This window comes from Vipera ursinii, assembly GCF_947247035.1.
Source record: "Vipera ursinii genome assembly, chromosome: 8".
In the NCBI taxonomy this organism is placed as follows: domain Eukaryota; kingdom Metazoa; phylum Chordata; class Lepidosauria; order Squamata; family Viperidae; genus Vipera; species Vipera ursinii.
Genome location: NC_139519.1, coordinates 17,693,802 through 17,837,980, shown reverse-complemented (window position 1 = coordinate 17,837,980; position 144,179 = coordinate 17,693,802). Strand labels below are relative to the sequence as shown.

General features: G+C 41.3%; 2 protein-coding genes and 1 long non-coding RNA gene across 19 annotated transcripts in view; 2 read left to right on the top strand and 1 right to left on the bottom strand.

Moving 5' to 3' along the window:
* Positions 1-17,737, top strand: part of KIRREL3 (kirre like nephrin family adhesion molecule 3) — a gene marked incomplete at its 3' end in the record, with an annotated part of 588,432 nt that extends 570,695 nt beyond the window's left edge. Inside the window, exons 16-17 of the mRNA XM_083368619.1 lie at positions 11,246-11,332; positions 17,294-17,737. Of these exons, the coding sequence (XP_083224745.1) occupies positions 11,246-11,332; positions 17,294-17,737 (531 nt within the window). The remainder of the gene's footprint in view (positions 1-11,245; positions 11,333-17,293) is intronic.
* Positions 17,738-23,765: 6,028 nt separating this feature from the next.
* ST3GAL4 (ST3 beta-galactoside alpha-2,3-sialyltransferase 4) lies at positions 23,766-141,872 on the bottom strand. Of its 17 annotated transcripts, none has more exons than XM_083368500.1 (12): positions 141,491-141,872; positions 83,443-83,559; positions 72,651-72,746; positions 48,580-48,658; positions 41,419-41,488; positions 39,298-39,378; positions 38,439-38,536; positions 34,394-34,454; positions 31,534-31,629; positions 30,220-30,409; positions 28,495-28,638; positions 23,766-26,209 (listed from the first exon to the last, which is right to left on the bottom strand). In XM_083368500.1, the coding sequence occupies exons 3-12, from the start codon at positions 72,684-72,686 to the stop codon at positions 25,961-25,963; spliced, it is 1,104 nt and encodes a 367-aa protein (XP_083224626.1). In that variant the 5' UTR covers positions 72,687-72,746; positions 83,443-83,559; positions 141,491-141,872; the 3' UTR covers positions 23,766-25,960. The 17 variants fall into 17 exon arrangements, with proteins under 17 accessions (XP_083224626.1, XP_083224616.1, XP_083224629.1 ...); XM_083368490.1 differs by lacking the exon at positions 141,491-141,872 and adding an exon at positions 98,979-98,994; XM_083368503.1 differs by lacking the exon at positions 141,491-141,872 and adding an exon at positions 98,513-98,619.
* Positions 71,274-81,237, top strand: LOC310643867. The gene is made up of 3 exons (XR_014493179.1): positions 71,274-72,634; positions 75,171-75,334; positions 81,100-81,237. It is a non-coding gene; the product is annotated as an uncharacterized lncRNA (long non-coding RNA).
* Positions 141,873-144,179: the final 2,307 nt, after the last annotated feature.

The following is a 144,179-nucleotide window of genomic DNA, read 5'->3' as shown; positions in this document are numbered from 1 at the left end:
AAAAAAACCCTCATTCATTTTGACAGGTAGTGTGGCTCTTTCTTCCTGAACTTCAAATACAAAATATGGTCAAAAAAGTCTCCCCATAAGAAGTATTACCTTCTTTATGCTATGATAGGATGTTTCTCAAACATACAATTCCCATGTACCAGTTTTGTAATGCTAACAGACATAGAGAGTAACAGAACACAGACAGACAGAGACAGACAGACAGACAAACAAACAAACAGGTGAGAGGTAGAAATAGAGACAGAGACAGAGATATAAATAAATAGACCCAACTCTGGTGGGTCTTGGTGGAGCAGTGGGCTAATGCCTCCTTAAGTAACACCAGCTGCCTGCAATTAGTGCAGGTTCACATCCCACCAGGCTCAAGGTTGACTCATCCTTCCATCCTTCCCAGGTAGGTAAAATGAGGACCCAGATTGTTGGGGGCAATTAAGCTGACTTTGTAATAATGCCGCTTGGGGTGTGTGTGAAAGCCCTAATAAGCAGGCATATACATAGAATGAAGGCTACTGCTAAGCTTGTAAGCCGCCCTGAGTCTTCGGAGAAGGGCGGGATATAAATGGAATTAAAATTTAAAAAAAAAACTCTTGACATTCCCATATGAAATCTTGTTGTTTTCTAAACGTCCCATGCATTCAGTTTTTAAGGACCTTATATAACTTTTGCCATCAATGCTTAGAATCCTTTCGCAAGTTGAAAAATGCCGCTGCATCATTTAATATTTGCGTGTTCAGCGGAACATGTCTAGAACGGCGCAACTAAATTTGGGCTTTGTATAATGAGCTTCTGCTTTCCTGGCCTTTTAGAATTCACCTACCGGTGTTCAGAGGAACAGGACCAGAGTTTCCATACTTGAGGGAATCAGAAAGTGCAGACTGCAGCGCAACTCTCGCCCAATTCCCTGCTCAGGAAAGAAATTTCCTGGGAAGACTTAGGGACCGCTTGGTGCTTCTCAGTCTAGTGCACGCTGCAGAGAGGATGTGAGAATTAAATTGGGACGGTGCATCAGCCATTCTGAGCCTTTGGAAGGAGAATACTAATGAAACAGAAAACATGGTAGCAATTGTTCTACCAGGAGATTGCTCCATTTAGGGCTCTGTGGAGATATAGCAAGAATAGAAGAATTGGGATACAAGCCCATATTCTTTTGGGAATTATCTCTTGTAGGTTGAAGAGGATGTTGCTGAAGCCATCAAGTTCCTTCTTTCTTTCTTTCTTTCTTTCTTTCTTTCTTTCTTTCTTTCTTTCTTTCTTTTTCTTTCTTTCTTTCTCTTTCTTTCTTTCTTTCTTTCTTTCTCTTTCTTTCTTTCTTTCTTTCTTTCTCTCTCTCTCTCCCTCCCTCCCTCTCTATTTCTTTCTTTCTTTCTTTCTTTCTTTCTTTCTTTCTTTCTTTCTTTCTTTCTCTCTTCTTTCTTTCTTTCTTTCTTTCTTTCTTTCTCTCTCTCTCTCCCTCCCTCCCTCTCTATTTCTTTCTTTCTTTCTTTCTTTCTTTCTTTCTTTCTTTCTTTCTTTCTTTCTTTCTTTCTTTCTTTCTTTCTTTCTCTCTCTCTCTCCCTCCCTCCCTCTCTATTTCTTTCTTTCTTTCTTTCTTTCTTTCTTTCTCTTTCTTTCTTTCTTTCTTTCTTTCTTTCTCTCTCTCTCTCCCTCCCTCCCTCTCTATTTCTTTCTTTCTTTCTTTCTTTCTTTCTTTCTTTCTTTCTCTTTCTTTCTTTCTTTCTTTCTTTCTTTCTTTCTTTCTTTCTCTTTCTTTCTTTTTCTTTCTTTCTTTCTTTCTTTCTTTCTTTCTTTCTTTCTTTCTCTCTCTCCCTCCCTCCCTCCCTCTCTATTTCTTTCTTTCTTTCTTTCTTTCTTTCTTTCTTTCTTTCTTTCTTTCTTTCTTTCTTCCTTCCTTCCTTCTTTCCTCCCTCTTTTTTGTTTGTTTGTTTGTTTCTCACCTTCTCTTTCTTGTCTTACCCATACAAAAGATTGAAACAGAGTAACAAGCTGCTCTTGCCAGGAAGCTGAACTGATTGCCTGCAGAAGGTCTTAAATCTAAACCAAGCATTGAATGCCAGGCTAAGATTACAGAATGTCCCTTCTCTTCTTAATATATAGCATTTGCTCAGCAAATTTCACTATGTTCCAAGAAGAACAACGGTGCAGTTGTCCAATGAAATAAAAAAAGTAACACAAACAAAGCACTGCTGAGATCAGTCAATGTACCCATTTCTGCCAACATCACTTTTCTTCACATTCTTTGTTTTCTGTCTTGGAAAGGATGAATCTCAAAATACTTCCCCTTGATTCTTCCCGACTATTTTCCATCAAGTCTTGTGATATGGCAGACTTTCTGATCCAATTTCTAACATCTTCCTGTCCCTTTGAATTACCACTCTATCCTCTCTGGTGTTTATACCATTTTGGTGTTTAATATCAGTTGAGAATATGATTAACGTGCAAAGGTCTCCTACATTGCAATCATCTATGCAGATGTTAAATAGAAGGAGACAAAATATAAGCGGTCATAGCATCCACTAGATATCATTTTCCAACATCACTGCTCTTTCCTCTCATCTGTCAAATGCTACTCAGGCCATGCACCTGGGCACACTTCCAAGCCAGTCCAAATTATACCTACCCAGATTTTGCAGGGTGCCATCAAACCTGAAATCTAAAGGCATTAAAACAACTCCACCTCCTCGAGCCACTAATTTTGCAATTCCATCAGAAGAGCAATTAGGTTTGTGCCATGCAATTTTCTGCTTCCCAACATGGTGGGCTACCCATTGCGAATGTTTTGTTTCTCCCTTAGAAAACTTCACTAACTGTTTTCCACTTCTGAGGTCCTATTGGATAAACACCACCAGGATTTCTCTTTCTCTTTGGAGGGGAAAAAATACATGCTTGTTCCTCTTCACAGTTTTGCAACCGGCATAATTCTCTGTGGCTCTACTTAATTAATAGTTCAATAGTTCACCTAGAGGTTCGCTTTTGCTCTATAGGTTGCCCAGTTCTGACATAGGTCATATTTCCTCTGTCTTCCTCATCCTTATTTTATTGATATATTTTTTTTTATTTACAAGGCATTAAACTTCCTTATCATTGCACAGAAAGGTACTTAGAGAAGATTTTGGAAGAGCAGACCATGCAAAAGAAGCGTTCATAACAGAATGACAAAATAATAGCATAGCAGAGTTGGAAGGGACCTTGGAGGTCTTCCAGTCCTTTCACACAATCTTGTTTGTTTGTTTTTGTTTTCTATACCACCCATCTCACTAACACAGTAACTCTGGACGGCTTGAACCCTTGTCACCTGTTTTCTGGGTTCACAAAATACACTGAACAGTAAACGAACTAGGTGGGGTGAGTTGTACAACACACCAAGTAACTTCAAAACTCCTCAAAAACAAACTCCAAGGACATGCTAATCAAACATAGCCTGCTTAGGGAAACACAGTGGCTGACTCTTGCGACTTGACCTGGTTGTGTGAACTCAGCCAAGTCTGTCTTTAGCGAGTCTCCTGAAACGGAAATGACAGGAACAAACTCAGCTTGAGAAAGGGGTAATCTCCTTCCAGTCAGGTGAAAACTGTACATCTTATTTTCTACGTTTGAAAGCCCTGGGATAGAGATTTGGCTTCTCGGAATGTGTAAAGCCATATTTACTTGGAAGGCAACATGTGGGCGTGCAATTATCTTTCTCGAGCATTCAAGAAGTATGCCTTGGTGGAGCAGTGGGCTAATGCCTCCTTAAGTAACACCAGCTGCCTGCAATTAGTGCAGGTTCGAGTCCCACCAGGCTCAAGGTTGACTCAGCCTTCCATCCTTCCGAGGTAGGTAAAATGAGGACCCAGATTGTTGGGGGCAATTAAGCTGACTTTGTAATAATGCCGCTTGGGGTGTGTGTGAAAGCCCTAATAAGCAGGCATATACATAGAATGAAGGCTACTGCTAAGCTTGTAAGCCGCCCTGAGTCTTCGGAGAAGGGCGGGATATAAATGGAATTAAAATAAAATAAAATAAATAAAGAAGATGATTCCAAGTGACCTGGTCTTTTGAGCGGTGGCCATTTTTACTGTTCTCCCAGCCTTTGCAAAGAATCATGGGAGCTGTTGCAGACTGGCTGTTTTGAGGAGGGAGGAGAGGTGAATCAAAACTAAGTGAAAATAAACTTCTATGGCCCCTTTTGAAATCAGCAACACTGGAGAAATTTGAATCCACCCCTACCTCTTCTTCAATTTTTCCTTCCCTCTCACCCACCCAGAACTCCATTTTCAGAGCACTATTCCAAAATTCGCTTTCAGTTCTGGAAACAAAGAGCTAGCATGCTGAACGTGGTGAACTGGTGGAAGCTGAAATGGTTGAGGTTGCCTCAGATTCAAACTATTCCCAGTTGATATCTAGATTATTCTACAGTATTTACATGACATACTAAGTTTCCCCCTATTGACCCAGTTGAGTATATGAGGAGGAACAGGACTATGGGGTGATATGATAGCAGCATTCCAAAATCTAAGGGGCTGCCACAAAGAAGGGTGTGTGTGTGTCAACCTATCTGAAGCAACGGATGGCATCTAATCAAGGAGAGACCCAACCTAGAAGTAAGGGGAAATTTCCTGACAGTTAGAACAATTATCAGTGTAATGGTTTGCCTTCAGTGTGCTCCAACACTGGAGGTTTTTAAGAAGAGATTGGACAACCATTTGTCTGAAATGGTACGGTATGAAATGAGCAGGGGGTTGGACTAGAAGACCTCCAAGGTCCCTTCAAACTCTAGTATTATGTTATTGTTTAATGCCTGATGTATATTTTACAATTCTGCACAGACATTCAGGCACAAATTCCAGCTTCTAAAAAACCTTGATTGTCTTATTTTAACTTCTATGCACATTTTCAACTCTTGTTGCTGTGAAGCTATACTTGATAACCCAAAGTGAAGCATGCTTGTATATGTGTATTCATTCACGCAACACATCACAAACACCAAATATGTGTTTTGCCCCTTTTAAGCTCTTGTTTGTCTTTCTTTTATTCTGTCAATGATTTTTAAATAAATCCACCATTCAAGACCACATTGATTTTAGAGCTGTAATTAATTTCATCCTTTGCTGCTTTTGTCAATGACCTTACAAACACTCTCTCTAATATTCTTGTATAGTTAAAGTAAATTGACTCTGGGTTTTTTTCTCTGCTTTTGGCATTACTGGCCTCCCATTATTTATGAATCTTACATGCCAGTTCTTGAAATCACCTTGGAACAATTTTTGTCATACTGGAGTCCACATTTTGGAGAAGGCTGGTCTGCCCAGGAAATGCTACTGAACACATTCATAGACTTAAACCTTCTGGAAATGGATATAAACAAGCATCTCTATTGGAAATACAATGGGATATCTGTGATTATTTTGCAGCAATGCATGTACAGAATAATTCACGGTTAGTCCAATGAGGTGCGTGTTATACGCCGGTGCGTGTTATACGCCGATAAATACAGTAATTTTTTTTCTTCAAAATTTTTTAAAGTTCACATATGGATTCTGGTATTTGAATGCAATCTGCGATTTTGCTCCAAGGTGCTTAGAGATTCAGGCAGCAGATCAGCATTTGGAATAAATAAATCCCCGCATTTCGTGTTCTGCTCCTGTTCTTCTTCAGAACTGAATCAGCATCTTCTTGTCTCTTTGCTGCCTCAGAAACTTCATGTCTTGGCCCCCTTTTCCAGTTGAAAAACCCGTGTTGTATGACCAAAGCTCGGAATCGCTCAAAGGTTTTTCCCTGTGATGATTCTTCTGTTTTATGTAAGGATGTAGTTGATCAAACTCTCCGTTTTATGTAGTTCATTAAATTTCTGCAAGGCCTAAAGAGAAAAATCAATGCTTTCCTCAGCAACGAATTGTGGAAAACAGTATTTGTCTTTGGGCCCTGTTTCCATTCCCTTCTTCTTGCTAAACAGAAAACAGTTGAGGGGGCGGAAAACCCCTACAAGATCCATCAAACATTCAACGTTTGGAAGTAGCTCTTGATTATATGTCATCTCTGGGATCAGAGGGAGCATCTGTCTAGCAACTGCTGATAAACAATAGCAGGAGAAGTCAACGGCGCTCTTCTCTTAGCCAGGAAAATCAGGAGGGCCAGGGAGAAATGTTTAGAAAGGATAAATCAATATACGAGTGTATGCTCTGATGTTGCACATGTCCATTTTCATGGGCAAACCTGGAAACAAAGTCTGGGTGAAAACATCCTACTTGCATCTAATTTTGGAGAACTGGTTTGTTCTAGTGGGTGAGGCACCAGGCTAGAAACTGGGAGACTGAGAGAATAATAATAATAATAATAATAATAATAATAATAATAATAATAATAATAATAATAATAATAATAATAATAATAATAGCAGCAGCAGCAACAACAGCAAACAAACAATAATAATAATAAAAATAACAATAACAACAATAAAGTTGGAAGGGAGCTTGGAGGTCATCTAGTCCAGCCCCCTGCTCAGGCAGGAAACCTATACCATTTCAGACAGAATAGCTGTCCAGTCTCTTCTTAAAAACTTCCAGTGTTGGAGCATTCACAGCTTCTGGAGGCAGGTTGTTCCACCAATTAATTGTTCTAACTGTCAGGAAGTTTCTCCTTAGTTCTAGGTTGCTTCTCTCCTTGGTTAGTTTCCATCCATTGCTTCTTCTCCTGCCTTCAGGTGCTTTGGAGAATAGCTTGACTCCCTCTTCTTTGGGGCAGCCCCTGAGATATTGGGAGACTTCTATCATGTCATCCCTCATCCTTTTCTTCATTAGACACTAGACATACCCAATTCCAGCAACCGTTCCTTATATGTTTTAGCCTCCAGTCCCCTGATCATCTTTGTTGCTCTTCTCTGTACTCTCTCTAGAGTCTCAACATCTTTTTTACACTATGGTGACCAAAACTGGGTGCAGTATTCCAAGTATGGCCTTACCAAAGCATTACAAAGTAGTATTAATACTTCACATGATTTTGATTCTATCCCTCTGTTAATACCCTGTGTTGGCTTTTTTGGCAGCTGCAGCACACAGCTGCAATCCCCAGTATGTGGACCGGTACAAGGCCACGGCATGCCAGCAATTGGCCTTCACAAACAAGCAAAGCCCCATCCATGGGATGCAGGCAGTATATGAAACCACGGCCCCTCCAGTCCACGGAATAACTTCTCTCCACGGAACCGGTCCCTGGTGCCAAAAAGGTTGGGAACCTCTGCTCTAGACCCTCCTTGGGCATGAAAGTCAGCTGGCTGACTTTGGGCCAATCACCAGAAGATTGTGAGTTCTAGTCCTGCCTCACGCATAAAAGCCAGCTGGGTCACTTTGAGTCAATCACCAGCAGATTTCTCCCTTCCCCTCCCCCCTCAGTCAAAACACTGCTCTGTAGAAATTGTATGATCCTACATTTTTCCCCTTTCAACTGCAATGCAATGCAGAGCTTCCCAGGATCATCAGGAACTTCAGGCAGCTGAAGCCTGTACACCCTGCAGACTTTCTAAAAACAAGCAAACACAGAAGGAAATCAACCTTCCCACACTGCCTATTTACAGCAGGAATTCAAGGGGCAAAACCGGGCCGTCGATGAAGACAGAAGATGTTATACGGAGAGAGGGGGGGGGAAATAAATGAATTTCCCACTGTTCGTTGATGAAGTGAGATGGTATTGAGCTAAGCCTCAGTGTAAACCTTATTAAAGGTCACACTAATGAATGGCTTAATTCTAGAATTATAAATTAACTCATGGGGTTTCTGCTTTGTGAACAACTGTGCTTTTCTGGATCTAACTCTGCTCTAAGGGACAGAGGCTCAAGAGAGAGAAAGCAAATTAAGAGGGCAACAGTGCCATCTGCTGATTGCAGCTGAGAACTGCATCAATGTACATCTTCTGTAAAGCAGAAAGTACCGTGAAAACATGGTCATGGATGAAAACCGTTTGTTTATTTAACTGTGGTTCTGTGTGTTTAGATGCTCTAGTCATTCCAAATGTTTTTTTTAGCAAGTTTCAGGGGTGTAAGTGATTTGGGGCCTATCTCAACCTACCCATTCATTTTGTTATCTATCTATCTATCTATCTATCTATCTATCTATCTATCTATCTATCTATCATCTATCTATCTATCTATCTATCTATCTATCTATCATCTAGTCTGTCAGTCTGTCTCTCTATCTATCTATCTAATCTGTCGGTCGGTCTCTCTCTCTCTCTCTCTCTCTCTCTCTCTCTCCCATGTCTGTCTGTCTCTGCCTCTATATCTATCTATCTATCTATCTATCTATCTATCTATCTATCTATCTATCTATCTATCTATCTATCTATCTATCATGTCTGTCTGTCTGCCTCTGTCTATCTGTCTGTCTCTCCCTCTATCATGTTTGTCTCTGTCTCTATCATCTATCTATCATGTCTCAGTCTGTCTCTGTCTGTCTGTCTGTCTGCCTGTCTATCTATATTATCTGTCTGTCTGTCTGTCTGTCTGTCTGTCTGTCTGTCTGTCTGTCTGTCTGTCTATCTATCTATCTATCTATCTATCTATCTATCTATCATCTATCTATCTATCCTGTCTCATTTTTCAGCAGTGGGTTACCATTGCTTTCTTCCTATGGCTGAGAGAGAGATTGGCTTTGTGCCCAAGGTTGAACTAGAACTCCCAAATTCCTGGTTTCTAGCCTGGTGCCCCAACCATTTCACCAAACTATTTTCTTCTTTTTAGGACTAAGAAAAGTAATGCAGCCAAGCCCAGTCCTTGAGATACAGAATCCCACTATTTTTGCCAACATCATCTCCCTATCAGTAAACCTACAGAAATAATAGGTCTTGCAAATTCTTCAAAAGAGGTGTTTCAAAACACCCACAAGTATATAAAACTTTTTTTTAATTGTTAAAAACAGTCCTGCTTGGCCCAGACTTGTGTGGTTGCTTGAAAAGTTCCTCCTGGTTGATTAAACACATTTATGGACACAAGTATTTTGCTTGGAGTGTACATCACAGCTTTCAGAGCTGGTGTGAAAAAAATTGAAAAAGAAGCAGCTGCTTTAATGGGGCAAAAGGGTATTATGTACCCTTGTGTGTCCCAAAGCAGTTCTAAAATTATTTTGATTTTTTTTTAAAAAAATTGATTATTTTGAAGAATTTGTCAAAATTCTAAAATTAATATTAATAAAATATTTTAAAATATTTTTTAAAAAATAGAACTATTGAGGATTGGCACAAGCTGACACCCCTGAAAAAACAATGTGGTGTAGATTTTTTTCCATCTCTACCCAGCCTGGATTTAACACTTTATGATACCCATATTTAGTCTGCTCCATCAACAGATATTACCACTGGCTGCTGTTTCTTTCTCAGCCAGATAAACCTGAGACACCTTAATTTATGGCATCAAATAGCTGCACCAAAAGCTTTCTAGCACATCTACAGAAACTGCTTTAGGGAAGCATTTCCACCTTCTTTTGCCAAGGCTTTAAAAGAAAGACACGTTAGAAGCCAGGCAACAATCAGTGCTGTATTATAGATTTAGATTTTCGATTAGCCGGGGCATTCCGAAACAGTAATTCCATTAGAAGCTTCAGTCTTGCAATGGCAAAAGAGGAAACGTGAAGGCTACAGCGATCGATATCTAGGGAAGATAAAAGGCAACAGAGAAATTGCCCAATAAGTATTCAAGTCTCATCCAGGCCCACCTTCCTGAAAGAAGGGTAATTAAAGCCATATTCTAATTAACATAGACTTTGCCCCCAATCAGAAGCATCCTTTGCAGAAAAACTAATGAGGCTGGGAGAATAGGCTGCTGTTTACAGATCCATCTATTGAATTAAAGTGAAAGCAGCCTTTAAAACATGATAATGGGAAAAACAAACAAGCCAAGAGAAGGACAGATTCTCCTAATAGTTGAATGCAAAACATTTCAGATGCCTCTTCTTCTTCTTCTTCTTCCAGTGAACACTAAGGCCATGTGGAATAGCATAGCCCTGGAGATTCATTTGCTCTTTTTTTTCTCCCCGCTTTTTTTTTAAAAAAACAACACTTTAAAACTAGGGTTTTCCCACAGGCGTTGGTCTACACAAGATGTAAACCTCTTGTGGGGTGGGGTATTAGAATTTGTGTGTTTTCCCCTGCCTAGATATTTGCTTTTTTGCACTGTTATTTGTATTCATTCTTTGACTTGTTTCATGTAGTATACCACCTAGAGTTGTGATGGAAACAGATGGCCAATACATTTAATAGCTTCTTACCCCCACCCCCAACCCCCACCCCAGAGCCACTCCACCCTTCCTAGGCAAGTTTAAGTTTTTAAACTTGCCTAGGAAGAGCCTTGGTGGAGCAGTGGGCTAATGTAACACCGGCTGCCTGCAATTAGTGCAGGTTCGCATCCCACCAGGTAGGTAAAATGAGGACCCAGATTGTTGGGGGCAATTAAGCTGACTTTGTAATAATGCCGCTTGGGGGAGGGGGGTGAAAGCCCTAATAAGCAGGCATATACATAGAATGAAGGCTATTGCTAAGCACATTGGTTTGTGCTTAGATTGTAAGCCGCCCTGAGTCTTCGGAGAAGGGCGGGATATAAATGGGATTTAAAAATAAATAAAAATCCTGACAGCAGGTCTATCTCAGGACACTCAGCACCAAAAGAGATAAATGTGCATTAGAGAAGCAACATGCCAGTTTTCCGTGTGTTGAGACATATTCAGTAGACTTCAATGGCCAGTAGGAGGACTGCAAAAAGCTCTTGGTGATGTCATTGCCTCAGTATCCCTTGTGCATAAATCATTAAACGGAGGACCCAAAAGTGCCTTTTCAAAAGGCAACTGGACTTTTGAGAGACATTTCACTTCTCATCCAAGAAGCTGACTGAATGGTGGAGAATGGAAGGATTGGTCAGAACTGAAGAAGCTTCTTGGATGAGAAATGAAATGTCTTCAAGGGGAAACAAAGAGAAGTCCAGCAGCCTTTTGAAAAAGCACCTTTGGGGCAACCAGGACCTGGATGTCTGAGAATCTTCATAGACATTTAAATGGAGATGCTAGAAGAAGGTCTACAGGTGGAACTCGCATGGTGAGATCAGACTTTGATAATAGTGATAGTACACAATGTATACTATAACTATTGATAATAGGCTGAAAGGGAACACGGGGATTTTGGTTCGTTCCGGTGCTCGAATCCAATTTGCTAAGTTTGGGGTTGAGATTTGTTAGCGCTTGGTTCCTTTGACTCAGCATCTGCTTCCCTTTAACCATAGATGGACAGAAGTGAGTTCCAGCAAGATTCAGTCCTTAAACAACTGGAGGTGCTGAAGGAGGAAGAAAAAGAATTCCAGAATTTGAAGGTAATTTCAAGATGACAGCATTCAGCTTTAGCTATGCAGATGACCAAAGTGGGGATTGATTTTTCCCAGGGATTATCTGAATCTGCCAGGGAATAAGGAGGGGATTTTATTGCTGTGTAAAACAAGCTAAGCCAGAGAAATTAGATTTAAGCAACACAGCATCATTGTAATCAATTCCACTGCCTGAAAAATTAAAAAAGAAAGAAAGAAATGATTTACACAGGTGTAACCTTTAGTCATGAAATTCAGCAAAGTCAACAAAATCAAGAGAGATTGATGTAAACCAAAGTCAAGGACTTTCAGAATTATGGATGGGAACAATTTCACCTTCTCTGAACTTCTTGCAGATCAGCTTAAGCAGTATCCTCAATAGCATTCTCATTTGGTTTTGTAACAAGATACTAAATTGGTCCTAAAGCTCAGCGACACAGGTTGAATAGGTTGCTGTTTTGTTCAATGAGAGCATAAGCAATTAACCTAGTCAGGAATACAACCAGGGAAACTTAAAACAGAGGAAAATCAAGAGGGGTACTCTGGATCCAGTTTAGGGGTCATAAATAACAAAGGCAGCATTGACCCATTTGAACAGCAGATATAGAGCGTAATTGGCTAGGTTTCAGGGACAAGGTGGCTCAGTGGGTTAGGACGCTGAGCTTGTCGATCAGAAGGTCAGCAGTTTGGCGTGTCAAATCCTGAGTGCCGTGTAACAGAGTGAGCGCCTGTTACTCGTCCCAGCTTCTGCCAACCTAGCAGTTCAAAAGCACGTAAAAATGCAAGTAGAAAAATAGGGACCACTATGGTGGGAAGGTAACAGCGTTCCATGCGCCTTTGGCATCTAGTCATGCCAGCCACATGACCACAGAGACATCCTCGGACAAGCGCTGGCTCTTCGGCTTTGAAACGGAGATGAGCACCGGCCCCTAGAGTCGGAAACGACTAGCACGCATGTGCGGGGGAACCTTTACCTTTACTTTACAGATGTGCAAGTCCAGCATTTCTTACACTCAAGATTTTCACAGAGGAAGACTCCACCCAAACTAATCTTTACATTTGTTACCTCTTTTGGAGTAAGGTCAACCAAGGAGAAATTTCTGACACATGAGAAGGTTTTCATTCCCAAGAACCCTGCCTGTGTTGCTAAAATCATGGGTTTGGAAGCTGAGCGATACCTGTAGGATGGGTACAAGGAGTGCAAGTTCCAAGAAAGTTGAAGCAGTCAGTCCTGCCCATAACCATTTAGCTGGATCTGAGACCTCAGGAGAGTCTACTTCAACTCTTCTTCACAGGAAGAGAGAAGAAACAGCTCTCCCTATGAAACAACATTTCATAGTCATAATACTTGCAAGGCTGCAACTATTTCCTTCTTTGAAAAAAGTTGCCATTTCTGCATCTCTGCAATGTATTGTTTTAAAGGGAGATGCATGAATATGCATACAAGTGGCACAATTTAGTAGAGCCATCCATTTGTACTGTAAGTAACAGTATTGTTGAGCACCAGAGCTTTGATGTATTTATTTAGCAGCACAATGTATGCTATTATTATTATTATTCCAGTATCTAAGGGGCTGCCCCAAGACAGAGGGGACCAGGTTGTTCACCAGAGCACCAGAGGGAAGGATGAAAAACAATGGTTGGAAACTGCTCAAAGACAGAAGCAACTTGGAATTAAGGAGAAACTTCCTGATAGTGAGGACAATCAAGCAGTAGAACAGCTTGCCTCCAGAAATCATGGGCGCTCCATCACTGGAGATTTTTAAGAAGAGACTAGACAATCATCTGTCTGAGATGGTATAGGTTCTCTTGCTTGAGCAGGGGGCTGGAATAGAAGACCTCCAAAGCCCTTCCAGCTCCTATTCTATTCTATTCTATTCTATTCTATTCTATTCTATTCTATTCTATTCTATTCTATTCTAGTCTATTCTAGTCTAGTCTAGTCTAGTCTAGTCTTTCCTCCAGAATCAAAAACAACTTAAGTCTCCCTTGCTTTCTATACTCCTTTGTTATTGTAGGGTCCTTGGTGTTCTCTGAGCTGGCCATTTCCTTGCAGATGTTTCATTACCCATCTAGGTAACATTGAGAGTGGTAAGCAGTGCACCAAGCTCAGAGAGCATCAAGGAACCACACAGTTAAATCCTGAGCTACAAATATTCTGTCAGTTGTTACTCCTTACTCACTCTCACTTTGGCACTTCAGCATCATTATACTATAGCAGAGGTCTCTAAACCTGGCCACTTTAAGACTTGTGGACTTCAATTCCCAGCATAGCTGGCTGAGGAATTCTGGGAGTTGAAGTCCACAAGCCTTAAGATTGCCAAGTTTGGAGACCCTTGCTGTATAGGTTAAGAACTTAAAGATGCTGCACCAGTCCTGGGCGATGCTCCCATTTGGATTCCATGCCATCTCCTGTTCAAAGAGTGGGGAGAAAAGCAACAGCCTTGAATTGATTCATTGTCTTGGTCTACCCACTTCAATATTGTTTACTGAAGTTTTCTTCTTTCTGCTGTAATATCCAGCAAGCAATTCCCATGATTCCCATTCAATAGGATAATTATCCATGAGAAGTGACAATTATTAGAGTGATCATCCACCTCTGGAGGCAGAACATTAGAAAAGGACACAGTGGAAAAGCAGTAGATTCCCCGGATTTCAGATCTAAATCAGTTCAATTTTGGGATGCTGGAAATGTAATTTGGGAAGTGTAATTCTGGATAGAAAGCCTGCATTTTACTACAATGCAACAGTATATCTCCATAACTTTGCAAAGCTGGATGTTCTAGTGATTAAAAATGCCAGGGAATATATTTTATCTCAAGTAAACCAGCCCTGTCTTTCTGTTAAAAATCTGCTTTCCCTTTTGGCCAGCTTCCTTTATGCGATCACAAAATCCCAAATCTCTTTGGATGGTAACGTCTTCAAGTTCCTCCCCGCCCCACTTCTTAAATGAAGCTTTCTACACAGTTTTTTCCAGGCATGCACAGGAAGAAGTGGAGCTTCGAAAAGCTGGCTCTCTCTCCTTTGAAACCTGAAGGCCTTTATCTTCAAGCAAACTCTTTGCCATCTTACGTTCTTCTGCCTTGAAACAAATCCCAAGTCAATCCCTGCAGCTTTATATTTTTTTCCCCCACCCACAAAGGAGCAACATTTGCCTCCCGTTCCTTTCTAGAGAAAGATGGAAGGAAAAGAGAGATGGTGGGATTAATTGATCAATTAATAGGATGTGCCAACATTTTTATCTGAATAGTTTCCATGGTAATAGGAGCATTGACTTCATCGTTGTGGGGGAAACTGCAGTTTTCTTTGCCAGATTTCCAACTGGGCTAAAGCTCTGTCCAATGAAAGGGAAGAATATTTGAGAGAGAATATTAGAATGGCAGGCTTGGGAGAATTATGGGGCAGACAATTTTGTTATCTATTTGCAGGTGGTTGTCAACTTACAACCACAAACCCCCTGGGTGGCCCCCAGGGGGAGGGCATTCTCTGTGGGCGTGCCGGATTTATGGAACCATCTTCCGGTCGAGCTCTGGATGGCACCTGATCTCCGCTCCTTCCGGCGCGATCTCAAAACCCACCTTTTTGAACAAGCCGGCCTGGCCTGATGGGATGGAGTTGGGTTTTATAAATTGGTCTTAACTTTTAATCTGTACTAATTTATTATGGGCATTGCTGTTTAATTACCTTTTAATAATTTTTAATTTTTGTATCTTGTTTTTATTATGTATTGCCCTGTTCACTGCCCTGAGTCCTTCGGGAGAAGGGCGGTGTACAAATTAAATTAATAATAATAATAATAATAATAATAATAATAATAATAATAATAATAATAATAATAATAATAATAATAATAACAATAATAATAATAATAATAACTGAGCCCAAAATTTACATCGCTAAGCAAGGCAGCTGTTAAATGAGTTTTGCCCCATTTTACAACCCTTTTGCCACAGTTGCTAAGTGAATCACTACAGTTTTTAAGTGCATCTGGAGGTCACTAAGCTTCCACATTAAGCGTTCACCAATCTCTCTTAAAAGTGTCTCCGTCAATTATGTTTATTTGCATTTAGAGATGATTCTTTTTTTAAAAAAAAATTGGCAAAAGTAGATTTAAAAACCTGAGAATCTCCATTTAATACGTGTAGACATTTCAAGTATTCACAAAATAGAAATTCAATTATTTGCAATTACAAAGGAAGAAATGAAAAAGGCCCCATTGCAATTTACCTCTATGACCCCATTGCTTCCCATGTATCTTTCAGGGGGATCCGTAACTTCTATTCAGCATAGATAAGCACACATTAAGAGGCGTGTTTGATGTGTTTCTAAATGTTTGATGTGCATGTTTCATACTTACATTGTTTCTCAAATATAGAGGTATGAAAGCATAAGTATAACTGTGTATTAACGTGGGATTATATTGCTAAATGCAAAACCGCATAGGTGAATTTCACACAGTGATTCAAAACAAAAATTGGAGTGTTTTACCATGAAAAAAGCAAGCTCTCCAAGACCTGTGCATTTATTTATTCTCATGAAAGGCATCCCAGACCCCATAATACACAGGGAGAATTGAACATATAATCACAGAGAAGCAGAATTTCTACTATATGAAAATAGCTATAAATTATACCAATACGTAGGCTAGAAATGTTGAACCAATAACGATCCATTTCCACTGAAAATCAATTATGCTATCATATATTTTTGGCCTGATCCATTTATCACAACTTCTCATTTCAAATTACTGATAATAAATATCTTTGCAGATTCTTATTTCACTTACCGGGCGCCCTGTGGAACGGCTGCCCACAGGCACAGGTGAAATGTTGCAGGAATGCACAGTGTTCCTTTCTGTCAGTGAGAATAAAACCGTAGTGGCATTTCTAAGATTGATCAGAAGTGACTAGGCCAGAGAATGGCATCTCTTAGGGAGGGAAGTCTATCTTCCATTTCAAAACTTAAATTCTGTATCTATAAAATTCCTAATTTCAGTCCACACAAGATGGAATACAGTTGCCTTCTCTACAGAACATACACTGCTCATTCTTAATGGAAAAATAATCATAGATGAGAGATGACAGAAGATAGAGGTGGATATAGATGATATTAGATGATAGGAGAGAGATGAGATAGACAGTAGACAGAGATAGATAAAGGTAAAGGTAAAGGTTCCCCCGCACATGCGTGCTAGTCGTTTCTGACTCTAGGGGCCGATGCTTATCTCTGTTTCAAAGCCGAAGAGCCAGCGCTTGTCCGAGGACGTCTCCATGGTCATGTGGCCGGCATGACTAGACGCCAAAGGCTCACGGAACGCTGTTACCTTCCCACCGTAGTGGTCCCTATTTTTCTACTTGCATTTTTTACGTGTTTTCGAACTGCTAGGTTGGCAGAAGCTGGGACGCGTAACAGGCACTCACTCTGTTACGCGGCAGTCGGGATTCGACCTGCCAAACTGCCAACCTTCTGATCGACAAGCTCAGCGTCCTAACCCACTGAGCCAGATGATAGATAGATAGATAGATAGATAGATAGATAGATAGATAGATAGATAGATAGATAGATAGATAGGTAGGTAGATAGATAGATAGATAGACAGACAGATAGGAGATAGATAATAGAAAGATGATAGAAAGATGAAAAAGGAGATGATAGTTAGAAAGATGATAGACAGATGAAAGGGAGATGATAGACAGCAAGATGATAGATGACAAACAGAAAGATGAAAGAAATGATAGAAATATGATAGATGATAGACAGATGATACATAGATAGATGATAGCTGAATCTGTGCAAGGAACAGCTAATTAAAATTTACAACATTTCCCCCCTCTTTCTCTGTAGGAGAAAATTTTGCCAAAAAATTTTGTCTGAACAATGAACAATTAAGCCTTCCTCTTGCACAACCTGGCATCTATTGCAATGCCAGAATCCAAGAAATAAAACTTTTTTTTCCCTTCTTCTTTCCAGGATCCCACGAATGGCTATTACAGCGTGAACACCTTCAAGGACCACCATTCCACGCCCACCATCTCTCTCTCAGGTTGCCAGCCAGAGATGAGGCCAGCCAACAAGCAGCGTGTGCCAACTGGCATGTCCTTCACCAACATCTACACCACCCTGAGTGGGCAGAACCGTCTCTACGACTACAGCCAGCGCTTCATCTTGGGCATGGGGAGCAGCTCCATCGAGCTGTGTGAAAGGGAATTCCAACGAGGTTCCATGAGTGACAGCAGCTCCTTCCTGGACACACAGTGCGACAGCAGCGTCAGCAGCAGCGGCAAGCAGGACGGCTACGTACAGTTTGACAAGGCCAGCAAAGCTTCAGCCTCATCTTCTCATCATTCACAGTCCTCTTCTCAGAACTCAGACCCTAGTCGGCCTCTGCAAAGGAGGATGCAGACCCATGTGTGAAAGGACAGGACAACAGTGGCGATGGACACGATGGGGAGGGGGGGAAGGAGGATAGGATAGACTGCCGAGCGACCGGGACAAGAGACCCCCCTGAGCTGAATCCTGGCCCTGCTGAAGTCAGCCAATCCTGGGGGGATGGAGGCTGTTTGACCAGTTTATGTGTGTTCTAGTGACCTTTAGCTCCACAAAGCACCTCTCCCCTTCTCTAGAGTAAAGGCTAATAAGGCAAGGTGGGGGGAGCTAGACCAAGCCTTGTGTTGCAGACAGAACTCTTCAAAGAGACCTATGCCTTCTTTCCTAGACTCCCTTCCACAAGGGGGAAGGACTCACCACAGCTGAACCCAAACTTAACCTTAAGCACAATGCCCATTTCCTTCCTGTAAGCAAACCCAGGCTTGGAAGCAGGATGGGAACAAAGAAAAGGGAAGGACAGATTAACTTATTTGGGATAACTTGTAGGGTGAAAACAAATCCCTCGGCCCCTCCTTTTAGGGAGGACAGGCTTCTAAACCCACCTGTGCAAGAGTAACAGCAATCCATGGCTGAAAAAAGGGGAGGCTAAGCATCCTTGCTTTCCCCACCAAACAAGATGCTCTCCTTGGAGATCTGTAGGTAGTTATGACCATCGATCACCTACCAACAATTTGTATTTCCCAGTTCATCCAACTGCCTCCTTGGTTGGCCCAGGAGAGACATCTAAGCTATCTTTCTCTGGCAGGTCATCTGCCTTTGGTCAGTTCCTGAAGATATATTGAATCTTCTATGCTTAGTGACATCGATTCCTGTCTGTGGACATTTTGGAGGAGGTGCATCTTTAACCCCGCCCGCTGTAACTTGCACCAGCAAAGACACCCTCCCTGCTGCTTAGCCTCATTTGCAAATTATAAGGGGGGGGGAGTGGGGAGCCGTGTCCTTCAAAGCAACCTCAAACAACGTGGCTTAACTTAAGGAAGTTTCAGCGTGAGGGGGAGGGGGACAGCCATTGGTGTAATAATGTGCACTGACTGCTAATCCTGGTCTTTTATTATTTTTAATGACTTTTGTTTTGTTTGGTGTTTGGTGTTTATCATATTACAATGTGTCTTTGGACTAAAAACAAACAAACAAACAGGAGTTGAGAACTTTTAAGAGTGGCTTCTCAGCAAAACACCCAGATATGCCTACAGCCCGTCCATCATACTCTGATTTTGATTAAGAGGAGCTGTCTTTGGTGGAGGGAAGGCTGATGTCCTCTTCTGAGTGACGTGTGACAATCACTGCAGACACCCTTCCAGACCAGGCCGCTGCTGTGAGTGAACTTAAAACATTTCTTACTGCTGCTTCTGTATTCCGTGCCCTCCCTTGCCCCACAACAGCACAACTGGAAGATTAATACAACAATTGTTCCAAGCACCATGGTGGTGGGTCCTTTGGAAACCAGCCTGATTTCAACAACTCTGTTCCAAAAGAGAAAACCACACACAGCATTTAGCACAAGCAACGTATGCATTGTTGTGATTTCTTACTTTCAGAATTCAGGGCTTAATCTGTGAGAAAGGCGCAAAGATTTTCAAAGAAAAAGTCAGGAGCTCCTGCCCATTTCTTCAAACATATTCTTCCACTAGTTACATCACCATAGTTTCAACTGCCCAGATGTAGAGAGCAAATACATTGTCAGTCTTAGCTTCACAAAATAACAGAGTTGGAAGGGACCTTGGAGGTCTTCTAGTCCAACCCCCTGCTCAGGCAGGAAACCCTATACTATTTCAGACAAAATGGTTGTCCAATCTCTTCTTAAAAATCTCCAGTGATGGAGCATTCACAACTTATGGAGGCAAGTCATTCTACTGATTAATTGTGCTCACTGGCAGGAAATTTCTCCTTAGTTCTAATTGGTTCTCTCCTTGATTAGTTTCCATCAATTGCTTCTTGGTTCTATCAAAGCACTCTACGACTTCCATCATAGAGTGGAGGACAAAACAAGGCTGAACTTGCCAAATGAGATCAGTTGTACACGTAACTGACGTTTCCCTAAGCACCATTCACTGGTGGTTCGAGTCACTGATTTCATTTGATCTTAGCAGCTTATAAGCACCCATTCACACCAACTAATAAAATGCCCTCTGTACAAGGAATAAACTCGATAGTATGAATAGTTGAAACCTAGCAGGCACAATGATACAATCAACAAATCCAATTCTTATCCGTGTGTGTGTGTGTGTGTGTGTGTGTGTGTGTGTGTTTTTCTCATACAATGTACCCCAGAGAAGAAAGTTTGTTTAGCCTCACAAGCAATTCAGATCAAAGCTGGTCTGGCAAGGGAAAACAACGAAATCAAAATTTGGATCATGTGAGGACATAGATACACCACTCCTAGAGGGGGGGAAAACCCCAATCTGTTGCTCTAAACAGTAAACCTAATTTCTCTGGAGAACGTGCAGGAAAGAGATGTTGGTATCCTAAACCAGAATCTTTGGGGATGTTAGGACCTACCTTACGGATCAGGAAAAATGGCATCCTGTACCTTCATGACCATTGTACATAAGCGTGCATAGCTCTTGGATTTCCCCCTTTCTTTTGAACTTCAGAAGCTGCCCTCGTTGAGAATTACAGCTATCATAGTGTCCAGGTCAGGGGTCTTCAAACCTGGCCCTTTTATGACTCGTGGACTTCAACTCCCAGAATCCCTCAGCCAGGAGTTGAAGTCCACAAGGCATAAAAGGGCCAAGTTTGAAGGCCCTGGTCCAAGTGGTGGTTCTTTTCTAACTTCACCAATAGAAGTTAACAAACAATAATCTTTTCTGATTCAGCCAGCAGAGGATGAGATGTTTTCCACACACATGCTTTTTGTTGCGGAACAATTAACATTCGGACCAGAGGAGGATGGACCGTGGTTCATTTGCATGGTGAATAGAAATGAGCGAAGCTGGCAAAACTAAAAAACACGCAGTGGCACTTTTTTCATACAGGGCGTGCCCTATCATTAAGCTACACTTAAAGCCTATTGCCCACTTCTCAAATATGGCATGACATTGGAACTGCAAATTAGCTACTAAGAATTTCAAGGCACTTAATTTTTAGAAAGGATTACTCAGCCCATAGGGGGTTTCATGGCACAGGGAGGGAGGGATAACCTTCAGTGCTTCCAGTCACCCTGGGGCTTCCTCCCTACAGCCAGTCAACTAGGCTTTAAATGTTTGCTCAGTCAAGACTTCTTCAGACCAGCGAGCCACCATTTTGGTCTCTCCGAAGGTTTGGGATGGATGATTTGGACCCTTGTTGTTTAGGAAATCCTTGGAAACTCTTTTGAGTTTAATTTTTTTGCAACCATCTTTGCAGAGTGAACAAGAAATAAGTTGAATACTCACTCCCCAGTTCAGACAAACAATTAAATTTACTTTTTACTGTTGCTGGAAATTTTTAAAAAATTGGGAAATTCAGGTTACGACTGCCACCTACAGGCCACATCCAAAAACTGCAACCGCTACCTTGCTTTAGGGAAACTCCTAACTCAAGGATGTCCATCCAACCTTTGGAAACTTTTAAGACTTGTGGATTTCAACTCGCAGAATTCCCAGCCATCCATGCAGAATTCTGGGAGTTGAAGTCCACAAGTCTTAAGGTTGCCATGGCCGGAAACCCTGCTGTAGCTGAAAGCCTGCTAAATGACTTTCACCATTGGCTTCAGCGATAATATATAAAGCTCGAGTAATATGAAAATACTTGGCAACTGATCATCCCTCACAAGCAGTTAATGACTTGTTCAGAGACCCAACTGCTTGGAAGCATTTTTTATTTTTGCTTTTTTAAAAAATATATATATCTTGTTGAGTTTACTGTCTGAAGCAAGAATTTCCTCAACCATCTGTTGTTCATTAATAACAAGCCACAGTGATAGGCAGCTACACTGGCTGCAAATTAACACCTTGGTTTCAGGAGCAGCCTTGGGAGGGCCTGTTGGTTTCACTAAACCTGGTATTCATCAGGAAGCCGGTATGCACAAATGCCATGTGCTATGTTCACAACCTGGTTGAAAGGCCTATCTCAGAAGCAGAGAGAGAGAGAGGGCACCCACTGTAACAAGATAATAATTTTAAAAAAACACTATACTGGTTTTGCAAAGGAAGGCATACGCGGAGGAAAATCACGAGCAATAGCTCTGTTGTGCCGCCCACTCTTCCTTCCATAAGTTAACATTTACAAGGCCAAATTGCTTGGGGATGAGAAAGCATCAGACTGTCTGCCCAAACCTATTGACCAAACAAGTAGCTATAAGGTAGCAGCCAAACCCCATGGAACCATCCTTTCAGCGCAGAGACACAGGTGAGTTGCGAAAATCTTCCTTTCCAACAAGTGGACAAAAGTGGCGTTTGTCCTAAAAGTGGGGAAAATGGAAATAATCGCATGTCTCTTTTAGTCAATTTTCCACTGTGGTTCTCTCTCAGCTAGAATCATGCAGTAGCCAGATTTTTCTTAGGCACAGGGGAAAAAAAGACATATTAAGCTGGCATATCTTTAGGAAAACATGTCACAAGAATTCTGCCACAAAATTCAAAGCCGTGAAAGATAATAGGATCAAAATATTCCTTCTCTACCAATGGTCATAATGCTTCCCAAACCCATAAATACAAAAAGGTATATTTTGTGTTCTATCCAGAGAAATGAAAGAGAAATCTCAACATATCTTAGGGCACAAGTGTCCAACCTTGGCAACTTAAAGACCTGTGTTTTAGTATCATCATCATCATCATCATCATCATCATCATCATCATCATAGCTTTGCTCCAATTGCTTTCTTTGCTTCTCTACAACTTTAACATGGGGGGGGGGAGAAACGTTGCTTCTTCCCTGCTGGGAAGAAAGTAAAATATATGAATATATGAATAAAATATATGAAAGGAAAATTCAGAGCTCCTCTAGCTGATGATCCAACTTCTCCATTCCATGGAGTGACACCATCACAACAGAGCTGAGCCACGAGGAAAATTTTCTAGGCACTAAATATCTTATTTTGCAAAGATTTATGTACATATAAATAAATTAGAGAGCTACTGTCAGCCCTTCAAGGTAGACCGAACTGGGAAACCAGTTACACGTGCTAATGCTACTTTTATTATAAGGTTATAGTAACATAATCTTTCATGTCCAAATGTGTTTTCCCCCTCCCTCTTTTTTTTTTAATCCCATTTATATCCCGCCCTTCTCTGAAGACTCAGGGCGGCTTACAATCTAAAGCACAAATCAATGTGCTTAGCAATAGCCTTCATTCTATGTATATGCCTGCTTATTAGGGCTTTCGCGCCCCCCAAGCAGCATTATTACAAAGTCAGCTTAATTGCCCCCAACAATCTGGGTCCTCATTTTACCTACCTGGGAAGGATGGAAGGCTGAGTCAACCTTGAGCCTGGTGGGACTCGAACCTGCACTAATTGCAGGCAGCTGGTGTTACTTAAGGAGGCATTAGCCCACTGCTCCACCAAGGCTCTTTACCTTTGTCAGAACTAGGGAGGGTCTTTCAAGTTATGCTCTGACTCAGATTCAAATTTCTTTTATTTGATTGTTTTCTTCCTCCTGTTCATCCAAGTTATTCCTTCTGTCCATTACAACTGTACGCGTGCTACTTTTATCCCCTGAAGGAAAGGCACAAGAACAGTGTCACAGAGTTGTGATGGGCCTTGAAGGCCTTCTAGTTCAACCCCTGGTCGAGCAGGAGACCTTATAGCATTTCGGAAAAAACGGCTGTCCAATCTCTTCTTTAAAACCTTCAGTGATGGAGCACCCACAACTTCAGGCGGCCAGCCGTTCCAATGATTGATTGTTCTCACTGTCAGGAAATGTCTCCCTACATGTAGAATTTTTAGTTTTTGTAAGTTGTCTCTCTTTGAGAAGCTTCCATTACCCCTTGTCCTGCATTCAGGTGCTTTGGGAAATCAGCCCTCCGCCTCTTGTCTGTGACAGCCCCTCAAATATGGGAAGACTGCAAACGTGTCCTCCCCACCCCACCCCCCGCCTGTATAATATAAATGTTACAAAGGCACTTCACAAAGGACTGTTTTAAATTAAAATTTATTAAATTATTTAACACTGCTGTATCGCTTGGCCAGGAAAGATACATCCAACACTTCCTCATGGGATTCAACCCCCACCCCTTGGAATCGCCATTGAATAAGCAATCCCTTCCTCCTCCCGATTTCCAAGGAGGAATCCGGAACCCTGTCTTAAATGTCAAGTCCACGGGCAGTCCTTCTCAGCAATCCATCTTCTTGGCAATGAATCAGTTGGTCTCAGCCGCTGGAGCTTTGCATTGCCAGCAGGCCACCTCAAATCCGGGCACTTGCGAAGATGGCTAAGGCACGTTGGCTGCACAAGTACATGGAGATGGTGTACAGCGAGGGTGGTCTTGTGGTCTTCTTGTACCTTACGCGGTCGATTCCGTCTCGAGGGAGAAACAGGAGATTGCCAGGTCTCCCATATTTAATCAGAGCTTTTGATTGACAAGTGCACTTAATATATATATATATATATATAAGATATACAGTAAATACACTTTGATGCCACCTTGGAGATTAAAGGGGACGAAGAGAACACATCCAATCCTAATCAGACTGGCACATCTGAAATGCCTGGACCCCCCCCAACCCCCCGCTTGCCCTCCCCTACCTCTAGGAAAAGGCAACTTCCTTCAAAACAACCTTCACTTTCAGGCCCCTGAGATTAGCCTTTGTCCTGAATGACCATTGTTCCCCTTCCTAACCACGGGACAGACCGGCAAAAGTGCTGCGTAGCTTTGGGGTTCTGCCGACTCCTTCTCCGTAGAGAGATTCTTGCTCTTCCTTTTCTTGCTTAACTTTGGCCAGGATAGCTCTTTTGCATTGTCCATCCATTCTGGTTGGGTAGTCATCCCCACTTGATGGGAAGGAAAGAAATCTACTCCTTATATTTAAGATCAGGTATGTGCTACTCGGGCAAAACAACATGTCCTTCACAGAAGGGTTTTGTGGCCGAGTCTGTGCCCGAAAAAAAACAAAAAACCCATAAAACGTCCATTCAACTCTACTGTTTTAAGTATAAAAACTGCCAGCAAATACTGTTGGGTAGTCTCCTTTACAACCTGGTCTCTAAAACCAACCAATCAGACGGGAGAGAAATAAACTTCACTATCTCCTCTACCTGGGCATCCTCGACGGTTGCATTGCCCAGAGCCTTGAACCGGCGTACTTTGTCTCATCTTCATCTAGACAGGGAAGCAAGGTGGCAGACAGCTAATAATCCTTCATTCAGTTGCCTCTTGCCTGTTGGGTAACATCCAACACGATAAATAAAATAACAAACAACCACCCATCTATTTGGCTTACCGAGGAAGGGAAGAATGATTAATGAAACAACCTTATGGGACAATCACTTTATCACCATGGGAAACTGCATCGTATCTTCTTTGAGGCCCATCAACAGCAACTTAGCTCTCATCTTCCAAAGGTGCCTCTGGTGAATGCAGGAACCTCTCAGTTAGATGGCAAAGCAAATTCTGCAACTATCCCAATGAAGAAGATTCTGTGGAGGGCAAGTGCTTAATAAGGAAGAAAGACTCCAGCTTCCGACTGCTGGTATCACCCAGGTTCTGTACAGGACTGTTTCTACCCTTAGCTGTCAACACATTTAGAAGCCGTACACTTCCATCCAGCCTGATCACCGTTTGCAGGGAACTGCAAGGCCTCTGCACCAGTCAGCATTGGAATGGAAGCGACGGTTATAGGTTAGAATGGGCCAGCCACAAAGGGCTTCGTCCTGTTGGCACAAGGCCCAGCTCGACGTGAACATAAAGGCTGTCCATCTTACATCAGAAATAAGTGAGGTTCTTGACGAGTCCCAATTCAAGCATCTGTTTTATTGCTAATGCCTCGTGGGAGACATTATGCCCTGAAGACTGTGGAATAAGATAAGAGAAAACCGATTAGTAGAAGCAGCAGGCCATTTTTTTTCTTTGTTTTTAAAATGCATAAACACATAAACCAGAGCATCTTCCATTAACTCTGGCTTTCCGATTTACCCGCTTTGGAATCCTAACATACTACAGTAGGCTGCTTCCCAAAAAAAGGCAGCCTACTTGCAGTGTATTGTTTTAAAATGGATTTACAATATTACCACATTCTACAGCTGCTACCTAGAGTTTCTCTGTTCGGTGAAACTGGGATTGACGCGATGTGTGTCGTCTCATGCAAAGAAACTATGTATATGGATAAGAAGCTAATATATCCCTCGACCTATTAAAGAGAGATATGAGGCCGGAACTGTTTCGGTACGAATTAGTTCCCTTATCTTCTTTAGAAGAGAAGAAATGAGGTTACTCACAGCCATAGACTTCACTGTAACATGCTCGTAGTAGTGAATACTCTGCTTCTTGTCGTCTGAACTGGGGTATCCAAAGCCAGCAATATCTACCACATCGCAAAAGTGCAAGGCGACGGTGATAGCCACTAATCCCGTTGTTGGTTTCTAGAGTAAGAGACATGTGATAACTGAGACTTCCATACATGGCAGTCTGGCTTCACTTAGACTTCAGAACAAATGATCCACAGGTAATCCTTAACTTACAACAGTTCTTTTGTTGAGCATTCAAAGTTACAACGGCATTGAAAAAAGTGACTTACATCTGTTTTTTCACACTTCCAACCATTGCAGCATCCCCCCAATGGTCCCATGATCAAAATGCAGATGCTTGTCAGCTGACTCATATTTATGACGGTTATGCAGTGTCCCGGGGTCACGTGATCCCCTTTTGCGACCTTCCGAGAAGCAAAGTTAATTGGGAAGCCAGATTCACTTAACATCAATGTTACTAACTTAACTACTGCAGTGATTCATTTAACGACTGTCGCAAAAGGAAGGTTGCAAAATGGGGCAAAGCTCATTTAATAAATGTCTCACTTAGCAACAGAAATTTTGGGCCCAGTTGTGATCGTAAGTCGAGGACTATCTGTAGTAACCCTGGTTAAATTGTCCAGAGAGGATTTGCAAAATTGTTTAGTTTTTTACTAGCAACATACATAGAAACTCCTTCAATTCATTACCTGCCCATTTTTAAAGGGCCATGGTCAATATTTTCAACAATTTGTGGCTTTTAATTTTCAGATCAATCTTAGGAGGTAGCGTGATAGTCCAGTAAAGCTTGTGGCTACGCAGAGACGTTAATCTGCCTCAATCTCTTTGGATAAAGAAAAGTTGATCATAGCAAACCTAACTCAAATTAGTTATTTGCCTATCTTATTATCATTTGGCTTCTATTATTTATAGGGGAAATGCCTAAGCAGAGCATGAAAAGTCTACACTTTTACTTAAGACCTATTTCACAAGGATTTTCTCACTGTTTACCAAGACTTCAGGAAGTAACTTCAATAAAAATATTACAGATGACTCATTTGTTTTAAAAAAAATGAAACAAGTAGATGGATTATCAGGATCTGTTTTCATAGTGCAGATTTTAAAGACAGTGCAGAATGCAATATTTTTATTGTCATTGTGCAGCTGACAACAAAATTAAGTAGTTATGCAGTTACATAACAACTAGCAGAAGACTTCCTCATAAATGTTTAAATTTCCGTCATGGAAATTATCTGATCATGTGGCAGGAGGGCAGGATCCTAAGATTTTCAAGCAAGTAACTTAATGACTGTTCAAAGTTACAACAGCCCACCCCCAGAGCTACTTATGACCTTTTTTAAAAAAAGTTATGTTAGCTGCACATATCCACACTGTGGTAAGGTGATTGTAGGTTGGGTGCTTGGCAACTGGCTCATCTTTACAGCCACTTAAAGCGTGCCACAGTCAGGTAATCACTATTTTTAATTATTTTTTTTACGGTTATGGTACTTACTTCTGGTTTCTGGCAAAAAAAACAACATCAAAAACACCCCCCCCAGGGAAAATGGATTTGCTTAATCATCAGATTTCCTTTAAAGCCACATTTGCTTTAACAACAACAGCAAAAAAAAACACCCTTCACTTTAACAACCATCAAACAAAAAGTAAAAAATAAATAAATCTGGTCCAGTTACAATTGCAATAACTTATGACTGCGAATCAGGGGTCATCAGTCATCAGTGAAGGACTACCTATAAATCCACAAATTAGAAATATTCCCAATTTTAAGTGTCTGTGGCAGGGGTGGCTCAGGAATTCTGGGAGTTGAAGTCCACAAGTCATAAAAGAGCCAAGGTTCCCCACTCCTGGTCTATGGGGGGAGGAAAAGTCCGGGGGGGGGGAAGCACTTTTGGATCCCAATTTTAAGAATATCCCAAAGTGAGAAAAAGAATATGTTGGCTTCAAAGCACGTATTCAAATAATCCAGGGGTGTCAAACTCAATTTCATTGAGGGCTGCATCAGCATTGCGGTTGCCCTCAGGGGGCCAGGTGGGTGTGGCCAGGGTGGGCGTGGCCTACTGGGTGGATGTGGCTAGAGTGCGTATGGCCTACTGGGTGGGCATGGTTGGCATCAAGGGTGCCTATGGGGGCCTGGGCAGGAGTGGGACAGATCTGAGGGTCTCTGGCAGAAGGAGGGTCTCTGGGCCAGGGCCAAGGCAGTGGAGGCCGTTCCCTCACTGTTTCCAGGATGGCTTCGTGGGCCACATGAAACCACTTCGCGGGCCGGATCTGGCCCCCGGGCCTTGTGTTTGACATGTCTGAAATAATCCATCCCTTCATTGCATACTCATACTTCTAATTCTCTCTTCTCTCTTCTCTCTCTCTCATCCACACATGTACATATGGCTATCTCTCCTTACCTCTCTAAGCTTCCACAACTGTTTCATTGGAAGCTTAAGCACTTTAGCAGCTGCGACTTCCATAAAATATGGGTTCAGAATTCGTACTTGCTTAGGATTTGCATTCCAAATTAAGGGTGGCTGTTTCCAGAAACCCTTCCGAATCTGGAAACATAGCAGACACAGGGAAATTAGTCACACATCAAAAGCATAGGTGTCTAACCTGGTGAAATAAGGAGAGAACGAAAAGTAATGCAGGAAAAAAAACCTACTTCTCCAATTTTAGGAGAAGCATGTTGGTGTTCCATTTGCACACTTGATCTCCCGTTTGGTTCCTCACGTTCTCTGCGGCTTCCTACTCTTTGGCGTCAAAAATGCTCAAGAAATACAGAACAAGCATTCTCTTGACTGGGGTTGTGAGGTTGTCAGCCCTCCAAGGTAGACGAAACAGGGAACTAAAAGAAGGCAAGCTCAAATTACTTTTATTCTAAGGTTACAGAAAGAGGATTTGCGAGTTTGGATATGTCTCTCCCTTTCTTCTCTTTACAGGTAGTTCTCGATTTAAGACAGCGATGAAGTCTGTCCCTCACGGTCATAAGTTGCGATGGTTATAAAACAGGTCACCCCCATGACCAACCTGGTTTTACCACCTTTCTTACAGCATCTGTTAAGGAAACGCTACAGTCATTAAGTGAATCGCTGGTTCGCTATGGGATGGTTTTGCTGAAAATTGGAAGTAAATGCTGAGGTTTTTTTGGCAAAAACTTCATAAAATGCAGTTGTGAGACCAGAGGACACTGCGATAACCACGAGGTGGGGGGGGGCAGCTCTTGGAACTTCAGAACCAGGTTGCAAGTAGCTCCAGGAAGGTCTCTTGTAACTTCAAACGGTCACTAAGCAGCCGGTCATAAATTGAGAACTACCTCTATCTTGATGGAAACTAAGGTAGGTCTTATCTGAAAGCATCCTCAAATTCCCTTCCTGTCTTGGGGAGTCAGATTTGTTTGATTCGACAATTATCTTTATTTAGACAGCTCTTCTTCCCGTTCCTTAGAGTTTTTCCTTCTGCCTTCTCCAATCACAGAAGGACTTAGTGAAGCAGTTGTTTCAACCACGGATGAGCAAGGAAATCAGACAAAGAACATAGATCTTGTCCACATCTGGTTAATGAGCATCATTTGCATGAGACCAAAATTGGACATCCCACGTTCAACCCCACAAACAAATCGTTATTTCTAACAGAACGCTCTGCTTTGGAGGGTGGAAGAAAAGAACTTCCAAATCCACAGTGAGTTTGGGTTTTTTGGGGGGCAAGTGGGCTTTGTGTCCTTTTCCATGATTAAGGTAAAGGTAAAGGTTCCCCCGCACATGCGTGCTAGTCGTTTCCGACTCTAGGGGCCGGTGCTCATCTCCATTTCAAAGCCGAAGAGCCAGCGCTTGTCCGAGGACGTCTCCATGGTCATGTGGCTGGCATGACTAGACGCCAAAGGCGCACGGAACGCTGTTACCTTCCCACCGTAGTGGTCCCTATTTTTCTACTTGCATTTTTACGTGCTTTCGAACTGCTAGGTTGGCAGAAGCTGGGACGAGTAACAGGCGCTCACTCTGTTACGTGGCACTCGGGATTTGACCTGCCAAACTGCCGACCTTCTGATAGACAAGCTCAGCGTCCTAACCCACTGAGCCACCGCGTCCCTTTTTTCCATGATTAAACACACACACAAAAAAGATACGCTAACCACTTACTCTTTTCTTGTCGTGGAGAATTGTCTCCATCCACATAAAATCCATGGGTTTGAACGCCACTAACACCAGCAATGTGTTTGGGTTGTTATCAGTCTGAGGATTGAAATGTGCTGACTCGGGATAGAAAAGACGCATGGTGGTTTTGGTGCCCACATCACGTTCGTAACCGTGGACTGGTGCATTGTTCAGCCTGGAGAGAGGAAGAGAAGGTGATACACAAGGGCATAAAGTCATGTGGGCATGGATTCATGTATAAGGAAATATTCCAGCTATAAGAAACTGGTGCCGGAACAGCGGCCACTGGTCGGTTGGGCAGGGCACATGGAACATGAGAACAGAGCATGTTTTTTCTTCAAGAATTGGTTCAGTATTTTTTTTTAAATGTCAAGTTTGAAGCACGTTTTTGCTAGTTTGACAATTATTGCTTCTCAGCTTGCCGACAAACTTGGGGGGAAAGGTATCGGAACGCAGACTTCAAAAGATCAAGAAAGCAGACCATGAGAACCAAGGACAGTTCACCAGGTGTCTGGCCAGACCAAGAGACACTTTCTCATAACAATATTATTCCACCTAATTGGGCAACATGACCTGACCAAGAAGGAGGAGGGGGAATTCTATACTTTTACTATATGGGATTAGGTGAGGTTTTCTTAGAGCTGGTTTTGCTTGCATGCGGGCCAAAATGATGTACTCAATAAAGTTTTACACTGACGGTTCGGAAAGCCTTGAAGGTATTTGCATGGTTGGGTTCGTCAGCTGGAACCTTGACAAAATAAACTTATGATCACAATGAAGCCCAAAATTCTCATGGCTAAGCAAGACAGTTGTTAAAGGAGTTTTGCCACATTTTACGGCCTTTCTTGCCACAGGTGTAAGCGAATCACTGCAGCTGTTAACTGAATCATGCAGTCATTAAAAGAATCTGACTTCCCCATTGGCCTTGCTGGTCAGATGGTCACAAAAGGGGATCACATGACCCTGCCACCTTCATAAATACATGCCAGTTGCCAAGGTCTGAATTTTGATTATGTGACCCTAGGGATGCTGCAATGGTTGTGGGGGGGGAAAACGGTCATACATCACTTTTTTTCAGTGCTGTTGTTAACTTTGAACAGTCCCTAAACAAACAGTTGTAAGTCAAGGACTTCGTGTATATTGACATGTTGGCAGAAACAGCATCCCAGCATCAAGTATTCCGAAACAAAAGATATGCCCTAATACGGCCAGGTCCGGGTTTCCCATTGTGAGTAATTCTCTGGTCCACCGTGACATACATGGAAATGACACAGATCAACATCATCTGCTTCTCGATACCTGATCACAATGTCGTATTTGTTAATGACTTCTCCCATTGAGCTGTTTCTCAGCCGGTAGCCGTTCCCAACGACTGCACATCGGCGGCACTTCAAGCTGCAAAACAGGCAAGGAGGACTTTTAATGCACCACACATCACATTTCACTGTTACAACTCATCGCCTGCATTTACCGAGTGCTCTTCCGTGCAGTGATGAAAGCATCTCTGGTATATGCTTTGCTCAATCTCTAGGTCGATAGTCCTTGGGTTACGGCGGCAACTGGGGGCTGGGATTGCTGTCACTAAGCAGTGCAATAGTTTAAAAAATGATGCCAGAGTTTATTTTAGGCAGCCAAAGCTCCCGAGGGCCAACACATGCCTGCCTGGCTTTTAGGCAACCTAAACACAAGTACACAATGGGTGGTAGCCACAGTTCCTCCACACACACTTCCCAAGGAAGTACTAGACTGCTACAGTGTGTGAGGCTCACTGCTAAAGAACAATATTTCTGACTATTAGCCCTAGGCTGCTTCAAGGGGCTTTATTTTCCACAAAGTAACAGAAACTGCCTCCCTTCTCACTCCTAGAACACCTTCAACACAACCACAACACACAACTGTTTTTCTGCTGGGCTTTTTATCATCCCTGGAAAGCTGGGGCAGCCAGGGAGGGGTCTTAAAGAGACAGGGCACTATCAGCCCAGCTGCTAGCCAACTGCAGGCAGCCTGTCCTCTCCTGCATGACCACATTGCTTTGCAATGATAACCCCAGCAGGCATCGCAATCTGAAGATAGGCAAGCCTTAAGTGGGAAATATTGAGCATGAATGAACGAATAAATAAATAAATGAGTGAATGAATGAATGAATGAATACTTTATTTGGCTAAGGGTGATTAGACACACAAGAAATTTGTCTCCGGTGCAGAAACTCTGAGTGTACATGCAAAGCAACAGAATAATAATAGTAATAATAATAATACCAAGAAAAGGGAGGAGTAAAGAAAGTTATGTTGTGTTATGTTATGTTACGTTACGTTATATTATTAATGTAACATAATATAACCTAGTCCCAAAAGTGCTTTTTCCAGAGGCAACTGGACTTTCTTGTTTTTTCCTTTTGAAGACATTTGGCTTCTCACCCAAGAAGCTTCTTCAGCTCTGACTGGACGGTGGGGAGTGGCTTCAACGATTCTCTAAAAGAATGCAAATGACCAGCTGTCTGCAAGGAATATAAATCCTTCCATTTCCCCACCATCCAGTCAGAGCTGAAGACACCATGACTTGCAGGACTGAGCGTCTCCATAGACATGTAGGTAAGGTAAGGTAACATAATGTAATATAATAAATCAACAAACACAATGTAGATAAGATAACGTAAGGTAAGATAAGATAAGTTGAGATAGGTTGCGAAGGACAAAAAACAGTACTACGGTCATACTAAATGGGAAAATGCACACAGACATTAGACAGCATTGAGAGAGTCCCAATAAGGAGCCTAAAGGTGTCATTGGGGGTGGGGGGGGGTGGAGGAACAGGAGTGGCGCTACAGGCTTCTACAGGCAAGCTGAGAGCCAGCAGAAGCTGTCTGACAAGTGGATGAAGCCTAGCCATGCAAAAAGCAGAAGTGGTTAAAGAAAAAAAGCAGGGAGGGGTAAATGAAGCAAGAAGTAGAAGGGAAGGGATTGAGATAATCCTCGAACATAAAACCATTCATTTAGTGACTGTTTCGATGTTTCCATGGCACCAAAATTATTGACTTAAAACTGGCCATCACACTTATGGGTATGTCTAGTCTACTTAAAAAAAAGGGCGAGGGGGGACATGATAGCAGTCTTCCAATATCTAAGGAGCTGCCACAAAGAAGAGGGAGTCAAGCTATTCTCCAAAGCCCCTGAAGGCAGGACAAGAAGCAACGGATGGAAACTCACCAAGGAGAGAAGCAACCTAGAACTAAGGAGAAACTTCCTGACAGTTAGAACAACTAACCAGTGGAACAACCTGCCTCTAAGAAGTTGTGAATGATCCAACACTGGAGGTTTTCAAAGAAGAGACTGGACAACCATTTGTCGGAAATGGTATAGGGTAGAGGTAGGCAACCTCGGCTCTTTTATGACTCGTGGACTTCAACTCCCAGAATTCCTCAGCCAGCATGGCTCAGCTTGGAAACCTCTCCCTTTCCCCTCAGCATGGCTGGCTCAGGAATTCTGGGAGTTGAAGTCCACGAATCATAAAAGACCCAAGGTTGCCTACCCCTGGTATAGGGTTTCCTGCCTGAGCAGGGGGTTGGACTAGATGACCTCCAAGGTCCCTTCCAACATCATCATCATCATCATCATATTATTAATTATTATTATTATTATTATTATTATTATTATTATTATTATTATTATTATTATTTTATTACCATGCATGTATCTCCATACTCACATGATCAAAAATCAGACACTTGGCAACACTTGTATGCATGTACAACGGTCACAGGATCCCGGGATCAGGTGATTGCCATTTGAAACCTTCCAGGCAGTTTCTGACAAGCAAACTCAATGGGGGGAGGCCAGATTTGCTTAATGACCATGTGATGCACTTAACAACTGCCGGGGTTCACTTAACAACTGTGGCGCAAAAGGTCATAAAATCTGGCATTACGTAACCACCGTTCAGCTTACTAAGAGGATCCCCAGTCCCAATGGCAGTTGTAAGTGGGGGCTGCCTGTCCTAACAAGCTCTAAGCAAGAAACCCTCTCAACGGTCTTCAGTGCAAATCAAAGTTCCTGGTCTTTCAAGGCTATAGAATACTTTGTGTATTTTCAAAAGGGAATTGGAAACTTCCAATGGGCTTAAAAACGTAGGGAAAGGGGGAGACGGATAAAATTGATATTACCTTTCAATGTTTTCGGGGAGAGAGAAGCTTGTGATTGTTAGAAGACGTAGGAGAATGTCCTCTGCAGAGCAAACGACACAGGCAAGATACGTACAGATTAGGAACAATGGAACAGAAGGGGACAATTTGCTCCAGCTAACTTGCCGCTACCAATTCGCCATAGTCAGCTTGTCACAGGACAACTCCCCACGGCCAAATCGCTACCGGGCACCTCGCCGCAGGAAAATTCAACAATTTTATTTATTTAAAACAATTTTAAAAACAATTTTAATTTTTGTCATTCACATTTCATTCCATCCTCCTTTTGTATCCTTTCTTTAAGGATTCCATTTCACCCATTTCTTTCATATTGGTGTAATGCTTCTCTTGCAGCAAACTGTCGCATGGAAAGCTAGCCGTGGCAGAACTGTCCCGTGGCAAGATGGCCGTGGCAAGTTGGCCACGATGAGCTGGCTGTGGCAAGCTGTCCTAGAAACAAAAAAAACTGTGTTCGCAAAGAGACCTCTTAACAAGGCTGACAGTTCACTGACATGAGTTCATTCATCTAATTCCTTACCCCTGTCAGGATCCTGCCATTGGGTCTATTTTCATCTTGAAAGTACTTAAGTTAATTAATCTGATCAGATTTATTGTTCAGAAACCTAATCTGTCTCTTTGTGAAGGCAGTTGCTTCTCCCTCCAAATGTTCACAAACTAACTGCTCGACGATCTGGTCCAGATACATGCAGGTATCAGCATCAAGATGGCTAGTTTCTAAATATTTGGATTTTAGAATTTCTTTTTCTCTTTTTGGAAGATGGAAAACACATGCCTCTTGCGATGATATCTACTTCTTTTGTAGTCAATCTTAATGTAGCTTATGTGAAACATATTTCCTATACGTTTTCCTTCTCAAACTGAATCCGCCAAAAATAGACTTGGTAATAATGAAGCTATATATTTTCTCTAAAGGTAAAGGTAAAGGTAAAGGTTCCCCCGCACATGCGTGCTAGTCGTTTCCGACTCTAGGGGCCGGTGCTCATCTCCGTTTCAAAGCCGAAGAGCCAGCGCTTGTCCGAGGACGTCTCCGTGGTCATGTGGCCGGCATGACTAGATGCCAAAGGCGCACAGAACGCTGTTACCTTCCCACCGCAGTGGTCCCTATTTTTCTACTTGCATTTTTACGTGCTTTCGAACTGCTAGGTTGGCAGAAGCTGGGACGAGTAACAAGCACTCACTCTGCTACGCGGCACTCGGGATTCGACCCGCCAAACTGCTGACCCACTGAGCCATTACTTTTGCTCATTTAATTGTGTATTCATAGCTTCTTCAGTGTAAGTTTAAATAGGGTCTCCAATATAGCATCTCCTGCTTGAACAGGGGGGTTGGACTAGAAGACAACCTCCCCCCGCCGCCGCCAAAAAAAATCCCTTCCAGCTGTGTTATTCTGTTATCCAATGCTATCCTTCAACAAATTTCCCATTAATCTGGAACTTCTTAAATATTTCTACTGAGAAGACTCTATGTCCTTAAATATGCTGCAGTCTACTCAAATCCAGGTTGAATGTCTGAACGTGCTTATTTTCCCCTTTCTCTGAGTGGCATAAATCTCAAGCTAACCTCATCATTTCGGCCAAAGGCTTATATTTTACAATTACAATTTTTCCTGGTAATCAAACAGCTAAGGATAACTGCTTCTATTGTTCCTTTTCTTTACCTTCTGGAAGATGAAAATGTCATCAAGGTAAGAAGAATAAATTACATGTCCTTTCTTAACAGTTTTTTTTCCTCTTTCTTCAAAGGTCTGGTATTTAACACATTTAAAAAGAGATCTGTGCTACTAACTAATTTAATAAAATTAAATTAAAAAAGTTCAGCTTTTTAAAACAGGTTGCGTGCGGTATTCTCGTGAGGAAAATGCTATTCGCCTGTCATTAATGATTGCACTGGAAATTTAAAAGAACCACCCAATCAATACATAAAGGAATAAAACTAAGACACCACCGATTAATAAGCAGAACCCAACACATTTTGTAACACAATAGACTTTTCATTAAGTGACTTTTGTATACAATGGCAGTTTTGTCTTACACAAAGAGAGACAAAGATTAGGAAATATTACTGTTCCTTTTTTGTATCAAAATCCTTGAACTGTGTTTAGTTTTTAGAGTTCATCTCTTTCTGGACAAATACTGTTTAATAGACTATCTGTCATTTTCAAGTACTGTAACCAACTCGGTGATGTTGATGTTACATCTCAGTGTGGGGAAGCTGGAGACAAAATACTTTCCTTTGTGTTGTTATTGTGGTTGAAATACCAGCCAAGAGCAACTTTATAATGGGTCCATTCACAGGCAGCAAAAATTTATCTAATGCATTACTGTCAACGGAACCTTTTGTCTACTGGAGCAAAACCAATGAAGTTAAAAAGGTCATACAGTTGAAATAATTAATATGGAGATGAACGTGATGTCATTGTAGATAAAAATGGAATCAATAACAAAATCATACAATGGCAACCTGAGATGAAAAATTTTCAGCAGACTAGCTTTTAAGCAGAAAGACTCCAGATCATGACCATAGCAATACTGGTGAAAGAACTGCTCCTGAATTGTTTTTTTTTTAAATAATAATCTTTTTTTCTGGCTCAAAGCTATTTTAAACTTGTATCCGAATTTTTCTGGGGGTGGGCGGGTTGAATGGGTGATACCTTTGAGGCAGTTTTGACTACTAGCAACTGTCTGGACAAATCCCTACAGTTTTCTTGGTAAAATGTTGAAAGTGATTTGACATTTCCTTCTTCCTAGGATTCCCTGACCAAGGTCACACAATGAGAAAGAGAGGGGGGGGAAAGAGAGAGAGAGGGAGAGAGAGAGAGAGAGAGAGAGAGAGAGAGAGAGAGAGAGAGAGAGAGAGAGAGAGAGAGAGAGAGAGAGAGAAAGAGAGATTATATTGTCTCCACTCCAAAGGTAAGAGAGAGAGAGAGAGAGAGAGAGAGAGATTATATTTTGTCTCCACTCCAAAGGTGAGAGAGAGAGAGAGAGAGAGAGAGAGAGAGAGAGAGAGAGAGAGAGAGAGAGAGAGAGAGAGAAAGCAATGGACCATAACTATTTTTTTCTTCCTTCACTTCCATCCTTCCTTTTCAACACCTAGCAGGTCTACTCTGATTGGTGTAACGGTTTATACCAAACCAACCTAGGTGGAATAGGCAGAGGAGATCCACTAAACAATGGCATGAATGTCTTGTTCAATAGCTCTTGAGTGTGCAATCTGAAAAGAAAGACATCAAGTGCAACTCCATTGTGGGAAGCTACGTAATTCTGGATCTGCCTGGAGATCATCTGGAGATGATAGAGTGGATCTACTCGACGCTCAAAAATGGAAGGTCTCATTGATCTACAATGTGACTGTGGAACTAGCAGAGATGGCTAAATTGACTGTTTTGGTTAAAGAAAACGAGTAATTTTATTTCTACGTCGGAAACCGCTTCTGGACTTTGTGCTTGAGGTGGAAAAAAAATGAAATTTTGATTTTGGGCTTTTCCGATTAGATAGATTTGTTGTAATCGAAATGGCTAGTTTATATTACTTCGTAAAACGAAAAAGTTGAGGTTTGATGTGAATGTTCTATTTTACTGCACCAAAGGAAGTTGGAAGTCAATGTGTTTTTTCTTCTTTTTTTCTTTTTTCTTTCCCCCACTTTCCTTTCCCCTTTCCCCTTCCTCATCTTTCCTACTATTTACTTTTGTAATTTCTTTATCTTATACTATAAACTAATAAAATTTGATAAAAATAGATGATAGAGTGGATCTTGGAGAAATTTAGAGGAGGACAAAATTACTAAAAAAAATAATAATAATCATATTCTGGATCAGATTCAGGCATGCCTGGCAAATGAAACTTAATACGTTGGACCATAATTCCAACAAAGCCTTTAGCAAAGGAGGGTGAAAACTGTCCAAGAAAATAAAAATCAACTAGAATAAAAAATAAATAAAATAAAATAGAAATAGAACCGTTATGTTAAGAAGGAATGAGAAAGAGAAGGAGACATATCGTTTGCTTACCTGCTCCTTTGGTACCATAAGGCAGTTCATAAAGTGAGGGGGTCTTCTCCCAAAAATAGTCCTTGAGCTGTAAAAACAGCGGAGGTTCCCGTGTGTAACTGAAGTTAAGAAAGAGAAGATGGAGATATGATTCAGAGACCGTTGGCAGCTTTTATCTTTCCTTTCTTGTTTAGCAACACTTCTGGGGCCCACTACATTCCTTCCTCGTTCAAGTTCAGGAAAATTAAATAGAAAAGATCTGTGATCATCTGATTCTTCTCAAAGATGATCTGGGGACTGGAGGCTAAAACGTATAAAGAACGGTTGCTGGAATTGGGTGTGTCTAGTTTAACGAAGAGAAGGGTGAGGGGCGACATGATAGCTGTCTTCCAATATCTCAAGGGCTGCCCCAAAAGAAGAGGGAGTCAAGCTGTTCCCCAAAGCCCCTGAAGGCAGGACAAGAAGCAACGGATGGAAATTAATCAAGGAGAGAAGCAACCTGGAACTAAGGAGAAACTTCCTGACAGTTAGAACAATTAACCAGTGGAACATCCTGCCTCCAGAAGCTGTGAATGCTCCAACACTGGAAGTTTTTAAGAAGAGACTGGACAGCTATTCTGTCTGAAATGGTATAGGTTTCCTGCCTGAGCAGGGGGCTGGACTAGATGACCTCCAAGGTCCCTTCCAACTTTATTGTTGTTATTGTTATTGTTATTTTTATTATTGTTTGTTGTTGTTGCTGCTATTATTATTATTATTATTATTATTATTATTATTATTATTATTATTATTATTATTATTATTAGACTAGATGACCTCCAAGGTCCCTTCCAACTTTATTATTGTTATTGTTCTAGCAAAAACAGACTCTGTTACCCACTTTGATATCAGTTGTGCAGCTTTCTTTTCTATCTCTTTTACAGGACAAGTCATCTTTTCATCTTGAAAGTGGAAATCAAAACTGGAAGACAAATGGCAAGGAGGAAGGAAGTGATATTATTATTGTTGTTGTTATCAATCTGCAGTTGTATTCACAGGTTAAGACTGGTAGAAATTTAATGATTCAAATGTTATTTTTATTAGCAGTACTAATAGTACTATTAATCTACAGCTAGATTCACAATCTAAGATTGATGAAAACCAAATAATTCAAATCCTAACCAAAGACCTAAGAAGCATTTTAAGGCACTGCCTAAGGACACAGGCAATTCCAAGCAACGTTTTAGTAAAATTGTTCTTTAAAAAAAAATAGGGCGTTCACTATGAATATTTTCCTGCTTCAGCTGATAAGAAACGAATTCTTGGCATTAGCCCTGCAAAATAGATCAGACTAGAAAAGCTAAGTCACACAAGCCAGTATAACTTTTATGATAGGGTTATAATAACAAAATCCATAATGGGCTGTGTCCGATAAACAAAATATGATTCTACAGCAGGTATGTGAATAAGGATTTCAGAATTAATTCTTGGTGGTTATCTGGAACAAAGGCAGGGAGGGATAAAGCACATTAAGACTTGCAAGAAATGTAGTGTTCTAGTGTTCTGATCTATTTAGACTACCTCCAAGGCTTGTATTTATTTTGCAAGACTGAACATGCTTCTTCCCTCCCTCCCTTTATTGTCATTAAAACTAAAGAGAGCCTTTTCCGAGAGGCTTATTCGAATTATATATCTGGCCCAGATTCCAATTTCTTTGATTTCGCAGTTGCCTTGGATGTGGATCTTTCTCCTGTGATTCGAGGATATTCCTTCTGCCCATTACACAGTGTACGCAAAATTGTATTGTTTGACTAGCTGGTACACTTTTGTATTATTTTTTTACAATTTTATTGTGACACAAGATGGAGCAAGGCTTCTTAAGGAAAAGTGGAATATACATCTAACATAAAGCCCACTGTGGGAAAAGGCCATTGATGGACTGTATAGATCTCACCTCGAAAACCCATGGAAAACTCAGGGCTGAACAAAAATATATATTTAAAATTATATAATTGAATGATTATATCACTTTTTAAAAACTGTTTGCTTTTTATTTAATTTTTTTTAAAAAAAATGGTCACACAGTCCCAATCGAGAATGTTACCTAACAGGTGTAGCAGCACTGAGATGTCCCAAACGTGCTTTTTTTTTTTTCAAAAAGCAACTGGACTTTGTTTTCAGCTCAGAACTGAAGAAGCTTCTTGGATGAGAAGCAAAACGTCTTCAAGGAAAAACCAAGTCCTGTTGCCTGAGATGGTCTTCAAGGGTTCCGTCTTCATAGTTGTGGTTTAGGAGGCGAGATATAACATCCTGAATAAGATCACTACTTTTGTGTTTCAACAGATTTATTGGGGATCGTGTGTTTCTGGTAGTATACAGGCAAAGATGTTGAACTAGGCCCAGTGAGACCCAGATTCAAGTCCCTCCTCAGGAGCAGAGGTTCACTGGATGACTTTGGGCTAGATCCTCTCTCGGCCCAAGAGTCAATGAAGTAGAGTGGTGAATGTGTTAGATTTCAAATTCAAACCCACCATGGGCCATGGAAGCTTCCTGGGTATGAGCCTCTATGCGGAGGGACCTTAGAACAGCAACTTTCTCTCAGCTTAATCTACCTCATAGTGTAGTTACTGAGGTTGGGGGACAGTAGGATGGAATGCTATATATTCTGCCTTGAGCCAATAAGCACTGTATATACGTATAGTCCTCACTTTCAAGCTGTACTAAAAAGGGACCAATAAACAATAAGGATTCAGAACACAAAATCTTGCTTGTTTATAGCCCAACCTCCAGCACAAATGGGCCAAAATTTCTCTCTCTCTCTCTCTCTCTCTCTCTCTCTCTCTCTCTCTCTCTCTCTCTGTGTGTGTGTGTGTGTGTGTGTGTGTGTGTGTGTCACACAGGCTCAAAATTCTGAAAAGTGACTTCTAGTTAGCGTTATCCATCTAGCTAAGAAGACAAAGTGAGGACTAATGAACTTCCTATATCCTTTTTTTTTAAGAAACACACTCACAGCTGTATATACCTTTCTTCCCGGGATATCGTATACCACACCATCAGCAAAAATACAGCCAATACTCCAAGTATCTTCCATCCTGAGCAAAGAAAAGAGTAGGAGAGGTGTTACGCCCAAGTCCTTCAACAGTGGAATCTTTCAACCATAAAATATGGAAGAGAAGAGGAGAGTTAGTTTAATAAATTTGAAGGAGTGAACAAACGAACAAATGAGAGTGGGCAGGTCTTTTCAATATTCTGAACATGAATGCTTTCCATTAAAACAAAAAACAACCAACCAACAAAAAAAATAGGCATTGGGAAAGAGATGAATCATGGCATTTGTATGCTTCTACTAACTCTAATTTTCTAGCACCTGTACCTACTACTCTCTCTGCACTTTGGAATGAAGTTACGTTTAAAACTGGATAGCTCAAACCAGCAAAACAAACCATACTTCCAACCTGGTTTGTTGTAATCAAGGACAAACCCAATGCAGATAACAGGACAAACCCTACAGCTAAGGAAAACAGCATACAGTAATCCTTAACTAAGAACTGTTTAGTGACCTCTTGAAGTTACAACGGCTCGGGAAAAAATGAGTTTTTCACACTTACAACAGTTTGCAGCAGCCCCTTGGTCACTCACGTGATCAAAATTCAGATGCCTGGCAACGGGATCCTATTTATGATGGTCGCAGTGTCCCAGGATCACGTGACCCCTTTTTGTGACCTTCTGATAAGCAAAATCAATGGGGGAAGCCACTGAACATCCGTGTTCCTAACTTAACAACTGGGTGATTCATTAAACGACTGTGAATCCAGAAGCTGTGAATGCTCCAACATTGGAAGTTTTTAAGAAGAGACCGGTCAGCCGTTTGTCTGAAATGGTATAGGGTTTCCTGCCTGAGCAGAGGGCTGGACTAGATGACCTCCAAGGTCCCTTCCAACTTTATTATTATTATTATTATTAAGAAAGGTCGTAAAATGGGGCAAAGCTCATTTAACGCCAGTCTCTCTTGGCAATAGAAATTTTGGCTCAGTTTGGCTATAAGTTGAAGATTACCTGTATCTCATCCTTTTTTGCTGTGAGCATAAAAGGAGAAAAAAAATACATGAGGGTACCTGAGCTGATGTTATTTCTGCTTCGAGCTATCTTGAAAAAGATGAACAGATGGACGTTCTTTCCTTCGGTAAGAAAGGGAAGCAAAATTTGGGATATCGCTTGGTATTCAGAGGGGGAAAAATTGATCTAATAATCTAAATATAAATCTAATCTATATATAAATCTAAATCTAATCTATATAAAGCTAAATCTAAGTCTAAATATAAATCTAAATCTAATGCCTAGACAAAAACTAATGGAATGGAAACTAACCAAGGAGAGAAGCAACCTAGAACTAAGGAGAAAATTCCTGACAGTGAGAACAATTAACCAGTGGAACAAGCTGCCTCCAGAAGCTGTGAATGCTCCAACACTGGAAGTCTTTAAGAAGAGACTGGACAGCCATTTGTCTGAAATGGTATAGGGTTTCCTGCCTGAGCAGGGTTGGGCTAGATGACCGCTAATATCCCTTCCAACTCTATTACTAAAGCCTTGGTGGAGCAGTGGGCTATTGCCTCCTTAAGTAACACCAGCTGCCTGCAATCAGTGCAGGTTCCCATCCCACCAGGCTCAAGGTTGACTCAGCCTTCCATCCTTCCCAGGTAGGTAAAATGAGGACCCAGATTGTTGGGGGCAATTAAGCTGACTTTGTAATAATGCCGCTTGGGGGTGTGTGTGAAAGCCCTAACAAGCAGGCATATACATAGAATGAAGGCTACTGCTAAGCTTGTAAGCCGCCCTGAGTCTTCGGAGAAGGGCGGGATATAAATGGAATTAAAATTAAAAAATAAATAAAAATACTATTACCATCACCACCACTATCACCACCACTACTACTACTATTATTACTATTGCTATTATTATTATTATTATTATTATTATTATTATTATTATTATTATTATTATTATTATTATTATCTTTTCCACTGATATTTTTGAACCAATAAAAAAGTACGTCTGTAAGCCAAAGAAAAGTCCAGCTTAATTTATAGCCTCTACACTTCTTGCTCTCCCGGTTTTGAGATACACTTTGTTTAAAGATGAAATTTAAAAAAAAATGACTCTACTCTCATTTCTCTACAGTGTAGAGAACCGAGAACCTAATTTTATTGGGATGACACTCAGACTCGCTAACACTATAGCTGTGTATCTACTATTAATTTAATTCTATAAATCACAGGGCAGGAAGAGAAAACTGAACAGATGGTCAGAACTGAAGTTGCTCTGGAGATCCAGAAAGGCCAGTTAAGCAACCTATTGCAAAGAAGATTATGCAGGACCTAGCAAATTAACTCCTTTAAGTACTTCATACTGGCAGAATTTGCAGAACAGACTTAACTGGGTTAATCCATTTTCTGGCTTCGAATAGTGGATTGCACCATCAACTAAACCTCATAGACTGGGTTCACAAAGGCACCACACAGAGAGCAAAAGGAGAAAGAGAAGATGTACAAAGTCAGCTGAATTTGTTGGGCCAAGACTTTAGATCGGGGGTCCTCAACCTTGCCAACTTTAAGACTTGTGGACTTCAACTCCCAGAATTCCTCAGCCAGCTTGGCTGAGGAATTCTGGGAGTTGAAGCCCACAAGTCTTAAAGTCGGCAAGGTTGAGGACCCCTGCTTTAAATGACCTTGGGGAACAAGGCGTTAGTTATCAGCCTCTTTTGCACTGAACTTTAATTCCAACACTTGACCACAACGGAGTGCAAAATTTCTCTGGTTAAGAGAGATGTTTGTGAAGTGAGTGTTGACTCATTTTACGACCTTTCTTGCCACCGTTGTGAAATGGATTGCTGGAGTTGATAAGTTAGTAACCAAAGTTGTTAAGGCAACCTGTTTTTCCCATTGACTTTGATTGTCAGAAGGTTGCAATAGGGGATCCCATGCCCTTGGGACACAGTAACAATCATCCAATAGGAATCTGTTGCCAAAGCATCTGAATTTTAATCACACGATCACGGGAATGCTGCAAAAGTCGTAACTGTGAAAATGGTCATAAGTCACATTTTTCAGCGCCGTTGTAAGCTTGCACGGTTACTCAACAAAAGGTTGTAAGTCGAGGGCTACCTGTATTAAGTACTGCTAGCACATTTGATATTCAACAATTGATTAAGGAGCTGGCTAATCCATTGTTCTTACTTTCTGATGACTTATCAATATAGTACAAAATGTGTTACTTGAAATTTGGCTATTAGTTGTGATGGTTTGTGATCTAGATCTGCTGTGAACACTATTAGAGTGTTCTTCCTCCATTAATAAGTAGGATAGAAACTATTTACCTTTTCATCAATTAAGTACATATTTTTATCCAAGCCTTTTATTTCTAATCCCCAATATCAGCTCTCAAATATTCCAAGTTACCTCCTTTAGCAAACAAAATGTCTTCTGTTGTTTTTAAATGCTTCCCCCCCCCCACACACACACTATTTGTTTCTCTTAGCATTTAGCAAGGAAATAAATATGATTTTTCCACAGATCTTAACAACACAAGCAATAAAAGAACTCCAGCTGTTCAGGAAAGAAAAAAAAATGATATAACACTTGCTGAACTTAATATTATTACAGCAATCAAGGCTGGTGAATTACCCGCAAGAGTCTGCTTTTAAGGAATTTTTGGAAGATCGCATTCAAAAAGGAGATAGTGGAAGAAGAGACGGTTCAGAGAAGGACAACTGAGATGATTAAAGGGCCAGAGAAGTGAGGCGTTTTAGTCTAGAATGAGGACATGATTGAGATGTACTGTAGAAAATTAAGCATAGTATGGATAAAGTGAACAAGCAGATGTTTTTCCCTTACTAAAATACTACAATCCTTCTCGCAAAGGAGCTTTCCAAAAGGCAACTGGATTTTCTTGGTTTTCTTCCTTGAAAACGTTACACTTGTCATCCAACTAAGCAGAACTGAAGAAGCTTCATAGATGAGAAGTGATACGTTTTTAGGGGGAAAAACAAAGAAAGTCCAGTTGTCTTTTGAAAAGCGCCTTCAGGGCAATCATGATCTGACTTGAGAGTCTTCACAGACATTAGAACCACTCATACAATTGAATCTTGGAAGCATCAGAACAATCAAAAGGAGATATCATTTTACGCAATATGTAATTTAACTTGAGAATTTGCTACTGTATGATGTGATGCTAGCTAATACCTAGACTGCTTTCAGAAGAAGAAGAAAAAAGGAACATTGGACCAATGTATAGAACCTGGCTGAGGAATTCTGGGAGTTGAAGTCCACAAGTCATAAAAGTGCCAAATTTGAAAACTCCTGGTATAGAAGATTTGAGGATCAATGGCTATTAGTCCTGATGAATGTGACTTCCTAACAAGGCCATCTGTTGTAAACTGATGGGTTTACTGTGAAACTGATCGCTATGGACTAGATGAGGTCCAGGGATCCAACCCAACACGGCAATGCTTATGAAAAATTTACTGCAAATTCTCCCATGATCTTTGAAAGAATCCAAATTTGGGTACTGCACCTCACATAAGTTTAAGTTCCGTTTGAACTTAAAAAGTCAAGTAGATATTTTTAAGAACAGATTTGTTTTTTACTTCTTTTCAGATTCTCTACAAAGGAACATAAGGTATATTACTTGATCCTATCACAATAACCCAGAAGAAAAGAAAAAAGCTGCCAGAGAGCAAATAAATCTGATAATTTGAGATGCTGAAACAAAGGTCACAAGAGGGTAATTAATCAGCTAAGAAGTAAACTTATCTATCTGAATACATTTTAGTAAACTTAGGTTGATATGATATTTGACACAAATACAACTCCTTGACTGCTATACATAGATATAGTTTCTTGACAACAAATATTAAAAGCTCCTCTCTCAGAGATATGAGCAGCTAAGAAATATGAAAATAAGTGGCTTGTCACGGCTTCTTCTGAGACTTGTGTTTATTTATTTGACTTCCCAGTCTAATCCTGGAACATTCTGATGCTTTCCCATTCAAATATTAACCAGTGTGAAGTCTGCTTAGCTTCTTGACTTATGACCAAAATGGAGCCTTGACTTAGCACCAAAATGGAGCCCGGAATTTAAATTGTACATTGTTGATTTTGTAAGTCGAAGCACGTAACCAGACTCGATTTTGGTCATGTTTACACAGCAGTTGTAAAGTCGCTGTGGTCACATGATTGTGATTTGCAATGCTTGCTGCCATTGTACAGCCGAAAATGGCAAGAAACCCCCCACTAATTTGATATGCTGAATTCATTTAATGGCCATGTGATTCACATGGTCATTAAACGAATCCAGCCAATCCAATTCACTTTTTTCCCCCATTTTCTGCTGGGAAAAGGTAACAAGCATTGCAGATTACACTCGTGTTAACCACAGGATGCTGAAATTAGCCAGAAATATGAGCCAGTCCCCAAAATATAGATAGATAGATAGATAGATAGATAGATAGATAGATAGATAGATAGATAGATAGATAGATAGATACAAAGATAGATAGATAGATAGATAGATAGATAGATAGATAGATAGATAGATAGATAGATAGATAGATAGACAGACAGATAGATCGATCATGTGACTGCAGGGAGGGGGAGACAGAAGTCATAAATACCCTTTTTTTAGTCTGCTGTAATTTTGAGCAGTCATTAGGCTGTCATAAGTTGAGGAGTCCTTGTAACTAAGCATTCCCTTTTCTGTCCCTCCCAAAAAATTAAACTCAAGACAGTCATCAGGACCCAGGGAGGCCATGCCAGACAGAACAGAGCTGAGCCACCTGGAGCTCTGCCTCATTTTGCAATTTCATGTGACACCATTCAAACAATAAATGACCTTGGCATCACCTCCCTGGCTTTCAGAAAACTCTTTTTAGGGAAGGAGAAGAAAAGCTGCTTTTCATTGTGCAATCTTTGGGTGCAACTCAATAATCCAAACTTGCCAAACCACCACCTGGGTTCTTTGGCAAATTTTCCACAAAGGTGGTAAATCTTGAAAACCACTAACCTAATTGGTGAATGGCAGTGCAGTGCGTTCCTCTCCCAGTGCACAGTGTACTTCAAACAATAAAAGAAGCCAAGAAAAACCTTGGTTTAAATCAGTGATTTCAAAAAGAAACAAACAATTACCGTATTTGTTTTAGATGCCTTTTAAAAATGCAACTGTGCAAAGGGTGCTCCACCAATATTATTATTCTACTTTATGTAAAAGTCAAGAGATTTCCTTTGAAAGAACGGATGAAATATTTAGATAAACAGAATTTACTGGAGATCACAAAAAGTCAAGGGCAGATTTGGTAAAGCGATTGAAAAGACTAAAACAGGAAAGACCAGCCTGGTGCCAATAATCTGCCCACCTCTTATTATAAATGTTTAGAGGATAAACCTTTGCAACCTTTACAACAAATGATGAATGGTCATGAAAAACTTCCTGACTGCTATAAAATGGCTAATATACAATTACGGGAAGTCCTTGCTTTATAACCATTTATTTGTTTAGTGGCCATTCAAAGCTACGAAGGTACTGGAAAAAAAAGTGACATGACCATTTTTCACACGTATGACCGTTGCAGCATCCCCATGATTAAGTGATCAGAATTTGGACACTTGTCAAGGGGCATGCATTAATGCAGCGTTTCCCAACCTTAGGAACTTGAAGTCCACGCATCTTCAAGTTCCTAAGGTTGGGAAACGCTGCATTAATGATTCGTTCGCTCAGGATCACATGATCACCAGCAAGCAAATTCAATGTTATTAACTTCACAACTACAGCTATTTCTTTAACAACTTCTTAGGGCAAAACCCACTTAACAACTGCCTTATACGTAATGGGAATATTGAGCACATCTGTTGTCATAAATCAAGGACTTGTTGTTGTATCCAAAGAGACTCCGGACCTGGTTTGAAAACAGAATTACCGACCAACATCTTCATTGAACATTGACTACAAATTGTTTATGGAAAACCAGCCTCTAAAAATTGCTGCACAAATACTGTTTTTGTGGTTTCCTCTTGAAGATTCAAGACTTTCTTTCATTTCCCCTTTTTCCCCTGTAAAATTTGAAATATTTTATTTTCGGATCAGCAGACAGTATGCCACGTACAAAGAAAAAGAGAGGGAAATACGGACTTACGGGACTTGTTGATCATTTTTATCAGCAGATATGGGAAGGTCTTGCAACTGAGGCTCTCATGGCGAACATCAGGGGTTACCTGGAAAAGGCAGATGTTTGTTAAAAATTTCATCGCACACAGGAACAAACGCAAAAAGTTGGGACATATCCTCCCCATGTAAGTCACTGAAAACACAACAGACGGTTTGCAACAGCATGTGATTAAGCTATTACAGATTCTAGTTGGGGTGGGGGGCAATTGAATATATAAAATGAATGTGTTAAAATGGAAATATGACAAAAACTTGTAGCTGTGGGGGAAAAAGTATATTGCTGCAATGACATTTCAGGTATTTTTCCTTCCTTTCCTCTTGATCAGAATTATAGATTTATTTTTATTTTACTTTATTTTATTTTATTTTTTATTTGTATAATAAAAATATAATTTATTATCTATTTATTTATTTACATATATAATAATAAAAAATATAGATTTATTATTTATTTATATTTCATATTTCTAAAGTGTTCATCTCCCTCATGGAGAGACTCCGGGCAGTGTACAATAAATAAAACATCATATGAAAATTAACACTACAAATTAAAAATTAAATTAGGATTAAGAATTTTAGAAAATTGTTAAACATAAAGAGCAATGTGTGGGATTTTTTTAAAATATATAAAAAAGCATTTCAATGTATTCAGAACATGTTCAAGTTTTTATTAAGGATGAAAACAATGGTAAATAGATGCACAAATTGTAAATATTCTTGTAAAACCCAATCAATATTTGCTCAGTTTCATTTAGGTTCAAGACTGAACTCAAAAGGAACATTTCTAAAGATTTATGAACAAATAGTCAGCTAATACATTTAATGGTCTTTTTGTACATTATTTCTCTATACTCCAATATATATTTATTTCTTTCCAGCTTGGGTCACGCAACTACATGAGTTTGCATTTGACAAAGTCTGTCATCTCTATTATACATGGATATGTGTTTGTGTTTGTGTTTGTGTGTGTGTGTGTGTGTGTGTGTGTGTGTGTGTGTGAAGTATTTGTTAAGTATTTTAGAATACCTTGTGTGTGTGTGTGTGTGTGTGTGTGTGTGTGTGTTAAGTATTTGTTAAGTATTTTAGAATACCTTGCTAGGCCCAAATACAGGCCAAACCTTATTGCCTGTATCAGCCTAACCTAAGGCCATCCACAAGCTGTAGTCACAACTGTGACAACTCATTATTTGTGTAATTTTTTTTGTTTTTGTTAGCAATTCAAAAAAAAAAATTACACACACACACACACACACACACACACACACACACATATATATATATATATATATATATATATATATATATATATATATATATATATATATATATATATATATATATATTCACATTCACTCAGCAAAGAAACCAAAAGACATTTCCTATTCTCTCTGCTTTTTCAGAAACAAAATACTATATCTCTACAATTAACCATGGGAAAAGTTTAGCTTCCATCCCTTGCCTCTAACGTCACTGAAAAACATTCTCTTTTTGCAGACAAAAAAAAAATAAGAACCGTACAAAGAAGTGCATTCTAATTTTTCCCAATAAACAAATTTTAAAGGAAGATCTCAACCATAATCCAAAAAAAACCAGAAACATTTGGCCACCACTGAACACGCTCACAAAAATTAAACCACAAAAGGACAGATGTGTACATTGCAGACTGCATACTTGAGGACTTTTTTCCTTTTGTTTCAATCATCGGGGTGAGAAGAAAGAGGTTAAATAAACCTTTTTCTTTGCCGTCTTCTCCAGGAATGAATAAAGTTCCTGCATTCCAACTCTTCTGAGAGAGAGCAGAACTTACCTCTTTCCCGATTCCCTGTGAATTTCAGCATCCTGGTCTTGCACATCTCACAAAACAGAAAACGTAGCTTCCCTGCCCACTTCACAGTGTTTACTCTTGAACGCAGCTATGCTGAACTCACTCACATTCCCAAGCTGTGCATTGAAAGCCGACAAAAATGCATTCCCCAGTTCTGATAAACAGTACAAAACCTCCTGTCCAGTTTAATCACTTTGGCCTTGATTTTATTTATTTATTTCCTGTCCAACTAGATGCCCAAATGCAGAAAATATCAATTTTAATCCCTCTGAAGAACACCAGCTGGAAAGTGTGATTAGGTTAGGGTCTTCCCCATATTCAGCCCCTTCTTGACAAACGCAGTGACCAGTTCTTGCACTTACAACTGTCACAGCATCACATCCCAGGGTCAACTGATCAAAATGTGATTGCTTGGCCACTGGCATGTTATTCACGACGGTTGCAGCTTCCCAGGATCTCGTGATCACCATTTGTGACCTTCCCAATTGGCTTCTGACAAGTCAAGGGGGAGGTCTGATTTCTTTTAATGACCACAGGATTCACTAAACAAGTATAGTTATTCGTTTAACAACTGTATCCAAAAAATGGTTGTAAAATGGGTGTGACTCATTAACAACCGCCTTGCAACAGAAATTCTGGTCCTAATTCTAAGTCAAGGACAATCAGTCATTTTCAGGTGTATGTCATATCCTGCTTATACAACACAACCAACAATAGGCTCATGCTGTCAACATGCTACACAGAAAATTGTCCATTTTAAAGTAACCAAACCTCTTGAGGACACTCAGCCAACAGAGCAATCGGGGTCAAAATGACACACAGTCAAGGAAACAAGTACACAAAAAAAATATGGGCAAATGATAACCATTTCCTGAAGGCTATTCCCGAGAATGGGATGATTGAACTTGAGGCACAAATGTTCAAACTACAAATACCCTGTTTCAGACACATCGTGCAAAGACCTAGCTTTCTGGACAAGGCCTTTATGCTGGGAAAGGTAGAAGGAAAGAGAAGAAGAGGGTGATTCTCATCAGCAAGGTGGCTAGACTGAGTTATGGAGATGATGAAGGGCAGGAAGACCAGGTTTAGGGATAGATGATCGTGTAGAAAATCGATCTATGTGGATGCTAAGAGGTGACACTGATTTGATGGCTCTTAATCACTCCATCAATCCCTGAGAAAGGAGCCTTCTTATAAAAGCTGGTTATTTATCCTTGCAAACTTGACACCACAAAACCAAACCAAACCTTGTAGACATTTTCTGAAGATTCCTCTAACTCCTTAAGTAACACCAGCTGCCTGCAATTAGTGCAGGTTCGCATCCCACCAAGCTCAAGGTTGACTCAGCCTTCCATCCTTCCCAGGTAGGTAAAATGAGGACCCAGATTGTTGGGGGCAATTAAGCTGACTTTGTAATAATGCCGCTTGGGGTGTGTGTGAAAGCCCTAATAAGCAGGCATATACATAGAATGAAGGCTACTGCTAAGCTTGTAAGCCGCCCTGAGTCTTCGGAGAAGGGCGGGATATAAATGCAATTAAAATAAATAAAATAAATAAATAAATAAAATCAGCTGCTTTTATACTTTCGACCTTCAGTGCTAGATATCCTTGGCATGGCATGCCTCCCTATGTTTCCGATCTACAATTCCCAACACTTCATAGTGAGCAGAGAGTTGAATTCAGCCACACCTGAGCACCTCAGGTTTTCCATCCCTGTTTCACACTCCGCTCTGCAAACATGTTCAGCCTAAAATTATTATGCTGCTCTATCACATTTCTCCCATACCATATACCTTCATATATAAACATATATAGTTTAAAATCCCTCTTCAAATATGCATGGCCAACATCAACAGCGTAAGAGGCAGTCAACGCACAGCCGAGCGAAATGTAGCTTGTTTTGCACGTGATGCAAACGTGTTGTAAAAAAAAGGGGGGAGGGGGAAACAACAACTATCAAAATAGTTCCATAGACAGATCAGAAAAAGTTTGAGCGCAAACATAAACAACTTGACGGAGCAGCCTGAAATCTGTGTATCTTTGAAAAGTATACCTAAGAAACTCACTAACTGCTTTGTTTTTCCACAGGAACCCAATTACAGATTGCACTTATTCTTCTTCTCATAAAACACAAAGCAATTTGACTCCATTAGCCAACTTTGGTAGAAATCAGCCTTTTCATTTCTAGACCCACCCATCCTTCCTTCTAAGAATGACTATCAGCCCGGAAAATAAACAATATCAATAAATTCCCAAATAATCATGTCTCTGGGCTTTAGACAAGCCATTCTGTTTATATATCCTCATCATAAATCTACTAAATTGAGATTGTAATAGCTGTTTAAAGTTTCATAATTAATGAAAACAAGGAGGGAGGGAGGAAGGAAAAAAAAAAGAAAGGAAAGATATGATGGCTTATAATTATAACAACATTCTCTTGTTCTAAGCTATGAGCGTGTCTGATAATTTTTTTTGGGGGGGGCACTGCTGGACTTGGGTTCAAATTAAGATGCATAAGTTATTAACTGAAAATACCAGAGCCACCCTCTTTTTAATTACAGAGTCTTCAATGCATTACCTACCTTGCTTCCTGAATTTGAGTAAGAGGCCACCGTACTCATTTCAACTGAACTGTGTTAAGTGATAAGCTAAAACAGATCGGAAAGGAAAGAGCAAAAAAAAAAAAGAGGCACTCAAAGCAAACAGTGAAATAAATGAATAGACAAACTTCTAGGCAACAAAAGAACAAAACATGGACTGGAGTAATGGCATTAAGAGCCAAATGCAAAACTTTAAAAATAACTCCTTCCCCCCCCCCCAGCTTATTTTTTTTAAAAAATGCTGCGGCACGCAAAGCGAGAAGGAAATACAGCTATGAAGGCATTGTTAATCCTTGGTCCCTAGCTGCAGATCAGAGGCCTTGGGATCTTCCAGGGTTAAAATGGCCCTCTTTCCACGGAGGGATGGACTGAAGGATGGTGGGACTTTCCAAATTCTTTCAACTAGTCCTAAGAGAAAGTAGGGCCCCAACTATTCTCTCTTGTGGACCGAAAAGAAAAGAATTGCCGGAACAAAATGGCTTTGCAGCTTATTTTGGAAGACGCCTTTAGATCATGCCTTCTACCTACTGCAAAGGTGAAAAGAGGGAGAACTAAAGCATAGCGCGTAAGTATCTACTGGCAAGGCTTTGAACACAGATTTAAAAAATAAATGCAAAAATCAGAAAACACTTCCGAAACAAGACTTTTAATTGGTTCAGGCCTTGTTAGATTGGCAAAACACTTCCTCTCCTCCTCCTCTCCCCCCACAACTTTCCCATTTGTGCAAAATATGCAGCTACCATGGAATCATTAATGACATATTTCATTTTTTTCAGTCCATCTTTGTTTTTCAATAGTCACTTTCTACTCCAGTTGTCCCATTCCAGTGCATTCTTGTTTGCCTGCTAGATGCTGTTCGGGCCTCCAGGAAGTAGAGAACCGCTTGTCCCAAAAATCCACTGTTACACCGTTTCTCCATTTTCTTTCTTCTATGGCATGCAGCAAAAGGCCAATGCAGGACTCAGGAATCCACACATTTTATTATTATATTACCAGTGTAAAAACATGCTAATAAAATCGCAATTCGGTTATCTTTGCTAGCCAAGGCCAAACCACAAGTTGTACATTCATAAAATAACAATACACTATAAAGGTAGCATGACCACAGTTTACATTATATGGGGAGAAGACAGCTTTTAAGAGTCACAGACAACTAGCGCAAGTAAGAACATTTTCCAAAATGTCTTTCCGATGGGACTAAAGGGCCCAGCTTTCTGTAGCTTAGCCTATTTGAGATCCCCTTGGTTGAAAATGTTTTGCCCCATGTTTTGCCCAGTTAAAGGTTATGGACACATGGGTTTTAGCAGAATATAAGCTTTGGGGACTGTTAAATAGCGGGTTCTTTGACGCAGGAATGAAGACGCGAACAGAGTACTGGTAACTCATAGTTTATTTCATGCTGTGACTGTACTGAGGGAAATGGCTGCAACCAGCTGCAATATATAGTCTAGCCCCTAGGCGGCAGCCAATAGGTTTGAATCAACCATTGCCACCTGGAGATAGCCAATTGCAGCACAGGAGACTTGTAGTCTGGGTTGCTGGAGAGCCGTTAGCTGCTCCAGCAACCCATGTGTTATTCCCTCAAAAAGCCCAGTACATAACAGGGACTGTACATGGTAGAGCATAAAATTGCAATAGCTAATACATAAACTTATTTATATGTTTCTTTTGTCTTGTTGATGCACTTTTTGGAGGGGGAGAATAGTCTTGCGTGGCTATGTTTTGTTTTTGTATTTTTCTCTCTCTTTTTTTTGGAGTCGGTGTGTTAATGTTTTGAATAAAATAAAAAAATTGAACTAAAAAACAGTGCAGTCGCTAAGATGCAAGGCAGCACCTTCTCTTTGAATGCCTTGATTCCTGATCCTTAGCTTACATTCTGGTGAAGTTTTACCCAAATTACAAGCAAGTATTTCTGAAACAGAAAAGAGGTAATAGCACTTAGACTTGTATACCGCTTCACTGCACTTTACAGCCCTCTCTAAGCAGTTTACAGAGTCAGTATGTTGCCCTCAACAATCTGAGTCCTCATTTTAATGACTACGGAAGGATGGAGGGTTGCGTCAACCCTGATCCTGTCAGGATCAAACTCCAGGCTGTGGGCAGAGTTTGTCTGAAACTTTAACCACTGAGCCACAAGGTCAAATTGCTGCCTAAATTGACTCCTAATGGATTAATTGTACTTATTCAACAAGGTAGGATGAATTTGGGAGACTCCCCTAAGGTTTGTTTTAGCCGAAAACAAGATGGCATAGTCTCAGAGGAATCCCCAAGGAGATGCAACTTAATTCTAACTGTATATATTTGACCTTATAAAATCTAATTGCTGCTGGAATACTACTACGAGCATTAGAGCTTGCATACTTAATTAATAGCAATGTCCTGCATGATTTTGTATTAAGCTCACAACCAGCAGGTGGAAGATTGAAAATGGATGGTTTACTGCAGATAAACAGCTGAAGAAGAAAAATGTGGATTAAAAGATTACACAAGGCAAGCTAAAAAAAAAACGCTCATGCAATTTGGCAAGCAAAACACCCTAAAAGTAGTAAAAAAAAGGGGGGGGAGAGAAAGACTATAAAATTGAATTGCCAGAAAACTATTTAGAAAATTGAAGAAGTTAACCATCACACAACCAAGATATTTTTAAAAAATCCTTAAAATGAAGTGGACAAAATGAGGTGGATTGCAGATGTTTTGTTACCAGATCAGCTGTTGCCTAGCCTGGTAATGAAACATCTGCAAGCAAGCAGCCAAGCTCACATATTCTTCTATTGCTACATATCCCTTTCTATCACTGCTTTTCTGCAATTGGTATCTGAAGGCATGCAGCCTCCAAATTGGCCATAACACTGAGTCTTGATGGACCTGTCTTTCGTGAATATAACCAATCTCTTTTTATAGCCAAACATTCATAATTATAATTACAGTTTGGTCTAGTGGTTAAGACATTGGGTTAGAAAGCAGGAGATCATGATCTATCTATCATCTATCTATCTATCTATCTATCTATCTATCTATCTATCTATCTATCTATCTATCTATCTATCTACGGTATCTATCTATCTATCTATCTATCTATCTATCAATCATGTATTTATCTATCTATCATCTATCTATCTATCTATCTATCTATCTATCTATCTATCTATCTATCTATCTATCATCTATTTATCATCTCTTTCTCTCTCTTTCTGTCTCTATTAGGAGTTATCACCATATCTTCTGTTCACAAATTCCACAGATTAAATTACGTGCTGTGTGAAAAATGAGCTTTTAAAAAATCTATTCTAAATCTTCTTTCAATCAGCTTCACTGAATGGTCCTGATGCTACCATTAAAATGAAAAAAAAAAGATTAGTTGCCAAGACTGTAGAAATACTGCAATTTTGAGCACCATGTCAAGGCAACCAGGGGAAAAAAACTGTTATGGTTTTATGAGCCTGTTAGGTATCACAGCAAAATCCTAACAATGATATAATCTCCTTCTAAAAATAATTGAAAATTATTTGTAACTGATAAGCATTCATGCTCCAGCTTACAGGTTTATCAAATTAATATTATCTTCCCCTTTCCCTTCAGATAAAAGTTTAGAGGCAGAGTTGAAGCCCTGGTTTTCTTAGCTAAAATGAACAGCAGCAGAGATTAAGGGAATCTTTATTGTTCATATTCCCAGGAGAGATTCTGAATCCTAGGCTAATTGCAGACAGGATTCCATCAACGGAAAGTGGTAGAAACACCAAATGTTTCTTGGCATAAACACCACAGAGTCATGACGTAACCATGATTGTGTAAATACACCCTTAGATTCCTCAGCCAGCTATGCTGGGAGCTGAAGTCCACACGTCTTAAAAGTTGTCAAGGTTGCAGACCCCTGCCTTAGAGCAATTTAAAGGAAATTAAACATGCTGATAGGGAAACAATTTAAACAAAGAGAAATCACCAACCAGCTGGCTTTCTCTACTGAATGAAGAGATCTCGGGGAGAACAGTATCTTGTATTGCCCAAAATGTTTATAGAAAGTTTTTCTTTCTCTTACATACATAGTCCAGACATAGGAAAGGGGGAGCATGACCCTTTACAAGGAATTTATCCATTGCTCAAGGATGTTAAAAATATGAACTCTTGCTTTCCATCAACCTGCTCAAGAGAGTAGGATCATTATACACCTGGATGCCTAATTTGTTTTGAGTAATAAAAAGATGGTGGCAATCCAAATAAAAAAATGTTCACGTGAACACCAATGCAGTATAACGCAGGGGTCTTCAAACTTGGCCTTTTTATGACTTGTGGACTTCAATTCCCGGAATTCTGGGAGTTGAAGTCCACAAGTTATAAAAGGGCCAAGTTTGAAGACCCCTGGTATAAGGTGTTCCTTCACTCATTCATGCATGCATTCATTCAATACGTATAACCGCCCATCTCAAACAAATGATTCTTATTAAAATGTACAGCAGAAACCCCGACAATAAATAGAGACATCTACCAGAGCCAAGTCAAACTCAAGAGGTTGACTTGGAGCACGTTCAACCAAAGGTATCAGCAAGTTCATGTTACTCATGTTCAGGGCTGGGCTTAGCAAGCATCAGCTTACAGTTGAAATTCATGATCCCAAAAGAATATGACTAAAGCTAAGAGTAAATAGCAACTCAAGAAAAGAGCACACATGCCTATGTGGGTGTGGGTATGTGTTTGTGTATGGCAAACACAAACAGGTGACACAATGGGCAACAGGGAATAAAAGAGAAAGGCATAGATATTATTATTATTATTATTATTATTATTATTATTATTATTATTGATACATCAATAAATTGCAGCTTCCTGCAATAACTCCAGAAAAGCTACAAAAAACTGCGCTACTTGGAACATCTTACATTTTAAGGAGGTACCTGATTGATACCTAGGATGCTGGCAGCAACCCGTGTTAACCATCAGTGCCAGTCAGTTTGAATGTTCAGTTGACTGAGGTTCATGTCATAAAAAGATAAATCTGGATTTTGAACACAGAGGGCAGGTTTCTTCAGGTGTTCAGTATTATCACTCCCAAACCTGCACACATTAATTAGAGCTGCAATTTATGAGGTTGGTATGAAATCTCTAGGATTATGGGCAACACATTGTAAGTCTTATGCAGCTGACATTTTTTTTCAGGTTCTTTTCCAGAGATTTTTTACTGTTACTATTTTATTTATTGCTATTTAAAAACATTTCTATCCCTGTTTTCAATGAAATATCCAATGTCGGGTTCAAAGTCATGGATGACGCACGGTGATTCTTCTAAGCTGAGTTCTTTATTGTTTCACACCTAAAGAAAAAAAAAATCTTGCAGGCTGGGGACTCTATTATCTGCACCTATGATACACTCTGGGAACTATTAGGGAGAGGCTGTCTTCGCCCTCATTCTCACACACACAACTAGGCTGAGTAGCCTTTTGCTCCTCTAGAATGCATTCCCTCCCTCCCGGGGATCCACCTCCTTACTACATTCCATCACAACCCAAGGAGCATGTAGCAACATCTTGGACCTGAGCTTTAATCCTGATAACCACAGAAGAGTAAATTGTTTGGCTACAACTAAGAACTCAAAATACTAATTCACACATGATCCTGGAACTGCCTTCCTTCGGCCTAGGCCTAAGTGGAATTTTCCTCCAATGAGATTTTCCCATGTATTTTACCATGAAACATAGATAGGGCAGCCTAGAAAGGTAAGTGCCCTCCTAACCATACCCAAGCACTCCGAGTTCGTTGGCGAAGTCCATTTTCCTATATGAGTCCATGGTGACCTAACCCTAACCCTAAGTGGAGTTTTCCTCCAATGGGATTTTCCCATGTATTTTACCAGGAAACATAGATAGGGCAGCCTAGAAAAGTCAGTGCCCTCCTAACCATACCCAAGCACTTGTTGGAAATGTCCATTTTCCTGTATGAGTTCATGGTGATGTAACACTAACCCTAATTCCATGGTGGCAAACCTATGGCATGTGTGCCACAGGTGCCATGCAGAGTTCTCTCTGTGGGCATGCATGCCATTGCCCCAGTCCTAGGCCTTCAGTTGGGTTTTGTAAAACCTTTTTGCTTTAGGCCTCTGCCGCCGTGTGGAAAAAAAAAAGGTTCCAACTCACAAAGTTGGAATTGATTGATTGAACTTTTTAGTCCCACCGAGTCTGCTGTTACCACCCAATGGGCCATGCCTACCCAATGGGCCACACCCACCCAGCACCTGACAATACATAAGTGGGTTTTGGGTTGCAGTTTGGGCACTCGCTCTCTAAAAGGTTCGCCATCACTGGCCTAGCTACTGAGATTGGCTTTGGTACATGAAATGTCCCCAAAACAGATCAGAAGGCTGAGTGGGTTCACATGAGGTTTTGCACACCCAACTGACTGCGGAGTCCCTGGTGTTCATTTGAATGACAGAAACATTGATCGAACAGAATGACTGTTCACCGGCTCTGTGGGCCAAGGGCACCCAGCAGAGTCCAAAGGACAACTTCAAGAGGGCAGATACTAGAGATAAGCAAAACAGAGTGTGCTTGATCCAGAGCCATTGGTTTAGTGACGGTTTGAAGTTACAACATCACCAGAAAAAAGTGACTAACCACTTATCACTTATGGCCTTCACAGCATCCTCTCGGCCACATGGTCAAAATTTAATCACTTGGCAACCTGTATGTGTTTATGACGGTTGCAGCATCCCAAGATCCCATGATTGTCATTTGCACACTTTCCAGCCGGCCCACAACAAGCGAAGTCAACGGGGGCAGATGGATTCACTTAATGACTAGGTGAGTCAACAGCGACCATGATTTGCTTACAATCAGATGTCACTCACTTACAAACCACTTTGTTTAGCACAGGAAATTCAAGGCATTTTCATATTTATACTTTTTATTTACTATAGCAAAATCCAAGGCGTGCTTGTGCATTTCTATAGCAATGGCTCATTTCCCCATTGCACTGATATTTGTTCAGAAACTACTTTCTCAGCCTATGGGGTCATATGCCAGATTTACGTTGCATGTTCTGTGTGAACACTGATCTTTCAAGTTGGTGCCACGTCCCGCCTGTTACTATGAAATATAATTCTCCCCAAGCGTCCTTAAGCCCTAACTGATATGTGTTTTACATATCACACTCAATAGTAATGCACTAAAGATGTAAAATAGCATTTTTATGTTACCCACATTCCATTCATCTATGTATAATGGTTTAATCCATCAATAAAATGCTCCTTCAAATAAATGTAAGGTGTAAGTAAACCTTGAAAAAAAAGGCAGCAAATTTGTCTTGAATTTAGATTTCACTTTGATTCTGAAGCTTTATAACATACTTTTACATTACATTCCTATATATTAAAGGTAAAGGTAAAGGTTCCCCCGCACATGCGTGCTAGTCGTTTCCGACTCTAGGGGCCGGTGCTCATCTCCGTTTCAAAGCCGAAGAGCCAGCGCTTGTCCGAGGACGTCTCCGTGGTCATGTGGCCGGTATGACTAGATGCCAAAGGCGCATGGAATGCTGTTACCTTCCCACCGGAGTGGTCCCTATTTTTCTACTTGCATTTTTACGTGCTTTCAAACTGCTAGGTTGGCAGAAGCTGGGACGAGTAACAGGCGCTCACTCTGTTACACGGCACTTGGGATTCGACCCGCCAAACTGCCGACCTTCTGATCGACAAGCTCAGCATCCTTACAAGAATTCAAAGAGAGTGGGGCAAATGGCAGCAGTATCTAAAACTTTTAGGGGAAAAGTATCTTTGTACTTGCTTTAATCCAAGTGAGCTATAAAGACAAAATTAAGTGTTTTGGATCTGACTAACCATAGCAACAGCACATAGACTTATATACTGCTCCACTGTGCTTTACAGTCCTCTCTAATCGGTTTTACAAACTCAGCATATTGCCCCCAACAATCTGGGTTCTCATTTTACTAATCAGAAAGTTGGAAGTTTGAGTCAACCTTGAGCCAGTCAGGATCGAACTGGGCAAAATCAGCCTGCAATATTGCATTTTAACCAGGAAGTAAGTAGTTAAGTAAGTAAGTAAGGAGGGAGGGAGGGAGGAAGGAAAGCAATAGCACTTAGACTTATATATTGCTTCACAGTGCTTTACAGAGTCAGCAAACTGCCCCCAACAATCTGGGTCCTCATTTTACCATCCTCGGGAAGATGGAAGGCTTGAATCAGTGAGAATCGAACTGCCGAACTGTTGGCAGCCAGCAGTCTGCAGACGTAGCCTGCAGAACTGCATTCTAACCACTGCGCCAACATGGCTCAAGCTACTAGCAGTAATTTAAACAGAGAAACTTCTCTGTCATCCTCTTGTAACAGAAGATAGCCTTACGGCCGTGCCATCACAGCCACTATCTAAACGATGATCCACCCTTTGTACCTATATTTAAAGTTGTAGCCCTTCCAGGATCACAGATTCTAAAAGCATAAATCAAGCCTTCTTCTTTAATCTCAAAACTGTAATACTCCGGGGTAGATCTCAAAAAACAAAATGAATAAGCAATGGAGGCAGCGAGTTTTTCTAGAAATGCGGGGGGAAAATGACTGCACCCAACTGCCAGAGGCACTCAATATTGTACTTCCAGCCACTCACAAATTAGCAATAATTAACTAGTGCTTTGCTAAGAGCTGTTCTTTGCCACTGTACATAAAAAGAGGCCTACTGCTTTTACGCAATTCATGTGGCAGCTTCTCAGTATTAATAATGGTAAGAGCATTCAATAGCATCTCCGTTTAAAGTAATTCCTGAACAATGGATTTCATATCAACACTGAATAACTTCTAAATTACCTCAATATTATTGTATGTCTCACACTGAGAACAAAACGCTGAACGGCAATAGTTTGTCCGTTGATTGCTTAATGCCCCACATCAACGGAAATGCAGCCTTCTGACTTTCTTTCAATTATGTAATGTATAATATTAGTCGCGTTCTTGAAAAAAATGGTTGCTTTGATAACAAATAAAACACAGTTGCATGCAGCTTTCATCTATGATCTCTCTGTCATCTCCTTTCCAAAGGAGTTGCTTTTAGATAGAAAGAGAGACTACAGGTAACCCTTGATTTACGGTCACAACTGAGCCCAAAATTTCTGTTGCAAAGTGAGACATTCATTAAGTGGGTGTTTTACGACCTTGCTTGCCACAGTTATTAGCCGAATCACTGTAGTTAAGGTTAGTAACACGGTTCTTAAAGTGAATCTGATTTTCCCCGTTGGCTTTGCTTGTCAGGAGGTCGCGAAAGAGGATCACGTGATCCCCGGGACACTGCAACCATGATAAATATGAGTCAGTGGCCAAGCATCTGAATGTTGATCACGTGACCCTGGGGATGCTGCAACGGTCGTAAGTGTTAAAAACACTCATAAGCCACTTGCATTGGTTCTCCTCCAGAAGAACTTTCCATCGGTATTATAAAATATAAAAAAGATGTTATGCTTTCAGATACCTTGCCACTCTCTTAAGTCTTATAAATCAGGCAAAGCAATAATATTTTGTACAGCAAAGACTCAACACAATTTAGCGTGTACGAAGCACAGCATGTGAAACAAGGATAAGCAATTTGGTGGCCCTTCTAAATGTTTTGGATTACAATTTCCATAATCCCCTGGCAATACCCATTGCTGGCTGGTATTGACTGAAGCTCAAAACATCTGTCAAATGCCAAGCTGCCTTCCTCGCCCCTCCCTGCCACCCCCGGATGCAACAATAAATAAGTAAAACGAAGATTTATTTTTATTTTTATTTTAACTAGGGAAAGAAACAAGTCGCATGAGAGCAAAAGTAAAAATTCCAATATTTCAAAAAGCTCACTTGGCAGGATTGCTGAACGGAAAAATGAAGCTGCCGTCGGGTTTGAATAAAGACAAAACTGATTTTGCACAGGGCAACTTAAGAACAAAATCTCCATTAAATAATAATTATGCTACTGTACAGTATATGATTTTCCTGTGTGAGTCTTTTCTCATGTGGTAGCTTACAAAGTTCAATTTCCCACATGCTGAGAGAGTTTTAGCTTCCAGACTGAAGGAAAAACACCATGGATGCCTCTTTGCCTTTAAGGGGCTACAGCCTTCTCCAATTCTACTCTCACTTAGGAGACATCTGGATATTTCTCTTAAATCAGCGGATGGTGTCTGACAAGAAACCTGTCAAAAAAGAGACCCAGTTTGGTCTACTGATTTAGGTACCAGGCTAGAAACCAAGAGACTGTGAGTTCTAGTCCTGCCTTGGGTATGTAAGCTGGCTAGGTGACTTTGGGCCAATCACCAGGAGATGGTGAATTCTAGTCCTGCCTTGGGCACGAAAACCAGTTGGTTGACTTTGGATCAATCACTTGGAGAGAGTGAATTCTAGTCTCAGTTTAGGCATGAAAGCCAGTTGAGTGATTTGGGGTCAATTGTTAGGAGATTCTAAGTTCTAGGCATAAAAGCTAGCTGGCCCTTTCTCGGCTCAGCCAACCTCCTAAGGTTGTGGAGGAAACAGGAGGAAGACGTACCTCAAGGTGTGCGTACCTTGAGTTATTTATAAAAAATAATAAAGGTGGGATTTTTAAAAAAAACCTAATAAAAAGCTAAATAATTATAACCAGAATCAAACAGGAAGCCTTTGAAAGAGTAGCGAACTGCTGGGTATTTTACTTATGGCTGTTCTTTGTTTACTTCTGATCAATTTTCTTAATTGGATGCCAAAGTTCAGGGCAGCCACGATATCTGATTTGCCTAAAGGTACCACTGATCTCGCAAAGGGCAACTTCAGAACAAAATCCCCACTAAGGAATAATTATGCCACTGTCTATCGGGTGTATCTTGATTCTCAAAGAATCATTTTCTTTCGTAATTCTTTCCTCGTTTGGTATTTTACAAAGCTGAATTTCCTACCCGCTGGGTCAGTCTAGATTCCAGGCTGAAGGGAAAGCACCACTAAGGACGTTTTCCCTTTCAGGGGCTGCAACCTTCCCCAATCCTACACCCACTAGGAGACATCGCTGATACCTTAAAAGGTTTCTCTTAAGCACATGAAAGCTGTCTGATAAGGAAACATCCACACCCACTGCAACCTCTGGGTGAAAAAGTAAGTTGACAAACAGTGAAATGAAGCCGCTCAATGAGAATCAGACAAATACCTGCTTATTGTAGGAATTTGGATTAAAGCTTCCGAGACAGATTAGCCCATCACCATTCTCATTCCACAGTTTAGCTCTTCTTATTGTTAAGGCATTTTTTTTTTACAAACCTTCAATCACCATTTCTCTTCCTAAGTACTGATGGTTACACAACTTCAGAAATCAACTGAGGAGATGGGTTTCTAAAGGTCCCTCAATTCTCCAGCAGCAAAACCTCAGCTGGATCTTTACCCAGGATCACACGATCCTCCTGCACAGCTGCAGCACAATCTCAAACAAAGACACATTTGAACCAAGGAATTTACCAAAGGGCTACCTTTAAAACTTCCCAAAGTTGGATATCAATAATTGCCTCTAAAGTATTGTAGAATTTCAGTGCCCCAATGGAAAAGCATCTGCCAGCGATGGGTATAACATACCTCACTTGTTCTAGTGGAAAGGGTCTACTTCGGATCCTGAATTTCAGCTGGGGTTGTGGAGTGGGGTTGGGTGGTCCAGAAGAATAGCCTTTTCAACTGTGGCCCCCGTCCTCTGGAATATTCTCCCGTCAGAGGTGAGATCTTCCCCCATATTCCCTGGCCTTCCAGAAGAGTCTAAAAACTTGGCTCTGTCCATTGGCCTAAGGCCCCAATAGGAGCCTGGTGCACTGTGAGAGGCTGATGGGATAGAAAAAGATTCTCACACTCAGTCTTGCCCATCCGTTTTTTAAATTTTTCTACTCAATTTTTTCTAATTTTAATTATTATTATTTTTAGCACTTTGTTAGATGGTAAGCTGCCCAGAGCCGTTGTATCAGTGAGAAAGGCAGCGTAGAAATTTCATAAACAAACAGCATACTGGATGCGCTCTGGAGCAAGGGTAGCACCAGGTAAAAAGTTGATTCAAGCAGGATCATACCTGATTTAGTCTTCATGAAAGCTTTTCTATCCTGAAGCAGGAAACTGAAGGATTTATTGAAATGGCTTGCGAGAATAAGCTTAAGAAGGAAATGCTGCATCTTAGATGCAGAGCTGATAATCAAACTCTGAATCCACAGCAGGTATCTAATCTGCGTAAGGCTATCATAGCTGACTCCCCCTATTTATCTGGAACAAAAAAGGCAGGGCAGGGAGTGGTAGATTCAAGGCTGGCCAGATTCTGTTACACGTTTGAAGTTTGCAAAAGAGCACCTAGATGTTCCACAGCACTACTGGCAAAATATACTGTGGACAGATGAAACCAAAATTGAGTTGTTTAGGAAAAACACACAACACTATGTGTGGAGAAAAAAAGGCACAGCACACCAACTTCAAAACCTCATCCCCACTGTAAAACATGGCGGAGGGAGCATCATGGTTTGGGGCTGCTTTGCTGCCTCAGGGCCTGGACGGATTGTTGTCATTGATGGGAAAATGAATTCCAGAGTTTATCAGGACATTTTGCAGGAAAACGTACAACCATCTGTCCGCCAACTGAAGCTCCGCAGAGGATGGGTGATGCAACAGGACAATGACCCAAAGCATACAAGTAATTCAACAAAACGGCTTCAACAGAACAGAATACGCCTTCTGGAGTGGCCCAGTCAGAATCCTGACTGCAACCCGATTGAAATGCTGTGGCATGACCTTAAGAGAGCGATTCACACCAGACATCCCAAGAATATTGCTACACTGAAACAGTTTTGTGCAGAGGAGTGGTCCAAAATTACTCCAGATCGTTGTGCAGGTCTGATCTGCAAGTACAGGAAACGTTTGGTTGAGGTTATTGCTGCCAAAGGAGGGTCAACCAGTTATTAAGTCCAAAGGTTCACATACTTTTTCCACCCTGCACTGTGAATGTTTCCATCTTATCTTCAATTAAAACATGACAACAGCTAATGTTTGTGTAGTATTATTTTAAGCAGCCTGTGTTTTTCTATTGTTGTGACTTACATGACGTTTAGAGCGCATTTTATGGCCAATTCATGCAAAAAAACACATAATCCCAAAGGGTTCACATACTTTTTCTTGCAACTGTATATTAATGTACAATTGGTTCATGATTTCCACTTAAATATTTTTTCCCTATGGAAAATAAAACGGTTAAGATTTATCTCCAAGTTTACAACTTACATTAAACATCAAGTAATGAAAAGTTAAATAATGGGCCATGTGACCCTTTTACTAGTTAGGTAGAATGTCATGAAAGACCAACAAACTGCAATCTGTTTAGGGGTGTGCTCTGTTTACTTCAATGAAAGATCATGCTGGATGATTTCTTAATCGGATGCCAAAGTTCAGGGCAGCTACGATATCTGATTTGGCTAAAGGTACCACTGATCTCGCAAAGGGCAACTTCAGAACAAAATCCACACTAAGGAATAATTATGCCGCTGTACTGTGTATATCTTGATTCACAAACAATCATTTTCTTTCGTGATTCTTTCCTCATTCGGTACTTTACAAAGCTCAATTTCCCACCCGCTGAGGCAGTTTGGATCCCAGGCTGAAGGAAAAGCACCACTAAGGACTTTTTTCCCTTTCAGGGGCTACAGCCTTCCCCAATCCTACACTCACTAGGAGACATCGCTGATACCATAGAGTTCTCTTAAACAAGAGAACGGGGTCTAATAAGGAAACATCTACGCCAGAGGTCCCCAACCTTTTGGGAACCAGGGACCGGTTCTGTGGAGAGAGGTTTTTCCGTGGACCAGAGGGTGCGTGGTTTTGTGTGCTGCCTGCATCCCGCGGATGGGGCTGTGCTTGTTTGTGCGGACCGGTTGCTGGCATGCCACGGACCATTACTGGTCCACGAACCGAGGGTTGGGGACCCTGATCTATACCACTGCAACCTTTTGGTGAAAAGCTAAGTTGAGAACAAGGCAGCTGAATGAGGTAGCAGGGAATTAAACGTGGCAGGGATTATTTTCCTGGTCAGTTTAGGTATCTGGATTAAAGCTTCCCAGACAGGATGGGGGTCTAGCTTCCGCCTCGATGCTTCTACTACAGGCAGTCCTAGATTTACAATAGTTCCTTTAATGACCGTTCAAAGTTACAACAGCAATGGAGAAAGTGACTTACGACCTTTTTTCACACTTCCAACCACTGCTGCGTTTCCCCCATGGTCATGCGATCAAAATTCAGATGCTTGGCAACTGGTTCACACTTATGACCGTCGCTGTGTCCCAAGGTCATGTGATCCCCTTTTGCGACCTTCTGACAAGCAAAGTCAATGGGGAAGACAGATTCACTTAGCAACCAAGTTACTAATTTATCAACTGTAGTGATTTGATTAACCACTGTGGCAAGAAAGGTCGTAAAATGGAGCAAAACTCACTTAACAAAGGTCTCACTTAGCAACAGAAATTTTGGGCTGAGTTGCGGTTGTTAAGTGGAGGACTATCTGTAAAGGGGAGCCACCATCTGGTTCCACAGCTTAGTTCCTCTTATTTTTTAGGACGTTTATGCAATGTTCTATAAGCATATGCTTTCAGAACCACTGTGGACTACGCAACTTTAGAAATCAAGAAAGGAAAACCAGAAATCAAGCTAGGAGATCAGTTTCTCAATCAATCAGAAGGGAAGGGACCTTGGAGATCTTCTAGTCCAACCTCCTGCTCAAGGAGGAGACCCTATACCATTTCAAACAAGTGACTATCCAGTCTCTTCTTAAAGTCCTCCAGTGATGAAGCACCTACAACTTCCGATGGCAAGCCGTTCCACTGGTTAATTATCCTCCCTGTTAGGAAGTTTCTCCTGAGTTCCTGATGGTTCTTCAACTCTCCAGCAGAAGAACATCAGGGGCATTTTTGCCCAGCTTCATACAGCCATCCTTCACAACTGCAAAACAATTCCAGAGGAAAATTGAACCAAAGAATTTGAACCAAAGAATTCCAGACAGGAGCTGGAATTTGAGATGATTGTATAACCGCAATCTGAGAAGGTGAAAATATTTAGCAGAAAATTAAATGATCATGCCTTATTGAACATGTACAGCATTCTTCTTTACTAGAGGATCTTTTATGAGATTGATAATCTGAGGAAATTTCAACATCAGGTGGTTGACCTCTGTGCATCTTGTACATAGATGAACTCTACTGTGATTGTAGTTTTTGTAGGTGATTTCCCTTGCAATGTTATTCAGAGGTTCATAGTATTAGTCTATGAACCTCTGAATATTAGTCTAAAGAGACTGCTCTTTAGAAGGCCAGATCCTGAAGCTAAAACTCAAATACTTTGGCCACCTAATGCTGGGAAAGATTGAGGGCAAGAGAAGAAGGGGACGACAGAGAATGAGGTGGCTGGATGGAGTCACTGAAGCAGTAGGCGGGAGCTTAAATGGACTCCAGAAGATGGTAGAGGACAGGAAGGCCTGGAGGAACGTTGTCCATAGGGTCGCGATGGGTCGGACACGACTTTGCAGCTAACAACAACAACAACAACAGTATTAGTCTTCTGGGTAAGGTTTATTTATATTTGGAGAGAGGTTTTGCAATGTTAGCTCCTCAGAACTTTCAGGAATACACAAATAAGCTAAGTATATAACATGCTTGTATTTACCTCCGTGTTCCAATGATTTAGAAAACTATTTCACATTTGCTGCCTCTAATAAGTGCACCACACTGGAAAAGCAAACTCAGGTGACTGTGCAAGTATAGCTCTGAGAAAATGAAAAGCTATTTAACAGAAAATTAAGTGGTCATGCCTTGCTGAACACATACAACTTTCTTTACTGGAGGAGCAAGTAGCAAGGTCTTTTTCCCCAGAATTTTTCTGAGAAAAATTCAATATCAAGTAGTTAAGTCGGGGAAGAGTTCCACTTTCTGATAATAAACACATTAATGGGAATTATGTCAGACTGATATCAAGATAGCATTCATACTAGCATATCAGAGGGAAGTTAAATGTTTGTAAGTTTTTCTCTTAGTTACAACTAATTGTTCAGTTCTGTTTCTGGTGCAATGCATACAATATATCTCCAAATAATAATCTAAAGCAAGTCTATGTGAGCTAAGAAAAGGGCATCAATAATTTACACTATTATATATTCTTTATATGGCATGAATAAACAATACAGTAATATTTTCTCTCTTTGATTAATAACATATTTTTCTCATCTTTATAATAAACTCTGTATAGAAACTAATTTTTGCAGTTAGATACCAGGACATTCCTATGCTTAAAATGTGCAGGCATCTTACACTTGTTTGTCTGAGATATAATAACTAAGAAACACCCCAGGGTCATATGAAAATAATGTGAAGAATTGAAGACTAATGGTAGACCATATGCTGAACGCAGAAGATCCCAGAATCAACCACTACTATTTTCAATTTTAAAAATAAGCATCAGAAAGTAGACATAGGAAAAGATCTTTCTGGAAAATTCTTGCCGATCAACCCTCAATAGCTCTGACAACCCATCGTTGAGGAGGTATATGACTTTTAAGTCCACAATGTTCCTCAACTATGTATTGTTCAGCCACATTTTCTTAAACAAGTCACAACTGGATGGGTGCACACAAAATACACAGATGTAGCTTATAGCCTCAATGACTGATTCATGTATGCTAAGCAAAGCTTATTAAGACCCAGCATTGCTGAGAAAGAAGACATACAAAAGGTTAAAAATAAATGGAAGTCTTCTAAATAAGCTTTCATTAACATATTAAAGATATCCAAAGGAAGGGAATATTTGTAGCTCAGAGTTGAACTCTGGAGTGCTTGGTACTTTCTGAGTGTGGTTGTTTTTTTGCAGATGTTTCATTACCCAACTAAATAATATCTCCAGCGCTGACACACAATCAAGTTAGGTGATGAAACATCTGCAAGAAAACAACCAAGCTCAGAGAGTACCAAGGACTCCATGGATTAAAGGATTCCTCACCTATCCTTTCCTCTCCTCTCCTCCCTCCACACTCTCTCCTCTCCTCTCTTTTCTTCTCCTCTCCTGATGATGTGTTTGACCCAGTAGTGGGATTCAGCCAGTTTGCACCAGTTCGGCAGAACCGGTAGCTAATTTTTTGTTGTCCAGGCCCAGAATGGACTTCCGGAAGCGGCATCCACACAGAGAACTGGTTGTTCACATATTTGAATCCCAACACTGGTTTGACCCCTCCTTTGGGCTCAGTCTGGTCATCTCCTATACTAGGACCTGGCTGACCACAAGGACTTTGAGCCTGACCTTGGTCCTCATCTATGGCTTCACATATTTAATCATTTACAGCAATGCTTTAAAGTTTACATTATTTTTGAAGATGGCAGTGTCCTACTGGTGATATGATTTTTCCACTCAAGATAATCTACCTCACTTCTGCTCTCTCCATGGCTGCCCACAATTCCTAAAAATTGTATTTGTAGAATTATGTTTAATGAATAAAACAAGCAAATATAAATAAATTTGTCCTTACAGACAGGGAAAAAAAGTTTTCTGACAGTGAAGTGAAAGTTAAAACCTTGTGGTCTTCAAAATTCATCATACCAGCACACCCAACCTTAAACTTCCAGAATTGTTAACAGAAGCTGTAACGGCCAAGGAATTCTGGAAATTGAAGTGCATCTGGAGGAAGTCTGTATCACAGAAGGACACACTGTCTAGAATTCAGTTCCGGAATATTGTAATTGTCTAATAATATAGAAACGCCCCTTTAATACTTTAAAATAGAGTGCAAAACTCCTGTTATTTAAATACCATAGATACAGCTAATGGTTAATGGAGATTCCTAGGAGAACATAAAAGTATATTAGTTCTTTTTTCTAAAATAAAAAAAATAAAAAGTACATTAAAAAGCGAGAGCAAAGATCAGCAGAAATAAAATGCCAATCAACCTAAATTCACAGCATGAGAACTAAGTATCATTTCAGCCTGTGGAAAAATAACAAAATACTTTTCATTAGCTCTAAAGGGAAAGCCACAGCTGGCTGCAGATAGTCTCTCTCCAGTTGCCACTTTGGTTCAATTCAATGTATTTATTTTGCTATAAGATCACATTATGTCAAAAACAGAATCCTGTTGTGAAAAGAAGAAAAAAGGACATGGAAACAGACACAACACACAGACAGACAGACAGACAGACAGACAGACAGACAGACAGACAGACAGACAGACAGATAGATAGATAGATAGATAGATAGACGGAGGGATGGGATGGGATGGGATGGGATGGGACAGGTCAGGACAGGACAGGACAGGACAGAACAGAATAGAATATCATCTATCTAGTATAGATAGATGATGGATAGATGATGGATAAATGATGGATGGATGGACAAAGAACAGAAAAAGACAGATAGAACAGACAGACAGACATGGAAGGGCATTGATACTTTAGATGAGTTTATTGCCAACCATCTTTTATTTACTGCAAGGGGAATTTTGGCTTGAAAATGTTGACATATTAAAATAAAACATCACTTGATGTTTGTTTGTTTGTTTGTTTGTTTTTTGTTTTTGTTTTTTTGCATATGGCTCCAAATGTACAGTATCGACTTAATTTACAGTATTAGAGCATAGTTCAGTTGGCTCTAATCTTAGTATTTTTAATAAACAATTAAAAAGGATCACTAAGACAGCTATATGTGCAAGAATTCTAGAATAAAGTGTGGTGATTTTCATAGCTATAAATCGATAGACAATTAATGGTAGGCGTGTTTTTATGACCTTACATGAGATCTGTGGTCAAGGTAAATGCTACATTTTAAACTTGAATAATCTATAATAATAATCTATAAGTCACATAATATATTTTTGTAATCTTTTTCCCCCCTTTCTGCATTTGTCTTTCCGTTGGGTTTTTTTCCCCTCCGTCCCTTTGTTCCCCCCCCCATTGCTCATTTGTGTACGTATACACAAATACACACATATCTAGACAATTCTTTGTGTTTACACCCAAATGTCAGATAACTGGATGGCAACAAAAACTTTCAGTTTTCAGTACCTCTTTTTGCATGTCCTAAGTGCAGCTAATTTTTTTGTTTTTAGGTCTTGTCATCATATTGTGGCAGTCTGATAAAGGTCTTTGTGACGCTGTGACTCCAGAATTGCCAAATGTTTAGAAAAAACGAGGCAGAAAATGAAAGAAATCTAGAATCCTTGAGGAAGGCTACCTCAGCACATCTAAGGAACGAAACACTATTCTGCAATCTTACTTCAAAGCATACGTTGCAAACAAGGATTTTCTGATATCCACTGGTGGGTTGTATTTTGCGTATATATTATTCTTCCTGCCACTCAGTCTAGATTCCCTTGCTGAGGACTAGCCAGCTGTCCAGTTTGAGTTTCATCTATAAATACAAGTTCCTAACGTATCCCTGAGTGACCCCAAGCCACAGAGAGATGCTGGGTTTTCTCAGAAACACTTGCCTAGTTAGAGGAGGAGATGGAACAAGACAGACCCAACAGCAGGAAGCAGATGCAAAATAAAATAGGATTGGTCCTACAGCAGCTTCGTCCATATGTTAAACTGTACTGACCTCCTCTCTCGAGCCCAACGCAACCTCCTGATAAGGTAGGCAACATCTTACCTCCAGAGCACTGTGTTTTTCTTCTGTCTCTTCCATGCTTTCAAATGATCCCCTCTGATTTTAAATTATATCAGCAGAATGTCAAGGTGGCAGCTCCTGTTTGATTAATTAGGCCTTTTTAATTATTATTTTTTAAAAGAAACACACCCCTCAAAGACTTTCCCACCATAAAATTAATGCTGTAGACCTGGAAAACCGGAATGAGATTCACACAGAAAGGAAAGCTAGCATTCCAGAGAATTCTGGTTTACAGGACTTGGAATAAGCCTCTATAAAGAAACACTAGGGCACGCTTACTCCAGCTGGGTTCCCTTCAGCTTTAATAAATTAACGTGAGTTAACTTTTCAACCAAATTAGGTATCTGTCTTGTTGCTCCTAAAAAAAATGTAAACCAAAAAAAATAAAAAATAAACTCTGATTGTTGGCTTATGCTTATAAGGATGCAACATCCTTGATACTTGCATGGGAAAAGCCAAGCGGGAGCCACCACTAAAAGGAACAGCCAAGAACTTCCATTAATGGGAGAGCTCAGAGGGGAACAAGTGAGGGAAATACATTAGCTGCTTCCTGTAAAGTCAGAATTTCTTTTGCCTTACAATTCTTTAGCACCATGACCCACATTAAATCATTACTATGGCATAAAATTCGACGCCATTTTTTCATTTCAAGGGGGGGGGGAAGACGTTCTTGTCTCGGTTTTTAACAACATTTTTTTTTCCCTTAAGAACTGAGACTAGAAGAATCCACGCTAGGGCCTGATTGGGAAGTCCGGTTAGATCAAGGTTACAATTTTCCTACTCTCCAAAATGAAGGTGCCAGTCTGGGCAGAGGTGGGATTCAGCCAGTTCGCACCGGTTCAGCAGAACCGGTAGCTATTTTGTTGTTGTTGTTGTTGCCCAGGCCCAGAATGGACTTCCAGAAGCGGCATCCACACAGAGAACCGGTTGTTCCCATATTTGAATCCCATCACTGAGTCTGGGGCTCCATCTTTCATTAGCTATTTATAGAAATGTAGACCTGGAAAGGACCTTGGAGGTCCTCTCCAGACTGGTGCCCAAGGCAGGAGATCTTATACCATGTGGATCTTATACCATGTGGATCTTATACCATTTACAAATATCTTAGAACTGTCTGTATTAAAACTGGAACTCAGTATTACAACCAACCAGGTTAATAAGTCTTTTTTATTTTATTTTATGGAAAGCATCTAAATTCTGGATCTAATTCTGCAGCAAAGAGAATTAATTTGGCAGCTCCCCATGTAAATTTTGTCATTTTTTTCTGGAGCAATCCCAAAGAGGGATGCAGTTTCAAACTAATAATAATAACAATCATAATAAATGAAACAAGTACGCTGCCCAATTCTCCATAAACTCCTGGAAGCTCACAGCAACCTGCCCCTAAAAAAAACACAAAATCAATAAAAAAAATAAAACAAAACGTATCAGCCAGCAGCAACTTCAAAAAAAAATCTTGTCCTTCAGTTCCATTTTATGGAAACTTCCACCAATCTCAGCGTCTGGACAAACAACCCAGACAGCCACAAGCCAGGAAAAAAAAAGCTGATGGGAATATTTGATTAAGGTTCAAATCAATCATTCCACTGTGAGCAGCTTTAATAACTGCAGTTAAAGCTGCTCTATTTCATATCGGCTCATACTGCAACCATAAGTTCCACCTTTTATACCTGGCTGTCTCCCGTTAGTAACTTACAACATTCAAGTTATGGTTTCTCTCAGCAGATGACTTACCTTTCTGAACTCTCCTGACCGTAGGCCAATATAGCCGTAGCTTCTGTAACAGGGCTCTCCAACCTTGGCAACTTTAGGACTTGTGGACTTCAACTCCAAATAATTCCTCAGCCAGCTTCTGGGAGTTGAAATCCACCAGTCTTAAAGTTGCCAGGGTTGGAGACCCCTGTTCTATAAGGTCATTGAATCATTAGGGCTAGGAGGGACTTTTGAAGGCTTCTAGTCCAACTCACTGCCCAGTGCAGGAGTCCTTACTACAGATTCATGAGCCTTACGAAGCAGCTGTCTACAATGGTGCTATTGATCCCACAGGCAAAACCATGAGTAGTTATTCGCTTACACCTGCACCTTAAACGCCCTTTGAAAAATATACCTTCAAGCTTTTCTTCCTCTCTTGCTCAGAAGGGAAGAATAGCCAAGTAATAAAGCTAGCCACAGATCTTGGGGTTTCTTCTGCTTCTTAAAGTCAAAAGAACAAAAAAAAACTATTAAAAAAAGAGAATCCTTAACCTAAAATCTTTAGCATCAAGGAATGGTTCCAGATGTGCCTGAAGGCCACGCAAAGTCCATTTCCCACAGAAAACACGACCGTGTTGTTTTTTTAAAAAAAATTGTTTTAGACACGATTAAAAAGCAACGGGGTGGGATGGGGTGTAATCTTTTCAAGCTCCTAGGAACCAAATGAATCTCCACATCTCCTCGCCTGTTACTTTTTGTACAAGTCTGTATAAATCCAGGTGATTTGCTTTTGTTGCTGTTGTTTTGCAGAGACTACGCTTTGGCTTATCTGCCCCTCAAAACATTTATAAAAAGTGACGAGCAGGAAGACTCCCAAAAACCTTCCAGGTCATGATCTGAAGAAAAGATGGATCACCTTTTTCTACAGAGTTGTTTCCCAGGACGGTAAACCCGATCCCTGCTTTCTGCAACAGGTACAAACACCTTGTCTTCATCACTTTATTCATGCTTACTAAAATAGCCTACAGGAAGCCTTGCACACAATCACCATCAGCGCTTTCATGCGCTCTCGCTCTCTCTCTCTCCCAAACATCTCTATGGGCTACCTGCACGCTTTTTTTTTTAAAGGGTGGGGGGAGAAAGAGGGAAACACCCTTACCTGAATTTTCTTTAGTTGCATGAATCTACATGTCAATTATTTTCCATGCCTGCCCAGATACTCGCAACCTCACTGTGTTGTTTTTTTCCTTATGTTTATCAGAGTCGCCTTGTTTACAGCAGCAGGTTTTGCACAGGGAATTATCAGTTGGGGAGAAAGTCACAGCTGAGGGATTCGTACACAACACCACAGCAATCCAAAGACTCTATCCAGTTCCGGTCATAAGCAACCCAGTTTGCCACAGCAATAGATAGGCTCATACCAGCAGCATCTGGTCATCCGTGGGAAAGCCAAGGTGGAAAACTTTTCAGAAATTAGCTGGTAGCGATGAAGCAGCAACGGATCAAATAGGTACGCTGAGATTAACATCTGCCATAAGCAAAAGGAAAGAGCAAGCAGCTTTCTCTCTGTCTCCAGGAAGCAAGTTTCTGCCAAACTGAATGAAGCTAAATCAGCTTTCTAGCTACGCAAGGTGGCTCCACTCTGAATTAGAGCAAAATCCAGAGTTTCCCCACCCCTAAATGGGATTTATGGCTTATGCAACCTTTGGTAATACAATTCTCCTTCCTTTCTAGTCCATGATTGCTGAAAATACTATGGTTATTATTAAGGGCTGCCCTCTACCAGACAAGGAAGTTTACTCAAACTGATGCACAAATACGGTGTATTGTTTGGCCTGTTAAAGGTTTATATGTCCTAATTTTAAAAAGAAAAAGAAAACTTAACTCTTTTTCTCTTTACAATGAGGCTTATGTTCTTTACAATAGGTGTGTGTGTGTGTGTGTGTGTGTGTGTGTGTCCTACAATTTGGTTATTTTAAAAAAAAGGGAAGGCACATTTTAACTCCAGTACCATATATCCTATAACGATTCTGCACAGCTACTCAGCTCAAGTCCATTTGCTTAGCAATGGTTCAAAGACAGGACAGCACTAAACATAGAACACTTATGACTGGTCCTCATGCTTATGACTGTAGCAAGGGTCACATGATCATGGTCCAGGCGCTTGGCAAGTAGCTCAAATTTATGTTAGTTGCAGCATCCTGAGATCATGAGATCTCTTTTGTGACCTTTTCAGTTGCTTCCGACCAGTAGTGGGGAAGGGAAAATTGCAAAGCATGAACATATGATGTCTCAAATAATAATAATAATAATAATAATAATAATAATAATAATAATAATGATGATGATGATGATGATGATGATGATGATGATGATGATGATGATGTTGGAAGGGACCTTGGAGGTCATCTAGTCCAACCCCCTGCTCAGGCAGGAAACCCTATACCATTTCAGACAAATGGCTGTCCAGACTCTTCTTAAAAACTTCCAGTGTTGGAGCATTCACCACTTCCGGAGGCAGGTTGTTCCACTGGTTAATTGTTCTAACTGTCAGGAATTTTCTCCTTAGTTCTAGGTTGCTTCTCTCTTTGGTTAGTTTCCATCCGTTGCTTCTTGTCCTACCCTCAGGCGCTTTGGAGAACAGCTTGATTCCCTCTTCTTTGGGGCAGTCCCTGAGATATTGGAACACTGCTATCATGTCCCTCCTCATCCTTCTCTTCATTAGACCGTTCATTCTATGTTTTAGTCTCCAGTCCCCTGATCATCTTTGTTGCTCTTCTCTGTACTCTCTCTAGAGTCTCAACATCTTTTTTACATCGTGGTGACCAAAACTTGATGCAGCGTTCCAAGTGTGGCCTTACCAAGGCCTTGTAAAATGATATTAACACTTCACGTGATCTTGATCCTATCCCTCTGTTAATGCAGCCTAGCACTATGTTGGCTTTTTTGGCAGCTGCAGCACACGGCTGGCTCCTATTTAAGTGATTGTCCCCTAGGGCTCCGAGATCCCTCTCACAGTTGCTACTATTGAGCAAGATATTCTCCTTTATTAATGCTTATAATCTGATCCACTACTGTATCATTCTTCAGTTGATACTTCAATTGAAAGTCCAGAGAAAAGAAGGACTAAGGGTGAACATGACAGCAGTATTCCAGTATTTGAGGGGCTGCTGCACAAGAAGGCAAGACAAGAAACACTGGGTGGAAACTAATCAAGGAGAGAAGCAATCTGGAATTAAGGAGAAACTTCCTAACAGTGAGGACAATTAACCAGTGGGACAACCTGCCTTCAGAAGTTGTAGGTGCTCCATCACTGGAGGCTTTTAAGAGGTTGGACAGCCACTTATTTGGAATGATATAGGGCAGGGGTAGGCAACCTCGGCTCTTTTATGACTCATGGACTTCAGCTCCCAGAAATCCTGAGCCAGCCATGCTGAGGGGAAAGGGAGAGGTTTCCATGCTAAGCCATGCTGGCTCAGGAATTCTGGGAGTTGAAGTCCATGAGTCATGAGGGGGCCATAGTTCCCTCATGCTGGCTCAGGAATTCTGGGAGTTGAAGTCCATGAGTCATAAAAGAGCCGAGGTTACCTACCCCTGGTATAGGGTCTCCTGCTTGAGCAGACTAGAAGACCTTCAAGGTACCTCTCTGCTCTATTCTGATTGATTGATTGACTGACTTCTGAATGTTTCTGGTCGCCCACTGTGTTGACACAGAATTCTGGACTTGGCTCCCTTGAGCTTTTTTACATTCTTATATACTAAAGGTATCTTAATTCTCTTTTGTCCCCAAAGGCAAAAAAAAAATCCTATGGCTGTTTGTGTTTTTCCCATGACATTCTTGTCTTAAGTGAACTTTTGTGCCATTATTTAACTTAAACATTATTTAACCTGACAGGCAATATTTGCCCTGCGATATCAGATGAACTGAAAATGGACATGCAAATAATTGCAGCAGGTTATGGACAAAAGCCAAGACTTCTGTCAAGGAGAAATTTTAGAACATTCCAGAACAAGTTCAGTGCATGACAAAGAAGACATCTTGACAGATAACTATGGAAAGTATCCAAAGCCATTCATTTTGTTCAAGTCAAACCTAGGCGTTCACAGTTTTTCTTAGACTTTGAGTAAATATTTTCTAGAAATAAGTCTTTACATAAGCTTAAACATTTAGACTTATTCGACTGGAACAGGGAACTGAAAGATGCATTGGCTATTTTCTTCAAAGCATTTGGTAACCCCACCCATTGTAATTTTCCCTACATTAAAGAAAGCCAAGAACTGCTTTCTTTGAAGAGAGTCTAATATCACCTCAGAAAGAAATACAGGCTTTATTTTTATTTTTCCAAAGGCCTCTGGGACCCAAGTGCAAGTAGACACTCTTAAAAGGTGGAGAACTTAAGGCCACTTTTGAAGCATTTGCAATACAGGTAGACCTCAACATATGGTCACAATTGAGCCCAACATTTATGTTGCTAACTGAGACATTTATTAGGTGAGGTTTGCCCTAATTTTACAACTTTTCTTGCCAGAGTTATTAAGTGAATCATTGCAGTTGTTAAGTTAGTAACACAGTTGTTAAATGAATAGGGCTTGCCCATTGACTTTGCTTGTCAAAAGGTTGCAAAAGGTGATCATGTGACCCCAGGACACTGCAACTGACAGAAATACAGTTGTCAAGCATTCAAATTTTGATTGTGTTACCATGGGGATCCTTCTATGGTCGTTAAGTAGGAAAAATGGGTCATAAATCACTTTTTCCAATGCCGTTGTAACTTTGAAATGGCCACTGTTGTAAGTCGAGGACTACATGTACTCTCTCCTCCCCCACCTCTCAAAAAAACTCCAATGTCCTCGGGGCTTCTTGACGGTGGGGAGAGAAGATTGTAGCAAGCAAACTGAGAAAAAGCAGAATTTTGTGGAAACAATTCAACCTAGTTAGCAATGGGAAACTTTGGCCACTTCTACACAGCCACCAATTTCACTCTTCAAAGTCTCTGACGCAGGTGGAAGGCAATCCATGGTGCTGTTCAGGTTTAACAACTTAAAATGCTGACAAGAAGGTAATCATTTAGCCTGAAATCAGCTCAGCATCTCAACTGTGAAAGTTTATCAATTCACTGGCCAGAATTAGTCGAGAGGTGGGACTGCAAGTTACTATGTTTTCACAAGATTGAACAGGAAGAACCACCAAGGGAAAACATAGGGGGGGGGAAACAACTCACCTCTCCTGTTCTTCATGTAGAATAAGGAAATCTAATGCCATTTATCTTCAGAGAGCGCATTAAACTGATCCATCCCTACATTAAACTGTTTAGCCAAAAGCCGTTAAGAAGAAACTGAATTGACCTGTCACATGAATCATATGTTGAACGAATGGCACCCAGCAGCATGTGACAAGAAAGTGTAATTAAACCAGCCAACGCTGAAAATAAGTAGACAAGAACTACATACATCATATCTGTACTTAGTTCAGTCATAGAGGCAGCAATTTATAATGCCACGCTGGAAAATTCTAATTAAGCACCCTAGATATTAGCCTGGTACATTTAATGCAGCAGTCATCTCCAAAATAAGTAATCAGATTGAGAAACATGCTCCAAACTCAAATAATCTCTTTATCCCTTGCCTCTCTGCATTCCACGCTCCATACCAAACTATAGTGCAACATTTTCTAAACTGATTTTAGCCATAATAGCTCTTATTAAAGCTCTCAGACAATTTCAAACCTTGGTGTCCACTTCTGAATTATAAACTTAATCATTGCCAGCGCTGGAGTGTTTTCCTGGTCACGCTTAATTTGGGGACAGAACACACATGTACAGCTCACTCTTATTCCATCACTTTCGGATGCTTCCCCTTAATAAAGTTTACACATCTTGCTGAACACAACTTGAGCACACCTTGCTTCCTTGAAAACTAGGAAGCTTAAAAATGCATCTTTAATTTCTTCTCTGAATCTTTTTTTTTTAAAGTAGTCCAAGTGGCATTTTCTTTGGAAACATCAAAAAGCAAATGAGATTGGTGCTGAATTTTAGACATATGTAAATAGTAGGATCTATAGTGAAAAGTCTTTGCAAAAGAACTAGTAAAAAAGAAGGTTGGATGGTCAAGAGTTCCTGGTTCAAAGTTAGGAGACAGGACTTGATGGGAGACCAAGAAAGCCACATGGTTAGACTCAACTAGCAGCATTTTAGTTAGCCTTCAATTATGGACTAGCATCCATTTTTACTCTGAAGGTTATGTAGGGTGCCAGATCCAACCATACACAGATGCACATGTATTCATCTACGTGTAAAGGTATAGTTTTCCTCTGTCCAGTTGTGTCTGACTGCTTGGGAGGGGGGCACTGCTCATCTCCATTTCTTAACCAAGGGAGTCAGGGTTGTCTGAAGACATTTCTGTGGTCAGGTGGCCAGCATGACTCTATGCCGAGGCACATGGGATGCTGTGACCTTCCCACCAAAATGGTACCTATTGATCTACTCACGTTCGCATGCTTTCAAACTGCTAGGTTGGCAGGAGCTGGGCCAAGTAACGGGAGCTTATCCGGTCATGCAGCAAATGGGTCTTGAACCCAGGCGGTCAGCTTTCCGGCTGACAAGCTCAATGTCTTTAACTGCTGAGCCACTGCTGCGCCCCTCCATCTCCATATACATGTGTCCTTCATATCTTCTAGCATACTCACATCTCTCTCTCTTTTTTTTTCCTCTTTCTCTTTGTCACGTTCTCTTTCACCAAGCCGTTGAAGACCAACTCCTCAGTACCAGCCGATGCAGAAATCCATCACTTAATTTCTTCCAACCATCTGTTCAAAGTGACTGTTTAGTTGGTGGAGATCCAATAACATGGTTTCACATCATAACTGACAGTAGAAGGCAACGATCCATCTCACGGTTGTTCGCTGCCCGCTAGAAAAAGCAAGCAGGGCACTTGTAGGTGGAATCTTGGCCAAGCAAGGTGTTCTCACTCCTCCAGCCTCAATCTGTGATCTCATGTAATATCAGATACCCTGCAACAGTTTGCCTATGTCACCAGAGCTATTATTACAAACAGCTACTTATGCCAGAAAGGAGGGGGGGAGGAATCCAGGTCAGGAATTTTTCCAGTGCTGGAAGGCGTGGTGAGTTGATATTTCTTCTCTGAATGGAATCTGCCACTAGATCTCATGTTATGTGTCATGTGGGTGTCATACATGTACACATGCATAAACTATTATTTTAAACTGCAGCGTGCCAGGCCTGAACATGGGTGGTGCTGACCTCACATGGAAGAAAGAGCACTCTGTGTTCCTCTCCAACAAGATCGATTAGCAGCTTTCGCAAGAAAGAGTCGAGATTTAGAAAGTAATAGACTTTCAACATCTAAAGCAGAGGCGGGAAGTATGGCCCTTTTATGACCGGTGGAGAAAAGGAGAAAAGATCTTTACAAGAAGGAAAGGGTTATATCCTCCACGAGTTCACATCTATTCCTTAACTCAGGGGTCTTCAAACGTGGCCCTTTTATGACTTGTGGACTTCAACTCCCAGAATTCCTTAGCCAGCATACCTGGCTGTGGAATTCTGGGAGTTGAAGTCCACAAGTCATAAAGCGGCCTAGGCCTAGGCCAGGGATAGGCAAGCTTGGTTCTTTTATGACTCGTAGACTTCAACTCCCAGAATTCCTGAGACAGCATGGCTCAGCTTGGAAACCTCTCCCTTTCCCCTCAGCATGCCTGGCTGAGGAATTCTGGGGGTTGAAGTCCACAAGTCATAAAAGGGCCACGTTTGAAGACCCCTGCCTTATCTCCATCCTTGTCATATTGCTTTATACATCTCAAAAGATTGGTTATTTACATTTTTCTCTCCTCCAACCAAGATAGCTACACATCCGGAAGATAAGAGCTCCACAATCCCACTTGCTCTCTACAAAGAAAGAAACAAATAAATGACAGATTCACCCAATTAGCCGCTGAGATAAATGAATGGGGTACTTGTACATTCCCATAGTATAACTCAGGGAAGCTGAAAAGTCACAAGTTTTTCATGCCAGTGGGCCCCTTCTTCAAAGTTGCACCAAGAAGAGGGGTTCCCCCCCACCAGAAATGGAGTTCAAGAATTCTAAGCAAACAAGTTGAGCCAGAAAAAAGAGGAGTTTATGCTTTATTCTTCCTTTTATTTAGACACCGTTCCTAAAAAGGTGTTAGTGCCATAAGCAAAAGGAGAATGTGGATCAGACTCAGATTGCGGTGAACCATGCTGGGATGTACAGAAAACTAAGAGCACACTGCAGGTAAGTCCTCGACATATGGCCACAACTGAGCCCAACATTTTTGCTGCTAAGCGAGACATTGGTTAACTGAATCCTTCCCCGTTTTACGACCTTTCTTGCCACAACTGTTAAGCGAATCACTACTGCTGTTAAGTTAGCAACAAGGTCGGTAAGTGACTCTGACTTGGTTTGCCAGAAGGGGATCATGTGACCGTGGGACACTGAAACTGTCGTAAATATGAACCAGTTGTCAAGCATCCAAGTGTAAATCACGTGACCCCGGGGATGCTGCAACGGTTGTGTGAAAAACAGTCACATGTCACTTTTTTCTCAGTGCCGTTGTAACTTTAAACGGTCACTGAATGAACGAACTGTAAGTCGAGGACTCCCTGTGCTGAAAAGCCGTCTGCAATACGGTTTTGAGGCCACAGATCCTGGTTCGCTGAAAGGCTGGTGTGAAGTGTCAGTCTGAAAAACAACCTGTGCCCAGTCTGAAGGTTAAGAGTCCTGAAGTACTGTTGCATGGGATAAACTTGTTAGAAAGGAATCACAAACCATGTCGTTTCAAACTGTTCTTTCCCAGCCTTGTTTTTTTAAGAGCAGTAAAGATATTTCAAAAACTTCGAAAAATGGGATTCTCCAGGTCAACCCATTTTTAAAAGATGGTTTGCATAATCCTGCTGTCATAGATAGATAGATCCATGGGGCAATAACGGGGACAACAGCAACAACCTTATAATTTTTTTTTTAAAAAAAACCCTTCAAATTCAAGAATTCAAATTCAGATAACCCAGGGAGAAATGTTGTTCCGTTTCGATAACTGTTCTCTGCTTACCGGTTATGCAACACAGCAGTGAGGAGGTGCTACAGGGCTCCCAGGCGCTCTTTCCAATTGGACCAGTGAGATGCTTTGGATGGTAGCATTCGTTTCTCTATTTCTCAGGACGGCCATCTGTAAGACAGAAAGAATACAAGGCCCTTCAGAGCGAGGCTGAAATTAAACTCTATGTTCACCAAAGCAGGTTATTCTTTCGCAGATTCAGATGGCTACTGGAGTAGTAGTCCACAACGTATAACCACAATTGGGACTGGAACTTCCATCACTAAGCAACAATGTGGTCATTAAATGAGACATGGCTCATGGCGGTATATAAATGTAACTAAATAAATAAAATAATAAATTTTACAACTTTTGCAATAGTCATTAAGCAAATCACACAGTGGCTAAACAGATCCAGCTTCCCTACTTCCCTGTTGACTTTGCTTGTCAGAAGCATATTGGGAAATGGGAATTACTGACCCCAGGGGTGCTGAGTGGATGCCCTTATGGCTGTAAATGTGAGGACACGTGATAAGTCCCTTTTTTTAGCACTGTCACAACTTCAGACGGTCATTAAGAGAATGGTCGCAAGTTGAGGCCTGCCTGCCTGCTAACTAGTGAAGATTTTGGTAATGCTTCTGATGGAATTGTTAGTGCGCTGCTCATCAACATATCCATACAACTCCCTTGAGATATATGGCAAGCTCTGCCCCATCATATTTAATTTCACTTATTTTCAATTAAAAGGAACGTGGACCCTGCACATAGACTTATTCTGATGTGCTCTTTAGGAACAGGGATGCTTTAAAAGACAGAGCATCCAGTTTTAGTCACCACGATGTAAAAAAGATGTTGAGACTCTAGAAAGAGTACAGAGAAAAGCAACAAAGATGATTAGGGGACTGGAGGTGAAAACATATAAGGAACGGTTGCTGGAATTGGGTATGTCTAGTTTAATGAAGAGAAGGATGATGGGGGACATGATAGCAGTGTTGCAATATCTCAGGGGCTGCCCCAAAGAAGAGGGAGTTAAGCTATTCTCCAAAGCACCTGAAAGCAGGACAAGAAGCAACGGATGGAAACTAGTCAAGAAGAGAAGCAACCTAGAACTAAGGAGAAACTTCCTGACAGTGAGAACAATTAACCAGTGGAACAACCTGCCTCCAGAGATGGTGAATGCTCCAACACTGGAGGTTTTTAAGAAGAGATTGGACAACTATTTGTCTGAAATGGTATGGTTTCCTGCCTGAGCAGGGGATTGGACTAAAAGACCTCCCAGGTCCCTTCCAACATTATTATTATAAAACTTTTATTCATAAAACATGAAACTCAGTCAACTGAACACTCAAATTGACTGGCACTAATGGTTGACACGGGCTGCTGCCAGCATCCTAGGTATCAACCAGGTATCTCCTTAAAATGTAAGTTGTTCCGAGTAGCACAGTTTTTTGTAGCTTAGCTGGAGCTATTGCAGGAAGCTGCAGTTTCTTGATGTATTTTGCAAAGTTGTTGTTGTTGTTGTTGTTGTTGTTGTTGTTGTTGTTATCATCATCAGTGGAGGGAAATTGGGATCTCCTAATAGGCCTTTGATGATTTGGAGTAGATAACAGCTCCTGTCTCCCAACTATCGGATAACAGAATTTTTTTTTATATTATGATTATGTGGTTATGTGTTGCATAGCTTATTTTGGCTCTCTCTGACACAGCTTTGTGATATTTTGACAGGCAGTATTTTTAAAAAAAAAATGACTGAATGAAGACAACAAACCCTAGCAAATATGAATTATGCTTCCCTTATTTACACAGCTGAAATTTAAAACCACAAGCTCTATACATTTAGGTCCCAGATTTCTTTTCTTAACAAAGGCTGACAGTTTCAGTTCAATGATTGATTTAAAAATTTCTTAGGCTTGTCATGGGTACAGAGTCGTTTGTTCTTGCAGGTTAAATATATGCATTTTGCATCTGGCTGGAGTTCACCAAACAAACAACGTACTGGAAGTTGCACACATCTTATCAGATGAATTCCATACTATAGCTAAGAGACAAGCCCTAACCTCTGTAGGATAACACACAAAGCTATTTATCTCCAGCCGGATCTTTCAAGCCCTGCTTTGCATTTTTGCATCTTTTCATGCTTTGCATAAATATCACCCCTTTCCTTTAGCTTTTTTCTCTGTGCAATCTTTCTCGCCTAACCTTCCTTTGGCCACTCTGCGGCTCTCCTTCTCTCTCATTTTCTCCTTCGCTAATGAGCCAGGATGCCGTATCATCCATCATCTGCAAACAGAAAGGAAGTTAAAGGAGACGAGAAATAAGAATTCTACGGCTCTCATACTGAAGTCAAGTTCTGATTTGTCCTTCTCCAGTAGAGGTCACTAATGCATAAAACACAAACAGAATTAAGCCTTTTGCTAAGCTCTCTTTCCTGCTGACAATTTTCCTAACTGATAAAAGCGTAACCTTCATAATTGATGTCACTTGCTTTTCTGGTAAGCGGTGGGCCACAAGAAGGAAGCCACAGCGGGGGAAATAAAATGCCTCAAGAAACAGAATGCATCCCAATAGATAAGATGTGCATCCTGAACAGTAGATTTTGTGATGAATTGGGATAAAGGGAAATGTGGTTATTTACGACTTGGAAATTGTAGATGTTAAATGTTAAATGTAAATATTAATGGGAAACTAAAAATTGGGGAAAACTAATTAGGACACTGATAGGCTAGAGAGATTGAACGTTAATATAACTAGGATATGTTTAAGCTAACAAGTATTGATCGACGTAAGAAAGTTATTTTTATTTAATTGATATAATAAGAATTGTATCAGTTTAAACATGAGACAGTAAACCCTAAGGGGAAAAGAAAGGGAATATTTAAAGTAATAGTTTGAGACTTGTACTAAAGTTAGTTGTATGTTATTGAATTATCAATTAACTCAGCCAACACGTTGCTTTTTAAATATTTAAATGTAAAACTGGAAAATCAATAAAACTGCAGCAGAGGGGACTTTCCCAAGAAGGCAGCCAAAACAGGAAACTAGTTTCACACACACACACACACACACACACACACACACACACACACCGATTAAGGAAGATATTGGAATTGGAACACAGAGTCCTTGACTTAAACTACAGTTGAGCCCAAAGTTTCCATTGCTAAGCAAGTCAGTCGTTGAGTTGAGCCCCCCCAAAAAAAGATATCTTAACTGACAGTTCTTCATATTGGCTCAACTGTTCAAGAACATGGCAGAAAACATAATTACACTACATTGATATCACTCAAGCATCCCTTCCAATGTGACCAGCTGCTGTGAAAAGAAAATATTAAGATTCATAATAAAGATTCTTGCTTTGCTCTTTCTTGAGAACGAAACCAGGAAGAAGTGGTAGCAATCCTATTTTTATATGTGGAAAGAGAGGCTACGATGTTTGAACGCATTTATCTGTTTTGTCTTGTAGGAGTAGGTAACATCGTGCTTAGAGACACCTCCCTAAGTTTCATTAGTCCCTCTTGACTCTATTAGATCCTTTCAATTAAAACAGATTACTCTTTATCTTCACCTCCTCCAGCTTGGTTAACCACCATATGTGTAGTCAATAGCTCCAAGGATTATGAGCAATAGCCATTAATGTCTAGGGCAGCGTTTCTCAACCTCAACAATTCATGTGTGGACTTCAGCTCCCAGAATTCTTCAACCAGCATGCTGCCTGGGGAACTCTGGGAGTCGAAGTTCACACAACTTAAAAGTAGTGAGGTTGAGAAACTCTGGTCTAGGGAATTCTGGGAACAAAAATCTATTTTAACTGGAGAATATACCGACTGAGCATGTGTGTTCCAGCATCATCTTATCACCCCAAATAGAGACTACAAAAACAGACTTTACGGAAACGGTAATTGCAGCTTTATTTAGAGATGTTTTCATCTGTTATGAAAAAGTAAAAGGAAAGCTGGTTTGGGAGGCATGTCAGGGAGACACAATTCTATCTACTGCTAAATGCTATCTATTCACTAACATTTCCTTCCTTTCTTTGCATAAGCTTTTTTTCTATTTATTATAATGCTTTATCTGAAACCCCAGTTAAGTAGCGGCGCCCAGCCAACTTTTTTTTTTTTTTGCAGATTATGCCTGGTTAATTCTTGCATAGGAAATCCTAAGAAAATGATGTTATAAGATTGACTAAGAAGTATAGATAGTCCTCGACTTACAACAATTTATTTAATGACCATTCAAAGTTACAACAGCACTAAAGAGTGACTTATGACCACTGTTCACACTTACGACCGTTGCAGCATCCCCGCTGATCACGTGATCAGAATTCAGACGCTTGGCAACTGACTCGTATTTATGACGGTGATGCAGTGTCCCGGGGTCACGTGATCCCCTTTTGCAACCTTCTGACAAGCAAAGTCGAGGGGTGGGGGGGAAGCCAGATTCACTTAAGGACCGTGTGACTAACTTAACAACCACAGTAGATTCACTTAACAAATGTGGCAAGAAGAGTCGTAAAATGGGGCAAAAATCACTTAACCAATGTCTCGCTTAGCAACAAAAATTTGGGGCTCAGTTGCAGCTGTACGCCGAGGGCTACCTGTCGCACTAAAATTCTGAACGCAAGACTCATAATGGGCGAAATAAAATTTAAAAAAAGATCATCAATCCTTGTTGACTCCTTGCCGCTGCCTGGACTTGTTCCTGCGGTTTTCTTGGAAAGATTTTGGAGACCGTTTGCCACTGTCTTCTTCCTAGGGCTGAAAGGATGAGGCTGGCACAAGGTCACCAGCTGGCTTTGTGCCTAAGATGGGACTAGAACTCACGATCTGCTGGTTTTTAGCCCGGTGCCCATTATTTCCCCATCGCTGCTGCCTTTTGAAAGGCTGTAACATCTGATGTAATGAACACAGCTGTAAAACTCCACTAAAGCATCTTCCCAGATGGTTTTCTAGTCGTTCTGCTAATCTCCAAGCTGTGGAACACTCTCCTTCCCGCTTCCCCTTTCTTGGTTCAAATTCACTGCAGTTCTAACTTGTTGGCGTGACAGCCGATGCGGCAGTCTTTTGATATCTAATCCTTGTCTACTTCACGATAGGGAATTTTAGGGAGATTACGGATTAACATTTTACAGTAGCAGCCTGAATTCTTCTGGTTGATGCAACCCAACCCAACCGAATTTCTCACGAGTTGAAAAGCGCAGCATGCTTTTTGCAATTACGCAGTGGGCAGTGGGCTAATGCCTCCTTAAGTAACACCAGCTGCCTGCAATTAGTGCAGGTTCGCATCCCACCAGGCTCAAGGTTGACTCAGCCGTCCATCCTTCCGAGGGAGGTAAAATGAGGACCCAGATTGTTGGGGGCAATTAAGCTGACTTTGTAATAATGCCGCTTGGGGGGTGTATGAAAGCCCTAATAAGCAGGCATATACATAGAATGAAGGCTACTGCTAAGCTTGTAAGCCGCCCTGAGTCTTCGGAGAAGGGCGGGATATAAATGGATTTTTTTAAAAAAATGATGTTCTCCAAGGTGTATTCAGAATTTTTGCCTCCCGCATATGTTTGGGGAGACAAAGGAGGAAAGCAGGGTTCCAGAGAAGAACAAAACCGTCCCTTACTGCAGGGCTCCCCAGCCCCCGGTCCGTGGACCAGTATGGGGCCGTGGCATGCCAGCAACCGGTCCACACAAACAAGCGAAGCCCCATCCGTGGGATGTAGGCAGCACCCAAAACCACGCACTCTCCGGCCTGTGGAAAAACCTCTCTCCACGGAACCGGTCCCTGGTGCCCAAAAGGTTGGAGAGAGACCTCTCCCTTACTGAAAGCCTCAAGAGAAAGAAAGAAAGAAAAGAACATTCCCCTGGCCAGTGTGGAAAGAATCACTTAACAATAGCTTGACTAATTTAACAACGACTTAACTAACAACTGTGGCAAGAAAGGTCATAAAATAGGGCAAACTCGCTTCACAAATGTTTCGCTTAGCCACAGAAATTTGGGCCTCAATTGTGGTCGTAAGCCGAGGATTACAAACAAGCAGACATGTAGCATCGGCGTGGTTGTATCACGGGCTATAAGCTCACATGTGCCATTCTTGGTGGGTACATTAATGTACCACATGTAGCTATCTTGGAAAAAACGCTCACCCAGGGACAGATCCTCAGTCAGGCCAAGTACCCCAATGCTGTGTAAATTACATTACCCCATGATTGTTTCAAATTGCTTCTGATTTTGTGGGCAGCTGCACAGGCAAAGATGTCCTTTCCAAGTAAAGCATGCACCCTTGAAGGAACAGCATCCATTTTAAAAAATGGAGGGAAGCAAACAAATGAACGAACGAGTAGAAGTAATTATAGTAATTTTAATGAAAGAGATAAATATTTTTTTAAAAAAAACATTAAGGAGCCCCTACGCCTGCTGCCCGCATAATTTTCCTGCATTGTGCTCTGAATTCGGGACTGGTCAATTGGAGCTTCAAGGATCTATATACATTTTGATTTGTATTTTTCTTGGGCTTTCGTTGATTTGTTTAGAACATGAACTTAGAAATACCGAAGTGTCTGCTGAAGCGAAAGGGTTCAAGGTTCACGTACCACAGTAAACCACACTGTCGTTTGTTTGGTTTGGGGGGCTGCATGTTGTACGAGCTGAGCCTCGTGGCTTATTTACTGTACTGAAGCATATTCAAACAAGCATAGGGTTAGCGTGATTTGTGACCCAATCCTCAACTTACGACTATTCAAAGTTACAATGGTAGCGAAAGAAAAAAGAGACTTATGACTGTTGCAGCATCCCTCCCAAGGGTCACGGGATGAAAATTCAGACACTTGCCATCTGACATGCATTTATGACACTTGCAATGTCCTGGGGCCATGTGATCCCCTTTTGCGACTAGCAAAGTCAATGGGGATGCCAGATTCTGCCAACAGCCTTGTTACTAACTTAAGAATGGCAACGATCCGCTTAACAACAATGGCAAGCAAGGTCGTAAAAATGAGGCAAATCTCACTTAAAAACAGTCCTGCCTAGCAATGAAATGTTAGGCTCAGTTGTGGTCATAAGTCAAGGACTACCTATATACAGTTCCATGTCCTGTAATGTGTCCAACTGGGGACCTATATCAATCACCCTGCTGGTCTGCTGCTATTTTTCAGTACTTCTGTTTTAATTAACTTTTAATTGCAGGCTTTCCGCCCTGCAATCTGTCCGGAGACTTAAAGGAACAGAATGCAGTTTATGATTAAGCAAAGAGTATGCATTGCAGCATATATCCCCCCCCCCAAAAAAAAAACTAAGTCAACCCAAGGGACTTACAGTCATTAAAGTAATTGAAGATAAATTAAGTCATTAAAAAACACCATGCAAATGTATCCCTACTTGACTTCGAGACAACCATTTAGCACTAAACTAAACCGTGATGCAAGGAGGGTGTGTGTGTGTGTGTGATCTATTTGGTGCTTAAAGCATCAGCTGATCCAAGGAGGAAGAAAGTCCCTTTCCTGGAGCAACAAGGAACCAGGATGTGGTTAGTCCTCCCCCAATGCAAGGTCAGCCTGGATCAAAGTCAGTGGCAACAAAGAAGTCCTTTTCATTAGTATGCTTAAAACCCATGAGTTATAGGATTCTTTAAGAAGATTAACACTCTCCCTGGAGTGCATAATAGGATGTTGACCATACTCAGCAAAATAAGGGCCGCTTTGGAGCACAAATGTGCACAGCCGAACTCGTGACCCAGCTTGCCTTTTGCTCATGTGAACGAGAATTTGAAAGAAAGCAAAGGAGCAAAAAGACCAGGGTGTTAAGGGAAGAGCATGCACCCCTACAAACGTCCCAGGTTTCGGTTACATTTTCTCGTATTAATTATATTTACATTTGCTCTTGGGATATCCATCCCCCCCCCCCGCCTCACTCCAGGAAGTACAAAAAGACATGCTTTCTCTAATTTTCCCCATAACAGCAACTTTGTTAGTTGGGTTGAGGGAGAAACAATGACTGGTCCCTAACCATCCCATGTGCTTCCATGGCCAAGGTGGACCTCAGCCTTCCCAGTTCTTAGCCAGTAACTAAGTCATTTCATTGTTTGTTTGTTCGTCAAAAATTATAAATTTGAACAAACAAAATGAAAACAACCTTAAAATGTGACAGGGACGATAGGCACGATAGTTCACTTACTCAAGCCCCCGTTAAATATGGGATGAGGTTCACAGAAGTTGGAATTAAAACTGTAAAAGTTAGTAGCTGAGACAACGGAATCAGGTAAGAATTCCAGCTTCGGACAACTCATTCAGTTAGAAAAACTGGATTTTTTCCATTTGTTACATTATGTTAAAACTAAAAAAAAAACATTTATAGTTAAGACTGGTTTGTACTGGTTAAATCATAAAATAAGCCACAATGGCTGGAGTCTCACTGTGCTAAAGCTATACTCCGTAATTTATAAACTCCATATGGATTCACCCAACATTGCTAAGCTAAACTAAGCTATGATCTAACTGCTCTCCCCTTAAACAACGCAATCAGGTTTGGTAGCCAGGAATCAGCAGTCAAGAAAATAAAAAGTGAAGCAAAAAGTTTTGAAGTCCAGAAGATAGAGAACAAAACCAGAGAGACAAGAACTATGTAAGAATATATTTTTAGCATTCATGTCTGGCTAATTCAGCTAACAAAACAACGAGCTAAGGAAACAGCTTGAATCTAAAGGATATCACCACCTGGTTCAAAGACAGAAAACTACCCATAAATGTGAGATACACAGGAAAAGCTATCCTTCAACTGGTTTTCCAAGAATCAAACTCTGAGCTGCATTAACGTTATCTCAAAAAACTGTCTTTAGAATCAAGTATCTCGGTCCAAGGTTGTCACGTTTTAAGTCTTAACAAAAAGATATTGTGCCATTCACCTCTGTTAACAAACAGATTGTTTAAAAGCAGCTAAGGTATTTGGTTATAAGTAATGTTCTGAGAATGTCTCCAGGGTTCTCCTTAAGAGAAACTGGATAACAACAATGACAACGACAACAACAACGACAACAATAACAATAATAATAATAGCAGCTAGTAATGTCATGATGCTGTTTAAATTTAGGCTCCTGAAAGAATAAAAATGTGGGCTACCAACTCAAGGGTACTTTTTCAACAGGCAATTGAAAAAGTCCAATTGCCTTTGGGAAAAAGAATCTTTGAGACAATCATGACCAGGGGTCTTCAAACTTGGCCCTTTTATGACTTGTGGACTTCAACTCCCAGAATTCCTCAGCCAGCGTGCCTGGCTGAGGAATTCTGGGAGTTGAAGTCCACAAGTCATAAAAGGGCCAAGTTTGAAGACCCCTGATCATGACCTGGATGACTGAGAATCTCCATAGACACTGGGCTACCAAATGTATTCTCAAAATAAAAGGCTGAGAGGAAATCCAAAACTTGGAGCGATCACACAAGAGATGAGGTATTTTCCGCAATTTTGGGGATTTCCACAGTCAAGGAACAGGTGCTGTTTCAGGTACTAAGAAAGCAAGCCATGCATGTAAAAATGGGCAAATATACAGCTACAAGGAGAATAGGTCATGATACATCTTGATCAAGAGTAAGGGGACATCTGCTTTGGTGGGAGACTGTCAATATTTCAAGAGAATTTTTGATCTATCAAGGAGTGCTCATCTGTTTCAATCTTGTATATTTATTCAAGAACAAGCTGACATTAACAACAGCACAAAGATTCAATTTCTATCTCAGCTGGATAGTTCATTCATGCTGATGATTGACATAAGTAAGGCCAGAAGGAGAAGGGATGTCAAATCGATAATGTTGCAAGAGAATGTGACTGCTAAATGACCAGGATGAATGCAGCAGTGGAAAAGCTGAATGCTATAAATGATAATATTAAGTAAGTTAGGTTTTGTGAGTACTATTATTGTATCTGTAACTCATCACTGGTGAGCCCTGATGGTGCAGTGGTTAGAATGCAGTATTGCAGGCTAACTCTGCCCACTGCCAGGAGTTTGATCCTCATTGGCTCGAGGTTGACTCAGCCTTCCATTCTTCCAAGATCAGTAAAATGAGGACCCAGATTGTTGAGGGCAAGATGCTGACATTATAAACTGCTCAGAGAGTGCTGTAAAGCACTATGGAATAGTATATAAGTGCTATTGCTATCGCTATCTATATTAATATGCTGTTGTGTAAACTCAGTCAATGGTTTTAGAAAGGATGGCATCAAGGAAGACTACAGCAGAACTATAGAAGACCAGAACAGAAGTACTAACAATACTCAAGAATAAGAGTTGTTGTTCAATAATCTTCCATAAACTATATTACTAAACATAGTGCCCTTATTACAAGAATGGGGAACAACACAATCTCATACTTGAATTTATCATAGAGCACCCTTCAACCAAGGTGCTGAGCTATTGCAGTTTTTATTATTATTGCTGCTATTAATATTTCTGCTAATTAAAATAAAAAGTTCTCTATTGAAAAGAGTTGATAAGGAGCACTTTGTGATTTTCTGCTACAAAAAGTAAGAGAAAAGATGAGCTTACATTTCATTTGGAGAAGCCAACTAGACTGGAAGTTGAATTATCACCAGTGCAGGAGCTCCCTTTTCCCTGCTCCAAAAACAGTACTAGAACAACAAAGCCGGCAGTAGACAAACAGACATCTAATTTTCAGGGTCTTTCGACTGCTTTACCACTGTCTTAGGCAACTACCTATCTCTGAATAATGGCAAGGCCAGTCTTGGGGGAGAAAAAAAGGCAGTTATTGTGTCCATGGAGATGCTCAATCATCCAGGTCATGGTTGTCGCAAAGATATTTTTCCTAAAGGCATCTGGACTGCCTTGGTGTTTTGTTTTGTTTTTTAAAGTTTTGTTTCTCCTCCAAGAAACTTTTTGAGGATGAGGTTGAGAAGAAGAAGAAGAAGAAGAAGAAGAAGAAGAAGAAGAAGAAGAAGAAGAAGAAGAAGAAGAAGAAGAAGAAGAAGAAGAAGAAGAAGAAGAAGAAGAAGAAGAAGAAGAAGAAGAAGAAGAAGTAGTTTGGATGAGAAGCAAAATGTTTTCAAAGAAAAAAAACACCAAAGAAGTCCAGTTGCCTTTTGGAAAAGTACCTTTGGCACCGGCAGTTATTACTACCATAGTTATTCTTGGCCAACAAACCCTTTTAAGTCATCTTGTTATCTAATGATGCAAATTTGGAAGACAATGCAAAGGAAACTGCCATTGTGGGGAGTTGAAGCCACTAACTATGCAAGGAAGTGTAAAGGAAGCACCACACCACTAGCATTTCCTACAAGACAATCCATATAATTATCCAACCTCATAGAAATCTGACTGGATTAATGTTGGAATGCATTTTGGGGGGTGGGGGGTGGGGGGGCTGTTTTGCTTACCATTGGGAACTCCTGCTTAGCTTCCTGTCTGATTGGGGTTGAGTTCAAGGTTTGCTCTCCAAAGGAACTTTTTCAAACACACACTGTACATACTACTGGCCCTACTGAACTAATTACTGCCTCTAACGTTAAAAATGAATGCCAACATCTGGCGTGAACAAAGACACGACCAAATCTAACAAACACACTCCTTAGATGAGGGCTGTAATGTATTTCTATTCATTTTTTATAAGTACAGGCAGTCCTCGACTTAACGAGCGAAATTGGGTCTAGAATTTCCCTTGCTAAGCAAATACATGCCGGTTGCCTAATGCCCACATTTTCATCACATGCCTGTGGGGATGCTACAATGGTCATTAAGTGCAAGGAGTGGTTGTAGGTCATTTTTTCAGTGCCACCATTGTAGCTTTGAATGGTTGCTAAACAAATGGCTGTAAATCGAGGACTCCCTGTATCCAGCAGGTTTTCTCAATTTGGTGTTCTCAAGATGTCCTCATGCAGGGGTCCCCAACCTGTGGCCCACGGCTAACTATCGGCCCGCGGCTGCTTCTCCACCAGGCCGCGTGAAGGGATGGCCCCCACACTCACGCAAGCACCCCGAGCATCCCGCCAGCACTAGCATCACCCTGCCCCAGGTGTCCCACCAGCACTAACACCGCCCATAGCGTCCCGCCAGCGCTAGCACCGCCCCATTTGCAGCACTCGCACAGCCCCGTTTACACATGCGCATACACTCGTGTGCGGCCGTTTGCGTGTGCACATGTGCTCACGCGTGGCTCATTTGTGCATGCGCATGTAGCAGTGCCTGCCTCCCTTTCCGGGCCGCCAAACCAAAAAGGTTGAAGACCTCTGTCCTCATGCACCAAGCCAGGTTGGGAAGAGATGCACTGAACGGTGAAGTTTTAATGCGGAGGAAATAAGCATAACTGTATTATGCTTTACATACCCTCTAGAAGCAGGACATTTTACAAATTACCGAAAAAGCAGAAACGAAGTTCCTTGCTGGAAGGAATTTGCCCTCTAAGCTCCGTCAACCATATGTAGAAGAAAGCAATTAAGAAAGCAAGTGAGAAGAATAAATCTTTTTTTATGTCTATATATACTTCGCAGAAGCATATTATGCAATCTCTGCATAAGGAGAAATATTTTGAACAGATTGAAAAGTTGCACATTCTAAATATAAGATTTTAACTGATTATTTAGGAGGACTGAACTTGGGTAAAACTGAGGATACAGTTCTGCACAGTATGTCCCATACATTTAAAATTACATTTATTTATTTTTTAAAAAAAGACTTGATCTGCAATAAATAAAATGGAAGAAATCAGGCAATTGATGTTCCAAGGATGACTGAGAAAGCCACTTCCTCAGGCAGCTGTACCAATTGCATTCTTCTGTAACTGAGTTATACATAAGGAAGATTTAAAATTAAGAGTCAATGCTTGAGAATAAGAATGGAATGTACTCAACTATTTCCCATGAGTGATTTCAGACTGAGACACTATTCCCACCCACCCCAAACAATTGGATAATCTGTACCAAACACTACTCCAAACATTTGAATGCTCAGAGAACTCATTAATGGGACTTGTACGTCCGTAGAGTTAAGATCACAAAAATCCTGCTTCTTCTGCCACATGTTCAACAGATGCACAAGGAGTTTAAATGCTTGGATTGGCCACATGGATAGTCTTAAAAACTATCAGGAACAGATTTTTCTGCATCATATGGTGAGTCAGAAAGATGCAACTGATGAATGAAGGCATACATACATGTCCCAAGATAATGTTGCAGGATCCAATCTGGGTCAGTCACTGTGACCAGACGTTTAGTCTTCCAAGCTTTCAGATGCATACTGGATCGCATCCTCAGGAAACTTCTCTCACATTCATTCTGGTGTGAGAGATGTTCCCTCAGGATGGGCTCCAACACAAGTCTGAAAGCTTCAGTCTGGTCCCAGTGAGCGACCCAGATTGGATCCAGCAGATGCAATTGAGATTAAAAAGGGGGACAGTTTCAATAACGATAGCAATAGCACTTAAGACTTATATACAGCTCCATACTGCTTTACAGCCCTCTCTAAGCGGGTTTACAGTGTCAGCCTATTGCCCCCAACAATCTGAGTCCTCATTTTACTGACCTCGGAAGCTGAGCTGGTCAGAACTGAACTCCAGACTGCAGGCAGAGTTAACCTGCAAATACTGCATTCTAACCACTGCGCCCCCAGGGCTCCTCCGAATCACCATATTCTCCAAATTTCTCTACAGACTGAATGGGAAGCAGTTTTCCAGTGGAATTTCCCTAAAAAAAAAATCTCTTCCTTCCAGTTTGCAGTTGAAAAGCATTTCCGGGACAGGTCCTTGGGCATCCAGGTTTTTCGGCAACCAGAGGCCGTTACCTTCTCCTGCCATGTTTTGTTACATCCCAACCCTGGGATTTCCTGGGCTCGCTTAGCTTCCCAGCGCAGACAGGATGAGGCCATGTGCTACCACTGGTGAATCTCCCATTCTGAAAGGGGAACAGAAGCTTCCCCAAAGGGGGGAAAGGACGGGCCTCTTTTCTTCACGGGAATAATGCTTGCAAAATGTTCCTTTTTGAAGTTCCTTGGCTCGGCCCTATGCAGGTCAAATCCTGGTTCAATACTGTCGCCCAACGTTTGAGAAGCGTGCAAGCTCCTTCCCACAGGCCTCTGGAACACAGCCACCTTTTTTTAAAAAAAAAACACTGTTTGTTTGTACAATTGAAAACAAACAAAAACCCGGAGGAAAAGCAAAGAGTGAATATCCCTGTTGTATTTCCTAAAGGCATCAAACGTATTTACATAAACTGGCTTAAGGGTTTAAGCTCTGGGTGAATGCAGTGGGGGTGAAGGGGGAAAGGGATAATCTTACTAATATGTTCTATTATATAAAGAGGCCTTCTTCCATTGCAAGCCACATAAACAATGAGTAAACAATTGTTATTTCTTCTGCACCTATAACAAACCTCAGAAACAGGTCAGCCTTTTCAAAATACATTTGTGCACAGAAATGGTCCAAGGGTTAATTTCTCAAGTTGTTTTTTTTTTAAAAAAAATGGCCAATGGGATGATCAAGAACAGAATCATTCATCATACTGATTGATTCTATATACTTCTGAGGTATATTGTACGGGTTATACACGACCCATTGCTACCCACTGCTTATCATGCAGATATCCACTTACAAAACAAGAGTGAGAAACCCTGAGAGGGCAATAGAGTATCCGCTACCAGGTAAGGTTTTAGTAGACTTACTCAGAATTTCTTTCTAGGTTGTCCAAGCATCCATGCAAGGTTGACTCAGCCTTCCATCCTTCCGAGGTAGGTAAAATGAGGACCCAGATTGTTGGGGGCAATAAGCTGACTTTGTAATAATGCCGCTGGGGGGGGGGGGGCGAAAGCCCTAATAAAGCAGGCATATACATAGAATGAAGGCTATTGCTAAGCACATTGATTTGTGCTTCTTAGATTGTAAGCCACCCTGAGTCTTCGGAGAAGGGCGGGATATAAATGGGATTAAAAATAATAATAAAAAAAAATATTAGAACCACTTCAACAACCCTTCCCATCCCAAAACAGCCAGTAGTTCTGTGGCTTGTTTAAATTTTAATTAATCTAGATTGATTACCTATCCAAGCAACTTTTGAGGTACTAAATCAATACCTCCATGGAGCGGATCAAATAGTTTATGCTTCTTACTTGTACCAGTGCATTCTGATCCTAGGATTCTAAAGAATCTGCTACAACCGCATCTCTTTCTGGAGCCAGAAGCAGAAATGAAAAGGGAGGAATGTGGGTAGAACAACCTAGTGGTAACAAAGCGAACAAAAAGGAGTGATAAAGCAAGATATTTAAAGTATTCTTGCCCTTCCCTGCTGAATCTCCTTACCTCATACCTTGCGGGCAAAAGAATGAAGCTTAGGGAAAAAAATATATACTTCTTATGAGATTTTACAGTAATGCCCCACCGTGGGACAGATAGCATTTTACTATCTTTCAGAAAGCTGCTATAAGATGAATCACGTCAAATTATGCAAACAAGCCAGAAATCACCATTCTCATCCAAGGTGTTTCTCTACCATGAAAAGCTCTCAGGGTTTTACACACAAGGAAAGAAGATTGCTCAGCAAAAGTCAGTCATGAACAGAATCGTGAAGATACAAACCCATTTTGCCTCAGGCTCTCGTTTTGGCCCACTTGATCACCTCTGCCAAAGAGATCAGCTGGACAGAATTGAGAAAGCTCACCTCACTTGGCCACTGCTGAACTTACATTACCAATCGCTTTGGGAGAGATCTACTTCTGCTACAGCAAAGGTGCATTCTCTCTGGTCATAAATGGTCCAGCCTTTCAGCATTAAGCTCCTGTCTGACCTGTTAGAAATCTGCAAACACTAGAAAGGAGGAGAAGGAGTGGCCTCATTTTTTCCATTTGAACTCAACCTCTTTTCAGAGGTTTGATCCAACATAAGTCCTCAGTGCTTTGCCAAACTGGACTTTCTTGACACCAGAAACTACTTTATGGATGAGACAGCTAGTAACCAATACAAAGCACAACACCTCCTCAAAGTAACCCTTGATCTTACTCTTCTGCTCAGAAGGTGGCAAGGGGTGAGCCACCTTGAACTGCTGCCTCAGTACTAAAATAATCAGTCCACCACAATACTGTCTTATGTCCAAGGATATTAACCCAAGCGGTATGGCTGTATTACTCTTATCCTTCTCACCTTTTCTACTACCTTCTCCTATTGGTATCTTATAATTATATTAGTTTGTTGTTTGTATATACTGTACACTGAGAGCTTATGCACTAGAGACAAATTATTTTTTTCTTCAAACAAAGTTGGCCAATAAACTCTACTACACTTGGCCAACAAACTATTTACTCTACTCTACTGTGCTAATAACCTCTCCTACTCTACTCTACTCTATACTCTACTCTACTACACTACACTCCATTCTTTGCCTTACTGAAGTATTTAGTATCTTATGCCTCTGTTGAAGTGAGTTGCAGGCCATGAACCTTTACATTTTAATAAAATATGTTAGTTGGAAAATGGGCTACCAGATTCCTTCTGATTTTTTTGCCAACATAAACTAAATAGAGTAACCTTCAGCATGCAAGGTGAAGTCCTTGCCATCTTCCCAAGGGATTAGAAGCAAGACTTTATTTTGAAAGTTAAGAGTTTTTCATATATATATGAGTGCCCTACCAGCTGTTGTTTTTATACTTACTAGGCGTTAATTATCCATGTTTATATTATCCTAAAACCTATATAATTGTTACCATTAGTATTTATTACATTTATTTTACACTTGGCAAGTGTTTATTATTTGTGTTTCTCTTATGCTAAAGGGCATGTAATTTTTATCACTCGGATTTATTGTTGTTGTGCAATGGTAGGCGTTATATTCCATTCCACTATAATGCTTTTCCCCCGTTTCTTTGATCATTTTTTTTACTCTTTACACTAGCTGTCTAAAGCAAAAAGAGGAAATACCTGTTTAAACAGACATGCCCAAAGGATATTGTTAAAAAAATAAATCAAAATGGCAGCCACAATGGTGATATGCATAAATAATAGGCAGAAATTTATTTACACTACAGTATCTGAATGCTATTTCGAACTTTTTGACCATATTCTACAGACACCCCTGGATTCCAACGCCTTCCTTTGTAATCCTAAATCCGGAGGAGACTTTTATTTTCATATCTGTTTTAAATGCCAACTTGGTTTAAAAACCTAGTCATGTCCAAAGGCTTTACATTCTAATGAAGCATATGGCAGGCACAGTGCAAAATCCATTTCAAAATAAAATAAAACCCTAAAAATAATTCCACCACTTTATATTTTTCCAAATGATGGCTCAGTCTTTAAAAATAAAAGTAAAAAAAAAACTCCTGCAGTAAAAAACACAACACTCCACAACAGAGGAACAGAAAAAGGAGATTATACGTTCAGAAAGATTTCCAATTCGCCATGCAAAAATTGAGTGGGAGAAGCTTGTGGGATGAGCAAGACCAAGGATGACAAATACAGAGAGAAGTGTGAACTGATAATAATAAAGGGAATCAATTCTCTAGTGAAAACCAGGACTAGGGCTGACATGAGGGGGTATCATAGAGAAGAGGGGTTCCAGAGCACCTGAAAGCAGGACAAGAAGCAACGGATAGAAACTAGTCAAGGATAGAAGCAACCTAGAACTAAGGAGAAACTTCCTGACAGTTAGAATGATTAACCAGTGGAACAACCTGCCTCCAGAAGTGGTGAATGCTCCAACCCTGGAGGTTTTCAAGAAGAGACTGGACAGCCAATTGTCTGGAATGGTATAGAATCACTTGTCATGGGCAGGGGGCTGGACTAGAAGACCTCCAAGGTCCCTTCCAATCCTATGATTCTATGTTCTATCTTGCCTCAATGTTTCTCAACTAGTTTGAAGTTTTCAGCTCTTTTTAAACATACAATGTATGCTCATTTGTACACCTGTTTCCTGAGTTTCTTTTTCTTTTTTCACTTCATTCAGTCTTATTCAAAACATCTGGTCATCTCCCCAACACTTGGACTTTCAAAATGGAGGAAAAGCAACTGCAAGCAGTATTTATAAAATCCAGACCTCCATGAAAAGACACAATGAACCTCATTAGACGATGTAGCATATTTTTGGCATAACGAGCTTAAGTGTAAACTTAGCTTTTGTAACAATGCCTCTCAATGGCTTATTAACCCATGAGGGCTCCTCCAAATTCTTCCTTCCGCTGTGGTCTGTAAGTCATATTTCATGATATAGCAGGTTGTCCAAACTAACCAACTGAGGTTGCTCAAATAAACCACGGTTTACTGAAAGGTGTGAATCAGGCCAGCCCTGGAGAGGTTGAAAGTGTTGGCTTTTGTGAAATGCTTGCTTAGAGGTGGGTAAACTTGCAGAAGATTTTTTTTTCCTGGGTTGAAATGGAAAACGGTGTAATATCAACTATAATTATCTTTCTATAGCTGTGGTGGCGAACCTATGGCACGTGTGCCACAGGTGGCACGCAGAGCCCCCTCTGTGGGCACGTGCGCCGTTGCCCCAGTCCTAGGCCTTCAGCTGGGTTTTATAAAACCTTTTCGCTTTAGGCCTCTGCCGCCTTGTGAAAAAAAAAAGGTTCAATCAATCAATAAATTTCAACTTCTCATGGGGAAAAAAAAGATTCGCAAAGTTGGAATTGATTGATTGAACTTTTTAGTCCCACCCAGTCTGCCGTTACCACTGCAGCCACGCGCACCCAATGGGCCATGCCCACCCAATGGGCCACGCCCACACAATAGGCCACACCCACCCAGCACCCAATAATACATAACAGGGTTTGGGGTTGCAGTTTGGGCACACGGTTTCTAAAAGGTTCAACATCCCTGTTCTATAGCATCTATATTCTCTGAGCTTGGCTGTTTGCTTGCAGACATTTCATTATCCGACTAGGTAACATCACCAGTTCATATGTAGGGAAGGAGAAACCATTGTCCAGCAACATTGGCAGGGGAAGCTGCTGTATTTAAACGGAGCAAAGTCTACATTTGCTTGCCCTGAGGATGTTATTATTTAGTTGGGTAATGAAAATGTCTGCAAGCAAATAACCAAACTCAGAGAATACCTCCTAGACTCCATAGTTCAACTCTGACTCACAGATGTCTTCTTTTGGAACCGTCTTTCTGCACCTATTTCTGAATGGAGAAACTTAGAACTGGTAAGGCAGGGAGGCCTCACTTCCCCTCCCATTGAAATCAGGTAGCCCTACCTTTGGAGAGGCACGGGAGAATCAAGGTGAGGCAAGGAATGAAGATAAAGAGTTCTTCCACTCTAATACAAATAGCTGTTATATGAGATGCTTTGGGTCAATCCCAAAAAAGTTGCCACTCCCAATGTTGACATTCTCCCAATGTCTGATTTATGCCTGACCCTTCCGCCTGGCCGCAGGCGTGCTCCTTCCCCATGGTCCAAGGGCTCAACACTGGGGTTCAGAAATTTTATTTTTATTATTTATTTTAATTCCATTTATATCCCGCCCTTCTCCGAAGACTCAGGGCGGCTTACAAGCTTAGCAGTAGCCTTCATTCTATGTATATGCCTGCTTATTAGGGCTTTCACACACACCCCAAGTGGCATTATTACAAAGTCAGCTTAATTGCCCCCAACAATCTGGGTCCTCATTTTACCTACCTGGGAAGGATGGAAGGCTGAGTCAACCTTGAGCCTGGTGGGATGCGAACCTGCACTAATTGCAGGCAGCTGGTGTTACTTAAGGAGGCATTAGCTCACTGCTCCACCAAGGCTCCTTCAGAAATGCTGAAGGCAGAAGGGAACCTGACATTTCCAGGTTAAGTAACTGGAGGAAGTTTGGGGAAACAGCTCAAGAGGAAGAAAGTGACTCTATAATTTGCAGGGTTTCTAGTGACGTCCACCGACCAGCTCTTGCCAAAAAAAAAAACAAATAACCGGTCTTTCCAGATAGAAACATTTCAAGAATGTGGCCCTAGAAACCTTTAACCAGAAGTTGAACTGCATTTTTTTCCCAAAATCCAAACCGTAAGACTTTTTACAGCAAAAGAACCACAATGTGTGATCTAATCAAATTCCACATGGTAAGTCTGTCAAAGAAGAGAAAGCATGAGCAACACTACTAGATGGTTCAGGATGCTTCATTGACCAGTCAGAGGAACTGGTGTAAGGAAGCTCTACATTCAGCCATACCAGCCATCAACAGACACATTGAAATAAACCATACTTACACACCATTTAAGAGAAACAATAAAATTGGTTGTGCTGTAGTGTGTTTTACTGTAGTGGAAAACTGTGAACATCCTAGACCAGGATATATCCAAAACTGCTTGCTGAGAAGGAAGTGAAAGACCAGAACACTTCCTCTCCAGCGGCAGCTAAGACCCAGATAAGCAGGGATTAACAGCAGACAAACAATCAAACAGAAAACATTACCCTAATCAAAGAACTACCAAGGAGAAAACCACAATCCTCCCAACACTGACAGGGTAAGTTGTTCCTTAGATACAGCGAACAAACTGCATACTAACTGACACTCATGAGTACAGTTAGTCCTTGACTTACAATCACAATTCAGCCCAGAATTTATGTTGCTAAGTGAGAAATTCATTAAGTGAGTTTTTGCCCCAGTTAACGACTTTTCTTGTCACCTTTGTTAAGTGAATCACTGAATATATTATTGATGCTCAGGAATTCCAAGCAAACAACTTAGAGGGATCCGTTTTTTAAAAAAAAAATCTTTGTTTGTTGAACAAGCACTGTTGAACTGTATTTTTTAAAAAAAATCAATAAAAACATAAATAAAAAAATCTTGACCAGGCTACTGTTGACAATATTTGTGCCAAGGTTTTGGGATTATTATTATTATTATTATTTTGCTCACTTGGCAGTGTAAACCCCAGTTAGGTTTAGCTGGTATAGCTGCTTGGAAATCATTAACTTTGTGCAAGGTTGTTAGGGAAGTTACAGCGCTGTCATTATTTCCAATACCCTCCATGGAATATATCTGAAGTTGAACTGGATATTTTTTAGAGATAAGGGTTTGCTTTACTTGCAAAACCTTGGGGTTCTTTGGGTCACAAATGGTATTGTTTGGAGAGTAATTTGTTTCTAACCAACAACTCTGGACCTCAGGCGGTTTCAACAGCAGGCTTAAAAAGTAGAAAAACCTGGTAATCAAAACTAAAGGATTAAAGCAATAAAAATAGCTTTTGCAGGCAAGAGTCTCTTTTAATGCACCTGTTAGAAATTTCTCCTGCGGGCAAATTTTGGTTACCATTTCATTTCTCTCAGTCTAGGCCTGGGCTGTAAATAAATATCCATTCATTTATTGTGATTATCAACTGGATTTCTTCTGAGAGCTAAAAACGGCAGCCTCCTCTAATTTTATCTCAACACCAATAAGTTTGAGAGAATGGTCTGACGGAGTGAGGGTGACCCACTCAACTCCTTGCTCGTGTGAGAACCCTAACCTAGAGTTCTACATTCCAACATCTTAATTACGATGCGATCCCATCCTTCATTTAATTAAAGAGCTGCGGTGGCGCTGTGGTTAGAATGCAGTATTGCACTCTGCCCACTGCCAGGAGTTCGATCCTCACCAGCTCAAGGTTGACTCAGACTTCCATCCTTCCAAGGCCGGTAAAATGAGGGCCCAAATTGTTGTGGGCAATTTGATGACTTTGCAAACGACTTAGAGAGGGCTGTAAAGCATTATGAAGAAGCATGTAAGTCTAAGTGCTATTGCTGTTGCTAAGGGACTTTCAAATGATATCAATAAACTAATTGGATTTGCAAATGAGACAAAAGATCACCATGAGTCCCAAAAAGCGACTTGGATTCTTATTTATGCAGGCAGGCATTGAAGAGAATAATTTCCCCTTTTTTCTTGCATCGTAGTGAATTCTTCATCTACGATCCAGTTTGCCATCAGCAGGTTTTAAGACTTGGTGCATTGGAAACAAAGCTTTAAAATAAAGCAGAAATATTTAAACATTTCTAGCCTGCTGAATCACATGGGTTTCATTAACTATGTGGACAAATTATTTGACTGAACAGTGGAGCTGAACCAACAACAGCTTGCCTGCAGCTGTAACAAACATGATGTAAAGGGAAATCATTTTCTTTCTTTCCTTTTTTTGGTAAGTGAAATACGAGTCATCAAAACAGGGCTTGCTTTTTCTCAACCCTGAACTTGCTATCCAATTTTCCCCAGGCTAGTACTCCCCAAATGGATTGGATTTCAATTCCCAGAGTTCTTTAAGCTTTTAATTAAAGATTCATGTGAATCCACATTGGGAAACTTGGTTGACTTGACTGTATTCCAGGATCCTGAAATCTTGAGAGCCCCTTTCTTTCTGTAGCTAAACAATGCAGACACCCCCGTGTAAAGGGAGTTATCTGCAGGTAGTACGTGACATACAACAGTTTCTTTAGTGACCATTTTTCACACATATGACCATTGCAACATCCCCATGATCATGTCATCAAAATTCAGATGCTTGGCAAATAACTCATGTTTATGACAATTGCAATGTCCGGGGGGGGGGGTCAGTTGTTCACCTTTTGCGACCTTAAGAGAAGCCAGATTCTCTTAACAACCATCTTACTAACTTAACAACTTCAGTGATTTAGTTAAACACTGTGGCAAAAAAATGGTCGTAAAATGAGGCAAAACTCACACGACAACTTTCCCACCGAACAACAGAAATGTTGGACTCAATTGCGGTCGTAAGTTGAGGACTATCTATATAGCCTTAACAGCTCCGGAAATCACACCGGAGTGTTCCACAGTCTGCTCTTGAATGAATCACTTGTGTAATTAGTTCAATTTATCTTAATCTTAATTCTCACAGACCTTTAAGGTGTTAAATAACAACCATCCCAGTTTGGCTATTTAAGTAACTGCATTCAAAATAATTTGGGATCTGGATTTGCAGGACTACAAAAAGTCCTCGACTTAGTGCTATGCGAAACATAGGCTACGTGACCTTTGCCCCACTTTACGACCTTTCTTGCCACAGATGTTAAGTGAACCACTGCAGTTGTTAAATTAGTAACACGGTTGTTAACTGAAACTGGACTGCCCCATCGACTTTGCTTGTGAGAAGGTCGCAAAAGGGGAACCCATGACCCCGGGACACTGCGACCGTCATAAATATGAGTCAGTTGCCAAGCATCTGAATTCTGATCACGTGACCTTGGGGGGATGCTCCAAAGATCGTAGGTGTGAAAGTCCATCACAAACCATCTTTTTCAGTGCCCTTGTAAGTTCAAACTGTCGTAAGTCAAGGACCACTTGTATTATTCTCCTGGTTGGAGAAGAACAGGAGGTTTAACCTCTGGATGACCAAAACAAAACGCTGGTTCAGAGTCCTTCTTCAAAGCTACCGGGAAAATGTTGACCACTGACCTCAGATACATACAGCCCAATATCTTTCTCCTGACCATCATCCACAAACAGAAAGAAAAAAGTATTCTTGCATAGAGAGTGCTTGTAGAAGAGGCTGCAAGGATGGCCAGAGTCACAATTACTTTTGTATTAACCCTAAAACAGTCGGGGGTCACAGCCCTATCGTCTTTCCCCAGCATCACTTTCCAGCAGCTCTGTCCTCCCAAGACAAGGCGCCCATTGTGACATTGCATCTTCCATGTGTAAGCCTCCTGTTTCTCGCTTTCTGTTTTTCTTTGGGTCACAATAAATTCATTGAGGAAGCAACATAGAATCCCTGCACACTGTTGCTTCGTTGGTAGCCCTCGAGGGACACCAAACTAGAAGCATCCCAAATGGCCATTTCTTGCTCGAAGGGCCCATGGCTGCTGGGCAATTCTGGGAGTTGAAGCCCACAAGTCTTAAAGCTACCAAGGTTGGGGACCCCCTGATTTAGCCTTGTTCTGAAATTTCTTTTCTTCCCCTTGACAGCTGATATACACCATGATATAATTCCACAGTTGATGGCCTCCGGCTTTATTGATGTATTTATTTGTCCGGTTATTTAATGTTTAACCCTTGCTGTATCCAATATCCTATAGCGCTTCGAGCTGCTTTGCATGACAAATCACAGCAGACAATCTAAAATATCACATCAGCATCATCACTATCATTTACACATCATTTTACATGCTCTTTGCCCTCTGACATTCTGCATAGTCTCCTTTAATCGTCCAGACAGCAGGAGAAAGGCCATGAAATCCTGTGTCCAAGGCTGGAAAAGCACAATAAAAGCCATGTCTGGAGGCATCTCGTTGGAATTTATGTTCTTGGTTATGTTGTAAATTCAGCTTCTCAATAAAGGCCTTGGATGGATTCACAGGCCTTGGCACTCTACCCGGCTTTCATTAAATACAATAAGTAACCAGAAAGCCTGGAATGGATCCATCTGAGAGAAGAAATGGGAGATACATAACCTCTTCCGTGCTTTATGCATCAGAGCAGTTTGCAAACGATTCCAAGGAGACACACACACACACACAAAAAAAAAATTCTCAAGTTATACCAGTGAGCAAATTAGCCTAACAGAATGGAAGAGAATGCCAAGCATTTGAACAACTTAGCAGGTCTCCCGAAGGCCAAAGCAGAACCCAAGCATGAAAGGAGGAAAAAACAAATAAAATAAAATAGCTGGATACTCTGTGCCTACATTCCGCTAGCAGGTTCAAACCAAAGGAGAAAAAGCAAATAATTTTGTCTGTTGTATAGAATACTGTGCAGTAGAGGTCCTCAACCTTTTGGGCACCAGGGACTGGTTCCGGGGAGAGGGGTTTTTCCACGGACTAGAGTGTGCGTAGTTTTGTGTGCTGCCTGTATCCCTAACCCCTTGCAAAAAGCAGGAGATCCTACTGTATATACCATTTTAGACAAATGGTTGTCCAATCCCTTCTTAAAAACCTCTGGTGCTGGAGCACCCACAACCTCTGAAGGCAAGCTGTTCCAGCTATTGATTGTTCTCACTGTCAGGAAGTTTCTCCTTAGTTCTAGGTTGCTTCTCTCTTTGTTCAGTTTCCATCCATTGCTCATTGTCTTGCCTTCTGAGGCTTTGGAAAATAAATAAGGACCCACTAGCATCCAAAAGGAGGCAAGCAGAGAGTCTGTGCTGCTCTTGTTTACAGGCTGTAAAGTCAGCCTCCAACCCCGTCTCCAAATGCAAGCACCCCCGTACCACCACCACCACCCCCGACACACACACACACACACACACACACACACACTCCCCATTCAGAAAGCCTGCATATGAACGGGCCGATCGTCACTGGGTTTATCACAAAAACATCCACTCCTGAGCTCAGAAATTACCGCCTAGAACAGAACAAATGAAACAAAATATACCTGACACTTCAAAGCTTTCCCTACACCCCCTTCTCCTCCTGGTTCTGGGCAGATAACAGCCTGCTTTTATATCTCAGCCAACACTGCATGGTTCCAGCCACCCTTGCCTCGGCTCCATCCAAGGGAAAGCTACATTTTGAACTTTTATCAGCCGGCCTCAGCCAGAGACACACTGAGGCTACTTTTGAATTAAGATGATGCATTGTTTTTGGAGACAAAAACATGGAGGAACCAGCAAACAGGAGGAGGAGGAAGAAGAGAGGCAGACTCCCGCGGTTTCTGCACTTCAGAGCTATGGGCAAATCAGTATGAAATGCTGGTCTAGGGGAGGGAGTCAAACATCAGCAAGGCATCAGCAAGGTTAAATAAATAAATCTGGATACCCAGCTTATTAATAACAGCCAGGGGCTGCGATTTATTTAACTCACAACGGTAACAGACAGTCTGCAGCCAAGGCACCCACTGCAGTGGAAAGAAAGAGGGTTATTCCCATCATCTCCCAGTGCTCAAAACCACTGGGATTGCTGCCTTGCAGTGTCTTTTCGAGAAGCAACTGTCTGGAATGCATGTGGGTGATCTCCCATCCTCTCCTTGTCCCAGAGGTTGCAAAGAGCTGGTCTATTCACTGGCTCTTTGTTCTTTTGCCATGGTTATTGGCTCCATTTTTGTGTGTGTGTGTGTGTGTGTGAAGCCGTCTTCAGTTTGCCATTTCTTCCTCTGAAAGTTGCTTGAAATGTGATTCGTGTTGGGGGAACGAATTCACCTTTATTCATTTATTTCATAATAGTTCTACATCTTGGTATGCATGCATTACTTGGGCAAATTGCACTACAAATTACTGGGCAGTGTTTCCTCTGCTATTGCAAACTTGATCCCACTAATACACGGTGCCCCGCGCCAGCCGGAGGTATGGAAATCTATTTGAAGACACTTCTAATCATGGAGACTAATTATGGAAAGTTGGATCAGATTATCTCTATATGAACTTTGGTCTTTTGGAATCTCCCTGGATTGTGGAAACACCTTCATGAGAACATGAGCAGAACTCGAGCTGGTGTGAGAGATACTTCTTTTTTGGCAACAACCCCATATCCACGAACAGATGCAGGTGCAGGAATGATGCTCAGAAAATGTGGCCATTTAGAAGGCTAGCCTGCAGAAATGCAGACCTTCCCTTTAACTTAATGCAGACCAATTTTTTTAACCACAACAAGAACAGACCTGAAGACCGCCACACTTCATGGTAACAACTGACCCATTCATACTCCTGTTTTACCAGGGCTGAACTCCAAAGCAGAAACGAAGTGGATTAGCACAAAAACGAGCCATCTGCCTGTTACAGTTTTACTTGCTTACAACTTTTAAGGATCTAGAAGTGCTTGAAGGTCTAATGCCGTACAATCAGAGGAGTCCTCTGCTTTCTTTTTTGCTGCTCATCTTGCCTGCTGATCAGAGCTGAGCATCAGAACTGTTTCGTGTCATAAAAGCTTCCTTTGACAGCTCTCACCACAGAAGCATCCTCACAGCCAAGCGTTCACGTCATTTGTTTTAGAACACTTCCCGACAGCAAGACAGCTTCTCCCTTAAAAGAACTCAAGACTTCTTTACATTTTTAAGAAAGGAGAAAAAATAATTTTTGACTTCTGCCACCTGGATCTTTCACAGGTTGTTTTTTTTTTCTTTCTCTCTGTAACAAGAACAGCTATCGTGGAAACAGACAGCCGATTCTGTATTGGCTTTCCAGTAAAAATTCCCCCAAAGAAATCTTTGTCAGGATAATCAATTATTTTTTGGTTGGTCGTTCTTCTTTAAGAAATTCAGTTTTTTAAAAGGCCAATAGTGTATACAGGCCTCTTTCAGCCTTTGGACATTGCCAGAAGCAGATGGAGTCCTGATAATATGTTAAGCCAAAAATTAGTATATGTAAATCAAAGATGGCTGCTTTAGGAAAAGAACACAGTTCCTTTCTCATATTCATTGGCACCATCTGGGATTGTGCGCAAGTTGACTCATTTCCAGAAAGGGCAACACAGATTAGGATGCAAAGTTTGAGCCACCTGCCCTCACTGTATTTAGAAACCGACTTTAGAGATTTCTAATCTTGAGAAAAAGGGACGCGGTGGCTCAGTGGGTTAGGACGCTGAGCTTGTCGATCAGAAGGTCAGCAGTTTGGCGGGTCAAATCCCGAGTGCCGCGTAACAGAGTGAGCGCCTGTTACTCGTCCCAGCTTCTGCCAACCTAGCAGTTCGAAAGCACGTAAAAATGCAAGTAGAAAAATAGGGACCACTACGGTGGGAAGGTAACAGCGTTCCGTGCACCTTTGGCATCTAGTCATGCCGGCCACGTGACCACGGAGACGTCCTCGGACAAGCGCTGGCTCTTCGGCTTTGAAACGGAGATGAGCACCGGCCCCTAGAGTTGGAAACGACTAGCATGCATGTGCGGGGGAACCTTTACCTTTACCTTAATCTTGAGAACCTTCTACCCAAGTTAAATACAACTTACACCACAATTCAGCCCAAAGTTTCCGTTGCTAAGCAGTGTTAAGTGAGCTGCGCCTCATCTGAGGCCTTTTTTGCCACAGTTGTTAAGCGAAACACTGCAGGTGTTAGTTAAACGAATCTGGCTTCCCCCATTGACTTTGCTGGTCAGAAGCTCGGTGGAAAGGTTATAAATGGTGATTACTTGACCCCAGAATAGTGCAACTGTCATAAATACATGCCCACTGCCCCAATTTTGATCACATGACTGTGGGGAGTGTTGCAGCAGTCGTAAGTGTGAAACATGGTCATAAGTCACTTTTTTCGAAGTTGTAATTTCGAACTGTCACTAAACAAACAGTCAAGGACTACCTGGAATGTATTCTGTTAGGTATGCAGCTGATGAAAAATGACAATGTAGTTGAATACCAAGCCTGAATGTTACCTGTATATTAAATCAATAATCTAAGTACAGTAACTAAGAGCTTTTTTTTTTAAAGCAAAGACCTGAAACTTTGCTCTCAATTTGTTTATTTCTCTCCTCCCTGTTTTTTTGGTGGGGAAATTCATTGCTTTCACATGTGGCAGCTAAAATTAAGAAACACTCACCTTTGCTAACAACATCCTAAAATTGGACAGGCTGCTATCAAGATACCCAAATCTTGATGCTTGATGTCAACATACCTTAATTTGTTTGGATTTGTTGTTACTTCACTGTTTCTCAACCTTGGCAATTTTAAGATGTATGGACTGCAACTCCCAGAATTCCCTAGCTGGCTGAGGTTTGGCTGCCAGAGATGGCCAAATGGACTGCTTTGATTAAAGAAAAGAACACAATTAATTGGTTTCTACTTAGAAACTGCTTTTAGACTTTGTGCTCGAGGTGGAAAAAAAAATGAAACTTTTGATTTTGTTTGGCTGATTAGATGATAAGGTTTGTTGATACAGAAATGGCTAGTTTGTATAATTGTATAAAAGTAAAAAGTTGAGGTTTGAAGTTATTATCTTATTCTACTGCACCACAATGAGTCAGAAGTCAAAGCTTTTTCTTTCTTTTTTCTTCTTCTCTTTCTTTCTTTTTCTTTCTTTCTTTTTCTTTCTCTTTCTTTCTTTCTTTCCCTTTTCCCTTCCCTTTTTCCTCCCTTCTTTTCCTATTATTTTCTTTCGTATTTTTGTATTTCATACTATTACAATACAATTGAGGGCACCTTGGTGTTCTCTGAGCTTGCTTTTTTTTCTTGCAGATGTTTCATTACCCAAACTAGGTAACATCATTGGTGATGTTTGGGTAATGAAACATCTGCAAGAAAACAAGGAGGCTCAGAGAGCACCAAGGACCCCTCGTGTCAACACTGACCTATAAATATTCCCCTTTATTAGTAATAAAATTTTGAACGAGAAAAGTTGGCGAGATTCAGAAACACTGTGTTACTTCATTCTTTCTCTTCCTGCAAGTAACACTGGAGGAGCTGTGAAAGAAACTGATTCCCCAGGGAGTTTTTACTAAAATCCCCTCAAGAGCAAAACAAGAATCGTCTTTTATTTTCTTTTTTCAACAGTCTCTGTGTAAACGTGCTGTTAGCAAACACTTCTGTGCTTTATTCTAATGGGCAAAACAGAGCAAGGGTGAGGAAAGGAAGCTTCCCCCCCCCCCAGAGGAGAAATTACAAACATCGCATTAACGCAATGACACAAAAACACACACCAGTTCTGCCTTTGTCACCAAATTACCACTATGTTACTTGCTACGTTACCCTTGTGGAGACATCTGACCCTGAATTATATGAGATGCCACCTGCCCTTTATTGTATACCGTTAGAGCTGTTCCATTCCCAAAGCCATTTGAGTATAACTACTCAGCCACTACTCAACAGGACATGTTTTTATGAGCGGCACCTTTGCTACTTGGATAGGTCCTCATTTAGCGCCATAATTGGGACCGGCAACTTGGTTAAGTGAAGCGGTCACTTTGTAAAACCACGGCTGTGCTTATGATCGAACTTCAGTTTTCCTTTGCTTTGCAGACCTGCAAAGGTTATAATTTGCAAGACCTGGCCATGAAGTTACTTTTCATCATCGTAAGTGCGAACTGCCGCTAAATGAGGCAGTCTTTAACTGAGGACTACCGGTATTTGCCTAGTAAGAGCACGATAGAAATGATAAAAACGTAACCCATTGCCTATTCAACACCCAGGCCATGGAAAAACTGCAGCAGAGACCTTCAAAATGTAGGACAAACATGGGGATATGTTCTGACATTTTTACAAACATGGCTGGCAAGCTGGGTAAGATAAAACATTGATGATGCTCCTAATATTCTTCTCTTTAATCTATGGAAGGCTTCACATCTGTCTGTTGCTAATTAGTTTTAGATCCCATCTTTTGTTGAGGAGCTCAAGGCAACCTCCCATTTTTCCCCATAGCCACCACTTCTCCAAGGCAGGTTGATGAACTGAAGGACAAGTGAGCTACTGAGTTTCCGTGGCTGAGGATGGATCTGAATCCAGCCTGGCTCTCTCCTCTCTTCCTGTCACCATTTTGTCTTTTTTCCTGGGCAGGTAGACACCAAGCCAACATTGCTAAACTGTTGTCACTTGTCATTTTTATTTCCTAAGAAGGCCAGAGGAAGCCCGAATGATGCCAGAGGCGATATTATAGCCATCATGACAACCTGCAGAGAATACTCTGCAATTGACAATGGAAAGGCCAGTAGGAAACACTCAAATTACAGCAGTCAGCTAATAAAGGCTTAGAAACCTGTTTTTCCTCTTTTCCATTTGTGACCTCCCACCCATCCTCTCTGGCAGAAGTTACAAGTCTTCTTCTCACAGCTATGAAGGGAGGAAAGAAAATATCTGCTCGTTGGCTACATAGCTCAAGGAGCTCACAATAAAACCAATTTCACAATGTGTTTCTTACATGCTGTCAACACCCCTGGAGTGTGACAGACATAGAGGTAGGTCACTTGGGAACACAATATACTAACAGAATTACAGAGCTGGAAGGGACATTGGAGGTCTTCTAGTCCAACCCTCTCCTCAAGCAGGAAACCCTATACCATTCCAGACAAATAGTTATCCAACTTCTTCTTAACAACCTCCAGCGATGGAGCACCCACAACTTCTGGAGGCAAGTCATTCTACTGATTAATCATTCTCGCTGTCAGGAAATTTCTCCTTAGTTCTAGGTTGCTTCTCTCCTTGATTAGTTTCCATTCATTGCTTCTTGTTCTTCCTTCAGGCGCTTTGGAGCAGTGATCCCCAACGTCCGGGCCACAGAAGAGTACCAGGAACTGGGTTGCACAGCAGGAGGTGAGTGGTGGGTGAGCAAAACTGTGCACGCATGGGATCTAGGTTGCGTGCTCCTTCTCAGGTGCCAAAAAAGTTGGGGACCACTGCTTTGGAGAATAGGTTGATCCCCTCCTCTTTGTGGCAGCCCAAAGCCTGCTAAAGACTGGAGGATTTATATGACACTTAAATAGCCATCAAATGAGCATGACACACCCAAAGCAGCTGGCAGGGAGATCCTTACCGCAAAACCTGGGAATTGCTTCTGTCTATAAACTGGAAAATTCTTTTCCTGACTCAAGACACAGCTCACCCGCAGATCTAGAAGCCAGTATTTCAGCTACTGCTTCTCTCAAATTTATCAAGATTGTTCCGCTGTTAAACGGTGTCTGAAACTTCTATCATGCTTCACATCTGCTTTGATTGCAATCTAGGCTTTCCACCCTCTTAACCCCTAACTCTGAAACTGCCTATTTGGTAAAAGATTCACAGATGTGATATGGCCAGATACTTATCTATATTGCAGACTAGAATAAAGCCGTAGAAAATATGCTAGAAGATTTGTATACTACACTGAACACCAGTCGAAGCACATGTACAGATCTATGTTTCAAGGGCTTCAGTTCAAGCTTCTGGCCCTTCTGAGTCAATAGATATTTTCCGATTCTCTTCAGGGCTGTGGGAGACAGCTGGGATGTGTTGACTTAACAATCCGCTCAAGCGTGGAAACTGCTGATTCTCATCTCCCCAATATGGTTCCTAGTCATTACTACAGCAAGAAAAATTTTAAGAAAATAATATTACCAGACACTTAATATCATATCAAGCTTGGTGCAAACCATTGTCTGATTATTATTATTATTATTATTATTATTATTATTATTATTATTATTATTATTATTATTATTTTATTAATTTTCTATTTTTACAATCAAGTGCTTAGCCCCAGCTATCATGAGAATGCAACATCTAAAGGTTTATGGAGATTCTCAGTCATCCTGGTCACAAACTAAAGAAGCTCCTTGGATGAGAAGCGAAATGTTTTCAAGGGAAAAAAAACTCAAGAAAGTCCACCCAGCTGGCTTTCATGCCTAAGGTGGGACTACTAAGTCTCCTGGTTTGGCACTGTAACCACTAGGCCAGGGGTAGGCATAGCTGGCTCAGGAATTCTGGGAGTTGAAGTCCACGAGTCATAAAAGAGCCAAGGTTGCCTACCCCTGCACTAGACTAAACTTTCTGTTTAAATTCAGCTTTCGTGGATCCTGTTTCTGTTTTTCTGCCATTTGGCTGTTTATTTTTAGTACTGCTACTTGTCCGGATTTTGCAATTCTGATCGTTGTCACTGATCAGCTATCATCCTTCTGGCTACGCTTTAGGGAAGGCAGAGTGAGAGAGTTGGGAATAAGTAAATGGGCAATAAATAATTATTTGAGTAACTGCCTATGAAGGGAGGGAGCATTACATCTGATCAGCAAAGAGATTAAGGAATTATTTAAAAGGCATCATAGAAGCAATATCCTTTAAGTGTTTAGCATAAAAAGCATACTTGTTGCATTTATAGCCCATTCCCCTCTGGGAATTCAAGGCAGCTTATATACACTGCAACCTGCCCACCACTACACAGCAAACATCCAGAAACTTTGTTCAACAACATCCCTGAGCCAGATTAAGTGGTGAGATAACAGCTGGTCCAAAGTCAGCCAAGATGTTTCATGAACAAGTGAAAACAAGATCTGGAATCTGTCCCCAGTCTTACTCCAACATTAGACAAAGACTCCTATCTTTGTTTGTTTTCTAATGAGGTGATCAGCAGGCACTATTTTGCCTTGGTGTCTATGAGAATTTGGTCACGGGTATTCTAGCTGGGAAATGGGGGAAATACTATCAACCAGGACTCCAATTTTCTGAAAAGAGGAGGAAGAAACAAGCGACGTGTGCTCATTCTCCCACAAATATCCAAAGCTCCTTCACCAAGGAGGATACATGTTAACTCTCTACCATTGTGTGGCTGAGTATAACTCAGGATAAGACTCTTGAATAGCCATACAATTCCTTTTCTAATTTGGTAAACCCACCCACCCCTCTGAATTGCTTTTTCTTGCTAGCCATGACTGCATTTACATAACACACTCAAGCTAAACCAAGTGAACTGCATTATGGCTTAGCAAGACAGGTGAACGCAACCACAGGGTGCTCAGGAAGGAAGGAAGGAAGGAAGGAAGGAAGGAAGGAAGGAAGGAAGGAAGGAAGGAAGGAAGGAAGGAAGGAAGGAAGGAAGGAAGGAAGGCTGGCTTATAGAACTTATGGTGAGAAACAGAAGCAAAAAGAATACCCCGCGTGTTTTTATGACCCTCATCTTAAATTCAGACAATTCAGATCCAGGATCATTCCAAGCAACACAACTGCAGCAGTCATTCCAGACTTTGTAACTAACTAATCTAAAAATTACACTGTGCCAACTGCAAAAAGGCATTCTCTGTCACTGCTATCTGTTTAGGGAGGAGCCTTGAACACGGCAATCTGGCTTCTGCTATTTGTTGTTTTCTTATCATTAATCTCCACCAACCTGACAGCCCCTTCCTAAGCAACTGAAAAATTACTATACAGTAACAACAACATGTAGCTCTCACCATCAGGGCCCCTGAACTTCCGCTGGTAGCCTTGCCTCTAAACTACTACTACTACTACTACTACTACTACTACTACTACTACTCCTTCTCCTCTTCCTCCTCCTTTTTCCTTTCTATGGCAGATTTTTTATTACAAAATGACAACTCACAAAGGTCACACACACAAACTACCAAAAGTGAAGCCTTTGACAGAATTCTGTGAGCAATTTCAATGGGTCTTTTTTGTCTTACTATCTCTCAATGGACTTAGCCTGATGACCAAGAAGCATTATTACAGAAGCACCTTAAGGAAAGGGGGAGCTGAAATGCTATGCAAAGTTATACAGCTGAGGTCATGTGGGTTTGATGCTTCTTCCTGATTTTTCCAGGCTATTCTCCTGCAGAATTGGAGCCTACGTACTTTGGAGCTGAGGCCTACCACAACTGAAGATACCAGATGAGGGAAGCTGGTCTTTTTAAAAAACCATCCACAAACAGAACGAAGGAGAAATTTCTGGACAGGGAGAACAATTAATCAGTGGAATGACTTGCCTCCAGAAGTTGTGGGTGCTCTGACATTGGAAGATTTTAAGAAGAGATTGGACAACCATTTGTCTGAAATGATATAGGGTTTCCTGCCTGAGCAGGGGGGTTGGACTAGAAGATCACCAAGGTGCCTTCCAACTTTATTATTTTGTTTTTTTGTTTATATTATTTTGTTATCTTGCTTCTTTTTATTCCTGTTGCAATCAAGCTTAGGAAACATTCTGATGCAACATTTATCAGTCAGCAAGCAGAGATACTATGCACCACCCCTTTTGATCTCAGGAAGTGGGTGAGGTGGTGGTACAGTAACTGACAAAGCAAAGATATTGTTGGGTTCCTATCAGCTACAATACCCTCTACATTATCCTTCTCATTTTTCCTACTAACTCTTTCTTTAGCATCTAACGACTATAATTTTGTTCTTTGCATCTTATGATTTATGTTGATTGCTTTTATTTAGTGCCTTGTGGCTATCACTGAGTGCTGTATCTTATGATTTACGATGATGGTGTTATGATTACGATCATGATTTATCACTTGTTGCTTGTTATGTACACTGAGAACTTCTGCACCGGAGACAAATTTCCTTGTGTGTCCAACCCACTTGGCCGGTAAAGCATTCCGTTCTATTCTAATCCAGACACAGAGTTAAACCATCAACCGTGATTCCAAACTACAGCGTCTGGCTTCAGACCAACTGGAAACCAGACCAGCCCCATTACAGGAAAGTGACTGCAGCTTGACATTGTGTAAACCCAGTTTCTCAGGCCACCCAATCAGTTTATCTCATTAACCATCCTGCCTAAGGGACCTGAAGGATTCCTATAAGAACTCCAGCAGACTTCAAGGGCGTCCTACCTTGGGGTGGTAAAGGTGCAAGGATGCCTCCATTACCAAGAAGTGGATGCCGTGAGGAGCCAGAAAAAACGTCCAAACAAAAACTGCAGATGTTAATAATTATGACATAAGCACCTCACCCAGCCGGAGAGAAGAATTCCATTAAGATGAGATCAAATTCAGCCAACGGTTTCAGAACAAGAAAGAAAAGGCAGGCTTGTTTGTAGAAGGCCTGACATAAAATATCTTCCCTCAGAAAACAAAACCTTCAGAGGGACGTTTGCAAGGTGCGTCATTGCTCAAGTCAGTTTCGCATCGTTCTACTGTTTAGCAAAGAGGGGCTGCTTGCAAGATGGCAGGACCAGAGGGGGGAAAAAAACATGGTCTGCTTTTTCCACCCAGAGTGATCTGTCACACGCAGCCAAAGAAGAACCCAGCAGAGTTCTCAGAATTAAGAGAAGCAGCTATGACTCTACTCACTAGGTTTATCCGTTCTCCACACATGCAGATCAAACAGGAGGAAGGAAGGAAAGAGCATGTATTATACACACGGTCATCCTGCCTTTAATTCAACAAGAATGGAAACAAACCCTATCCAGGAGTAGCACCGTGTTACACTACATCAGGGGGTCTTCAAACTCGGGCCTTTTATGACTTGTAGACTTCGACTCCCAGAATTCCTCAGCCAGGCACTGGCTATGTTGTCTGAGGAATTCTGGGATGGACAACTTCAGGTAGTTCTCAACTTACAACAGTTCACTTAGTGACCATTCAAAGTCACAACAGCCCTGAAATAAGTGACTTATGACAGTTTTGCACACTTACGACCGTTGCAAGCATCTCCATAAGTCACGTGTTGCTGGGCAACAGACTCATATTTATGACAGTCGCAGTGTCCCAGGATCATGCAATCCAATCCCCTTCTGCAACCTTCTGACAAGCAAAGTCAAGGGGGGGGGAAACCAGATTCATTTAACAACTGTGTTACTAACAACTGCAGGCATTCACTACTGTGCCACAGTCGTAAAATGGAAGGTCGTAAAATGGAGCAAAACTCCCTTAACAAATGTTTCACTTAGCAACAGGAATTTCGGGCTCAATTGTGGTCGTAAGTTGAGGACTACCTCTATGGCCCCTTTAGGACCTTCAGCCAGGGTTAAGAATTTTGGGTGTTGACATCCACAGATGCTCTAAGGGGCTATAGTTGCCCGACCCTGGTGTAGAACAAGGCTATCAATGCCTGCTTACACAATGATGGAACCATTAATCCTCTCAATCACCACATCCCTTAGTTTGTTTAGTTTGTGATTAGTGTGATGAATATACTTATTCATCCTAGGAGGGAATCTCAACTGTTCTGGGCTGCTGGCAAAACAATTCCCAATCAGGTTTTACAAGTCTTTCTTCCCACCCATCAGATGCCCCCTCTTACTCTATTTGTTTTTCATCTAAGCAGATGGGCACCGTTCCAAACAAAGCCCTGGGATTCATCTATCTAGTTTAAGGAAGCCTATTTGGGTCAAAGGCATTCTTATAATAACAAAACTGGCACTGGAGGCTCGCCCAGTGTTTAGTAGCATGCCAGCTTCTCTTTCCTCCCCCACCCCTCTTGAATTTTTAATGCAAAATGTCAGACCGGTCAGAGTAATTAACATTACAGCTTTGCATTGCATGCAAACCCCAAATAGACCATTTCTTGGCTCAGCTTTATAAAGTAACTCAACCTACTATGACTGACTTCCCATGTCAGGCTAAGCCACAGGTCATGTAATGCCGGCTTATTGGTTAAGCAACGATTGCTGAATTCCCCAAATGCAACAAATGTAAACCTTTCCCTGCTGCCAATCCGGGTTAGATAGGCAGTTGGAAATGACAGGAGAGGAAGCTCTTAGGCTATTATTGTTGTGATAGGATGAGACAGGAAAACAGAAATGCGTTAAATGAAAAATACCGTTCACCTTTTTTAGTTATTTTAATTAGAGCAGCCGAATTGGAACAAACTAGGTTGGCTGACTTATATAACACATGACTTCTCAAACACTACCTGAAGCCTGTGATTATTCTCTTTGCTTTTCTTAGCGACGTCCATCCCTTCCGCTACATTTTCATGATCTGCCTCCCGTATCTGCAAAAACATTTTGTGTACGTCCCAACAACCTCACGGTAGAACTCTATCCAAACCAGGAACCTTTTTGTAATCAAATTTTGCCTGCTCTAACAAGATTAAATCTAATAGGCAGCACCAGGCAGTCGCTAAACTCATTCGGATGCAGGATAAAAACAGAAAGAAAAGTCAGGCATCCTTCAACTGGAAATTTTTCAAAAGGAGCTTATATTTTAGCATCCCAAAGTTTGGTACTATAATACTATGAAACAATAAAAAAAACTATTTGATTTTTTCCAGAATAGGAAAGCATATTCTGTTTACAACAGAAGACTTATAATGTAAGAAAGCAGGAGGGGGGGGAAACTTGGTAAGGGCCAGCTAAAGGAGAAAAAAAATATTTCTCACAACTATTGAAGTTGGACTCGCTGAATATATGCAATTCAAAATTTTCTCCCAGGCAAAAAAATTTTAAAAATAAAAAAAGAGTGAAAAGTCTGTTTTTCAATGATTCAGCCATCAATAGCAGTTTTGGCTGAGGTCACTCTGAAGGAGGAGAACATGGTAGGAGAACGGGAAATATGCTTCTATTGCCAAACTTTCTCTTCTGGGAATTTGGTCTACACAGTAATTGGCTCTTGAACAGCACTTTCCTCTAAGCATCGCAAATGCATTACAAGCAATTGTGTATTAACTCTCAAAAGTCCCAGGTGACAAATAGATCATGGAGGAGAGGAGATTACAAGCCAGAGCAAAGTTGGTGTGAAAAAGCTTTTTGAAAAGACTTTGCTTTAGCTTCTTGATGCACTGGGATGACATTCCCCAGAATCCCAGAGTCAGCCTAGGAATCTGGATACCAGAGTCTCAGTTTACCTGGCTAGCCCCAGGATTGGGAAGCCAACATTTAGACAGCTACTGGTTGCAGAAGAAGACTCAGCCAAAGCCAAAAATGTGTCACTCCAATAAAAGAGACATAGTTTAAACCATTCAAAATCTTCATGGCTGGAGTTGGCAAGCTTTCATATGTTTGGGGGAAGTAACCAGGCAATGCATACATACTCTTAGGCATGAAGAATCAAGGCCACATGTTAAGTTCCAGTTAAGCTAATTTATTAGTCATGCCTAGTCAACTAATGGTCAGCACTAAATTGGCTCTACATAAGAGTTAATGGAATTCAAAAGGGGATGGACTTGAAGCACTTGTGGGAACATAATGACTCCAACCTAGTTCCTCTCTTGACTCTGCCCCCAAGCTCTGCTTTTCTCTCTCCTACACATACATATATACATATGTGTTTATGTGAGAGTTGTATGTTTGTGTGTTTATCTATGAGTGTCAGATTAGTGACTAAGGAGATCCAGGTTAGTCCTTCCTTAGACACAGAAGCTAACGTCTGTGATTTTGGACCACTTGTACTCTCTCAACCCTGGACTGGGAAGCGATAGAACTACTATCAACTTCTACTAGCCAGTCCATAATCTTCAATGAAAAGGTTTTCAACCTGTAATAGATCCATTCTGTCTGAGGAGAATAATCACTCACGCTTCTTCATTAGGACACTGTCGAAGTACAAAAGCTTGAATTGTGGCCCCCAGCCTGGAAATATTTCTGAAGGCCAAAGCTATCCATGCCTCCTAATCATAACAGCTGTTTCTTATGCTTCTGAATAGTGTCGCCAGGAATTTGAGTGGAAAAATGGTATTCTTCCACTTATGACTTGCCTCTCAGCTTTCCAATGCAACATTGGCTGTGGCAACTAATTAAACATTTTCAGTCTAATGTGTGTTTTCGTTATGCTGTTTAGCTGCCTTATAAAGAAGCTGGAATCAGCAGCCAGAGAAATCAGTCACAGATATATTGGGAATTTGCTGGCTTTGCCATATATTCTGAGCTATTTTCTTAGCAACGACCCATTATCTGACCTCAGATTTGTCTTCCTATTTTTGTCCTCCTTTGTGATAGCAAGCAATAAGAGAATTACAGAATGAATTAGAGCACAACGACATTCTGCCATCTTGCCCGGTGAATAACGTGCTAATTATTTTGTTGTTGCTGTTGTTATCTCGCAGTGTGTTTTTGAGGAAGGATGTAGGAATGTGATTCAGCGATTGTGTAACCTTGACTGAAGAATGATCCGCCTCTTCTGTCACCATTGGTCCTCCTCTTTCACTGAGTATCGAGACGCCAGTTTCAGGACTGTCCCTGGTGATCAATGAGGTGACAGATGTTGTGGCACCCACACATCTGGATTATTGCACAGACTGAATGAGGGGGATAGAAACTGGTTTGTGTATTTATTGGTAAGGGGCAAAACAATGAAAGAGCATTTTGGATCTTTGCTGAATAAATCCTAGTTTATTCAGTATAAAAGACTTAAGTACAAATATGTGCTGAATGTGCCAATGGAATAAAGGGCCGAATCTCCACCTTCTTGCTATAAAATGTTAATAAACGTTTGCCTTACTGCAACAACCAAGCTCGAAGAAATTTTCTTTATCAAAAAAACTAGCTGAATTCAAACATATACTTTTTCAATGCCTAAACATGATGATTACAAAAACTGTATGCATCAATGCACATCTACAGATATATATTTATTTTTATTTTTTTTTATTTTAATTCCATTTATATCCCGCCCTTCTCCGAAGACTCAGGGCGGCTTACAAGCATAGCAGTAGCCTTCATTCTATGTATATGCCTGCTTATTAGGGCTTTCACACACACCCCAAGCGGCATTATTACAAAGTCAGCTTAATTGCCCCCAACAATCTGGGTCCTCATTTTACCTACCTGGGAAGGATGGAAGGCTGAGTCAACCTTGAGCCTGGTGGGATGCGAACCTGCACTAATTGCAGGCAGCTGGTGTTACTTAAGGAGGCATTAGCCCACTGCTAATTAATTATTAATAATTAATAATTAGCCCACAACACTGAACGGATTGGCACCGATTTGGGCTTGATGTCTAATGAGCTAGTGAGCTGACTGTGAATCAAACAAACACAAGAGTTAAGCATCGTCACATCAATTCCTGGAAAAACTAACCGTTAGTAAATGTTTGGAATTCTATGGAGAATCAACATTCAAATTACAAATGCCACTAGAAGACAATATCCGAAGTGTGAGGTTGAACTGTGGAGTCTTTTGGTGCTCTCTGAGCTCTGTTGTTTTCTTGCAGGCATTTCATTACCCAACTACTTAACATCATCAGTGTATTACCTAGTTGGGTAATAAAACATCTGCAAAGCAAACCATTCGATCTAAAAACTTATTTATTTGAGCAATCTGACCTGGTTTGATGGGTTAGGGTTGGGGTTTTAATATGTTTTTAATTACTGTTTTAAACTTGGGCATAATATTTAATCGTTTTTTTAACTTTTGTATTCTGTTTTTATATTTATTGCCCTGTACACCGCCCTGAGTCCTTCGGGAGAAGGGCGGTATAAAAATATAATAAATAAATAAATAAATAAATAAATAAATAAATAAATAAATAAATAAATAAATAAATATTTATTGATGGGATTTATATCCCGCCCTATCTCCCGAAGGACTCAGGGCGGCTAACAACAAAACATATAATAAGTACAGAAATTAAGATAAAAATAAAATTAAAATCATCTGTGCAATAAATTAAAATTGAAACCTAAAAATAAATTAAAAATTGTAAATATAATTAATTAAAATGCCTGTCAGTCCAGGTCAGCCTGGTGGAAAAGGAGTGTTTTGCTTTCAGCTCAGAAAGCATCAAGACCTCACAAATAAAAAGTGAAAGAACCACATACTCGTCCCTTTCTCACAGTCATTTTTTCCATACTAAACCCCTTCAATGCCGATACAGGTAGTCCTCAGCTTACAACAGTTCATTTAATGACCGTTCAAAGTTATAACAGCACTGGAAAAAAGTGACTCATGGCCATTTTTCACACTTAGGACCGTCGCACCATCCCCATGACATTTAATGCACAACATTTCCTTATTACATTCTCTTTTGCTGCCGAGTCGGACAAGCTTCCAAAAACCAGGAAACGTGAATCTGTCGGTTCTAATATTGCATCTGATCATTCTAATATTTGAGGGGTCTGTTGATCTGCACTTGGAATGCTGCAGAGGGCAGAGATGAAGGAACCTCTGAGTTTTCACAGAAAGGAAATAATAGTCAAATTAAACTCAAGTCAATTTTTCAAGAAAGAGATGGTTCTTGTGCTTATCCATTTAAGCAAGGAATGGGAGAAAAATGCTAGTGGTGATATTTTTTAGAGAGAGCACTGTAGGGAAATGTGTTTTCAAGAGTAGACCACGTCTTTCTCAGATAATTGCTCGAAATTGAATTTTTGACCCAGAGATACAGACAGCAGAAAGGAACAATTGTACATTAAAGTCAGCTTTTCCCAGCTTTGGGTCCGACGATAGAACTGAAAATTTTGCTTAATTTTCTCACATATTCTGGATGAATACGGAAGAAGCTGAAATGCAATGGATAATCTTCTCCATACAGGGAGGAGTTCCAGGAGTAGGTAATGTTGCAACACAATGACCCAGAAGCGTTCTAGCTTTCTAAAATCTAACAAAAGTATTGTGACGTAAACCTTAGGAAGAAGAGCTTTTGAAAATGGGGTGTTTTACCAAATGTTTGTTCTGTGTTTGATTCTGCCTATAGATGTTTGGCTGCCCTTTTAAAGGGTTGATTGAAACAATACATGGCAAAAGAAACATTCGTGTATTTTGAAAAAGCAAATAAACAACATGAACAACTTTAATCAAATGTTACCAAGTGGCTGTATATACACCCTTCCAAGTTCAAAGAAAAACTGTTCCCAAACAACATCCTTTATCCTACTTGAAAAGATTCTTCTGATAGGATATACATCCAAACTGCCTGAAGGAAGAGTGGGATTCAATGAAATGATTAAGACATTGCTGTGTGTGTGTGTGTGTGTGTGTAATATATATGGCCAGGATCCAACTGACACCAACAGGCGCTGCTTATATTCTTACATTCTTATGGCCAGGCAAAAAAAAATAAAATAAAACATGTAGTTTGCAATTGAAAAGCCCACAAAAATGAAGTTATTGAGTAAGACAGTTTCAGCAAAGGAAGATGCGTATTTTATACGGTTTTTTTCAACCAAGAAGGAGAAGGCTGAGGCTTGTGTGACGAGAAGTCTGCTTGCTAATAACAAACAATTCTGAAGGGATTATTATTTTATTTTATATTTGTTTACACATATCACACCTTTAGTATTTTATTTTATTTTTATTTTTATTCCATTTATATCCCGCCCTTCTCCGAAGACTCAGGGCGGCTTACAAGCTTAGCAGTATATTTACAAATAACTCAAGGCGGCAAACATATCCATCACATGTTGTTCCTCCGCAACAACAATTACTCTATGAGGTGAATTGGGATGAGAGACAGTGAGTGGCCCAAGGTCACCCAGCTGGCTTTCATGACTAAGGTGAGATTTGAATTCTGGACTCTTGCTTTCTAGCCTGGTGACTTCACCATTAGACCAAACTGGCTCCTTCTAGACTCAAAATCCTTCTATATCCGAAGTCCTTCTATATCCAAAACAATGTGCTTCTGGGTATGTGGGAATGTTTACACAGATGGACAAAATCTTGAGAGAGAACTCCAGAAAACTATCCAAAAGGAGCTTAAGGAACTGGAAATGGCAGAGAATATTCTGGAAAAGAGAATAGAGGACTCCATACCACAATGCAGGTCATCCTAAACTTACAATCATTTGCGTAGCGACCACTCAAAGTTAGAAGGGCACTGGAAAAAGTGATGTGCGACTGATTCTCAAAGTTATGACCGTCGCAGCAATCCTCAGGGTCACATGACCAAAATTCAGGCGCTTTGCAACTGGGATGTATTTAGGATGGTTGCAGCATCCTGAGGTCATGTGATCACCGTCCACGACCTTCCCAGCTGGCTTCCGACAAGCAAAGTCAATGGGGTGAAGCCGGATTCACTTAGTGATCATCTGATTAATTTAACAACAGCAGTGATTCCCTCAACAATTGTGGCCAAAAGGGTCCTAAAATAGAGTGAGACTGACTTAACAACCGTCTTGCTTAATATAGGAAATTCTGGTCCCGTTTGTGGTTATAATTCAGGAACTATTTATATTTTGTCACAAATCACATTCCTTCAATGCTAACATCAAAAGTAAGCTGAAGCCCGCCAAAAGAGAGAAAAAAACTTTGACTTTTTACCTCACAAGTTCTTTCTGGGAAAAAGAAACCAGATGCAGAGAAACCCTTTATCAGTGAGCATAAACGGCCAACATTGTCCACTTATTAGTTGTGAATTTATATACTGCTTTAATCCAGGTCACTCTTAAGAGTGTACAAAATTAAAGCTGCAAACAATGCAGGAATAACAGGAGCACACACACTTACAGACCTTCAATATATGATTACGGTAAAAGGTATAATTCATATAATAGTCCTGGCACTGTCCTCTCCATAGCACTGACGTTCCAAAAACTTTCCAGAACAGCCAAAATTTTGCAAGCCAGGAGAGTTTCATATGCAACTTGGTTTTTATGTGGTTTAAATGAAGTTCATCTAGGAATTATTTGTAGTTTTGGTCACTACCCAGATCTCCATAACCAGTCTAACAGGCTTTCCGAAGGATAAATAGAAACGAGCTAAAATGGGAGAAATCTCTTCCAATCTGTTGGAAACTACACTTGGGATCATCCCTGGAAAACTGAGATTAAATGCTTTCTTGGCAGCTTTTTCTTTTACTTAAACAGTTTGTGAAACACTGGTGGAAGCTCAAAAGAAACATTGCACAATTATTGAGTTATCCAAGCTGGGAGGTGAAAGGCAACGTATTTATAAATTGTTTAGCACTTGATAAACATGTTTTTGTTAGGGTTTTGCAGAGGAATGGGTGCGAAAGGGAAAATCTTTTTTGGAAATATATGTATGAACATGGCTTCTCTGGAAATACTGAAACCAAATATTTTTTTCCCCAGAAATCCAGGTCAGATATACAGTAGAAGACATTCAAGGAAAAAACACAGCTGCTTTAAAAGTCCTTCCTGATGGATGGGCTACATGGGCTGTACGCATCACGTTTGCCCTTGAATTTGAATCTCTGTTCAGATCTAGTTTACACAGCCATCAGAAATGACAGCTGAAATTCAGAATACAAAAATCAGAATTATGTCAAGCCAAGGATTCACAATACTGTACTGAAATTAACAATTATAATTAATAGGCTAAGCTCAGAACTGGAGTTGTTTAAGTTAAAACTAAAACAGCCATTTTCCTCTGGAGCCTATATATATATCCTCATTGTGGAACAATTTGGCTGCAAATTCATAAATACCATTAGCTTTTCATGTTCCCCATTTGGCAACTATTGCTGTCTTACTAAGAAAGGTTGAATAGTGTCTGGCACACTGCAGTAACCTGAAAGTGTTAAAAAAAAGAGCAGTAGTAACTGAAGCTAGAAAATGTGTATTTTTGCCAAAGGAAACAGTATGGGTAAATGAAATTGAAAATCCGAATTTGTCTACAGAAATAGATAATAAAACAGAGGAAGGGGTGGTGATGGAGAGATGAAACAAAGTTCCACAACCATTGTAATCTGTAATTTGTCAGCAAGGAAAGCCATGCACTGAATATCCCATATAGGTAGAAAGTGACCAGTAGCAGAGATGGATAGCAGACACATTATGGATCATCTTGTCAAAAAGATCTATCCCCCAACACCTTGTATTGTGATCTGATGGCTAAAGCATTTTATGTCTGAAAACTTTTCAAAGTGCATTATTAATTAATCCTACTGCAATATTTTTGCTATGTAAGTTTCGGTTGTTCATATTACTAGTACAGCTTTTATTCCAACTGTTGTAGTTTACTTAATTGGCATGGAAGTCTCTACAATTCCAAATAACAGCTGAATAGCAGTAACACATCAAGCTTATAGATATAATCAATAAAGCCTAGAGAGTATTCAGCAAAAGGAAATGCCATCTTGACACTTGACCAGTCTTCCCGTTCAGAAATTGTACATTAACAAAGCAATATACATGCCTTTATGTCTTGGGATTTGAAGAACTCGGCTATAAAAACCATAGCACAGGACTTTCTTCTGAACCCAAATGCTTGTTTTTTAATGAACTTTCTTAAGGTCTAAACAAAGATATCACATATGAGTGACCAAATTTAGGTAAACTTATCAGCAAAATAATCATAAGAATATGGATGGGGCTGTGCCTTTAATAACCATCTACCGTACTTTCCATCAAAACAATGGATAGAAACTAATCAAGGAGAGAAGCAACCTAGAACAAAGGAGACATTTCCTAACAGTGAGAACAATTAACCAGTGGAACAACTTGCTTCCAGAAGTTGTGGGTGGTCCAACACTGGAAGTTTTTAAGAAGAGACTGGACAGCCATTTGTCTGAAATGGTATAGGGTTTCCTGCCTGAGCAGGGGTTGGACTAGAAGACCTCCAAGGTCCCTTACAGCTCTATTCTATTCTACTAACTTAACAACTGCAGTGTGATTCACTTAACAACTATGGCAAGAAAGGTGGCAAATTTGGGCAAAATTCACTTAACAAATGTCTCACTAGCTCTCTGGGCTAGTGGCTTTCTTGTAGACATTTCATTACCATACTAGATGATGATGATGATGATGATGATGATAATAATAATAATAATAATAATAATAATAATAGTAATAATAATAATAATAATAATAATAATAATAATAATAATAATAATAATATGGAAGGGACCTTGGGGGTCATCTAGTCCAACCCCCTGCTCAGGCAGGAAACCCTATACCATTTCAGACAAATGGCTGTCCAGTCTCTTCTTAAAAACTTCCAGTGTTGGAGCATCCACAACTTCTGGAGAGAAGTTGTTCCACTGATTAATTTTTCTCACTGTCAGGAAGTTTCTCCTTAGTTCTAGGTTGCTTCTCTCCTTGATTAGTTTCCATCCGTTGCTTCTTGTCCTGCCTTCAGGCGCTTTGGAGAATAGCTTGACTCCCTCTTTTTTGGGGCAGCCCCTGAGATATTGGGAGACTTCTATCATGTCACCCCTCGTCCTTTTCTTCGTTAAACTACACATCAGGTAACATCACATCACATCAGGTCAACTATATCAGGTAAACTACACATCAGGTAACATCATCAGTGTTCCACCAATCCACTAAGATCAGAAAAGCACCAAGCTCAAAGAGTATCAAGCACCCAACAGTTCAACCCTGAGCTACAAATATTCTCTTTTATCAGTACATTTCCAGTCATTGCGTGAACATTGCCCGAGTTCAAGATTTTACACTTTTTTGCGTGCTGGGAAGCCAGTGGAAGTAAAATTCTATTGCAATCCCGAAGCCTCCGATGTGGAATGAGCCCTCACTGAATTCCACAAAACCCTCTTCCGATTATAAACATTCATGCCTCAAATTGTACACAGGGTAGTTCTTGACTTCCAACAGTTCATTTAGAGACCATTTAAAGTTACAACAGCACTGGGGAAAAATGACTTACGACCGTTTTTCACACTTACGAGTCTTGCAGCATCCCCATAGTCATGTGATCAAAATCCAGACACTTGGCAACTAACTCGTATTTACGATGGTTTCAGCATCCCGGGGTCAAGTGATCCCTTTTTGCGACCATCTGACATGAAAAAGTTAATGGGGAAGCCAGATTCACTTAACAACCATATTACTAACTTAACAACTGCAGTGTGATTCACTTAACAACTATGGCAAGAAAGGTGGCAAATTTGGGCAAAATTCACTTAACAAATGTCTCACTTAGCAATAGAAATTTTGGGCTCAGTTGTGGTCGTAAGTCGAGGACTGCCTGTACATGTTTTATTTGCATGACGTACTCCAACCCACAAACTCTTTTTTTCCAGTTTTGCTTTAACATGTGATTTGCCTTTAAAAAAAATAATGTAATTTATTTATTTGGATTTGAACTGGGAGCCAACAACTCAACTTTGTTCTTTTGCTCAAGACTGTAAAAACTATATCCAAAGATGTAGTTTGAGACTTTCTTGCACAATCAAAAGCGGGAGAAGAGCTACAGAAACAGACTAGTTGCGAGGCTGTGTGACCTTTCCATTGTTGGCATACTATTTTGCTGGTCCTTTGCCTTCTACTCATAATGTCAACGTGTCCAGATGATTTAAAAGCCCAAAATATCATGCAGCCTTAAAGAAGAATCTTCCCCATGGACCACCCAATGGCAGAAAAAATGAGATCCAGAACTTCTTGCAAGAAATGCCGCAGCTTCAACCCGCCCAGTAGGTCACCCAACCTCCAAGCACAGCTTATTTCACAATAGTCTTTGGGGAGGGAGGTCCCTTTTATGTGCCTTCAATTGCCTTCCTTGCAACTGGCCCCAGAGACTGACCACTTCCAGAACCAATACTGGCTCAAAAGTTCTTATTGCAGAAGTCCACAGGTTGTAAATTGGCTACAGTGGCCCGCCCTGATCAAGCCCATTCTCAGAAATACAGAACAAGCCCAAAGCCTTGATGAAGAACAAACCTCTCAGATAGAGAAAAAAAAGTATTGCAAACATATGAAGATAAATCCTTTGGGTAACAAGCTTAAACCAGAAGTGGTTTTGTTAGGAATATTAGGAGCTGAGTATGAGAAGGAGAATGAATATCTTAATATTGCATGTATTGACAGCAGCAGCGAAAATAGTATTTACCCAATACTGGAAAAATGAAAACTTAACCAACTGAAGATATTCTAATCAAGAAAATTTTAGAGCGCGCAGAAATGGATAGATTAACCTTAGAGATTAAAGAGAAAGAGGATTCAATTTATTTTAAAACATGGGATAAATTTTACCAATGGTTAGGAAAACGAACTAGCAAGAAATGAATGCAATATGTTATTCTGAATATATATTAGTAAGGAGAATGATATGTATTGACCAACTGATACAGTGTATGATTATTGTTTAGCATATACATTATAGCTATTTACTATTATATTAATCAGTGTTAACTGAACGTATGTACCCGGACAATAGTCTGTTTGCTAAAGCTTGAAAATGTTACTGGGGGGGGCAACCCCAATGTTGTTCCCAACCCCGTCCCTATCCCAATCACGATCCTAACCCGACCCTGAACCTTAATCCCTACCCTGGTCCTACCTCTTCCCAAGCCTTATAAAATTCAATAAAAACTTTTATTTTAAAAAAAGAGTTCTTATTGTTGAAGTCCACAGGTTGTAAAGTGGCTACAGTGGCCCGCCCTGATCAAGCCCGTGCTCAGAAATACAGAACAAGCCCAAAGCCTTGATGAAGAACAAACCTCTCAGATAGGGGGAAAAAAAGTATTGCAAACAAAGCCCTACATGGCATGGGTCCGGAATACCTTGGGGAGCACCTGCGGCCGGCGTCAACTTCCCTCCGCCCAGTACGCTCCCACAGAGAGGGCCTCCTCAGGGTGCCACCGGTCAAAGAATGCCGACTGGTGGCCCCCAGGGGGAGGGCGTTCTCTGTGGGTGCACCGGATTTATGGAACCATCTTCCCGTCGAGCTCCGGATGGCGCCTGATCTCCGCTCCTTCCGGCGCGATCTTAAAACCCACCTTTCTGAACAGGCCGGCCTGGCCTGATGGGATGGGGTCGGGTTTTATAAATTGGTCTTAACTTTTAATCTGTACTAATTTATTACGGGCATTGCTGTTTAATCACTTTTAATATTTTTTAATTTGTGTATCTTGTTTTTTTATTATGTATTGCCCTGTTCACCGCCCTGAGTCCTTCGGGAGAAGGGCGGTATACAAATTAAATAAATAAATAAATAAATAAATAAATAAATAAATAAATAAATAAATAAATAAATAAATAATATGAAGATAAATTCTTTGGGTAACAAGCTGCCTACTTGCAAAGCCATGATAGCCAATAAATCCTGCCTTTACCACCAACGAAACTATGCTTGAAAGAAACCAGAGTCTGCTCTTTCTACCTTCTGCATTTCATTACGTTTGATTAACGTAAAACTCCCAAAGGCATAGAATCAGTCACCCCATAATTTCCCCCGTTTCCTTTTTCTCTTTCGAACCACTTCCTGTTGAAATTTATAGCTGGTTTCATCTGCCCACCGACCAAAAGACAAACCATCTTTTCATAGCTTAAGGATCAGTGCTTGTTTTCCACACTGAGTCTCAGTGTCTTCAAAAAAAAAAATTAGCAATCTCCTGCCTGAATCCCTTGAAGACTTGCTGTCAATCATCCCAACATCTCCATCTCTGATTGACAAAAAGATTGGATTCACATGATATTAAGATTCACGCAGACAACTAAATACATTTTGGAGTCCTTGGTATTCTCTGAGCTTGGTAGTTTTCTTTCATTACCTAACTAGGCAACATCATCAGTGCAATGATCAGGAACACTGATGATGTTACCTAAATTGGTAATGAAATATCTATAAGAAAATCACCAAGCTCAGAGAGCATCAAGGGCCTCACGGTTCAACTCTGAGCTACAAACATTCTTTTCATTCACTAAACACATTATGCGCTAAAATTAAAAAAAAATCACACAAGGACTCAATATATCACGTGAAACCAGCATGACAGTTTTCAAGATTCCTAATTTACACCATCCAATGAAAATATATCTTTAACGCCGAATAAGACCATGAATATTGGATTGCATCACTTTGCCATAAGATTAAATAGGGGGAAGAACATTTATTTTTGACAATTCTGCGTCCGTTCCAGACCATAGCAGAGAGAAGAGAAGGTTGGACAGAGAACTAAGGAAGTCTGCCATTCTGGTTTTGCATACTGTACAGGCTGGCTCGAATTTCATGGATCAGCTTCTGCATCTTGTGTAACATGTCAGAACTGAGAACTCTTTGAAAATATATCAAGCAGGTTTTGGCCTCCTTTTCCAAAGAGCTCCATGCAACCATTGGTGAGGAACCTTAAAATGTCCCTCTTGAGCCAGGACATGGGTTCCCTACACTATTTCAGAAGATCTCTGCCTTCACTAGGAATTCTTGCATTGACTTTCTCTAACTAAGTCTTTGGCAAACACAGCTGAAATATTTACCTGTGTCTTCCTGATCCTACTGGTCCATTTTGATCCTCCATTGCAGCAGGAATATATGGGAGAGACTGGACTAGTAGTGATATTTTAGGATCCAGGGGTTGGGAACTTCTGGGAGGTGTTCCACTTGTTCTTCAACCACAATTCCCAGTAGCCCCACCCAGCATGACCATCAGGAATGTAGCAATCTGCAGTCTATCTACATCTGACACACTTCCCCATCTCCAGTCTACTGCAACCCGCGGCTCCGGAGCCGCATGCGGCTCCCAGTCCTCTGCTATGTGTAGTCCCCCAAAAAAAGTGGGACTAAAAAGTTCAACCAATCAATTCAAATATGCAGGGTAGGTGCCTATCTCGCCTTGGCTCCACTCTTCAGTCAAACCCTGTTCTGCGCATGTGCGCATGTACGCGCATGCGCACACATTTTTTGCAGCTCCCAGTTTTTCCTTTTGTGAGGGAACTGGTTCCGAGTGGCTCTTTCACTGTTTCAGGTTGCTGACCCCTGTTCTAGCTCCTCTAGTTTAGAATAATCTTAAAGGAAGGAAGCTTCCTTCTTTGTGACCCCAAAAGCCTCCTCTGATCTGTAATATTGAAAATTCAGGGTACAACGTCTCACCATGTTGAAGCAGAAAACACATTACCATAGGCTTGAAAGAGCGAGCTGCAAGGCGTGCCCAAAATTAAATATATTTTGCTACATATCTGTGTTAAAAGATTTCATAACCAGCTGTGTGGGTTTTTTTTACGTGTTCCTCCTTCTACCCTAGCACTTTCCTTTTCTTGGGAAGAAAGATGACACAGCCTGTTTATAAACTTCCCACTTCTTAAGAAAGAGCTACCCTCTTTTGAGTTCAGCCAGGCCTCTCAGAATGTGCCAAGCAGATCATATGACTTATTATCACTGCTCTGTTTTTTTTTAGCTTTTTAGTTAATTCTGATTTTATTCTGTTGCTCTAACAGTAAGACTGTCCCAAGTTGAGAAATTAGTTCATAAATGGCACTTTATTAGAAATGCTTCTTGGGTCATACGTAGCTTTGAGAAGTTAACGTTTATTTTTTATTTATTTTTTTTATTTTTAATTCCATTTATATCCCGCCCTTCTCCGAAGACTCAGGGCGGCTTACAAGCTTAGCAGTTTATCTGTTGTAAGTAGGCTGGAGTACAGAAGCAGATAATAAAATACACTAAAAAGCATTTCATTTGCGCTCCCTTTCCTTCGGTGCATTGAAAGGCTGGCTTTGACTGCTCTACATAAATGAATTTGTTTAGATTATGTGTATTTTGTCTTCCACAGAAAGATCCATTGACCTGGTCCTAGCTAGTTGCTAGTTATAATCATCCCTTTATGAATTGCTAAAGTTGTATTGATTATTTTGGATCAAAATCCCTTGGAATTTTTCATCCATGTAAGTAGGCATTGCTTAGATAATTATATGAACTCAAAAGCATGGCATTTTACTCATAATGCCTTGTTGAATCTTCTTGGGAATATGCAGATCTCATTCACACAAATGTCACTGTAACCCACATTGTTTATTTTCCAGTGGTAAGCTACATTTGTATAACAATTTATTACTTTTGGAGGAGCTCTTTACAGCCTTTGCTGCCTGTCCCATAACAATTTATTAGAAAACACTATGCTTGGGATATGACAGGGGTCCCCAAGCCCCGGTCCGTGGACCGGCACCAGGCTGTGGCATGCCAGAAACCGCAAACAAGCAACCCCCATCCGTGGGATGTAGGCAGGCAGCACACAAAACCACGCCCACTCCAGTCCACGGAAAAACCTCTCTCCATAGAACCGGTCCCTCGTGCCCAAAAGGTTGGGGACCTTTGGGATATGAGATGAAGCCAAATAAACCCCATTAGAGCCACTTACTTGGGATGCCTACTTATATTCTTGTCACTGAACAAGTATAGACGTATCTAAAGAGCTATTTAGGGATGCGGTGGCTCAGTGGGTTAGGACGCTGAGCTTGTCGATCAGAAGGTCGGCAGTTTGGCGGGTCGAATCCCGAGTGCCGCGTAACAGAGTGAGCGCCTGTTACTCGTCCCAGCTTCTGCCCACCTAGCAGTTCGAAAGCACGTAAAAATGCAAAGTAGAAAAATAGGGACCACTGCGGTGGGAAGGTAACAGCGTTCCGTGCGCCTTTGGCGTCTAGTCATGCCGGCCACATGACCACGGAGATGTCCTCGGACAGGCGCTGGCTCTTCGGCTTTGAAACGGGGATGAGCACCGGCCCCTAGAGTCGGAAACGACTAGCACGAGTGTGCGGGGGAACCTTTACCTTTTTAAAGAGCTATTTGATTCAAACTGTCCTCTTCAATGTATTTTGTGATTCCTTGAATGAAATCATTCCTCTTTTCTTTCTTCATCTTTTTTTTAAACATTAGTTCACTGGTACTTTATGGCTTTCCACCCAAGAGATGTGAGTAAAATTATTTCTACAGTTATTCAACATGAACCAACTGTAGGTTAACACAAACTATCAAGTCCTTATTGTTTCCTCAGCCCTGGTTTGAATAAAGCACAATTCACCCAACAAAGAGAATCAAAATCTAACCAAATTTTCTATAGCTTAGTCCAAAAATAGCCTGAGATTCCTCCCCTTCTCTTTCTGCCTTGCATGCATATCTCTTATTGAAAATCTAAAGTCCATGGAGGCCGTTTTCTTCAACTTTCAACAAATGTCCTATGTACATTGGTCAACAGAGAAGAAGATGGAGCTTCACCATTAGAACTTCCAGGATACCTGGTCATCTGAGATAGCTTTGGCATAGATATAGTCTCCTTGATGTAAATGCTTTCTGCAGAGGAAGTCCACAAGCTAATCCATGGTTTCCTTAAGTACAGGTAGTCCTCGACTTAAAACAGTTCATTTAGCGACCGTGATAATGGCACTGAAAAAAGTGACTTCTGATTGTTTTTCACATTTATGACCATTGCAGCATCCCCACGATCATGACTTGGGTTTGTCTAGTCTAAAAAAAAGAAGAAATAAGGGTGACATGATAGCAGTATTCCAGTATTGGAGAGGCTGCCAATAAAAAAAAGCGGGGGGTCAAACTATTCTCCAAAGCACCAGAGGGCAGGACAAGAAACAATGGTTGGAAACTGACCAAAGAGAGAAGCAACCTGGAATTAAGGAGAAACTTTCTAGCAGTGAGGACAATTAACCAGTGGAACAGCTTGCCTCCGGAAATTGTGGGTGCCCCATCACTAGAGATTTTTAAGAAGAGGCTAGACAGTCACTTGTCTGAGATGGTATAGGTCCTCCTGCTTGAGCAGGGGGCTGGACTAGAAGACCTCCAAGGTCTTCTATCTCTATCTCTATCCTATTCTATTCTATCAAAATTCAGATGCTTGGCAACTGGTTCATATTTAAGACGGTTGTGGTGTTCCAGGGTCCCCTTTTGCAACCTTCTGACAAAGAAAGGCAATGGGGAACCAGATTCCCTCAACCACCTTGATACAAACTTAACAAGTGCAGTGACTGACTCAACAACCGTGGCAAGCAAGGTTGTAAAATGGGGCAAAGCTGACTTAAAAACAGAAATTTTGGGCTCAATTGTGGTCGTAAGTTGAGGACTACCTGTACAGATCATTGAATTTACTGAACTGGCTGAGTACCCACTGGAAGGATTAACCCAACCAACTGAGTCAAAAGCCAAGTCTAAACTGTTTTCTGAATCCAGCCAACAATGAAATATTTTACTTGTCTTCACCAAACATTAAAGGTAAAGGTAAAGGTTCCCCCGCACATGCGTGCTAGTCGTTTCCGACTCTAGGGGCCGGTGCTCATCTCCGTTTCAAAGCCGAAGAGCCAGCGCTTGTCCGAGGACGTCTCCGTGGTCATGTGGCCGGCATGACTAGACGCCAAAGGCCCACGGAGCGCTGTTACCTTCCCACCGTAGTGGTCCCTATTTTTCTACTTGCATTTTTTACATGCTTTCGAACTGCTAGGTTGGCAGAAGCTGGGACGAGTAACAGGCGCTCACTCTGTTACGCGGCACTCGGGATTCGACCCGCCAAACTGCCAACCATCTGATTGAAAAGCTCAGCGTCCTAACCCACTGAGCCACCGCGTCCCTAACGTCACCAAACCGCGTCACCAAACGTCCTGTGGCTGTTAAAACCATAGGAGGGGTTCAATTGACTAATCTACACCTCTGGGTGAACTTCCTATGGAGAACATTAACCTGTAAAGTCAAGACAACAGAAGAAAAAGAATGTGTTCCTTCTTTCCTAGCTTCTCTCTTTTGATACAATGCAAGCACAGAAGCAAAACAGAAAATGTTGTTGTGGTATTTTGGTTAGAATTTAGCCCAAAGTTATTCACCATATCATTGCAAAGATAAAGAGAAGAACTATCAACATCACCTCTGCCTCTTAGGAAAAAGGTGGGCCACAAAAGCAATAAATACATAAATAAGACAATTTTGTTCTTGTAAGACCTAAGATGTTTTAGCTTTCACGCATGAGCAGAAACTGTCAAGCTGAAATGGGGCCATTCTGCATAAAAGACAAATGGCCCAGATTTCAGTTGTCTAGGTTTATTTGGCTCATTAAACAAGCCTAACATAAACAAAATATATTTCTGGTTTATTGGACAGTGAAGTTGGGTTTATAATACTTAAGGAAAAGCCAGTATCCTGGTTAATGAGAAATGAAATTTTGAATTTATCTGTGACTCCTTTCTTACATTCTAAGTAGGATATGTACTGTATGTGTATTTCTGCGTGAATGTGTATGTTTCCCATTCATTTCTACACTTATGTTCTCCATTAACAGGCCAGCTCCCAGGGGTTAACAACAGAACAATAATAAACATCAAAGCTAAAAAAAAACTATCCAGACTAAACTACACTAATCATAAAGCCATTCAAACCATAAACAAAGAAAACATTACAGCAAAAAAAGTCAACAGAAAAGCAACCAAGATGGGCGACGAGAAATGCAATTTAAAAAGCAGACACATCTCCAATGCCAGCAATCAAAAAACAGAGAGCAAATAGGCATGGCTTCTATGATGGGAAAGCTAATGAATCAAAATAACATTTTGAGAATGTTCCTAAAGCTTAACAAACTACCCAAGAAACGGAATCTCAAATGTTGGATAACCTCGCTGAAAAGGCCCTATCCTAAGAAATTGCCCACAGTCAATTTTCCAGGGAGATCCTCAAAGAAAGTTTTTGCAGATGATAGCAATAGCAACAGCACTTAGACTTATACACAGCTCCACAGGGCTTTACAACCCTCTCTAAGCGGCTTATAAAATCAGCATATTGCTCCCGACAATTTGGGTCCTCATTTTTTTTACCAACTTCAGAAGGATGGAAGGCAGAGTCAACCGTGAGCTGGTGAGAACTACAGTTGGCAGAATTAGCCTGCAATATTGCATTCTAACCACGCTGCCACCAGGGCTCTTGGTGGTGGCGTAGTGGTTCAATGATGGCTAGATGACCAACCACGATGGTGGTGGAAAGCTGATCACATATGGAGATAGCCTTTCCTTTAAGTAGGAGGCACATGAGCCACAGAGGGATTTATATGTGTGTCTTGAGTTTGGCAAACGAGGACACTGAAATCTCAAAAAGGAATTATATATGCCTATAATTCCAACTTGATACCCTCAACACAGCCACCTAATGAGAAGGAAGGACTTGCTGCAGAAGAGCCTAATGCTGGGAAAGATTGAGAGCAATAGAAGAAGGGGACGACAGAGAATGAGGTGGCTGGATGGAGTCACTGAAGCAGTAGGCGTGAGCTTAAATAGACTCCAGAAGATGGTAGAGGACAGGAAGGCCTGGAGGAACGTTGTCCATAGGGTCGCGATGGGTCGGACACGACTTCGCAACTAACAACAACAACAACCCTCAACACACGCCTAGTTGTCACATTCTGAACCAGTTACAATCTCCATGTGTCCCATCAAGGACCGCCCCATGGACAAGTGCAATAATTTAAGCCAGAGTTAAGCAATTGGCAGGAATCGGCAGCAGCCACTTCAGTTCTCATTCAGAAGGAGTGCAGATGTTAACCTCTGGAAATGTTAGTTATACAAGCAGCACATGGTTCATTCTTGAACCCATTGTTCTCAGGAAGAGGAGGATTCTTAAACAGTCAAAAACTGAAGTCTCACAAATTATTGCAAAGACTCAGGAAAGTGAGCCTTTTGTTCTTTCCTGTTTCCTACATACACCCATGGTTTGTTTGTTTTTTTAAATCATTCAGGCTTAGTTCTGAATTAAAATAAAACACAACCAATTGTAGAGATTCATAAAAAAAATAAACATCAACCTGAATCACTGGATCACTTCCCAACTTCATAAAGACCTGATATAGCGCGGGCTTAACTCCAGACTTTCACAGACCACAGCAATAAAACAAACAAACACGCAGTTTGTTCAGTTTCCCATCCGAGTGTTAAACTTGGTCCGATTCATTTCAATTACCCAACAAAAGAACACTCTTAAAACTTTGTAGAACCCATTCTGAGACTCAAGCCTCATCAGCAAGAAGCCACTGGATAAAAATGAACGTGCTCCTCAACCTCCAGATGTTCCTGAAGCACAACTCCCTCCCCAGTGGCCAGGCTGAATAGGCACGGTGGCTTAGCAGTATCCAAGGGCCACAAGTTGTGCATCCAAACATGTTTTCTGCAGATCGAGAGAGTCACCCTTCTTTGAATTATGTGCAAAGGCCAGACGGCTTTAGCAATTTGAACACTGACCTGTTGCCAATGCTGCTGTGACAGGAGACAGCCCTTTCTTGTGCCTTCTCCCCAAGTTGTCACACGGTGACAAGTCAAACTTCACAACAATCGGGAAAAGCTAAGGCTTGAGGCATTCAGCGGTCTAGCGCGTGCTTCTCATACAGAAGGTCCCTGTTTCTTCAGCATTTCAGGCCATGTCGCCTGCGTTCAGCAAAGCTCCAGAGACTTGAGCCTCTTCTTGGGGGACTGTTTGAAAGTCTGTCAAGGAAAGATTAAGGGGAGAGGAGGAGAAGCTTTGCATCCAGATGGATCAAAGCTTCCAGGTAGTGTGGTGGGGATGGGGGGGGGGAGAGAAGAGAAGTGGGCTTCAACTCATCCTAAAACAGACTTCGATGTTCCTTACTGGAGCCCACCAAGAAGCCAGAACAGAAGAAAAGAGATGATGCTCAAGCAACCTTCCCGTTAGGGTCAGAGCAACGCCAAGCCAGCTTGGTTTGTTCCGTCCGTCCGCCCAGAGAAAGCCAGCTCAAGCTCCTCGTGCCCACAGCCAAACACAAACTATCCAACCTTTTGCCTCTCGGGAGGGCACGAAAAGCGCCCATGCCAAGCTCCTCTGCCCACCTCCATTTCTCCGGTGGCTTCCCGACAGCCACCCAGACACAAAGAAAGGAACAAAAGGGAGGCAGAGCCCAGCTACAAGTTGGAACACATTTGGAGACGCCACAAAACTGCCGCCGCCGCCGCCGCCGGGCGCAAATGCGCCCTGGGAACCAGGCGGCTGCGGAGGAGCCCGGCAGACAAGGAGCCCAGAGCCTTGCCCCGCGGCTGGCACATCCCAACCCGGCATCGTCTCCAGCCCGGATGGACCCGACCAGCCGAATCCCCCCGGTCAGCATCAGGCCGAGAGCGCCGAGGGGCAAGCAAGCAAGGCAGACCCTCCCGGGACGAAGGAGGCAGGGCAGCGCGGGCATCGCGCCCCACTCGGGGAGCCCGCGCCGAGCAGCCGAGCCAAAAAGGAGCCAAGGCGCCCCGAAAAGCCGCTCCCAACCGGGCAGGCTGCAGAGGACGGCCCCCAGCCTTCCGAGCACCGGACTCGGAGGAGCCCACGACCCCCCACCCCAGCCCGGCAGAGCCGCACAAGCCGAGCTCCGGCGCAGCCAACTTACCCTTCTGGCCACCAGCCATCCTCCGCGCGGCTCGGGGAGGAAGCGGAGGGGTGGTCGCCGCCGCCGCCGCCGCCAACCGGGCAGCGGTCGGCTTGTAAAACCCAAGCGGGGCTGGCGAGGCGGGAGAGGCGGGGAGCTGGCCGTCGCCCTCCGCGGAGCTTCTCTGCTGCAAAGGAGAGTCCGGAGCCTGCAGCTCGGCCGGCCCGGCGAGCTCGGCTCTGCAGCGGCGGCCAAGTCAGCCGAGGGAGCCGGCGGGGAGGAGGAGGAGGAGGAGCGCGGCGCAAGGGGCTGCGGCGGCCGCTGCAACTTCGCCTGGCGGGCGGGCGGGCGGGCGGGCGGGCGAGCGAGGAGGAGAAAGGCGAGCGCGCGGCTGGGGCGTCGCGAACGGTCCGCCCCTACCTCGGCCACGCTTGCGCACAGAGGGAGCAGCAGCCCCCGGCTCGGCCGCGCTGGGCAGGCGGGGGGGGGGCGGCCGCGCTCGGCTCGGGCTGCCGCTGCTTCTGGCGGGCCGGCTTAGCCTTGGGCTCCGTCGCCGGATCGAGGAGGCGCGTGGCTGGCGAAGCCCGGCTCGGACCGACGGAAGGGGGGCGGGGTGGGAGAAAACGGGCTTCGCTTAGGCTTCTTTCCCCACGTGGCTCCCTCGGGGGCTTTGGGCTGGCCAAATCGGCTTCGGATTTTTTTTTATTTATTTATTTGAATCCTATTTATATCCCGCCCTTCTCCGAAGACTCAGGGCGGCTTACAAGCTTAGCAGTAGCCTTCATTCTATGTATATGCCTGCTTATTGGGGCTTTCACACACACCCCCAAGCGGCATTATTACAAAGTCAGCTTAATTGCCCCCAACAATCTGGGTCCTCATTTTACCTACCTGGGAAGGATGGAAGGCTGAGTCAACCTTGAGCCTGGTGGGATGCGAACCTGCACTAATTGCAGGCAGCTGGGGTTACTTAAGGAGGCATCAGCCCACTGCTCCACCAAGGCTTTGGGGTGGGGTGGGGGGGGCGGGGGGGGAATAAACGAGGCCCGGAGCTTTTGGCATTACAGGTGAAGATTTCCCCTTCTGGTGAAAGTGTTTAGGCGCGGCGTGCCGTGGGAATGCAACAGTTGTGTTGGGGAGGGTGGGTGGGTGGGTTGTGTTTTTTTTCCCCTCCCGAGGTCACAGGTGTCCGGCTGAACCCAGGGCGGCGGCGGCTGCTTCGTGGGAAAGGAAAGGAAAGGAAAGGAAGCCGAGGTGTTTTTTTTTTTTTTTTTCAGGAAGACAGCTGGAAGTTTGCGTTCCTTCGCAAGTTTTGGAAGGGTAGCGACGAGGGTGGGTGAAAAACAGACACGCAAACACGCCCCGTGCTAGAGAGAGAGAGAGAGAGAGGCCCAGAAGGTGTTTCAGTCAATTCCTGAATCCAGCCAATTTGGAGGAGCAAAAATTGGCAGACAAGGAAATACGGGGGTATTAAAAGTTTATAAAGTTTAGTTTTAGTTTTAGTTTTATTAAATTTTTATACCGCCCTTCTCCCTAGGGACTCAGGGCGGTGAACAGGGCAGATAATAAAAGTACAAAACTACAAAAGTTAAAATAGAATTAAATTAATGCCCAAGATAAAACAGTAAAATATACAAATATTTAAAAACCCAAATTAACTCCCCATCAGGCCAGGCCAGCTTGTTCAAATAGGTGGGTCTTTAACCCGCGCCGGAAGGAGCGGAGATCCAGTGCCATCCGGAGCTCCACCGGCAGTTGATTCCATAAGGCCGGGGCGCCCACAGAGAAGGCCCTCCCCCTGGGGGCCACCAGCCGACATTCTCTGACTGGAGGCACCCTGAGGAGGCCCTCAGGGAGGAAGGGCAGACAGTGTTATCTGTTGACACCTCTCTGGTCACCTGGCCTGTCCTACTTGAGCCTTTTTAAACAACTCTCAACCCTTTGAGGGAAAAGCCTGATCTAGAGAGAGAACAGAGAGAGAGAGAGAGACCACTATGGATTGCAGGAGTGTTGCATTATTATAGGTAAAGGTAAAGGTTCCCCCGCACATGTGTGCCAGTTGTTTCCGACTCTAGGGGCCGGTGCTCATCTCCGTTTCAAAGCCAAAGAGCCAGCGCTTGTCCAAGGACATCTCTGTGGTCATGTGGCCGGCATGACTAGACGCCAAAGGCGCACGGAACGCTGTTACCTTCCCACCGGAGTGGTCCCTATTTTTCTACTTGCATTTTTACGTGCTTTCAAACTGCTAGGTTGGCAGAAGCTGGGACATGTATCAGGCGCTCACTCTGTTACGCGGCACTCGGGATTCGACCCACCAAACTGCCGACCTTCTGATTGACAAGCTCAGCGTCCTAACCCACTGAGCCACCACGTCCCTTTGCATTATTATAGAAGGTTATATATAATACCTGTCTGGAAAACCCCTCCTAGTATCTTTGTCCCTAACAAAAGGTGACTTTCTCACATTACTTCAATCTCTAGAATACATTAGCCCTTCTCTGTATCCTTGTTTGATAGGTTTTTTTTTTCATACAGAGGCCATTTAAGTTCCATTATGGCAACTGAAAAGCTGGTATGCAGTTATGCCCTAGTACACGCTGGCTGAGGAATTCTGGGAGTTGAAGTCCATGAGTTGTAAAAGGGCCGAGTTTGAAGACCCCTGCCCTAATATTTCCCTTTGTTCATTTACAGTTGGCCTTTATCAACGACC

Bases quoted from the DNA above. Each gene is read 5' to 3' on its own strand.
- ST3GAL4 (XM_083368488.1), bottom strand. From the start codon at position 48,736: ATGGGGAGGATATGTCCCAACTTTTTGCGTTTGTTCCTGTGTGCGATG. The intron at 31,630-34,393 runs GTAATATCAATT...CCTGTTTTGCAG, and splicing joins CTCCCCGAAAACATTGAAAG to CTTGAAGTGCCGCCGATGTG. The intron at 30,410-31,533 runs GTATCGAGAAGC...TCCTCTCTCCAG, and splicing joins AAATACGACATTGTGATCAG to GCTGAACAATGCACCAGTCC.